At 44.4% G+C, this 132,256-nt stretch overlaps 7 protein-coding genes and 1 long non-coding RNA gene across 11 annotated transcripts; 5 read left to right on the forward strand and 3 right to left on the reverse strand.

Annotated features, from left to right (window-relative positions):
• The first annotated feature begins 17,362 nt into the window (after positions 1 to 17,362).
• On the forward strand, positions 17,363 to 20,151 carry LOC136466474 (sucrose:sucrose 1-fructosyltransferase-like). Its single transcript, XM_066464895.1, has 3 exons — positions 17,363 to 17,973; positions 18,109 to 19,013; positions 19,303 to 20,151. The coding sequence occupies exons 1-3, from the start codon at positions 17,538 to 17,540 to the stop codon at positions 19,993 to 19,995; spliced, it is 2,034 nt and encodes a 677-aa protein (XP_066320992.1). The 5' UTR covers positions 17,363 to 17,537; the 3' UTR covers positions 19,996 to 20,151.
• A 1,520-nt stretch (positions 20,152 to 21,671) lies between these two features.
• LOC136462421 (uncharacterized) lies at positions 21,672 to 25,346 on the forward strand. Of its 2 annotated transcripts, none has more exons than XM_066461523.1 (11): positions 21,672 to 21,809; positions 22,363 to 22,538; positions 22,638 to 22,919; positions 23,059 to 23,169; positions 23,303 to 23,393; positions 23,567 to 23,635; positions 23,754 to 23,831; positions 24,253 to 24,339; positions 24,560 to 24,610; positions 24,706 to 24,942; positions 25,066 to 25,346. In XM_066461523.1, the coding sequence occupies exons 2-11, from the start codon at positions 22,426 to 22,428 to the stop codon at positions 25,216 to 25,218; spliced, it is 1,272 nt and encodes a 423-aa protein (XP_066317620.1). In that variant the 5' UTR covers positions 21,672 to 21,809; positions 22,363 to 22,425; the 3' UTR covers positions 25,219 to 25,346. The 2 variants fall into 2 exon arrangements, with proteins under 2 accessions (XP_066317620.1, XP_066317619.1); XM_066461522.1 differs by having other exon boundaries at positions 21,677 to 21,809; positions 22,346 to 22,538.
• A 20,637-nt stretch (positions 25,347 to 45,983) lies between these two features.
• Positions 45,984 to 47,177, reverse strand: LOC136462422 (RING-H2 finger protein ATL79-like). Its single transcript, XM_066461524.1, has one exon. It carries the CDS (start codon positions 46,889 to 46,891, stop codon positions 46,271 to 46,273), a length of 621 nt encoding a protein of 206 aa, XP_066317621.1. The 5' UTR covers positions 46,892 to 47,177; the 3' UTR covers positions 45,984 to 46,270.
• Positions 47,178 to 55,307: 8,130 nt separating this feature from the next.
• LOC136462423 (uncharacterized) lies at positions 55,308 to 60,813 on the forward strand. 3 transcript variants are annotated; one of them, XR_010760713.1, is made up of 9 exons: positions 55,308 to 55,598; positions 56,780 to 56,851; positions 56,954 to 57,047; positions 57,508 to 58,298; positions 58,411 to 58,525; positions 59,053 to 59,148; positions 59,246 to 59,336; positions 59,662 to 59,754; positions 60,047 to 60,813. XR_010760713.1 is itself a non-coding variant. In XM_066461525.1 (8 exons), the coding sequence occupies exons 2-7, from the start codon at positions 56,790 to 56,792 to the stop codon at positions 59,327 to 59,329; spliced, it is 1,242 nt and encodes a 413-aa protein (XP_066317622.1). In that variant the 5' UTR covers positions 55,308 to 55,598; positions 56,780 to 56,789; the 3' UTR covers positions 59,330 to 59,336; positions 60,047 to 60,813. The 3 variants fall into 3 exon arrangements, 1 of the variants encoding a protein (XP_066317622.1); XR_010760712.1 differs by having other exon boundaries at positions 59,626 to 59,754; positions 60,047 to 60,810; XM_066461525.1 differs by lacking the exon at positions 59,662 to 59,754.
• Positions 60,814 to 87,830: 27,017 nt separating this feature from the next.
• On the forward strand, positions 87,831 to 93,509 carry LOC136462424 (uncharacterized). The gene is made up of 10 exons (XM_066461526.1): positions 87,831 to 88,189; positions 88,951 to 89,029; positions 89,148 to 89,242; positions 89,775 to 89,879; positions 89,980 to 90,059; positions 90,274 to 90,364; positions 90,462 to 90,569; positions 91,016 to 91,102; positions 91,289 to 91,357; positions 92,951 to 93,509. The coding sequence occupies exons 1-10, from the start codon at positions 87,980 to 87,982 to the stop codon at positions 93,089 to 93,091; spliced, it is 1,065 nt and encodes a 354-aa protein (XP_066317623.1). The 5' UTR covers positions 87,831 to 87,979; the 3' UTR covers positions 93,092 to 93,509.
• Positions 93,510 to 94,055: 546 nt separating this feature from the next.
• On the reverse strand, positions 94,056 to 96,946 carry LOC136462425 (salt tolerance receptor-like cytoplasmic kinase 1). The gene is made up of 2 exons (XM_066461527.1): positions 96,280 to 96,946; positions 94,056 to 95,180 (listed from the first exon to the last, which is right to left on the reverse strand). The coding sequence occupies exons 1-2, from the start codon at positions 96,785 to 96,787 to the stop codon at positions 94,468 to 94,470; spliced, it is 1,221 nt and encodes a 406-aa protein (XP_066317624.1). The 5' UTR covers positions 96,788 to 96,946; the 3' UTR covers positions 94,056 to 94,467.
• A 4,179-nt stretch (positions 96,947 to 101,125) lies between these two features.
• LOC136462426 (uncharacterized) lies at positions 101,126 to 103,598 on the reverse strand. The gene is made up of 2 exons (XR_010760714.1): positions 103,156 to 103,598; positions 101,126 to 101,743 (listed from the first exon to the last, which is right to left on the reverse strand). It is a non-coding gene; the product is annotated as an uncharacterized lncRNA (long non-coding RNA).
• Positions 103,599 to 113,708: 10,110 nt separating this feature from the next.
• On the forward strand, positions 113,709 to 114,062 carry LOC136464973 (uncharacterized). The gene has a single exon (XM_066463893.1). It carries the CDS (start codon positions 113,709 to 113,711, stop codon positions 114,060 to 114,062), a length of 354 nt encoding a protein of 117 aa, XP_066319990.1.
• Positions 114,063 to 132,256: the final 18,194 nt, after the last annotated feature.

Below are 132,256 nucleotides of genomic sequence, written 5' to 3' on the forward strand. Positions count from 1 at the left end.
TAATGGGTCCTAGTGAAGAGCAATCGATAGAGAATTCCCGGAGTTTGCAAATGACGCAAGAAACTTAAGGTTTGCTTTAAGTACGGATGGTATGAATCCTTTCAGGGAGCAGAGCAGTAGTGAAAGATCCTAATATGGCTAGAGGGGGGTGAATAGCCTATTTAAAATTCTATAAATCAACTAGAGCAATTTGATTAGTATGACAAATGGCGTAATGCAAACTTGCTCTAGCTCTACAAAGGTTGCAAGCCACCTATCCAACAATTCTAGTTGTAATGATTACTTAGGCACCCAAACTTGCTATGTAACTATTCACTAAGAGTTCTCAACCTTGCTACTCTAAAGAGCTCAACTAGATGAGAGTAAATAGTAAAGCAAGCTCTCAATTCTAATTACACTAAAGAGCTTGTATCAACTAGTTTGTAAGAATATAAATAAGTGAGTAGGGTGATTATACCGACGTGTAGGGGATGAACCAATCACAAGATGAATATATATCCAATCACCGAGAGAATGCCAAAGACAAGAGACAATCGATTTTTCTCCCGAGGTTCACGTGCTTGCCAACACGCTACGTCCCTGTTGTGTCGACCAACACTTGGTGGTTCGGCGGCTAAGAGGTGTTTCACAAACCTCATCCATACGATAGGACACCGCAAGAACCGACCCATAAGTGAGGTAACTCAATGACACGAGCAATTTACTAGAGTTACCTTTCGGCACTTCGTCGGGAAGGTACAACTCCCCTTACAATCACCGAAGGCGGCCACGTACAATCACCAACTCGTGCCGATCCTCCACCGCTGCTCCAACCGTCTAGGTGGTGGCAACCACAAAGAGTAACAAGCGAAATCCGCAGCGCAACACGAATACCAAGTGCCTCTAGATGCAATCACTCAAGCAATGCACTTGAATTATCTCCCAATCTCACAATGATGATGGATCAATGATGGAGATGAGTGGGAGGGCTTTGGCTAAGCTCACAAGGTTGCTATGTCAATGAAAATGTGCAAGAGTTGGAGCTTCAGCCGGCCATGGGGCTTAAATAGAAGCCCCATGGAATAGAGCCGTTATACCCCTTCACTGGACAAAACGCGCTCTGACCGGACGCTCCGGTCAGACTGACCGGACGCTGGCCCTCAGCGTCCGGTCGTTCGATGGACACCACGCATCACTGGCTTCAAATGCTGTTTGTCAGATTTCAACGGCTACGAAGCTGACCGGACGCTCCAGCAGAACTGACCGGACGCTGAAGCCCCAGCGTCCGATCGTTTCTAGTAAGCTCTCTGAGGCGTATTTCTTCGACCAGACGCGTCCGGTCCACCTTGACCGGACATAGTCCAGCATCCAGTGGTTAACCCTAGGCACAGTGCCGTCTTATCAGTTCGACCGGACGCATGCAGCCAGCGTCCGGTGCTTTCAGACCCAGCGTCCGATCAGTTGACCGATGCCAGCGTCTTCGCGACCAACTCCACTTCAACTCTAACTTCTTCACCCTTGCTCAAATATGCCAACCATCAAGTGTATCACCTTGTGCACATGTGTTAGCATATTTTCACAAATGTTTTCAAGGGGTGTTAGCACTTCACTAGATCCTAAATGCATATGCAATGAATTAGAGCGTCTAGTGGCACTTTGATAACCGCATTTTGATACGAGTTACACTCCTCTTAATAGTACGGCTATCTATCCTAAATATGATCACACTCATTAAGTGTCTTGATCACTAAAACAAAATGGCTCCTACATTTTATACCTTTGCCTTAAGCCTTTTGTTTTTCTCTTTCTTCTTTTCCAAGTTTAAGCATTTGACCATCACCATGCCATCACCATTGTCATGATCTTTACCATTACTTCATCACTTGGAGTAGTGCTACCTATCTCATAATCATCTTGATAAACTAGGTTAGCACTTAGGGTTTCATCAATTAACCAAAACCAAACTAGAGCTTTCAATCTCCCCCTTTTTGGTAATTGATGACAACCCTTATACAAAGATATGAATTAAAGTTCATTTGAATCCATGTTGCTTGCCCAAGCATATTTACCATGTGTAAAGGATATGGACAAGTTTCATGAACTTCAAATGGTAGCAATTGCTCCCCCTACATATATGCTAAGGGTTTGGATTAAAGTTTGCACATATGCTTAGATAGGAAATATAGGAGTCAATTTCTACCAAATGATGCTAAGGTATAAGAAATGGACCTTTGAAGCATGATATCAATCGGAGTGCACCATTATACCATCCTTAGCACCATTAGTAACTAGACATACACAAAAACTAGAATACCCCATGAGATCAATATTACAAATAAGGGTCTAGTTTCCATAGAAAGAACATAAGTCTAGTTACTTAGCCTATGCATGCTAGTTTTTCATTTCAACATTCAAACCTACAACTAGCATACACCACACAAGCATGGATTTTTTAAATTAAAACTTATGCCATGCAAGCAAACATATGTAATGCTCATTCAAATGCACCATACAAGTTTATGAGCTTGCTCCCCCTATTTGTATGCTCAAAATTTTAATTGATCCCCTTTCTTTGTTTCTATCTTTGTACACTATTTCTCCCCTTTTGTCATCAATGATCACAAAGGCTTGCAAGCCCACAAACATGTCATATGCTACCACTACATCATTTCAAACATACAAGCAATAGTGGTACCATACAAGCATCAAATTCATTTGATTTTCATGAATGAGCCTAGGACATGATAGGAATGACTAGATGCACTAAACAAGTCCTTAGCAATGGATGGATGACATGTCAATCAACTTTACCTTGGATTGCTCGAAGGAGAGGCATGTCATATAATAGGGGTGCATCAACACATATTGGAGAAGTCAAGTATGTTCAATTCATTCCTTAACTTGCAAAACCTCTTCTCATCAAGTGGCTTGATGAATATGTCGGCAAGTTGATCTTCGGCGCCCACACTCTCTATGCAAATGTCCCTTTTTTGTTGGTGATCTCTTATGAAGTGATGACAGACATCTATATGCTTTGTTCTTGAGTGTTGAACCGGGTTGTTGGTGAGCTTGACAGCACTTTCATTGTCACATAGCAATGGCACTTGCTTGAACTTGATTCCAAAGTCACTCAAGGTAGCCTTCATCCAAAGTAATTGAGCACAACAACTACCGGCCGAAATATACTCTGCTTCGGCGGTTGAAAGTGCTACACTATTTTGCTTCTTTGATGACCAAGATACAAGTGATCTTCCCAATAGTTGACATGTGCCCGATGTGCTCTTTCTCTCAACTTTGCATCCCGCATAATCGGAGTCCGAATATCCAATCAACTCAAATCTTGCTCCTTTGGGATACCATAATCCAACATGTTGTGTATGCTTTAAATACCTCAATATTCTCTTAGTTGCCTTCAAATGACTTTCTCTTGGTGAGGCTTGAAATCTCGCACACATGCATACACTAAACATCACATCCGGCCTTGATGCGGTCACATAGAGTAGGCTTCCAATCATAGACCGATATATCTTTTGATCCATCATGTTGCCATTAGCATCACTATCCAAGCTTCCACTTGTCCCCATTGGTGTACTAATAGCTTTACTCTCATCCATTTCAAACTTTTTGAGCATGTCCTTGATATACTTGCCTTGACTCATAAATGTGCCATTCTTCATTTGCTTGATTTGAAGACCAAGGAAGTAACTAAGTTCTCCAATCATAGACATCTCAAACTCACTTGCCATCATCTTACCAAACTCCTCACAAAATTCTTGATTTGTTGATCCAAAGATGATATCATCAATATAGATTTGCATTACAAACAAGTCACTTCCAAGTTTCTTGGTGAAGAGAGTGGTGTCAACCTTTCCCATCTTGAATCCCTTAGAGAGTAGGAAATCCCTCAATCTCTCATATCATGCTCTAGGTGCTTGTTTTAATCTATACAAAGCCTCTCTCAACTTGTAGACATAGTTGGGTTTCTTCTTATCTTCAAAACCGGGAGGTTGCTCAACATACACAAGCTCATTGGTGTACCCATTGAGAAATGCACTTTTCACATCCATTTGGTACAACTTGATATTATGGGCACAAGCATAAGCTAGCAAGATCCTAATTGCTTCCAATCTTGCAACCGGGGCATATGTTTCTCCAAAGTCAAGACCTTCAACTTGAGTGTAACCTTGAGCCACTAATCTTGCTTTGTTCCTTATTACTATCATATCTTGATCTTGCTTGTTCCAAAAGACCCACTTAGTTCCAATCACATTATGATCCTTAGGCCTCTCAACTAAATCCCATACTTGGTTTCTTGTGAAGTTGTTTAGCTCTTCATGCATAGCATTTATCCAATCAACATCCCTCAAAGCTTCATTTATCTTCTTAGGTTCAATGGATGACACAAATGAGAAATGCTCACAAAATGAAGTCAATCTTGATCTTGTTTGCACATCTCTTGAAATATCACCAATGATAGTGTCGAATGGATGATCTCTTGCAACATTGGTTGGTTGAAGCACTTGCACTTGATTGCTAGCATTTGATTGATCACTTGGTTGAGATAATGAACTAGCCATTTGTTGATCTTGCACATTTCCATTACTAGTGCTTGTTTGGATTTGATCATGAGAACCACTAGCTTGCACATTTGAGTTAGAGAGCACTTGATTCTTGTCGTCTTCAACATCAATCACCTCTCTAGGCCTTAACTCATCAATGTCCATGTTCTTCATTGCATTGATTAATTGAGTGCCTCTTACATCATCTAGATTCTCATCTTCCTCTTGAGAGCCATTTGTTTCATCAAACTCCACATCATGAACCTCCTCAAGAGTACCACTAGCCAAATTCCAAACTCTATAAGCCTTGCTAGTGGTGGAGTAACCAAGCAAGAAACTTTCATCACATTTCTTTTCAAACTTGCTCAATCTAGTGTCTTTCTTCAATATATAGCATTTACAACCAAAAACCTAGAAGTATGCTATGTTAGGCTTTCTTCCATTCAATAGCTCATAAGGTGTCTTTTCCATCATGGGGTGACAATAGAGTCGGTTGCTATAATAGCAAGCCATGTTGATTGCTTCGGCCCAAAATGAATGACTCACATTGTACTCACTCAACATTGATCTTGCCATATCAATCAGGGTTCTATTCTTTCTTTCAACTAGCCCATTTGATTGAGGAGTATACTTGGCCGAGAATTGATGTCTAATTCCAAATTCATCACATAACTCATCAACTCTAGTGTTCTTGAATTCACTACCATTGTCACTTCTAACTTTCTTGATTGTGGTTTCAAACTCATTGTGAATGCCTTTGACAAATGATTTGAATGTTGCAAACACATCACTCTTATCAACAAGAAAGAACACCCATATGTATCTTGTGAAATCATCCACAATCACAAATCCATATTTATTTCCACCAATGCTAGTGTATGTGGTTGGTCCAAACAAGTCCATGTGCATCAACTCAAATGCCTTAGATGTGCTCATTATGCTCTTCTTAGGATGTGTATTACCAACTTGCTTTCCGGCTTGACATGCACTACATAACTTATCCTTCTCAAATGTGACATCTTTCAAGCCTCTAACTAAGTCATACTTAATCAATTTGTTCAATTGTTTTATTCCAACATGACCAAGCCTTCTATGCCATAACCAACCCATGCTAGACTTAGTGATCAAACATGTTGACAATTGAGCTTCTCTAGCATTGAAATCAACTAAGTATAGATTCTCATATCTAAATCCTTTGAATATCAAGTTAGAGCCATCTACACTTATGATCTCTACATCATCCACACCAAATATACACTTGAAAAACAATAGTTTTAATGATTTTAATTAAGTAGTATATTTTTGCATGGTATAAATTGTAATTATTTTTTACACTATGTCAAATATTTATACAGTAAAATAAAAGAGTTTAGTTTACAAATTTTTGTTGCGTATAATAATGCAAAACCAAGTCAAAGAAATTTTTTTATAATTTTTTTGGATAATATTTTATTTATTAGGCAATTAATAACTCTCTGCATATTTATATAAAAGAAATATATAAAAAAGGAAAAACTTACTTTACTCCCGGGTAGATCAACCATCCGGGACTAAAGGTGGTGCTTTAGTCCCGGGTGTATACACTAGCCGGGACAGATCCCCCTTTACTCCTGGGTGGATCAACCACCAAGGACTAAAGGTAGAGCTGCAGCTTTCGTAGCCCGCTCAAATGCCCTTTACTCCCGGGTCGTGGGTACACCTGGGACTAAAGCTTAGACCTTTAGTCCCGGTTGTAATAATAGCCCGGGACTAAAGATTCTTTAGTCCCAGTTGGTAGCTCCAACTGGGACTAAAGGTATCCCTTTATAACCCACGCCCTAGTTCTCTTCCTCTCTGTCTCCGCCAAGCCGTCGCCTCATCTTCTCCACCAGATCGATCCAGCAGTGCCGTTGCTCCCAGGCGACCACCCTACCCTCGCCTCGTCAGCGCGCCTCTTCTCCGGTCGGCCAGCGTGCTTCTTCTCCGGCCAGCCAGCGCGCCTCGCTCGTCCTCGCTGGAGCGCGCGCTGTCCTCGTCCCCAGCCCCAACCTCGCTCGTGCTCACTGGAGCGCGCCGAGCCTTCACCGCGCTGCCTCACCGGAGCTCGCCTGAGCCTTCCCCGCGCGCGCTGCCTCACCGGAGGGTGGCCGAGTCTTCCCCGCACTGCCACATCGGAGCTCACCCGAGCCTTCTCCGAGCGCGCTGCCTCACCGATCGAGCCTTGTAATTAGTTTCTATCTCTTGTATGTGCCTGTCTATAGCATTGTATGTTTGAGCATGTTTGAGTTTCTGTAAAACACGACGTGCGGGACGGCGGAGAACTCGTGCTGCCGATCGACTCCACGTGGTTGCGGTGCCCAGCGGTGCGGCTCGTTTCCATCGGTAGCGCCAGGCAGGCGTTAGTCATCGTCGTTCAGCTCTGCCGGTCATGGTTTTCGTTTCTGTCGACTCCACGTCGTTCGTGCTGCCGGTCATGGTTTTCGACTCCACGTGGTTGCGTTGCTGTCTTGTGCACTTCGTTCATAGAATCGTAGCCCGAACAGCCGACCTGACAGTTTTTGTTTCGTTGCTGCGGTCCAGGGTGCAATGCAACGCAATGACAATTGACAATGCGTTGCTAGGTCAAAATATGGTCGTTTCTATGGACTCCGCGACTAAACATTTTATTTTAACTTTTTATGAAATGAAAAACTTAGAAAATTATTAGAAAATTGTAGAAAATCCGTACTAGTTGAACTTGCGGACCGTGATCAGCTTGGCGAGCATGTTCTCTGCCGAGCGGTAACAGACGTTAAGGAGGAGCTTTGATTCTACGAGAGAGAGCGGGAACAGTCATGGAAGACCGTGTTCCCTTCCTTGTAGAATTAGAGCTCTTCCTTGGCCACGTACAGTGCCATTCGATAGAGAAATGCTCGCCGAGATGATCACGTAAGCAAGGTCAACTAGTACGGATGGTTATTTATTGAAACATGTTTTTGAGCTATAATTTGATGGATATTTGATAACTTTAGACCTACAAATGTCACAAATATTACTATCCTCGGCAACCTAAACGCGCGCGAGCTCGCCGATATCGAGCAGGTCACTTAGAATTATTTTTTCCATGAAATGAAATACTTAGAAATCATGCCTTTTATTTTTTAGAATTAATTTTTCCATGAAATGAAAAACTTAGAAAATAGTTAGAAAATTGTAGAAAATCCGTATTAGTTGAATTTGCGGACCGTGTTCATCTCGGCGAGCATGTTCTCTGCCGAGCGGTAACGGACGTCAAGGAGGAGGTTTGATTCTACGAGGGATAGTGGCAATGGTCGTGGAAGACCGTGTTCTCTTCCTCGTAGAATCGGAGCTCTTCCTTGGCCAAGTACGGTGCCGTCTGGTAGAGAAATGCTCGCCGAGATGATCACGTCAGCAACGTCAACTAGTACGGATGGTTATTTATTGAAACATGTTTTTGAGCTATAATTTGATGGATATTTGATAACTTTTGACCTACAAATGTCATCTGCAAATGTTACTATCCTCGGCAACCTAAACGCCCGCGAGCTCGCCGATATCGAGCAGGTCACTTAGAATTATTTTTTTCATGAAATGAAATACTTAGAAATCATGCCTTTTATTTTTTAGAATTAATTTTTCCATGAAATGAAAAACTTAGAAAATAGTTAGAAAATTGTAGAAAATCTGTACTAGTTGAATTTGTGGACCGTGTTCATCTCGACGAGCATGTTCTCTGCCGAGCGGTAACGGACGTCAAGGAGGAGCTTTGATTCTACGAGGGAGAGCGGCAACGGTCGTGGAAGACCGTGTTCCCTTCCTCGCAGAATCGGAGCTCTTCCTTGGCCAAGTACAGTGTCGTCCGGTGGAGAAATGCTCACTGAGATGATCACGTAAGCAAGGTCAACTAGTACGAATGGTTATTTATTGAAACATGTTTTATTTTTTATAGATATATCTAGTGGAGTAAAAGCTAGATGACTGCCCCGAGAGACAACATGGATGAAGAAATGATGAATATTATCAACACCGACACTCAATTTACCGATGGTGACCAGCAGGATGTAGATGACGGGAGTCAATACCTGGCTCTTGAAGAAAACCAAGAAAATATTGTGCAAGAAAATACTGGCGAGGTATATATATATATTTATATATATATTTGAATATTGTATATATATATTTGAATATCTATCATCTATTATGTGTACACATGATATTTATTTATTCTTTTTTTATACGTAGCTCTCTGGATCGACGACCACAACGGCGAAAAGCAAAAATATTCGAGGCCTGAAAAAGCCATTGGAGGGGCGCTACATAATATCGGAATTCAATATCGAGATAGGCGAACCACTTGGTCCACATGCAAGGAAATTCGTGCAACACTATGGGTACCTTGTAAGGGACAGAGTTCCGATCAGTGCCCATGAATGGAAGCAAAAGATCAACGAGCCTCATGTTAGTTTTGTCTCTGATCTTGATAAGAATTTAATTTGGGATAATATCCTTCAACATTTCACGTTGCAAGCGGATGATTATGATGATATCAACGATCGTGAATTGAAGGAGCTAGTTCGAAAGTGGGCTATGAAGAAGATGGCCACACAATTCCAGACTTGGAAGAAATCCCTATACACGAAATACGTCAAGAAGAATCTAACACCCAATTTCAATACTAGTGGCCCGCTCGCGAAGTTGAGGTCCTATTGGAATGATTTTGTATAGTACAAGACATCGGAAGAGGGTGAGGAACGGGTCAGAAGGAACCAAGAGAATGCCCGACAGAAGGTATACCACCATGGCATGGGATCTGGTGGCTATGCGACTACCATTCCCAAGTGGGAAAAAATGGAAGCGGACATTCTTGCCAAGGGTATCACACCAGAATCACTCAATTGGTCCAAACGCGCGAAGAATTGGTTTTTCGCTCATGGGGGAAGACTGGACCTAGAGACCGAGAAGCTGGTTCATGGTCCAAAACTCGAAAGAGCAACACAAAGATTATCTTATGCTCTACAAGCTAAAGCTATTGGTACGTTCAGGCCCAATAGAGAGAAGGATGAACTGACGTATGCCATCGGGACTGCTGAACACAGTGGCCGAACAAGAGGTTTAGGACGGAACATTTCTTAGGAGCATGGTTTCTCTAACGACAGAGATACCTATAGAAGCCGGTAGAGAAGGAAGGATGAGGAAGTAGCGCGGATCAGCAGGTTAGAGGAATATGTTCGTGAGTCATGGGAGGCGTTGCTTCAAGCACAAGAGCGCGAAAAAACACATGCAAGCTAGAATGCAAGACGAAATCATAAAGCAAGTGCAAATAGCAATGAGTGCCCAAAGGCAGGCATCAGATGTAGGAATCAACATTAATATTAGCCCCCCTGATCAGTTGAAAAGCAACTGTGCTTCCACGGAGTTGCCAAATCAATATGACGCAATGCTACGTTTCCCTGTGGATGACATCACTGCACCGTTTACATCATGTGAGCTACATATTCCAAAAGAGACCGCCACAATCATGGTGGCTCTCGGTGTTTTTTCTCCTCCAGATCCTACCAAGACACCAAGAATCCATGGGGCAATAATACCACCTGGATATGTTAGCGTCTCAGTGGATAGAGTTAACAAAGGTTTTAGTGATCTAGCTCTTGACATTCCAGGAGGTGATGGGGAGAAGACTCTAGGAGAAGCAGAGAAGACATTCATACTATGGCGCAAGCACTACATCATTATTCTCGGGGTCTCTAGTCCACCCCCGCTTCCTCAATTGCCAAACAATAGGTGCGGACATAAGTGAACAAAAAAAATTTCACTAATTTTCTATTGACATGCATGATTAAAAATAATAATTTCTTATACCTAATTATTCTTTTTTGTACTCACATAGCAGGGTCTTCACCAACCTAAGTCCAATTATCCAATCTCCAGATCATCATAGTGCTCCCGGAAATCAGGTGGCAACGCCGCCACCGCCGCCACCTCCAAGGAGGTCTCCAACGCCTCCAAAGAGGTCTCCAACACCTCCAAAGAGGTCTCCAACGCCTTCCCCGCCTCCCTTGATGACTAAGAAGAAGCCAGCTCCTAAGAGGTCCGCTCCACAAACAAAGTCGTTGGCCCACCAGCCGGCAAAGAAGAAAGCCACATCTAATCCACTTATTCCCGAAAAACTGTCTTATGAAAAAAGTGAAAAGGAAAAAATGTTGTAGTACAAAAAGATGTGGACAGTTTCTTCAAAAAAGTGAAAAAGCAACGAGAAGCGAGGGAGAACCCGGAGAAACCATACTTCTACCTACCTTCAGATCTTCTAAGAAAGAAGGTGGACCAGAAAAAGCGGGAATCTAAAAAGACCCTGCCAAAATCGGACTACGACCGCTCTCTCACCAAGTCATTTGAGGCGGCATAGAAAAAGACTAGACCAGGGAAAGGTGTTGCACAACTCGGACAACAATCACAACAATCAGTCCCCCCTCTTGTCGTTCGTAATGAATATGGTTCGAACTTAGACTTAGACGTCGATTTTAAGGAGCTGACTCGGTTTTATGAGGAAACTGGTTTGGACCTTGCCCAAGTGCTCGCTGAAGGACCATCTGCTCTGAAAGTGGATCCTTGGAAGAAATTTAAACATAGAAAGAGTCTATGCAACCTTGAGGTCTTAGGTGATCTGGGTACGTAAATGTACCTGCTAAACAAGTGGTACATGGCGACGTGTGAATGGGGAGAGGCCTTTGTTCCTGTCAGAGTTAGAAACCAACATTACTTCCATGGCGATGACGTTATATATGTCGAGTTTGTAGAATTACACCAACTATGCCAACTGGACTCTCTTGATAAAAGTCTCATTAGCTGCTATTGTCTGTAAGTGTGATTATTTTCTACTATTAAAGTGTATATATATAAAGCTACATGTATATATATAAATTATATATCCTCACACTATATTTTTATATATGTAGATATGAGATGACAGAACTCAGAAAGAGAAAGAATAATGATGTTGGTTTCATTGATCCAAATGTCGTATTCAAACACCCTAACCCCCGCCTCAATGAAAAGCTGAACTCGAGAAAAATCTCATGAGGTTCTTAGTAAACCAACAAAACAAGAACATACTCTTCTCCTACAACTTCAAGTGAGTGTTAAATAATTAATGTCGATCATATGGACATTTGTTCAATTATTTGCTTACTAGCTAAGCTATCTCCCATATATATATATATATATATATATATATATATATATATATATATATATATATATATATATATATATATATATATATATATATATATATATATATATATATATATATATATATATATATATATGTTGACTCTAGTTAATGTCGATCATATTTGTGTATAAAAACATATGCAGCAATCACTGGATATTGATGGTCATCGATATGGCCAGTAGTCGCTTCAGCATCTTAGACTCGTTAAGAAAAGAGCAAACAGAGTACCAAGATATGATAGATATTATTCAAGGGTAATTTGATCTCTCTGGCAACTATATATACCCCGATCTCTTAACTGCAACAATTATTAAAGGCCAAATTAATTTTTTATTTTATTGGGCGCAGTGTTTGAAAAAGTTTCATTGAGGAACACCACATAAAACATTGCAAAGCGCCACTGAATGTAATCGCACACAAAGTAAGTACTATATATATATATATATATATATATATATATATATATATCAATTAACACCATGCATGTTTTCAATTCACCGGATCTTTTTTCTCGTAAAAGTGGGTTCTGAGGCAAGAACAGGGGAACAACTACTGCGAATACTATGTTTGCGAGTTCATCATGGCGTACGCAAAAAGAACTCCTGAAGAGATCCTCAAAGTACGTTATATAAATATATTCATATATTCACAATTTCTTTTGTTGCTCATATATATAAGTAATCACATGACCAACACACACATATATATATATATTAATACTTTTCCTTTAATTTTTATTGAAGACTCTATGGTTGAAGGAAAAAGTCATACGACGTGACCAACTAAAAGTAATTCAAGAGACCATAGTAGGATTTCTTAATGACCAGGTCCTCAACCCCGCCGACGAGTTCTACAATGACGTCAACGAAACATGGAAGCCAAACCAGATGGAGTGAATTTGTTATCCCAAGGATATGATAGAATATACAATGCAAGCTTTATTTGTAATATATATATATATATATATATTATATGTACATAAAATAACGTACAATATATGTATATGCATGTAATATATACGTTAGTTTCATACTTTAGTTTGTACAAAATGTTCGAACATTATAAACGTGTAGAATACGTATATTACTAGCAGCGTAGAATGCGTATTCGAACACCTATTCGAAAACCAAAACGAATCATCAATTGAAAATAGAAACAAAAAGAAAAAAAAGAAAACCTTTAGTCCCGGTTGGTAATACCAACCGGGACTAAAGAGCCGCCCCACGTGGCCAGGCTGGAAGGCCTCTTTAGTCCCGGGCGAAAAGTCAGAACTAAAGGATAAGCCCTTTAGTTCTGGATTCGTGCTTCCGGTTGAGAAACCGGGATTGAAGGGGTTTCCCAAAAGTAAAACTCGTTTCTGTACTGGTGCACTCCACCGCTGCCTGCATGCATGTCCACATGACAAGATGCATGTGGCGCGCTGGCCTGCCGGCTTGCATTGCGTATGCTATTCTACTAGCGCGGATGATGGATGGATCCCCATCGATCGTATGTATCATGCTGCTGTCTGCTCCATAGTCCATATATATATATATGGATAGTGTGACCAGACAATGCCGCCACTTGGCTGGCATGCGTGACCAAACAAAACAAGCAACTATTTCATTTCATTAAGAAAAAAAAGAGTTCAATACAAATAAACTCGAGGAGACAACGCACGGTACATGTATACAAACAAGCACGTCAAATTAAAAAACGTGACGGGGCGCGGCCGGGGTGGCTACGGCGGCTGGCTTGGCCAGCCAGCTCGCGGAGGCGGCGGCCAAGTCAGGCCTGGCACGCGCTTGCCTTCCTCAGCGCCTGCCGAGCGTCGTCGCCAAGTCCGGTTTGCAGCGTTGCTCTCTGGGTAAGCTTCCCTACGCATATGAAATCTAGGTGGAAACCCTGTCTGGCTGTTGCTCCAGGCCGATGACAACGGCGCAAATCGTTGTATCCCTCTCTGGAGGCGTCACTGTAGACTCTAGCTCCTGCTATTGCGAATGCCAATTTGAGCTGCTGCATCTGTTGGACAGGTCTCGGGGCGAAAGCCCTTACGAGCTTGGTGCTCTGTTCATCGATGGTGGCGTTCGTGGACGTCACTCCCTTCTTGAAGGCATTGATGAGAGCACACCTGTTTCCGCCCGCACCAGACGCGAACTTGTGCTTTCCCCGATTGCTCTCCCACCCCATCTTGTTATTGGTGTGGCTACCCTCCTACCCTTGGCCTCTGCAATCGCCCTTGCTACCAGGTGCTCGCCTTCAACGGCTTGCTCTGCCATCCTCTACATCTCTTGAGTCCTTCGTCTTATCATATGCTGGGTTGCGAGGACCTTGATCTCCTCTCTGGATCTCCTCGTTCTCCTCCTAACGGTCCTTCCCCTTTGAGGCTTCCTTCCCCCAAGTGGCGTTGGTGGGCGTCTCGGTTGGAGCCCAGATGCACTCATAGGCGATGCAACTCACAGCTGTCGTTTGTTGCCTCCAACTCAATGCCTCACAGCCTCCTGGTTGTCGTTTGTCGGATCCCACTCAATACCTTACAGCTGCATGTGGTTTACAGTTCTTCGGAGTTCGCCATTGATGGTGGAACTTGTTTGAAAGTGGTGCTTGCATAAGTTGCTTGCTGAATGGTGTCTGCCACCGGTTTCATCGCTCTAACGTCCTCCAGGATCCTTGATTGCATCATCTCAACCTATGCCGGGTTAACGAGACCATGGTCCCCTCTCTTGGATCTCCTCGTTCTCCTCTCGTCGGTCCTCCCTCCCTTAAGGCTTCCCCCCTTAAGGGGCATTGGCGGACGACGACTGGATCCCGGATGTGCTCCATAGATGATGTACATCATGGCTGTCGTCTGTCAACCTCGACTCTGTGCCTTACAGTCGCATGGAAACTAGAGTTCTTTGGAGAATTGTCATTTGGTGGTGCAATGTTCAGCGTCAACTACATATCTTCACCATGGGAGGTTATGTTGAAGTCGTAGCTTGTTTCACCTCATGTATCTTGTTTGTGCTTTGTTTTCCTATGTTGTATTGTTCTGTTGGTGTTTGTGTTGTGTTGTTCCTGTCTCGCCTCTGCTATGTACCTCCGGGGTTTGCCCCATCTTGTAAACTTCCATATGTGGAATGTATTCAGGTGGGGACTATCGTCCCCCCTGACTTCTCAAAAAAATATTAAACTCATGAGGGGGATTGCGGGATGGAATAGCCGCAGAGAACATGCTTGGGTTCAAATCCTCGATTTGACAACGTACCGTAACAAAGGTGAGTGCTTGAAGAGTTAGAGTCTGCGTGCATGCTATATGTGAGTGTATGTGTATGTTCCATGGTATTCCGAAAAATTTCTGTGATTCTGTCCAAGTTTTCCATGTAAATAAAAGGTTAATTATTTAGTGTCATGAATGCAAAGAACATACTCTAGTTCAGGTCTCCAATCTCGACGAATCCTCTAGATAGCAGGTTAGGCAGTTTGGGTGAAGCAAGAAGGTGTAGGCAGGGCCGTACCTAGGATTTGGAGGGCCCTGAACAAAATACACGATGGGACCCTAAAACTCGAGAAAATCAAGGCATACTTTCACTTAATTATAAAGCTTCAGAATATACATGGGTCTTACACTGCTAAGAACAGATTAAATCTTAATGCTAAAAGAGTAAAAAGTAGTACTCAAGTAACAAACTAGCATCCCTAGCAGCTAGCATAGTACTTCATCCGTTCCGAATTATAAGACGTTTGACTTTTTTTTGACACCAAGTTTGACCATTTGTCTTATTCAAAAATTTATGTAAAATATCACTTTTTTTGTCGTGGCTTGTTTTATTAATAAAAGTTCTTCAAAAATGACTTAAATTTGACTATGTTTGCACAAATTTTTTAAATAAAACGAGTGGTTAAACTTAGGATAAAAAAAGTTAAACGTCTTGTAATTTGGGATCAAGGAAGTAGTACCGTGGCACGAGAAAGCAAAAATGTGGCAAAGAGAAAAATGAACAGTCCAAGGAACCTCAGTTGCCAAGTAGGCTGGTGGACATGGCCATTGGGCCTTACTTTGGTGAATTGATCCAATTAACAAACCAGGAATCACAACTTGCAAGTCTTTTTTTTTTGATATGCTACATTTTTGTATTTAAAAGATTAGCTATTATTTATTAGTATTTATTGTAAATTTGGAGGCCCTTAAATTTTGGAGGCCCTGAACAGTTGTCCACCTTGCTCCTGTCAATCTACAGGCCTGGTGTAGGTTAATAAAAGGTGGGGCATACATATCCACCCACCACCCATGCAACGCTGACGAGGCATCATGCTGGCAGGCTGGTACCAACAAAGGTAGAGAGTGAGAGCGAGAGAGTTGGAATTTTAAACCATGCATCAGCATCGATTCTCGGCTCAATTATTTGTGGGCCACGGAATCTCCTCTCATTGTTTGGAACCTTGTATATTCATTCACCTCCTGGCTGATATTTCCCTCACACACACAAAAAAAAAAATCTCCTGGCTGGTATTACCTCTACTCCTCTAGACTTAGGGGGAATGCATGCAATTTTTGAAATGGTGTTTAATAATTAGGCACCATGCCGTTTGGAGCCGTTTTGTGATAAATGGGGTAAAATCAAATTCCTTCACCCAATGAGCCCCTTAAATCGTGCTCTCACAAAGGATATGTGGAGGGTGGAGCTAAAAATAGTGGTTTCACCCGGCTTCACCTCGTTCAGGTGCGTCCCGCATAAGGTTATGTGAGAGCATGTTTAAAGGTGTTCTGCATGTGGAGTTGTTTTGCCAAACGGTTTATAAAAATGGCTCCAGTTTCATTGGTGGAGCTTTTCGTGGAGCTGAAGCCAGAAATAACAGTTTTACGTACTAGCGAAGTGAAACAGGGCCTGAATCAAATCTTTTGGAAAAATAAGTGGGTCCAAGTAGGGCCTTGGTTTTCACCCTTCCTTCCTGTGTTACTGCATCTTTATTCAATTATAAATTCAATCGCTTGGAAAACAAACAAGCCGAATTCAGAGTTACGTATATATACAGAAATTAATGTAACTAGGCAGCAGGACTAATAACGATACATGCATGGTTTCGTTTAGATGCGCCCGGCTGGCCGGGAGATTACTGGATTATAATTATAATTATGACGACTACACAGTAGGTGAGCATATAGCTACCGGATGAAAAAAAAAAATGGATGCTTGTATAACTATTTGAGAAGCGTCTTGTGACCATTTCTACCAAAAGAAGTGATGTCGTCGTCGTCGTTTCAGAGTAACGACTTTTTATTTTTGTTTATTACTCGGCTAAGCCAATCTGTTGAGACTTGAGACCGTGTATTTTGGTCCTGGCTGTCAACGCATCTTACCTCGAGCTGTTCCGTTGGAGTGAGTACCATTGAGCTTTGTTTTTTTTTTTCACAACGACGAATCCGAATTTCATTACCACGAGACGAACGAAATTAATTATAAGCGTTTCTGGAGTACAACTGAACATGCATGCATGTTAGCGTATTCTTGTACGCATGCGGTACATGTACTAGAGGAACATGCATGACAGTAGGGCGGGGCACGGCCACATCATTACCCGTCAGAGGAAGCAGGAGAGGAGAGCGGAGGCACCGATCCAACTCACTATAAATAGGATAGGATCCCCAATGCCCGCTCTCCCTCATCGTTCAATCGTCAATGTGTTGTGTTGTTGTACCTACTAGATTCTAGTTACAATCGCCGCATTGCGCGGATCGAGATCGAATCGGCGAGGGTCGGTCGTCGTCGTCCGCTCCGGCCGCCCCTAGAAAGAGTCGCCCGCCTCCTTCCGATCCTCTTCCGTCAGCAATGGAGACCCGGGACACGACGGCGCCGCTCCCCTACTCGTACACGCCGCTGCCGGCCGCGGACGCCGCGTCCGCCGAGGTCACCGGCAGGCGGAGGCAGCCGCTCTGCGCCGCGGCGCTCGTCCTCTCCGCCGCGCTGCTCCTCGCCGTGGCAGCGCTCTCCGTCGTCCCCCCGCGCCCAACGACCGGCGTCGTCGTCGTCCCCGCCGGCGTGGGGACACCACAGGCGACTTCGTCGACCAGGAGCATCAGCAGGGGCCCCGATGCCGGCGTGTCAGAGAAGACGTCCGGCGCGTGGAGCGGCGTCGTCGACGATGGCGGCAGGCTCCGTGCTGACGGCGGCGGGAACGCGTTCCCGTGGAGCAATGCGATGCTGCAGTGGCAGCGCACGGGCTTCCACTTCCAGCCGCACAAGAACTGGATGAACGACCCCAATGGTACGATGCAACCACCAACCAACCCCTACCGTTGTTTATTGCGCTTTTCTTTCTTTTTTCCCACCTGATAAAACTTAAGAAATTTATATCTGATAACTGATGGCACGTAGGTAAACGAAATTATATTATATGCAGGGCCAGTGTACTACAAGGGCTGGTACCACCTGTTCTACCAGTACAACCCGGACGGCGCGATCTGGGGCAACAAGATCGCGTGGGGCCACGCCGTGTCCCGGGACCTGATCCACTGGCGCCACCTCCCGCTAGCCATGGTGCCCGACCAGTGGTACGACACCAACGGCGTGTGGACGGGGTCCGCCACCACGCTCCCCGACGGCCGCCTCGCCATGCTCTACACGGGCTCCACCAACGCCTCCGTGCAGGTGCAGTGCCTGGCCGTCCCCGCCGACGACGCCGACCCGCTGCTCACCAACTGGACCAAGTACGAGGGCAACCCGGTGCTGTACCCGCCGCCGGGGATCGGGCCCAAGGACTTCCGCGACCCCACCACGGCGTGGTTCGACCCGTCGGACGGCACCTGGCGCATCGTCATCGGCTCCAAGGACGACGCCGAGGGCGACCACGCCGGCATCGCCGTAGTGTACCGCACCAGGGACTTCGTGCGCTTCGAGCTCCTCCCGGGCCGCCTCCACCGCGTCGCGGGCACCGGCATGTGGGAGTGCATCGACTTCTACCCCGTCGCCACCCGCGGCAAGGCGTCCGGCAACGGCGTCGACATGTCCGACGCCTTCGGCAAGAACGGCGCCGTGGTTGGGGACGTGGTGCACGTGATGAAGGCCAGCATGGACGATGACCGTCATGATTACTACGCGCTGGGGAGGTACGACGCGGCCGCCAACGCGTGGACGCCGCTCGACGCCGAGAAGGACGTCGGCATCGGGCTCCGCTACGACTGGGGCAAGTTCTACGCGTCCAAGACGTTCTACGACCCGGCCAAGCGCCGCCGCGTGCTCTGGGGGTGGGTCGGCGAGACCGACTCGGAGCGCGCTGACGTCTCCAAGGGATGGGCATCGCTGCAGGTACCACCTTTTTTCTATTCATTTCTTGTGCACTTTTGGCCTGGCCTGGGATCCACAGAGGAGACACGTAGGAATGCAAATTACTATTTACAAGATAGGAAATCTTGTGGTCTCTTGGGGTACACCGTGTCGCCATCATGCATCTCGCGCCCATGCTTTGCTGGGCCAACCGTTGTTTCTTGAGTTTCATTAATACCAATAATACAAACTAAAACAAATTGTTTAACAACATACGATGTATGCAGTAGTAATACTAATCTTGTTGCTTGATTGATGTGAACGAGTGCAGGGTATCCCCCGGACGGTGCTGCTGGACACCAAGACGGGCAGCAACCTGCTGCAGTGGCCCGTGGAGGAAGCGGAGACGCTGCGCACCAACTCCACGGACCTCAGCGGCATCACCATCGACTACGGCTCCGCGTTCCCGCTCAACCTCCGGCGCGCCACGCAGCTGGACATCGAGGCGGAGTTCGAGCTGGACCGCCGCGCCGTCATGTCCCTCAACGAGGCCGACGTGGGCTACAACTGCAGCACCAGCGGCGGCGCCGACGCCCGCGGTGCGCTGGGCCCCTTCGGCCTGCTCGTCCTCGCCGACAAGCACCTGCACGAGCAGACGGCCGTCTACTTCTACGTGGCCAAGGGCCTGGACGGCACCCTCACCACACACTTCTGCCAGGACGAGTCCCGGTCCTCCAGCGCCAACGACATCGTCAAGCGCGTCGTCGGCAGCGCCGTCCCCGTGCTGGAGGACGAGACCACGCTCTCGCTCCGCGTGCTCGTCGACCACTCCATCGTCGAGAGCTTCGCGCAGGGCGGAAGGTCGACGGCCACCTCGCGCGTCTACCCCACCGAGGCCATCTACGCCAACGCCGGTGTGTTCCTCTTCAACAACGCCACCGCCGCGCGCGTCACGGCCAAGAAGCTCGTCGTCCACGAGATGGACTCGTCCTACAACGACGACTACATGGTCACGGACATCTGATGCTGCTGCTGCTGATTCGTCGTCCATCCAACCCACCACTGCACCCAATTTTTTGAACACATATAGCAAAGCATCTTCTTTGTACCTATCCATTCCCATCTATCCTTGCTTGCCTCTCAAATTTTGTTATTTCCCTGCCATAATTTTGGGGGCTTTTTCTTCTTCTTCTTTCTTCTGATTGATATACTATTCCTGGCTATTTATCGCTCGTCGAAGCCTACCTTCCAATTGTATTAGTAGCTATTACAGTGGAAGACGCCAAGTCGATGCAAGGCAAGGCTACATTTGTAATAATGTAGCCTGTGTAGTTGTACATGTATGATGGTGTACCACCACACCAATGAGTTATAAATGTTTTTAGCTCCAAATTAAAGTTCCAGTGCCTCAAGATTACCAACACATGGTTACATGCATCCTGCTGCTAAGTCAGGGGGTGTTTAGATTCAGGGACTAAAGTTTAGGAGGTGCTCCATGGGGGTGTCGTATTGGGGTGTTTGGATACTAATAAAAAAACAAATTACAGAATCCGTCAGTAATCCGCGAGATGAATTTATTAAGCCTAATTAATCTATCACTAGCACATGTTTACCGTAGCACCACATTGTCAAATCATGGACTAATTAGGTTTAACAAAATTCGTCTCGCAAAATAGTCTCAATCTGTGCATTTAGTTTCATAAATAGTCTATATTTAATACTCCATGTATATGTCTAAACATTCGATAGGACAACGACTAAAGTTTAGGAGGCGGAACCAATCACTCCTAGATTAACATGCATGGACAGCTGTTTCCGACTGTGGAGAAGGATGACTGAAGGTAATGCAGAGAGATTCTGCAGAGACCTGGTTTGATCCAGCACTACTGACATACTGATCTGACCTGAACATGCCATGATGCTGTGTGCTGGCTCCATCCTGCCTTGAGAGTTGTTTGATTGATGCCGTTGAACGAAAAAAGTACAGTATGGAGCCCTCACTTGGCAGACTGCACCCTCGTTATTATTACAAGAAAACAGCCCTTCAAGGACCCCAATCCAACCTAGGCATAGGCACATGCCAGTGAACACGAAGCTACACACAATCCATCATGTCTGATCATAATGTATTAGGTTAGCTCAGCCTCCTATAGAAACTAGTATTCTCATTCAGCGATGATCCATTTTCCAGTCATGGACACTAGGCAATTCCGAACTCAAGGAGCTGTTCGGCTGATGGCTCTGAAGCTGATTTGTTGTGAGAGAAAAATACTGTTTTATGGCTGGCCTTCTATTATTATCTTTCATTTCAGTCTTCAGACTAATTATTGGTTCACGCATTTGAGTTTCAACAGCCAGCCTGCACCTAGCTCTGAATCCTAACCCTTTTAATTTTCGCAGATTCGGAGAAGTAGCTAGAAATTGACAAAATGAAATTGCTAGCAGAGAATGAATAGCATACAGCCAGAGACACCCTTAGTGGCTCAGTGATAGAGTGATGAAGCTGTACTGTGAGAGTAATAGTGTAATTAGAAGGGAGTTGCAGGTGAATGGCATACAATTGGGCCGGTGTCACCAGCAGGCTGCAGGCCCAGCCATTGGTCACGATTCAACTCCCTCAGGCCCATCTCGGCGACAACCCAACCCACGTCGTCTCTGTCGCTGGTTCGCCCGCCCCCTCGTCTGTTCTCTCCCAACGGACAAAGGCCAAACCCTAGCGAGCTTCCGGCGGGCGACAACCGAGGCGAGTTTCTAAGTCGACTCGATTTGATTCACCAACCACCACGTAGCAGCCATCGAGGAGGAAGAGGAAGGGAGTCTAGGAGAGCCGGATTTCAGGTTGTTGTTGCTCGCCTCCCCCTCGCAAGACCCTAGCTAATGAAATTCCCCATCCACAGTCTCTCTACTTCAGTTGAAAAATTATACTTGAGGTTTCCCTTAATCATCATCCAAATCCTCAGTTATACTTGTTTATGCCTCATACTGCACTACAATTAATTACAAATTGAAATGGACAACAAGAAATTACCATGACTTATTATTCTCACCCTCCTACTCCTGTAATACTCCAACCCAGTCAATTGACCAATTGACCAAATGGATCCAACGAATAGGGATGGCTTGCCGCCTAAAGAGCATACCTATATTTTCACGGGTCCATGCCAACTGAAAGGCCATAATTATCCGCAAAGAATGAATGATATACAAACGCAGTAGGTTCAAACGTTCTTTTGTGTCGCTTCGCGCTTCATGTTTTATCTAGTTTTCTATACAACTATTAAGCATGGGATGTTGTTTGTAAGTATATATGATATGGCAGGCGCGATTGGTTTAGCTTAGGCACCTAATTGTTGGTCCTACTCATGCTTATGCAGTTGCTCCGCCGCTGTAGATTTGATTCTCCTGTGTGCAAGTTGTGAGGAGCGAACACATTCACAGGGAAAATCAGAGACCAATGAAATTACAACAGCAAGAATCAGCAGCGGAGCAACAGCAAGGGGGAGAGGAACAGCTCCCTGAAGATCTCCTCTGCCACTTTGAGCAAATCCTACACGATCACCCCCTCATGTATGCCTCTTTTTTTCCTCATCCATCTGTTTATTCTAGCTCAAGTTCCCAAACCAGAGTTTGTTAATTTCTTCCCATAAAAATATATTCTATTTGCAGTGATGAGGTGGGGTTCTTGCATCCGACACAATTCTGCTCACTAGATTGCACCCAAGATGGCAACTCCGCTTCCCAACCTCTAGAGTTCCATCACACAAGATACTTCTGGTGCCGACACCACAAGCTGGCCATCTCCGTTGAGTTCCTCCCCAAGCTTTACCACACTGCTCGGGATGCCTACTGCAATGCAAGAGGTGCCCCACTATCGCCCACTCATCTCATGAGGCACACCAAGGCCCTACTCATACTTTGCCCCGACCTACTCACCGCATGGAACTCCAGGTATGCAATGCTGTCACTCAATGTGTTCCTAAGGGATTTGCATTTCTCACCTTTTGTTCAATTGAGTACTGCAAGCTCCATGCACGGAGGGAAGGGATTTGGATTCCACATGGCACATGCTTTTCATGTGGTCCTGCAGGAAGATGGTGCTATCAGCGGAGTATGATTTGACAAAGCTCAAGGATGAGCTGCAATTGTGTGCCTTGATCCTTTCCTACTCGCCAAAGAACGAGAGCACATGGAGCCATAGGTACACCCCATCTTGCACTTGTGAAGCCAGCTTCCTTGTTGACTTCTTTCTTTCAGACAATGGCTATCTATTTGGAGCTGATTTTGATAATGAAACAAAACTGCATAAAATTTTAAATAACTGTCTGCCACAGGAGATGGGTGATAAAACAAGTTGCTGAGCAACATCAAGATATGTTGGAGCTTATAGGGAATGAATCCATACTGGTCAAAGAGATAGCAGAGGTTATAACTCATGAATACTTGCTTATTCAAGCCGCTAACGGTGTCAGTTTGACTGAGCTTGCCATATTATAAGTTACAATGTTCCATGTCTCTTATATGTAACTGGTAATTAAACTTATACAAAAGTACAGGTACAGACACTATGCACAAAGATAATTGTATGCCTTTTACAGAAATCGAAAATGAACTATCGTGCATGGAGGCATCGATGTTGGCTTATTCCTTACATGACAAGGAAGCAAGTGAGGATAAACGATTCGAACTCTTTGAAAATTCCTTCTCTGTGATTCTTAATCCTGTAGCTGGACTTCCTAGCTACAGAATATCTACTTGTCAGTTACCAATTTCTGTTTTCTGAAGGTGCTGGATGAACTGAAGGAGTCAACAAGATGGAGTGAGCTACATGTTGCTGACAACTGCTGCTTCCACTATCGAAGAGTTAGTAGATTCCCTATGTTTGTAATTAGTACTATATAATACTTGAAGCAAAGAATTGTTTATTACTTGACAATTTTCATATTGACCAGTAGCATCATTTAAGAGCTGCACGATATGTTTTTTTGAAGTAACAAGAGGGGTTATCCCCTACTGAAAAATTTTATTAAACAAAGGAAAAGTCTTAGAGTAGTACTCAGGAAACAAAGAAGGAAATGAAAAAAATAAGGAAGAGAAGGGCAATATGTTTACAAACCAATTTGCAGAGCTTTTGAATTCACACCCTGCTTTAGACTTTATGTTAATGTTAATTTTGGACTTCGATTTGTTGAAATTCCTAAAGACAGTATAGCACACGTATACTGTTTGCTAACCAATCTGATTGACTGCATGTGTACTTACCTGCCTTGTTGCATCCTTGCAGTCCCTGCTGCTTGCCCTACTAGACAACCGCCTTGGGAATGGAGAGGATTCCCTTAGTTGGGAGTCAGAAATTTGCCTGCTATGGAAGGTATGGTGTATTCGTTTAAAAAGCTAATTACTTTTTCGCTATGGTTATTTGTAATCACTTCATCATATCCTCTCTTTCCATTATGAATGTGATACAAAGCAGATAACATAGGATCCATGTGCATATCATTGTGTTTTACAACATTGCTTTTCTTTAGGCAATGGTTAATTGATACCAACCCATCTCGGTGCTGCAAAGTTGATTGTATATGACCTGACAGGAGGAGCTTAGGTGGGATGAGACGCTGATCAGACGCTACCAAGGGAGAGAGGTTTGAAAATTAACCTGCCGTTGTTCTTCCACTTGTGAATCTTGTTGGTCGAGTTTGTGTTTGTTTATACTAGCTGCGGTGGTGTATTTCTGCAGTCGTTATGGAACCATCGTCGGTTCCTTTCACACTGGTGGATACAGCACTTGCTCACTGTTGAAGAAAACTGCTGTCAGCACTCTACAACTGTTTGCTCAACGACATCCCAGATGGATATGTTTGTCACCCAGGAGATACAACTGCTGTCAGAGTTCCTGCATGACCCTGTGGATGAGTTTGAGGAGTCGCGTGTCCAAGCGGAGCTTTCAGCACTCTACATTCTGTGGATAACAAAGGCAATCAGCAGCTGGTTTTACCCAGCTTGCTTGCTTAGTATTGTACATTTGCTAGCATAGATTCTTGCCCTCTCAGGGGTTTAGTTTTAACAGGGAAATTGCTGCGTGTTTTGTTGGATGCAGCAAGTCCCAGCTGTGAAAGGAAAGCTGGAAGAGAGGCTGCATTCCGTTTCCATGGGGAAGCTGAAGGACGTGTTGGCAGGAGCCTGCAGACCGGAGAAGAGGTTTTGGATGAATTTGCTGGGCCTGGCTGATCAAACCAGTGATATACATTAATACACGGCCTTTCTTGTTGAGTTTGAGCCTTCAACATACATGACATGGAGGCCAAGTCTTTGCTTCAGGTCCTATCTCCTATGTGGCTGTAAACTAGACTAAACTGGGGATTACTGGTAAGTTGAAAACAAAAAAGAGGATGTTTGTTGTTTACCCTCATTTGACTTTGGGGGGGGGGGGGGGGGGGGGGGGGGGGGGGGGGGGGGGGGGGGGGGGGGGGGGGGGGGGGGGGGTTGAATCGGGCTTATTCTAAATTTGTTTCAATAATTAAGCCCTACGCTTAGCCTATTTCACCCCCTTGTGTCTAGAAGTGTTTCTATTATTCTACCACACAAGAGTTTTGCACCCTAGGTTTCAATCCTACTCTAACATAGCAATTCTAAGAATGTAATGATATGAATTGAATTACTCAAATGTAAATGCTCAAAGTAAAGAGAAGGAGAGGAACACGGCGATATTTTTCCGAGGTATCGGAGAGTCATCACTCCCTACTAGTCCTTGTTGGAGCACCCGTGCAAGGATGTAGCTTTCCCTTTCCGTGCAAGGATCAAGTGCTCTCTACGGGCTGATTCTTCGACACTCCGTCGCGGTGAATCGTCCACAACCACTCGCACCATGACTTGGGTCATCCACAAGTTTCGTCGGATGATCATCAAGCTTTCAATCATCACCGAGCCGTCTAGGTGATGGCGATCACTAAAAGTACCAAGCACAAACTCTCACTTGATCAAGACAAGCCTAATGAAAAAGGTGGATGCACACTTGCTACTTCCTATGCACTAATGAGGTCCTTAATTTTGGATTATTAAATCTCAATCACCCCACTATGCTCTTGCTCTCCCTTGCACTCTAAATGTGTTTCTTAGCTGAACAAATGGGCAAGAGAGCTAAGTTGGGCGAATGGGAGAAGTATTTATACTCCCCACTTCAAAACATACTCGTTGGGGTCCAATTCAGCATTTTCGGGGGTGACTGGATGCTCAGGTCAAAATGACCGAACGCGTCCGTTCAGTAGCCAATGGCTACATTGCATCATCCTGTCAGATGAGTCTATTAGAGGGACCGGACTCACTGCAGCGTCCGATCTACCTGGACCTGACGCGTCCGGTTGACAAATTTCCTCTTTGGATGCTTACTGTTGTTGACCGGACGCGACAGCGCGCGAGTCCGGTCACTTTCTTCTTCTACGTCCGGTCAGCTATCTACAACGATACCCTGCTGCTACAATTGGTCGGCACGTGCGTGTCCGATCCTAAGTAGGAGCCAATGTCCAGTTGTCCTTCTGCCCCTGTAGCGCGCGCCAACAACTGACCGGACTCTGCATAGTAGCGTCCGGTCACTGCTTCTCCTGCGTCCGGGCAATGAAACAACACTCCATTCACTTCCAAATCATGTACCTTTGTGAATGAGTTTGACTTCAATCAATCTTTGGGCTATACCTGAGCTACCTAGTGATAAGTTTGACAAGTGTGCACCATATCTAAGACATTAGACTCACCTAGGTCAAGCTGCTAGTTCATACCCCCCTTAATAGTATGGCCAAAGGAAAAACAAAGTCATAAACTACTCTAAGTGTCTCTCCAACGCCAAACGACACTTAGAACTAGTCCGTCCTTAACCTTGTCGTCTATCCTTTGAAAACCGAAACGATTTCCATCGATAGGGGCATGAATACCATAATTGCCCAATTAATCATAATTACCATGACCTAACTCAAATTGCCTCTGCAAAACACACGTTAGTCACAGTAATCTTGTGTCGTCATTAATCACCGAAACCTAACTAGGGGCTTAGATGCTTTCAATCTCCCCTTTTTGGTGATTGATGACAACACAACTTCGAGTATGTGTATAAGAGTTGGGTGAGGTTTTCAACATGCTTAGTTCATATAAGCAATTGACAATAAGAACAAAAGAGGGTTAGGCATGCTTATATGACCCAAGCCAACATGATGTACTCACAAGATATGAAAGAAGCACGAGTACATAAAGTAAAGCTTATTTGAACTAGAGTATAACGCGGAAGCAAGGCAAATGAGCAAAAGCAAGTGACATGACATATATATATATATATATATCAAAGTAGAGAGCACACATGTCACATAAGTTTCACAATCACACATATATCACAAATAACACAACGCATGAAAGTAAACATGAATGCATATCACACACAAAAGAACGAGTCCATCTCACACGCTCCCCCTAAAAGAACGAGTCCATCTCACACGCTCCCCCTAAATCTAACATATTCAGTCCCTCTTCCCCTTTGACATCAAGCACCAAAACCTAAGGGTCGAACGGCGAGGTAGAAGCAGAAGGGTCAGGCACTGAGGTACGGTGAGAGATCTAAAATTGAGTAGCATCATCATCTGACTCTAGACTCAGAACAGTCGGATCGGCTGGAGCAATCAACGGCTGACCCTCTGACTCTAAAGCAGGAAGTGGAGCGGTCTAGGTCTGCTCTGCAGTCTCAGTAGCTAGGTCGGCTAGCTAAGAAGTAGAAGCTAAAGCTATAGCCTGACCCTAAGGCTCTAAAGTTGTCTCTGTAGGAAGTGGAGTCACAACTGCTTCTGTCTCTGTCGCTGAAACCTCAAGTGTAGGAGTGACTATCTAAGGTGGCTCTAACGAAGCAACAGAAGACAGGAGAGTCTCGATAGTTCTTGTGACTGGAGCTACTACTGTAGTAATAGGCACCTAAAGCTCTAGAGGTGTGGGGTGACCTGTGATCTCGCTAAAAGTGATAGCCAAACTCTTGGAGACCGGTGTATCTGTCACTAACACTGACTTGGACTAAGTAGGGGTGAATCCGATGACAATCAGAGTGAAGCCCTGAGTCTGTGTCCCTGGTGTAGCAAACCACTACGAGACCTGCTCAGTGGGCGAGGCAAATTGTGGAGCTATCTGTCCTTAACTCTGAAACCCACTAGGCTGTATAGCTAGAGTCACTGGGGTACTAGTAACAGTCGAACCAAGCTGCAACGTGGACCGAAAAGGAGCAATCCCTATAGCTGTAAGGACATGCTGCATGAAGCCAAGAAGCTGCCACTAAGTCTCTAGCTACTGTTGCTAGAACTAGTTCTGCCGGGTCTGCATTTGAGTGAGAGCTGCAGCTGTGGCCTGTGCCTGACGTGTCTGCTCCTGTTGTATCCTATCAAGTATCGCTATTAGAGCAGGGTCTGTCTACGGTGACTGAGGTGGAGCTGAGCTAGAACCACTGGCCTCTTTGTTGTGAGCCCGTGGGGGCATCCATGGAATAGGCTGGTAGTCCTCGTCTGAACTGTCAGACAGGTCATCCTCATCCTCGTTGTCTGGCTGTGCCTCCAAGTCTGCAAGCTCTGACTCTACCAAAGCTCTGATGGCCTCGTCCTATTTGGCCTCTGTCTCTAGCACCTCGGCCCTCTGGCAACGGCTCTGCCTCGGTGTCCTACTCCTAGTACTAGAACCCATCAGCTGGCGCATGTCGTACTCAGGGAACTTGGTAGTAGTACCAATCAACTCAATCACTACCTCAGGAGGTATATGTGAACAGGCCTGTAGGATGAGAAACCAGATTCAATGGGCATATGGTAGCTGACGGTGGCCCTTGAAGCCCTCTGCTAAAGTGTCCTCCATCTCTGAGAGTATCAAGTCCCAAATGTCAAACGGTGTCTGAGAGATCAGATGGTGGACTAACCAAAGCCGAATCTATGTCAATCCCTCGTGGTAGCCACCCCTTGGAAGTAAGGTCCTCCTCATGATGATGTCTAGAAGATGAGCCATAGGTGTAAGGGCACTCGGAGTGCGCCTCGAACCCTCGCCGAAAGGCTCTCAAAAGTAGGCTCTTACTAGGTCAGTGGGTGGCACTGCTCTACCGTGAGGACGTCTCGGTGGCTGAGTCTGTCCACAACAGATCTGGTTAATCCTGGTGGCTGACTCTAGAATCCTTAGTATCTCTCTGACCCTATTATTGTACAACATGCGGTCACATCCTCTAAAAGCGAAGTGAATGAACCTATGACCGAGGTCGATCCACAAGGAGGCGTAGAACTCTCTAACCCAACTAGCAACGTACCTACCGGTTTGCCCCAAGAGGTCTGCCAAGCTAGGTAGGAAAGTGAGTTGGGGACGAACTTGCTCTCCTCCAGCTGCCACTATAGCCTCCAAGCGACACACTCTCTAGGATCTAAAAGCTACACCACTGTTTAGATATGCATTATAGAAATCCTCCTGTAGCACTATGTAGAAACCCTTTGAAGCCCTCTCGTCCCGCTGAGGTGGGAACCACTGCTCAACCTCCACAAAGCGAAGCTGCTGCACCTTCTGAGCTGTGGCTGCCCTCAAGTCCAAGTGCTCAACTAGTGATGGGCCTCATGGTCTGGGAGGTGGCCGAGAACCACGCCTCTGCCTCTCTAACCTAGGTGTCACCTAAGCACGAGCATGACCTGAGCGTCGTAGTGGCTGCTCCTGCTGCAGCTCTACCTCCTCCTGGTGCTACTCGGTCTCCTCCTGGGGCTCAATCTCCTCCACACGAGGGTCCTCTAGTGCATCCTCCAGAGAAACACGCTGACATCCAAGCATGATAGTACCACGTGGACTACCATGACTAGCCTCAAACTCCTCCACTGTGGCCCTCTAAGCTGGTGACAACTAATCGCCAATACAAACACCACTGCCTCTGCCACCTTTCTCAGCACGCTCTGTGGCGATGACCACTGCTGCTGCTCTCTACCTCTATGTCATCAAGCTTGCGTTTCTTCTTTTTAACCGTCTTCTTTGGCTCCTTCCCCTTTTCCTGCTCTGTCAGGTGAGGTGGACACCTCTCATCATCGCTGGGACCACCCCCGACGTTCTTGCAACGAGCCATGACTATCAATTGAGAGAACAACTATCACTAAACAATATCAAGCAATCAAGAGCTCCCCTTGACTCAGAGAATCACTACCACTAACAAGGTTAACTACAAGAACCACTGCCACTGACTATGCAATCGCTGCCCACTGACAATTGTGAGGCTTGGCCTCAATCCATGCTCGTGGGCTTGGCCCCGAGTTTATCTGCCACTAAAACACTGACCAAGCACCTCATTGCCCAAACTTGTTGCACGACAGAATATAGAAGGGTACATAAGCATCACATATGCACTAGAGAGGCGATTAACCTAATTGAAGCAAGCATAGTAAGAGAAGAAGTGAGCAATGGCTTGCTACCTTACACAACCCTATGAACAGGTGAGAACTGAGCATGGCGAGGCACCACACAATCACGATAAGGATCTGCAAGCGAAAAGTGGCCGAGGAAAGAATCAAGGACAGTGCTAGACTTGTACAGGCATTCTATTGAGCATGAAGGGAGAAGGCAGAGTGCCCACCCGAGGTGGAAGGAATGTAGGCCAAGGAATTCACCTAGGTGCAGTGCTGGAGGTCAAGGCCAAGGATGCGACGTCGCCTGAGCTGAGAAGGAAGACGGTGCACCAGTGGAGGAGTGACACTACGACGGTGGTAGGGCACGACCAGGCACAGTCCCGAGTAGGGCGCGGTGGTGGAGAGGTAGCATGAGGGCACGGCACGTCGATGGTCGTGAGGAAGTGCGTGCGCGGCGAGAGGCGCAGGCGCGGCGATGATGGTGGTGCGGCGGTTGGAGTGACGCATGCATGATAATGGGAGCGCGAGCGAGGCGTGGCAGCGGTGGTAGCACGGTGGCCAGAGAGGCACAGTCATGGTGGTAGTTAGGGTTAGAGTGGCGGTGGCGCGGCGTATGGAAAGAAAGAGGTGGGCGTGACCAAATGAGCAGAAGGGAAGTGGGCCCCCGCACATCAATCGGAGTTTGAAACAAATCACGTGAACACTGTTGCGATCGGACGCACTGGTGGAAATGACCTGACGGTGCTCCCCTGAGTTCGATCAATTACAGAGAGGTCCAAAAATGCCTTCATGGTGATTTGACGCATCCGTTGCACGTGACCTAACGCGGTGTAGAGTCTAGTTGATTCCTGTGAACATCCTCGTGATGATCGGACATTGAGACATCTGTATCTGATGCTGCTGAGAACCTGTTGATGCGTTAGGTCCACCATGCATAGATCGACCGAACGCTGCAAGCTGTGAGTCCGGTTGAGCGTCTGGTCACAATTCAGCAGTAGATCTTCCTTCTGCCTCTGCGACGCTTTCTCCCAATCAAGTTCCAATACAAATAAACACCAAAAGACCACCAATTGAAACTAATATGAGAGACCTCGCTCAAACCCTCAAGATTTTCAAAATATTTTGCCTTCGACTATAATTCTTTTTAGAAAGATACGCAACAAAAGAGGCGAGGAGCAACATGTGGCCACACAACAGGGATTTCAACCATTAGGAGCTTCAAATGCTCCCCCTATTTGTGGACGAACACAGCGGATGCTCAAAAGATAACCGAAAAGAAACGACAAAGCAACACACATGCATATGCAATGCAATACAAGAAAGGTAAAGCTAGTTGCTTGTCAGGTTTAATCTAAGGTTAAGCTTCTTCACACGCTTTTCGACGGTTATCTTAACCATGTTAGACAAGCTCTAAGTGCATTACTAAAAATTAAACATGTTTTATATTACAATGCAATGCAAGAGACAACACAAGCTCATTTTTTGTGAAGTTACTTAGATCAAGCACATTGAGCTCATTCCTCAACTGACAAAACATAGCCTCATCTAGCAGTTTTGTGAAGATATCCGCCAATTGATCCTCGGTCCTTACACCTTCTAGTGATATATTATTTTTAGCAACATGATCTCTAAGAAAGTGATGTCGGATATCTATGTGCTTGGTGCGAGAGTGTTGAACTGGGTTATTAGCAAGTTTTACCGCGCTCTCATTGTCACACAAGAGATGTCCTCTTTCTAGAACTACACCATAGTCTAGAAGAGTTTGCTTCATGTAAAGAATTTGTGCACAATAAGCACCCGCGGCAATGACTCCGCCTCGGCGGTGGACAAGGACACACTATTTTGCTTCTTAGAGGTCCAAGACACTAGTGATCTACCAAGCAAATGACACCCTCCGGATGTGCTTTTTCTATCAATTTTGCAACTGACATAATCCGAATCAGAATAGCCAACTAGTCAGAATCTAGCCTCTTTGGGATACCAAAGACCAATACTTGGTGTGTGCTTAAGGTACCTATGGATTCTTTTAACGACAACCATGTAAGCCTCCTTAGGATTAGCTTAAAATCTAGCACACATACACACACTAAACATGATGTCAGGCCTAGATGCGGTCAAGTATAATAAGCTACCAATCATAGAATGGTAGAGAGTTTGATCAACCGATTTATCTCTCTCATCTAGGTTGAGATGTCCATTAGATGGCATTGATGTCTTGATTGGCTTACATTCATCCATTTTAAACCTCTTGAGAAGATCCTTGGTATATTTTTCTTGAGAGATGAAGATCCCTTCTCCTATTTGCTTGACTTAAAAACCAAGAAAGAATATAAGCTCTCCAATAATAGACATCTCGAACTCCTTTGACATTAATTTACCAAACTCTTTGCAATAGTCTTCATTTGATGAGCCAAATATGATATCATCAACATATACTTGATAAATGAAGATCTCTCCATCAAGCTTCTTGGTGAATAGTGTGGTGTCGACCTTCCCAATGATGAAGCCCTTCTCAATGAGGAAATCCTAAAGGTGCTCATACCAAGCTCTTGAGGCTTGCTTTAGCCCATATAGCGCCTTGAACAACCTATAAACATGATTAGGATATCTAGGGTCTTCAAACCCGGGAGGTTGATCAACATAGACTAGTTCATTTATGAATCCATTTAAAAATACACTTTTAACATCTATTTGATATAATTTTATTTCATGATGAGATGCATATGCAAGAAGGATATGAATGGCTTCAAGTCTTGCAACCGGTGCAAAGGTCTCTCCAAAATCCAACCCTTCAACTTGAGAGAACCCCTTTGCAACTAGCCTTGCCTTGTTCCTCACAACGATGCCTTGATCATCTTGTTGCGGAACACCCACTTTGTTCCAAGAACTCCTGCATCTTGTGGTCGCTCTTCAAGTGTCCAAACTTTATTACGGGTGAAGTTATTCAATTCTTCATGCATGGTATTTATCCAATCCAGATCTTGAAGAACTTCTTCTATATTCTTAGGCCCAATACAAGAAACAAATGAGTGATATTCAATAAATGAAGTAAGTTTTTAAGAGCGAGTCATTACACCCTGTGAAGGACTTCCTATGATGAGATCTTGTGGATGTGCTTGTAGTAGGGGTGAATTTCTTCTATCAACCACTTGATGAGGAGGTTGTGGAGCATCAACATCTTAGGCTTATGCCACCATTTGGTCATTTGAGATGTGAGTATCTTCATCTTTATCATCACTTGAGCTATCATGATCAACTTTTACTTTGCCCCTCTTCTCTTGGCTATCCTTGAATGCCAAATCTTTTTTCTTAGTGGAAGAAGAGACATCTTGTGGAGTGATGTGCATGTACATCTCATGTGCATTGATCTTCCCCAATATTTGAGTTGGCGTGGTGGTGGAAAGATCACCTTGATAAAGCACCATCATAATATGTCCATACTTGTTAATGGGGAGGACACTCAAGATCTTTCTCACAACATCGGATGGTTGCATTTGAGTGAGTCCAAGCCCATTGACCTCCTCTACAAGAACATTCAAGCGTGAATACATTTCATTAGCACTTTCACTAGAAAGCATTTCAAATGAATTAAGCTTCTTCATTACAAGGTGATAGTGTTCCTCATGCTCACTCTTGGTTCCCTCATGGAGCGCACAAATGTCTAACCATAGTGAATGGGCGTCTTTGTGGTTTCGCACATGGTTAAAGACATCCTTGCAAAGGCCTCTAAAAATAGTGTTTCTAGCCTTTATATTCCACTTCTCGTAGTGAACCTCATCACCTTGAAGGTTAGTGGGATCCCTAGGTGTTGAGAAACCTTGTGAGGCGGCTCTAAGCACTCCAACATCTAAAGCCTCTAGGTATGCCTCCATGCGAATTTTCCAATAAGGAAAATCATCTCCCTCAAAGACAGGAGGGAGTCCATCCCCATGGGACATCTTGCTCTAGGCGGTTAAGCCTAATTTAAGAAGCACGAGGATCTAATACCAATTAAAAGGATCAACATACCCAAGAGAGGGGTGAATTGGGCTAATTCTAAATTTCTTTCAATAATTAAGCCCTACACTTAGCCCATTTCACCCCCTTGTGCCTAGAAGTGTTTCTATTGTTCTACCGCTAGTCCTCACTCCCTACTAGTCCTTGTTGGAGCATCCACGTAAGGGTGTAGCTCCCCCTTGATCCACGCAAGGATCAAGTGCTCTGCCTTGCACTAATGAGGTCCTTAATCTTGGATTATTAAATCTCAATCACCCCACTAGACTCTTGCTCTCGCTTGCACTCCAAAGGTGTTTCTTAGCTGAACAAATGGGCAAGAGAACTCAATTGGATGAGTAGGATATGTATTTATAACCCCCATTCAAAATATAATGGTTGGGGTCCAACTCATCATTTTTCGGGGTGACCGGACGCGTAGGTCCATGTGACCGGATGCATTGGTCAGTAGCCAATGGCTACGTCGCATCACCCTGTCAGAGAGGGTCGTTGGAGTGACTGGATGCAGAGGAGCGTCCAATCCTCCTAGACCTAACGCATTCGGTCCTCAGATTTCCTCTCTGGAACCTTACTGATGTTGACTGGACGCTGCAAACACAGCGTCCGGTCATTCACTGTTCAGCATCTGATTCTTCATCAACACTGAGACCTAGCTGCTACAGTGTCAGCACCAGCTGAAAGCTCTAGTTTGGTTTTGGTGAATTGATGAAATCTTTAGTGCTAACCTAGTTTATCAAAGTGATTATGAGATAGGTAGCACTACTCCAAGTGATGAAGCAAATGAAGATCATGACATGATGATGATGATGACACGGTGATGATAAAATGCTTGGACTTGGAAAAAAGAAAAGAAAAACAAAAAGCTCAAGGCAAAGGTGAAATTGATAGGAGCTTTTCGGTTTAGTAATTGAGACACTTAGAGAGTGTGATCACATTTAGGATTGATAGTCGTACTATTAAGAGGGTGAAACTCGTATTAAAATGCGGTTATCAAAGTGCTACTAGATGCTCTAACTCATTGCATATGCATTTAGGATCTAGTGGAGTGCTAACACCCTTAAAAATGTTTTGTGAAAATATGCTAACACACATACACAAAGGTGATACACATTGTGTTTAGCACTTGGGAGCAAGGGTTCAAAACTTCACCGGTGGAGTGTCCGCCTGTAGAGTGCAGACAGACCAACGATGCCACCGGCGCCCTATACAGAAAAGACAGGGTTTCACAGAGTGCATCGAACGCTAGTCATGCAGTGACCAGATGCTGGGGTCCTACATCCAGTCAGTGGCGCGTAGTGAAGGCTGCCCTCAGTCTCTTGATCGGACACAGGCGACCGGACTCTGGCTGAATACTGTTCAGTGTCCGGTCCTGCTGATGTGGCAGCGCATGGAGAAGTGAGTGAGTGACCGAACGCTGGGCGAGTCCGTGAAAGGTCCTAATGGCTAGAGGGGGGATGAATAGCCTATTAAAAAATTCTACAACAACACTTAACAAACCGGTTAGACAATTATGAGGTAAAGCAAGTGTTGCGCTAGCCTACTAAAAATGCAAGCCACCTACCACAATTCTAGTTTCTATAGTTTCTTTTCACACAATGGCTATGTCACTATACTAAGTTAGTGTACTCTCAAAGACTAACTAAAGAGCCACACTAACTAAACTAACAAGCTCTCACAACTAGCTATACTAAAGAGCTTGATAACTAGTTTGCGAAAATGTAAATAGAGAGAGTAAGATGGTTATACCGCCGTGTCGAGGAATGAACCAATCAATCACAAGAATTAATATCAATGAAGACCAATCACCTCGGAATCAAATAATGACACAATGATTTTTTACCGAGGTTCACTTGCTTGCCGGCAAGGTAATCCTCGTTGGGGCGATTCACTTACTTGGAGGTTCACGCGTTAATTGGCATCACACGCCAAACCCTCAACAGGGCGCCGCACAACCAACACAAGATGAGGATCACACAAGCCACGAGCAATTTAATAGAGCCATTGTACCCCTTCACTGGACACTGCTCGGGGTGTCCGAACGCTCTGGTTATATCGACCGGACACACCCTGCCAGCGTCCGGTCAATGGATGGCTGCCACGTCATCCCTCTCTTTAAATATTGAGTGCACGATCGCAACAGTCAAGTGATGACCGGACACGCTGCTCGAAGTGACCGGACACAGGACCCCAACGTCCGGTCATTTCTAGTAAGGTTCCACTCGTGACCGGACACATCCGGTCATGCCCGACCGGACTCACCCAGCATCCGGTCAGTCACTGTCACCTCTGTGTTGCCACGTAAGCGGGACCGGATGCACCCAACCAGCGTTCGGTCATGAAGTGACCCAGCGTCTGGTCGAAGACCGATGCCAGCGTCTTCACCGCTTCCACTGACCAGACGCTCCGGTCTAGTTGAGACCAGCGTCCAGTGCTTTCTGTGAGACCCTGTCTTTTCTATACAGGGCGCCAGTGAAGTTTCTAACCCTTGCTCAAATGTGCTAATCACCAAGTGTATCACCTTGTGCACATGTGTTAGCATATTTTCACAAATGTTTTCAAGGGTGTTAGCACTCCACTAGATCCTAAATGCATATGCAATGAGTTAGAGCATCTAGTGGCACTTTGATAACCGCATTTCGATACGAGTTTCACCTCTCTTAATAGTACGGCTATCGAACCTAAATATGATCACACTCACTAAGTGTCTTGATCACCAAAACAAAATGGCTCCTACCACTTATACCTTTGCCTTGAGCCTTTTATTTTTCTCTTTCTTCTTTTCAAGTTCAAGCACTTGATCATCACCATGGCATCACCATCATCATGTCATGATCTTCATTTGCTTCACCACTTGGAATGTGCTACATATTTCATGATCACTTTGATAAACTAGGTTAGCACTTAGGGTTTCATCAATTCACCAAAACCAAACTAGAGCTTTCAGTTCAGTCGGGCATGACCGGACGCGTCCGGTCACGAATTTCTACCTCTGGAAGCTTAGTGGAAGTGACCGGACACTGGGGTCCTGTGTCCGGTCCAATACTGTAGTGCATCCGGTCACAACTTAAATGCACTGATGACTATTGAGATTGGGCGATCAACATTTGAAGCAGGGGACACGTGGCGTGCATTGCGCGACTAGATGCTGGGGTCCTTCTTCTGGTCAAACCGACCGGTGCATCCGATCGCCCTGATTTTTAGTGGACTGAGGAGCCAACGATTGTATTTCATGGGGGCTTCTATTTAAGCTCCATGGCCAGCTCTAGCTCACACTCTTGGCCATTTTACATTGACATGGCAACCTTGTGAGCTTAGCCCAAGCCCTCCCACTCATCTCCATCATTGATTCATCATCTTTGTGAGATTGGGAGTGAATCCAAGTGCATTGCTTGAGTGTTTGCATTTAGAGGCACTTGGTGTTCGTGTTTCGCTGCGGGATTCGCTTATTACACTTGGTGGTTGCCGCCACCTAGATGGCTTGGAGCAGCGAGGATTGTTGAGCAGAGGTTGGTGATTGTCTCCGGCTCCGATCTTGGTGATTGTGAGGGGTTCTTGACCTTTTTCCGGTGGAGAGTTAAAAGGTACTCTAGTAAATTGCTCGTCGCTTGTGTGATCCTCTTCTTATGTTAGTTGTGCAGCACCCTATTGAGGGTTTGGTGTGGCGTGAACCTCAAAGTGAGTGAATCGCCACAACGAGGACTAGCTTGCCGGCAAGCAAGTAAACCTCGGTAAAAAATCATTGTGTCAACATTTGATTCCAGGGTGATTGGTCTTCATTGATATTCATTCTTGTGTTTGATTGGTTCATTCCTCCACTCGGTGGTACAACCATCTTGCTCTCTCTCTTTACATTACCGCAAACTAGTTGTCAAGCTCTTTAGTGTAGCTAGTTATGAGAGCTTGTTAGTTTAGATAGTGTGGCTCTTTAGTTAGCCTTTGAGAGCATATTAACTTAGTATAGTGACATAGCCATTGTGTGGATAGAGACTATCTAAACTAGAATTGTGGTAGGTGGCTTGCATTTTTAGTAGGCTAGCGCAACACTTGCTTCGCCTCATATTTGTCTAACCGGTTTGCTAAGTGTTGTTATAAAATTTTTAATAAGCTATTCACCCCCTCTATCCATTAGGACCTTTCACCAGCGCATCTGGTCCCAATCAATGCGCAGCGTCCGATCTCTCCTCAGCTTCTACTGTGCGAGCTGAACACTGATCGGACGCAGCACCGGTGAGTCCGATCAACACTAAATCGGCGTCCGGTTAATCATTTGACCCTCTATTCACTTCCAATTCAAATTCTTTTGTGAATGAATTTGACTCCAATTGATCTTAGGACTATTCCTGAGCTACCTAGTTCTAAGTTTGACAAGTGTGCACCACATCTAACCCATTAGACTCACCTAGGTCAAGTTACTAGTTCATACCCCCTTAATAGTACGACCAAAGGAAAAACAAAGTCCTAAACTACTCTAAGTGTCTCTCCAACGCCAAACGATGCTTAGAACTAGTCCATCCTTAACCTTATCATCCATCCTTTGAAAACCGAAACTATTTCCATCGTTAGGGGCATGAAAACCATAATTGCCCAAACAATCATCATGACCATGACCTAATTCTAGTTGCCTCTGCAAAATACACATTAGTCACCGTAATCTCATGTCATCATTAATCACCAAAACCCAACTAGGAGCCTAGATGCTTTCAGACTCATTAGACACTAACTCATGAGATAGAACAAGATTGTCATGACTAATCTTGAGATTGGTGTACTCTTCTTTTAGCAAGTTGTAACTAGTGATGAGCTCATTGTGTATCCCCTCAAGTTCATCATATTTTTTCTCTAAGCTCCCTTTTAGAGGTTTTGAACTTCTTGAGTTTGGATGACACAATTTTATTTTCTTCTCTAAGCTCATTGTTGATGATAGTTAACAACCATTATAAACCATCAATATAACATGTATAAGTACATAAATATAATCACCAATGAAGGTTTAGGGGTTTAAACTAACAAATTCAACAAGTTTTGGTGAATCTGTATTTTCTGCAGGGTTTATCCAAAAAATCATCAAGGTGGATCTACATGTCAGATTTAATTGTGCTTATCTGTAGCGAAACGGACACTAAAAGACTCTAGAAGACTCGAGAGGACTCCACATCGAAGCGGAGGGCGAGACGCTGCCAGCCCCACCTGTAAGCCGCTTGGCCCCTAGGGCCCACCTATCAGCCCCTCGTTATGTCGGTTCTCCACCACCTTCTAGATTGCATCTACGCCGTCCTTTAAGTCGGTTTGATCTAAGGGCTCATGTTGGATGCTCCGGCCTATATATATCAGCCCCTACCCCCTGAGAAGGCATAAGTCATTTGAGAAGACAGAAACCCTAATCATCCTTAGAGCTCCATCATATTCTAGGGCATAGCTAGTTAGGCTTGGTCTAGAGGGATGCAAACAGGCTTTGCTTGGATTCCCGATCTTATCAAGAGCATGGTTTCATATAATCTTTGTACCCCTTTCTCTCTCTCTTTTGTATCTTCATTACTTTTATATGCTAGTTACAATTGTTATGACAATATCAGTATTCATCTTATTTATGTTTTTTGTTATAATGTTCATGGTCTACTTTGATTATATGCTTAGTATAGTTAGATTATCATTATGTTCATGCATAAGTTCGCATAGCGCTCACTCTAAGGATACATGGGTGGGTGGTCGACATTATGTAAGCGTGGTACTTATACATTATTTACCTGTGGATACACCCTATATTCTGGGTCATGTGGTAGATCGCGGATGTGATACTCCCGTTGAGTCCTTTGTAGTCCACTCCCCGAATATAGGCACACGTAGGGTTCGGTTACGAAGGAAGAGCAAGCTCTGTTCTTAATCTTTCTTAGTAATATCCCTTATGTGTAGATATGATGATGATCTTAGCAATGATTACTAGGTATAATTGCACTAATCAATATATGCTTTGACTTGTAATTAAGAATGACTTAGGAATTATTCCTCTAATATTCTACCTGACCATGCTAATGTCATAGAAAGAAATACTCTGAGTGATTTATCATTATCATTGATCAATACTCATCATCTTATCCTATGACTTACCCCTGTTATGAGTAGAATATTGATTATGGTTTACTTCTGCTTCAATAGTATAAGTTATCAATACATGTCCATGCTAAATCTTCCCTGTGGTAAAAATATAAATAAAGATACCTAAAATACTCTCGGATAAAATGCTATAATGGTATATTATCTATGCGCTTGCAGATCCTTTTCATTCATATATTTATTTATTCTTCCTAGTCACATAATTAATAAAGAACTGCTTAGTATTATTTTAGTAGTAATGCTATGTAGTATCAACAATTATATCTGATATCATCACTAGGGATGACAACCTAGTAAAATTAGGAGATATAGGTTTATAATATGTGGCTATTTAAAAACAAGTGACACGTTAATAAATACCAACAAGTATTTCTAGTGCTGTTACTAGGGACTAGATTTAAAACTCTATTCTCAGTAGCGATGCTAAGAAATGTCAACACTCATCACTAGCTTTTTCGGCTATGTCATACTTTGCTAAGAGTGAGTCATTCTCAAGTTCTAGTTTCTCATTTTTAGCTCTTGTCTTTCTAATGATTTTAGTGTATTGGTTTAGCAATTTGACAAGATCATCATAAGAAGGTGATTCAAATTCTTCATCACTATCACTACTATTCTCATCATCACTAGCATTGTCATCACCACTACTATCATCATCATTTTGTACCTTTCGTTCACCCTTGTCTATGAGGCATATGTGTGTAGAGGATGATGATGGCGGTGTCGGTGGAGATAGTGAAGAGCCAATCACAAGAGCGGCCACCTTCTCCTTCTCATTTTCATTTTCATCATCGGATGAGCCACTTGATGATTCAATATCCGTGAGCCAATTACCAACAATATAGGCCTTGCCATTCTTCTTCTTCTTGTGAAATTTCTTCTTCTTGCCATCCTTCTTGTATGGCTTGTTCTTTTACTTCTCATTATCATCATCACTTGAGTCATCTTTGTTGCCCTTGTACTTCTTCTTGTACTTGTCTTTCTTGGGTTTGGGGCATTGATGAGCTAGATGACCAAGATCTCCATAATTGTAGCAATCCATTTCAGAGATGGGCTTTCTTCTACTACTAGTGAAGAATTTCTTCTTTTTGCCATCAAACTTGACACCATTCTTATTTAGCTTCTTGAGCATCTTGGCGGTTCTTCTCACCATGAGAGCAAGACTTGCATCATCAATCTCATCATCACTTGAGCTATCATGATCAACTTTTGCTTTGCCCCTCTTCTCTTGGCTAGCCTTAAAAGTCAAATCTTTCTTCTTGGTGGAAGAAGAGCCATCTTGTAGAGTGATGTGCATATATATCTCATGTGCATTGATCTTCCCTAATATTTGAGTTGCTGTAGCGGTGGAAAGATCACCTTGATGAAGCACCGTCACAATATGCTCATACTTGTCAATGGGGAGGACACTCAAGATCTTTCTCACAACATTGGATGGTTGCATTTGAGTGAGTCCAAGCCCATTGACCTCCTCTATAAGAACATTCAAGCGTGAATACATTTCATTAACACTTTCACTAGGAAGCATTTCAAATGAATTAATCTTCTTCATTACAAGATGATAGCGTTCCTTACGCTCACTCTTAGTTTTCTTATGGAACGCACAAATGTCCTACCATAGTGAATGAGCGTCTTTGTGGTTCCGCACACGGTTAAAGACATCTTTGCAAAGGCCTCTAAAAAGAGTGTTTCTAACCTTTATATTCCACTTCTTGCAATGAACCTCATCACCTTGAAGGTTGGCGGGATCCTTAGGTTTTGGAAAGCCTTGTGAGGCGGCTCTAAGTACTCCAACATCTAAAGCCTCTAGGTAAGCCTCCATGCGAATTTTTCAATAAGGGAAATCATCTCTCTCAAAGACGGGAGGGGGTCCATCCCCGTGGGGCATCTTACTCTAGGCAGTTAAGCCTAATTTAAGGAGCACGAGGCTCTGATACCAATTGAAAGAATCAAGATGCCCAAAAGTGGGGTGAATTTGGCTTATTCTAAAATTTTTTCAATAATTAAGCCCTACACTTAGCCCATTTCACTCCCTTATGCCTAGAAGTATTTCTGTTGTTCTACCACACAAGAGTTTTGTACCCTAGGTTCCAATCCTACTCTACCATTGGCAATTCTAAGAATGTAAATACATAAATTGAATTACTCAAATGTAAATGCTCAAAGTAAAGATAAGGTGAGGAACGCGGCGATGTTTTTCCGAGGTATCAGAGAGTCGCCACTCCCCACTAGTCCTCGTTGGAGCACCCGCGTAAGGGTGTAGCTCCCTTTAATCCTCGCATGGATCAAGTACTCTCTACGGGCTGATTCTTCGATACTCCGTCATGGTGAATCACCCACAACCACTCACATCATGACTTGGGTCATCCACAAGCTCCGCCGGATGATCACCAAGCTTCCAATCACCACCGAGCCGTCTAGGTGATGGCGATCACCAAGAGTAACAAGCACAAACTCTCACTTGACTAAGACAAGCCTAATGAGAAAGGTGGATGCACACTTGCTACTCCCTATGCACTAATGAGGTCCTTAATCTTGGATTATCAAATCTCAATCACCCCACTAGGTTATTGCTCTCCCTTGCACTCCAAAGGTGTTTCTCAGCTGAATAAATGGGCAAGAGAGCTAAGTTGAGCAAGTGGGAGAAGTATTTATACTCCCCACTTCAAAACATACCCGCTGTGGTCCAACTTAGCATTTTCGGGGTGACCGGACGCTCAGGTCAAAATGACTGGACCTGTCCGGTCAGTAGCCAATGGCTACATTGCGTCATCCTATCAGAGGAGTCTATTAGAGGGACCGGACTCATTGTAGTGTCCGATCTACCTGGACTGACGCGTCTGGTCAACAAATTTCCTCCCTAGATGCTTATTGTTGTTGACCGGACGCGTCAGCGCACGAGTCCGATCACTTTCTTCTTCTATGTCCGGTCAGCTATCTGCAACGATACCCTGCTGCTACAATTGGTCGGCACCTGCGCGTCCAATCCTAAGTAGGAGCCAGTGTCCGATCGTCCTTCTGCTGCATAGTAGCGTCCGGTCCCTGCTTCTCCTGCGTTCGGTCAATGAAATAACACTCCATTCACTTCCAAATCATGTACCTTTGTGAATGAGTTTGACTTCAATCAATCTTTGGGCTATACCTGAGCTACCTAGTGCTAAGTTTGATAAGTGTGCACCACACCTAAGACATTAGACTCACTTAGGTCAAACTACTAGTTCATACCCCCTTAATAGTACGGCCAAAGAAAAAACAAAGTCCTTAACTACTCTAAGTGTCTCTCCAACGTCAAACGACACTTAGAACTAGTCCGTCCTTAGCCTTGCCGTCTATCCTTTGAAAACCGAAACGATTTCCATCGATAGGGGCATGAATACCATAATTGCCCAATTAATCATCATTACCATGGTCTAACTCAAATTGCCTCTACAAAACACACGTTAGTCACAGTAATCTTGCGTCGTCATTAATCACCGAAACCCAACTAAAGACCTAGATGCTTTCATAACTCTCAAACTGTAGCGAGTGCGAAGCTGGAAGCATTTATGTCCCTGCATCCTCACCCCCAAGAACAAATCTTGAAGAAAGGCTGAGTTGCTAGTAATGCCTTATAGATCATACACACCCACTTGGATCTAATAAGGCCCTGTTGTAGGGTGTGTGTATGTATTTATATTTATGTAACAGCTAGAGAGTACAGTATAACCCAAACCCAACTCAATGACCACTAGCTATGGTCCACCTTGTCAACTAGAAGAAACTATTATATCTGCCTTTAGGACCAACAACTCATATGAATCAATTAAACCTGTTTTATCTTACGCTTTTAAATCACAATTTATGTTAATCACTGCATATAATGAGCTGTAAATTCACAACCTAAACCCTTAATCTCTTCCGAAAGCTGTTTGCTGACAGTACTAAAGGCGATTTCTACTTACAATTACGCATATGACCATATAGGCTTTAGTTTATTATTCCTTGTCGTAGATTGAAGTGCTGTTCGCAGTCCGTCCGTTATTTTTTTCCCCATATATAAATCAGCGACACCTTCATGTTTTCAAACGTGTTTCAATCATGAACAGGCAAACTGCTAACCACCGCAGCCCTGCTCATGTACTCCTCTGCTATTCTGCTATGATTCGCGTTGCCAATGAGGGACCAGGCGGAGGGGAGGGCGGACCGAAAATGACATGGATGGATTGGGCCAGCGGATCCATCATATGTTCTAGCGCGCGCACACCGCACCTGGAATCAACCAGACACCGATCGATCGAGTAGTACTGCAGATGATGATGACAATAATAAATAATAATGCTGATAGTTATTGTCATCTGCATGTTTCACTCAGGATATATGATACTTGTACTTGCATGTGTTTTCTTGAACTGCAGTTATTTTGGACAGTGATTATTTCCTCGGTTTCGAATGCAGAGTCGTTTTGGTTTTGTTCCGAGTCAAATTTCTTCAGTTTTAATCAAATTTATAGAAAAAATGTATGAACATATACACTATTGAATTAGGTTCATGAGATACGCCATGTAATTTATGTTGACAACATGATTGTTTAACATTATAGATATTGATATATTTTTCTATAAGCTTAGTTAAATTGAACAAGTTTGATTTAGTAGAAACTAAAACGACCACCTGCACTACAGTGATGGTATCGATCATTGATTGTTATATCAATCAATATAGCTAATCATCAGGCCGTGATGATGCTGAGAATGGGTATCCAACAAATCGAAGGGATAGAGATGATCCACACCATACCGTACAGGTGGTACAACGCAAGAAAGAGACTGGGACCCTTGCATGAGCGTGAGAGACCACATGACCAGAGGCTAGCGCCCACGGCCACGGCATCGATTTCAGGCTTTCTAGCTCATCTATTGAAATACTATGTCTACATAATGTATTTGTTTGATATTAGTATAGAAGTTAACATATATTTTTCAAAGTTTTTTTTTATGAAAACTAGAGAAGATTCGTTTAGAAAACTAAAGTGTCCTATTCGGAATGGATTCAACGGTTACCATTCGGCTTGCCATATGTGCTCACCAGAGTTGGCTCCCTCTTAAGGCTTCCGATACAATCTTTAAAAAATATATCTTTTAAAAAAAATCATATATACAAAAAGTGTTTCAACCTTATAGTTAGTGTTAGTCCATCAAATCTACTACGTTTTGGAATCAGACTTTATCATGATTATACATGCATGCTATGCTAACTTGAATGAGCACGGGTACTGCGTTCATGTCACGTACGGAACAACAATTGCATTAGGACTCTTATGTCTAATTCTCAGTAAAACCACTACGACTCTTATGCTTACGGGAATGAAGGACAGACGGACCGTGTGTGTGTGTGTGTGTGTGGAGGGGGTTGAGGGGAGTGAAGGATGGAACAAGAAAAAAATATTCTTTAATATTAGGTATAGATACATAGATATAGATATATTATTTCATTCTCAAGTATGCAATGCTATCATATTAGCAGTAGCTAGATACACAATCAAGGAACTTGTCTGCAATACCTACTTCGAACTGGCCAGGATCAAAGGGAAATAGCACTAACAGGCAGCAAGAGAAACTAACAACGAGACTAATTAATGACAACACTGAACAAATTAACTAAACAACAGAGTATATATATTGACACATTATTTTTACAAGGAATTATAAACCATCATTCCAATTGGACTATATCGCCTCTCCTCATCTGTCAAAATATTTATTTATTTACACACGCAAAGGGAAATTAAGGAACAACGACACCTGCTGCCAAGAACAGTGAACAGCGTGGCTACTGGCCAAACCGAGCCAGTCACGGCGACGATGGCGCGGCGGCCTCAGGCTGCGCGGTGGCGGCAGCTCCGGCGGCAACAGCGGCCGGCGCGCGGCACGTCGGGCAGGACGAGTGGCGTCCCCCCGCGAGCCAGCACTCGATGCAGCGCGCGTGGAAGCCGTGGCGGCAGGCCGGCATGACGCGCACGGCGTCCCCGTCGGCGAACTCGGCGAGGCAGATGGCGCACTCCGCCGCGGCGCCCGCCAGCTTGGTGCCCGCCGCGGAGTACACCAGGGCGGGCAGCGGGGGCGCCTCCACGGGCGGCTTTTCCGGGTCGGAGATGCTGGTGGCGTCGCTGTCCCTCTGCCCGGAGCTGGGGCCGGCGCGACCGCGGCGAGCTCGGCGGCTGCGACCGAGGAGGTAGCGCACGGCGGCGTTGAGCGCCAGGGCGAGAGCCAGCGCGGTCAGCAGGGCGGCCAGGATGACGGCCATGTTGCTAGCGAAGTCGCCGGCGCCAGAGTAGGGGCCCCACCGGTTGGTGGCGATGCTGCTTGTGGCGGCCGCGCCGGGGTCAGCGTGGCTGCTGCTGGGCTCCGACCGGTGGCCATGCTGATGGTCGTGCTCGTGCTCCGCCTGCCCCTGAGGCGCCATCGCCGCCATGGCCACCTGCAGGCTACTACTGACCTTGGTGTTGGACTGTTGATGAGGTTGTTCCTTCCTCTTTGCCTAGTTACCTCACTCACGACGACTCACCATACCAGCAGCTGCTTTGGTGCTTCATTAGCCGAATAGCCGGTGATATATGTTGCTGAGAACGTAAGTAAGCTAGCTAGTGAACAAACCAACAAAGCGAATCGATAGAGATGATCCATATACACCATTCGTACAGGTGGTACAGCACAAGAAAGAGACCCATGCATGAGCAAGAGGGACCACCATGACCACCGGTCTAGTAGCGCCCACGGGCCACGGCATATCTATCCATTCTAGCTAGCTAGGATTTCTTTCTAGCTAATCTTGATCGAGATGGATGTAGCATAGGGATTTACGTGTTACGTGGGTGACTCACAGAATCAAGCCTATTTGCAGATTTGAGAATAAACCTGCTTGCATCCCTAATTGCCAAAGATGATATTGTTGCGAAGACACCACAGATGCACCAAGCTGCCATTATGGCAATCTCTCTAAAAAAATGGAACTTCCAAAGGAACTCTTGGCATCAATAGTCATGTCTAAGGGAGCTAAGTTAAAGTTCTAGGTAATGTCAATCAAACTCCAGTAGGTTGTGGCAAAGATGCAGCCAAGAAAAAAGTGGAGAAGAGTCCTCTTATCAGGGAGCTTTGTCGTGTGCCTACGGCACACGGCAAATAAACTAAAACACTCGGCAAACCCTTCGCCAAGTGTAACACTCGGCAAATGACACACGACAAAAATTTATCGGCAAACTCACTTTGCCGAGTGTTTTTCGTCGGGCACTCGGCAAAGACGTTGCCGAGTGCCCAAAAAACACTCGACAAACATTTTTCGTAAGAAATAAAAAAATAAATTGCCACCGGCTGCCGCCCACCACGGCCACCACGCCGCCACCCACCACGGCCACCACGCCGCCACGCCCGCTGCCCCACACCGGACGCCGCCACGCCACCCACGCCACCAAGCCCCACGCCGGACGCCGCCCGCCACCACGCCACCCGCCCGCCACGCCGCACGCCACTCGCCACGCTGCACGCCACCCGCCGGATCCGGGAGAGGGGAGGGTCGGCCGCCGGGACGCCGCCAGATCCGGGAGGGGAGGGGCCACCGTCGGATCTGGGGAAGGAGTGGAGGGGGCGGCGGCCGGGGGAAGTAGGGGTGGCCAGGCCACCGGATCCGGCCGGGAGGGGAGGGGCCGCCGACGGGGAGAAGGGGGAGGGGGTGTGCGGACACGGTGTGGGGAAGGGGAGGGGGTGTGCGGACGCGGCGTAGAGAAGGGGAGGGGGCGTGCGGACGCGGCGTGGGGGAGAAGGGGAGGGGGCGGCGGCGGGGGGAAGGAGGGGTGGCTGGGCCACCGGATCCGGTCGGGAGGGGAGGGGCCGTCGGCGGGGAGAAGGGGAGGGGGCGTGCGGCGCGGGGAGAAGGGGAGGGGGCGTGCGCACGCGGCGCGGAGAAGGGCAGGGGCGTGCAGCGCCGGGAGAAGGGGAGGGGGCCGTGCAGGGAGAAGGATAGGGCGCGTCTGCGGTTAAAAAACATTTTTTCCCTTTGCCGAGTGTCCTGGATCTGGGCACTCGACAAATTTTTATTTTTTATTTTTTTCTTCTCCTTCTTTTCTAGAAAAAATATTTTTTCCTTTGCCGAGTGTCCTGGATCTGGGCACTCGACAAAGTTTTTATTTTTTAATTTTCTTCTTCTCCTTCTTTCCTAGAAAAAATATTTTTTCCCTTTGCCGAGTGTCCTAGATCTGGGCACTCGGCAAAGTTTTTTTTTTCATTTTTTTTCTTCTCCTTCTTTCTCAGAAAAAGATTTTTGTTTCCTTTGCCGAGTGTCCTAGATCTGGTCACTCGGCAAAGTTTTTTTTTTCATTTTTTTTTCTTCTCCTTCTTTCCCCAAAATTTTTTTTCTTTTTTGCCGAGCGTCCTGGATCTGGGCACTCGGCAAAGTTTTTTTTTTATTTTTTTCTTCTCCTTCTTTCCCAGAAAAAAGATTTTTACTTCTTTGCCGAGTGTAAAAAAAACACTCGGCAAACCCCATAGTATTTTTTTTACACTCGGCAAACCTCTTGTTTACCGAGTGTTTTTTTTTTGCTGAGTGTTTTTAGCGTAGCACTCGGCAAAGATCTTATTTGCCGAGTAACCGAGAGAATACACTCGGCAAACATAAAAACACTCGGCAAATTTAACGTTTCCGGTAGTGTATCTGGTATTGTACATGACACACCCATAGCTTGGCATGATCATGTTGTTTCTTCTCAACAGATTCCTAGAGTTCATGATGTCATAAAGGGGAAGCCAGAAGAACTTGTGCTTTCCCCTTGCGCAATATTTCCACATCCATGAGAAAAGAGGCGAGTTGGGTGTTGTGCCAATAAATTGTAGGCAGGCCTTCTTGAAGCTAAATTCCTCACCTCCCCACATGTAAGTTCAGGTGTCTCTAACTCTCCGTGATCATTTTTCAGATGCATGCTCTGAATGAGTTCATGTACTTCTGACAGTTGTTCGGAAGCTAAAGTGGATAGAGGAATCCAAAAGTTCCCGATGACTGGTCTTGTTAGAAAATCTTTGAGTGAGAAATTCGGCTTCATGGGGAAATTAAGAAGAGTTGTGGGTAAGCTTGTTTAAGGATGCGGCCACACCAAAGGTCTTCCTAGAAAAGAACAGTTTCTCCTTGGCCAGGGTCGCAGAAAGTTGTCATTCTAAAAGAATCAATCAGTTTGATTATGCCTCTCCACCAAAATGATCCAACTGGTGTTCTACCTTGAGGTGGGTTCCCTTTTCTGTAAAGGCATTTCCATGTTAGCTAGGTGAACCCAGGGATGTCGATTATAGAACTTGTGGAGCTCTGAGATTAATAACGCTAGGACTTCTTATTCTGTTGGTCTTGTAGCTTTGGAATCCTTGTAGTACCCCTCATTTACATGTGATTTTTTTTATTTAAACACCGGAGGGGGGGGGGGGGGGGGGGGGGGGGGGGGGTGTGGGCGCTGAGGGGCCCCACCTGAATAATTTCCATTGATTCCGGACAAGCCGGGAAATGGGTGGAGGCGTGCTCCGTTAGGTTTGGTACAAGCCATTGGCCAAAGGGGAACAATGAAGCTAGAGAGAGGGAGCGGTTGTTACATAGAAAACAAATTGCTCCAACAGTTTGTTAGAGGTCGAAGCCTGGTGAGGAAACAATGTCGCCAAAGCTCAGTCTTCCTTGCACGCAATCATCAAGCGAGCCAGGTTGGTTGCTCTTTCTGAACACCACGGCATTTCTGTGTGTTCCTGAGATGCTAGCAGACATGAGCTGCATGTGGTATATCGCATGTTATATTAACAATTTATAATGGTTGTTAACTACCATCAACAGCAGTTTCATGGCCATGAAACTCTAATCCTCTTTCTCTTCCTTGATACATGCAAAATGGTAATTTTTGCTCACATATCACCTCATTTAATTCCCGTGAAACTCCCATGACATCCTCATTGAGATTGGCCTTAGATCAGCTATCCTAGGCAACCGATGGAATTATACAGGTATCTGTTGAGCATCTGACAGCATATTCAAGAGGTCTTGTCATAGAGAAATTTGAGCATATTTGCTGCGGCAATATTAAAAGGCTACCTACAAATCTTATTGGCTATCTATGGAGGCGTACAAATATACTACACCGCAGTACCACTACAACTACCCTAAGCTACAACTTACAAATGCATCTTATGATCCTAATAGTTATTTTGCAAGTCATATAAATTCTCATGTTGGTGTTGCTAGTCATAATGATACTAGATATGTTGCATCGGCTAATACTATTATTAATGATCCTCATCATAAACATCATAATTATGAATATTATGGTCAAGAGCCGATGTCAATTGTAAATTCTTCGAGTTTTGATGCTACTAGCAACATACAACATGTAAATCTTTATTCATTGACTATAAGTTTACAATATGTGGTTTCACCACAAGACATGCCGATGAATAAGAGAATTGGCCATGACAATGCTAATTATTTAGCCAATTGCTCTCAAAATTCAGCACCACATGCCAATATTCCTATTCATAATTTGGCTTCTTATGTTACTCCCAACTCAAGCCGAATTAATAAAAATTCAGCAAGTTATGCTAATGGTCATAGTCATGATTTGATTTGGCTTCATATGTTGCTTCTAATTCGAGCCGAATCAATAAAAGGTGGATACGTACCTACCTTGAGACTATTAGCAAGAGGCCGATCACGTATGAGTCATCGACCATGAGTATGAAAAAAGAAGGTTTGCCTATTTGTACAGCGAGTAAAGGTCGAGTTGATTCAGATGTAAGCGAATGTTCGACTATCAAAGCTGAACAACACAATATCCTTTTGGAATCAATCACATCTCGAGAACTAAGTCTTGCTATAGAAAAGCATGGAAAGCGCATGAAACCGGCTAGACTTGATTTTTCAGAAGCTAACGGGGGTGTATATTTATCTAGTAATTTCTACATCGTTGATGGAGATCAAGCCCCTACAAGCAAGAAAGGAGGGTTGCCTGCTTGCTCAAAATCAGCTGAGCCGACTGCTGCTTGCCCTGAATTGGCTAGGCCGACTATCCCTGCTAGTACCCAAGCCGGCCTAGCTGACTTCCAGTCGGCTAAGCTGATTTTCTTGGTTCCTACAGCTGACGATGCGTCTTCGGATGATTCGACAACTATTGTTGATCGTTCTCTGGAGATGAAGAGCAACACCATTCAAATCAAGGACATGCACTTCTTCGACACAATCAACAAGGTAGTAAACATAAATATTTTGCTCAAATTCCTTTTCGGTCATACTATTTTAATTTCTTCATCTATTAGAGATATCCTTGCTAGTAGTTGTAAAAGACCGATTGAGAATGACATTTTATTTGTTGATGATAAAACAAATTCAGATTCTATCGACCAACATATGATGCCATATGGCAAGGCCGATAGTGCTAATTTATCAAAGTTGAGACTTTCCAAAAGGAATTGCAAATGTGTGGCTAAATGGATTGATATTAACTCTGATCCCTTTGTTTGCCTAACTTTAAAGCCGACTCCACAAAAGAATCGGTTGAAGAAATCAAAGTACACCTTTGACTTTACTTTTTGTGATCATGTCTTTGATATATTGCTTAAGAATAATTTTATTAGAATCATTGATCATAATGCTTTGCCATCTATTCAAAACTTAGAATACCTTAAATATTGCAAGTGGCATAACTCATCTGACCATAATACTTCTAATTGCAATATGTTTCGTCAAGTGATCTAATCGGCCATTGATAAATGACGATTGAGATTTTCTAAACCTCAATAAATGGACCAGTTGGATTCAATTGTACTTGGTGGCAAACAGGTTTCGAATCGATTTGCATTAGCCGATACCCTCAAAGCTCAAGACTCAAATACCCAAGAGAGAGATGTGGAGCCCTCAAGTGTAGACAAGGTTGTTGTTCATGAATTGCAAATAGAGATATTCTAGAGGACAACAAAAGTATCACAATTTTAGAAGACACTGGGCGGCAGGTGAAATCTCTCCAACCGAAGCAAAGGTCGATTGATCCCGTTGAGCAAGGGGGATCGGCTAAAGATCCTCCATTAAAGCATGTCTACCAAGACGAGGAGAAAAGGGTGGATGCTCACATAGCTATTGGAGGTAAAGGCCATGACAAGCAAAAGGGTAGAAGTCCAAAGCTTAGCTTCTAGGAACTTCTAGCTAAATATACGAAGGAAGCAGAAATGAATGTCACTAATTGACCAAGAAAGGTCCCATCATCAAGATTGCCTTGAAAGCACAAATCTCAAGAGAGAAATTGACAAAGGAATAGATCACATGTAGTAACAACATATTCTCCTTTTGAGCAACCAATTCCTACGTCATATTGACCATAACCCACTAATTTTCATCCTAATCCACCATAGGGATGATTTGATCAACAGGCACATATTCCATCATATTTTAGGCCACAATATGTAGAGTATGCAGCTCCTAGACATTCAGGAAGATCATCATCTTATAAATACCGTTTGATCAAAATCAGTCTAGAGTTCAACCTAAGAAGAAGGTGGTAAAACAAGTTTACCGCGTGAAGTATGATGGCCGAAAGAAGAGTGAAGATCTGAATGCAACTATTGAAAAGCCAATTACATTGTTGAAAATCTGGCTATTGATGGCAAAGAAGAAAATAAGTTACAAAAGCTTAGTGCAGAGAAACTGAAAGAAAAAGGCTTGACATGGGTTCTAAAAGGAGTGTTCAAGCTCAGAAGGATGATGCTCAAGCAAGTGGTGCAACAAAGGCGAAGGAAAGGAGATTCAAGAAATATTTGCTAAATTGGGGGTTTGCATCAAATCATCAAAATTATTGGTCATGACATCATCCATATTCTATGCTTATGCCGATGTGGAATTCATCCCTCGGTACGCATGGTTATCCCTTAGCTCCTTATTTTGATCCTTAGTATGGGTCTTTATATTATGGAGGGATGTCAGATTATTTTGCTTATCAATGATTTCTATTTTAAGAGCCAAAGCATTGTATTTCGGCTATGCATACTCATGTGTATGGATTCATATGGCTGATATTTTATTATTGCCCTTAGCGTAAAATATAGCCAATGAATACTTGTAACCATCGTACTATAACTCCATAAAATTATTTCGATGGCTTCAAGACCCAGAGGAATGATACATGTACGGCTGAAAAAATTGATCGAGCTAATTATTGTCTTTAGCACAAAATATATATGGCTCAGTGACCATGTGTATTTATGTAATCTATATAGCACAACCGATCATAAAAATCATATAAGAGCATCTTCAAAAGTCTTTCTAAAATTTACTCTCTAAACCATCATTTGGAGAGTCGTTTAACTAACAATCGATTTCTATATCTTTGGGTCATCTAATAATTTTTTATATCTTGTGCGTAATCTAGAGAGTCATCCTCATTCTTTATCTTTGGCTAGCGAAAAATCCGAAATAAGGATATCTATATTTGAAGATCCAATTAAGGAGGCTGTTAGAGGGTATTCTTTAACAAAATCTCTATTCCTATCCTATAAATTAAATTAGAAAGGACTAGCAAATATGTTCGTGCATTGCAACGGTATCCAATATGTAGTGAGTTGTAGCACGGGTCATAAGTTTTAGTCAAAAATTAAATTAACTTAGTAGTAAAAATCTTTATTTTTTAAGGAGTCAAAGATAAAAATGGATGTGATCTCTTATTTATTGTTTGTTTTACTCTTATTATATTTATTAGAACACAAAAAAAACCAGATGGATAAAACAATGAAAACAAGATTAGAAAAGTCGAGCTATTGTCAAAAACATCCACGAGAAAAAAAATCAGAGCATATACTTAAAGTTAAATAGAAAACAGTCATGACAAAAATTAGAATATACTCTAGAAAATAGCCACCGAAAAAACCCAGAACATGTTCGGAGCCAAGTGAAAAGCGTTCAAATGAACGTAAAGCAACACGTACTCGGAGCGAGTAAAAACGGACAAACCTGGAAAAAGTGAAAAAAAAACAAAAAGAAACTAAACAAAGAAATTCTACCCTTCTTTTCTCTTTATTAGATTTATATTCTTATATTTTTGCATTTGGATTAAGATTCCTATTCCGGTTACTCGGAGTCGGAGAAACCTAATTGGATTAAGATTCCTAGTTGTCCATATTATTATATTTTTTCTATTTGGATTAAGATTCCTATTCACCCAAAATCGGAGAGATCTAATTGGATTAGAATTCCTAGTTATATAAAAAGAAGGGTTATAGGTGGTTTTTCATATTCACAAAGTTAGTTAAGGGATGGCCAAATCAAAAAATAGGTAGAGAGAATTTTTACCTCTTTATTATTAGGTATAGATATAGATATAATTTTTGCAGATGCACTAATGAAACTGTGCGTTAAGACCCGCCTCGGTTACTGGACCTCCTTCACTTATGCGTGCGGCCCGCATAAGGTTTGGGTGGGCCGAAATCGGACCTAGTATTTAGATCGAACTTGGAATCCCTCGTTTGGGTGTGTTTGGTTCAAGGAATGAGGTGGTCTATCTTCTTCTCACTCCTCATTTTTTTATTTGATTTGTGGAATAGAATGAGATAATCTATCACCACCTTATTTCTCACAGGCTAATAACTAATATATCGTGGAACGAGTTGATTCAACTAAAATTCATGAGATGAGTTCACCGAGTATGGATTTTTTCTTTTCTTTTGAGAATCTCATGAATCCTGGACTTTTTTTTTTTTTTGAGGGGAACGAAGCATGGATGACTGTAGAAACAAAACAGCACAGGCCCATACGTCTCAGCTTGTGAGCCCAATCGTCCTGGCCTCATATCCCCCTTAGGCCCATCAACAAGCCGCGCTGCTCTCGTCTCGTCGGCCGGCTCCCTCGCGTTCTCTCCGTTTCTGCCTTCCTCGCCCACCGCCGCGAAATGCAGTAAAGCACGCAAAGACCCCGCCCCCCAATTCCAATCTCGCCGCCGGCGCTCCGCTTCGCACCGCCAGGAGCAGCCTGTCCTCCATCCGATTGATTTTTTCTCCGCGGCTTCAATTCCTGAGCCCCTGGAGCCGCCTCGATCCGGACTCGCCCGCGTTGCGTTGAGTTGGGGAACGAACGCCTCCGTCTCCGTTGCTCCCCCTGCTAGCATCATCAGTTGTCGCTGGAATTGGTATGCGTCTTTCTCGATCGACTCTCCTCAAATCCTATCTATCCGCGCGCGTGTCTTCCTTTCTACAGAGTATTCTGCTTTTGCAACTTCATGACTGCGGCTTGTGATGGACGAAAACGTAATCATCATTATTCGTTATATAAACGGATATATTGCTATGCTACTTCATCATGCTTCGAATAGAGACCTAACCTGCTAGGCATATCTGCTACTAATATAAGCATATTCAATCTAGTTATTATGAGAAATACATTCCAACAGCTACAGAAACATCACTGTTCTTATTCTAAGCAGATTTAATAACTGTACAAGTGTCCCGCTCATGTTCACCACTATTCTGGCTTCATGCATGATACACCTCGATTGTGTATTTGGCACTCGCATCTAGGTCTAATGACACTGATTGTTCACAATTAGTTCAACAATGATTGTTCACTATGAGCTAATTGTGAACAATCAGTGTCATTAGACTTAGATGCAAGTGCATGCAATAGGTGGCCTCTCCAAATTTGGTAGTGCTGGCACAAGCCAAGTGCTAGTGCTAATCCTAGCATAGGATCTGTGGGCTGTGGCTACCAGCCACAATCACAAGAGAGAACCGACATTAGGATTTCCTGTAACTCAAGTTTTAGACTTTCACAATTTTAATTTGTATTATTATTTATATTTATTTATTAAAAAATAGTAAAACGTATCCGCATATCATGTTTCCTAGAAAATTGCCGTATCCGTGTATCCGTATCCTTCCGATATCGATACTATCCGTATCCATGCTGCATAGACTATGAGTTTATAAGATCTTCAATACTAACAACTAACTAAAACTGTAAGGAAAAACACCGTTTCCAGTTAAGCTCTGTGCAATGCTCGTACCTGAGATGTTTTTCAGGTCCGGTCCAATGTCCCCATCACATCTGCACATTATATATAATAGTACAGCTTGAAAAGTTCCTTCCCTCTTTCATTGCTCATGGCATCACCAATATATCTTTGTTCAAGTCTGTGTAGGAGATTGATCCTGATACCTCTCGTAACTGCTGCATTTATTTAACTTTTCAAAGAGAGATTAATATGCCTCTACTCGCCAAAGGGTTATTACACCATGTGTCCATGTGTGATGTTAATATTTGGCTCCTACTTCTGTGCCTGATGCTTTTTTCCCCATTGTTTTTCAACTGTAGGAGTATTCCTATGGAGACGATCTCATGCTGTCCCATCTGCAATATACAAGTTCTCACGGTTGAGCTGGAATGGTAATGGCGGATTCTTCTCCATGCTTCTGCAATTGAGCGTGTCCTCTCTTCTTTTTTTTTTCTCCCCTGGCATTATACACAACGTACCACTATCTTTTGTAGGCATGCCAATAGCCACTTTGATGATGATCAACTCCAAAGGGACATGGAATTAGCACATCAGATGGCAATTGCTGAATCAAGTACAAATACCATGGTAATAATCTTGCTTTCGCTTCTTTTTCTCACATTGTTTTAATAATAGTAGCTGTAGATCATGGTTCATTTCAATAATTGAAAGGTTTTCTCTGCATAGCACTTGCTGAATCTAGTACAGATACCATGGAAATATTCTGCTCACAAGTTTCTCTCTTTCATAAGAATAAAATAGGCATGGATCATTATTCATTTCTGTAGTACAATTTCTCTGTGCGTGTGCGTGTGTGTGTGTGTGTGGGGGGGGGGGGGGGGGGGGTGTAGGGCGCCTTACAGTGTTTACATGCATTGTTTGAAATTGTTGCTGTTAAAACCTTCATCAGAGATATGCTTAGACTTGAGGCAGAAAGTGAAATACTGTTCTAGTTGTCCTGGTTTGTGGTCCATAAACGCCTTGTACTTGATGTTTTGCATTCCTTGTTTTGGCAGAGTTATAATTCAGCTGATCTTTTTTTTTCCAGAATGACCCAAAACGTTATAGTGGATCACTCACTAGTGACTCTAATACTCTAGGGGCCACATCGAGTCATAGTGGATACTTGCGCCATCACAGTGAGCTATTGGAGGAACAAATCTCTTGCTTGGTCAGAGCACAAATTCAAAGCGAAGTTCAAGAAGTCGAAGGCAGTATTATGAACTTGTTGAGGAGCTGCTTGGAATCAGAAGATGGTCCCTCGACAAGTATGATATCATGCTATATTGACCATCATCAGAGTCTTTCATCAGAAGATAAGGGGTGGGGATGTGGATGGAGAAATATTCAGATGCTGAGCTCTCATCTATTGAAGCAAAGGCCAGAAGCTAGAGAAGTATTATTTGGTGGTTCTGGATTTGTTCCTGACATCCCTTCACTCCAGAGGTGGCTTGAGATTGCTTGGGACAAAAATTTTGATACGATTGGCTCCAGCCACTTTCATAACGAAGTTTATGGTGCCAAGAAGTGGATAGGGGCTGCAGAATGTGCTACCCTCTTCCGCTCGTTTGGCCTCCGTGCAAGGATTGTAGATTTTGATAGCACAGAATCATCTGACCTCCAAAGTAAGAATGGAAGCCGTGCAGCGAGTCAAGTACGAGGGCCTATGGACAAGTTCTTAATAAAGAATAACTCTCCAAAATCATCGTCTGAACTTTGTCGAGAGGATGCTGAAAGTATGAGAGGCCAACAGGCCCTTGTTGACTGGGTTTGGAACTACTTTGCCAGTGGGCGCTCTGATAGATTAGCCACACAGCGTGTCACTGTCAGCAATAAAACGTAAGATCTTCTATGTCTCCCTTTTGAGAAATGTTCTATCCCATAATCTGAAATGCTTACAGTATCTAGAAATAACTTTGTTATAGACTAACTAAAGAGGTGCCATTCACAGCCCACTGTATTTTCAACATCAAGGTCATTCAAGGACAATAGTTGGGATTCAAAAGAAAATGGGTCATCGTGGATTTCAAGAACAATACACCCTTTTGATTTTAGATCCTGGCCATGTAAGTTACAGTTATCATTCATTTTATTGGTCTAAACTATTTTCCCTTTATTGTCAGTTACTCCTAGTTGTGATTTAGTCTCACATTCTATTTGAAGCTCAGCTTATGGTGTAAGTTGGTTGGTTTCAAAGCTCAGCGAGTATTGTGCTATTTTATTTTTTGTTCTTCATGCTTTTTGCTGAACAATCACTTTGAGGACCACCAACATAAACTGAACATCTGGTGTCTAACTCGGCGTGCATGTATGTTTAACCCTATAGAAAATCATGAGGCCCTCCTGCTTCTCATGTGAATGGACTCTTGTGGTATTTGATTGAGAAAGCAGCAGCTTAGATGCCAAAAGCACCTGTCCACATTCGTTGTAACAAGTCATTGTTTTGATGCGTTGCAACATGTTGTGGATTATATTTTCTTTGCTTCGGTTCCTTATTTTGTATGCATACCCCATTTTGAAACTTCTAGAATAGACTTTGAATTGCTGTTTCTCTGTCAGTACGCCATTCAAATGTTTTCCCTTAATGCCACAGAGAACTGCAGATCTTGAAAGGTCTCTAAGAAGCAAAAAAGGATGGCAGCGTCTGGTGAAGAGAGGTGTCCACACGCTCAGGAAGCCACAGTATCAGGTACATCAAATGGCCCAAAGTACATGAAATTAAGAAGGCTCAGATGAATTTGTACATCTATATAATACATTATCTGGTGTACATGTCATGTCATCAGTTGTGTTATGTGGATCCTGGAATTGCTAATTCAGAAGAGATGGAGCAACTGAAGATTATTGCTGGTATACTAGTCAGGTTTTAGGTTCCTGGTAAGTATGAAAACTAACCCTGTGTTTCTTTGTTTATATATGTTAACAGTATAGACACACTGGGTAATTTAGATCACTACTCATCTTGTTATCCATTGTTCAGATATACAACAAAAACAAAATGAACAATTCAATTATGAGAAATTGTGGCTAACTAATTATTGGTTTTCATACCACTGTTTTATTGATGCCTTTGTCAGTTACTTTGACCTAGCTCAATGCTGTATTTGTGCTGTATTACCTTGATGTTCTGAAGCATGTTTCTCCGTACTTCTTATTCGTTCAACAGCAAACAGGATGAGGATTATATGTTTTTTGCACACAGAGCACTCTTCACTGGTTGAAGAAGCAAGAACATCTAATACATTGTCAAACTGTGTGTTGTACGAATGGCACCGCAAGGATGGCCTTGCAGAAAGTATGATATATTTTTCCCCCTGTGTCCGTATGTTTCGAAGAAATACATGAAAATTCTTTAAGTCTTAGTCGACGTTTGTTCAGCGTCTTGAATATTTCACAGTTGACAGTACCCTCTCTCAGGCCTTTTTTTTAATCAGAAAATGGAATGTAGTTCAAGACATAAATGTCAATCTAATATTCAGTGTGGTCCTAACAAGACATGCTTGACTCATGCGAAATGCTAAGCCAAGCTTGCTGCTTAACTATTGTTTGCAGAATCTTTGACACGGCCTGACTGATTCTTATTGCAGACAATCTGCTGTTGTTTGGACGACCTTTGAAGAACCCTGACTGCTTTCATACTGAACCTGCCAGTTGATGGTGGTTGCATCTGAATCTGTGGTGTAGGTAAACGAAACATAACTTGATGTTGCTATCTTATGGGGCCAAGTTACTAGAGCCCGGTACAGTCACTTGTGTTCAAGCGGAGAATCAAGTATTTGTGCATATAACATCCTGCGCCTAATCTTTTGTTATGCATCTGATGCCGCGCACTCAGCTCAGTTGACTAGAATATTGACTCAAGGATTATATTCTGCATGGAGTTGGAATCTGGAAATGGTTGAAGCTGCTTTCAGTTACAGCAGGATCGGGTTCCTAAAACAAGCAGATTTCTGTGAAAGTGGTCAGTTCATCGGAATTTTGTAGGTGCCGTGCTCCCCTGTAATCATACCTCAAAAACTGAAGGGCAAAGGAGTCATGGTGGCGCTAAACTATGCTGATCCTTACCTGTTTATGATCTAGAAGCAGAGCGTCTTCAACCCACTGTCACATGGTGAAAACGTTGTTGGTCAATATAATTCAGCTGTAGCACATGTTTTTCAACTTTCTCAATAGGTAGACACACGGTGCATACCTTCATCTTCTTTGACAGTTCATCCCAGTACTTGACATACTCCTCATCAGTTTCATAGCAGCTAAAAGTTAAGTGGTACTTTTCCCAATCAGGATACTCGTCAAAATCATGCCATATCCAAATGAGAGAAGCAATATGCGTGACTTAAAGGAACAATACTAGATCCTTCCATTTGATTAAGTACTAACACAATACAAACATGGAAAGAGAATGAGCATTCAACCTTTTGATGTAACTCAATATATACTTTGACTCACATATATACTGCTCAAATGAAAATCCATGTGATCACGTTTTCAGAAACATACATACATATATATTTGCTTACTACAATTGAGAGGAAAAACTCAAGAACAATAAGGACAAAATAAAAGCTTACCCGGCTTTTGACAAAACAAAATAGACTTCAAATACAATAACAGATTCAATAGCATGGACTTAAGGATTACGGATGTGCCACCTCTCTAGAGTGTGTTGCCATGTTTGCAATCCTATCCTATTTTTCGATATAAACTAGTACGAAAGCATTATACAATATACACGCTGCCATGGCACCGGTATTTAAGGTTAGTAAAAACTTCAGATGCAAATTCGAACATAAGTGGAATTGACTAGTATGAACAGTCAGCACAACAAATTACAATTAGCATTTTCGAATGCCACACGAAGGACAATGTTTGGCAAATAACTAGCATTGTTGAATATCACACAAGTGACTTGGACGACATGGGGACGTGAAAGATAGTGCCAACCACCAAAACATTTGACTCAACAAAAGGAAGATTTTTTTAAAGCCCTTCGAAAGGTAATATATGTTCTATGTACTTAGTAACTAGCTTCCTGTTTGTGTTACTAATCTGGTATTATCCTTGTAATAAGGGCACGCAGAATTGAAGGAGAAATGAAAACAATATATTCAAAGCATGAGTAAAACCGCTAAAAGTGCATTCCAACAAATTGATTTCAGAGCTTGGCTGCTTAATGGCAATATGTGTTCAGATTTTTTTTCCCAGCTAGCCAGTGCTAATCCAAAAGAGTTGTAAACTAGTCAAAAATTTATATGCGGAGAACAAGGATTTAGAATGTTGTTGTCCAAGGAAAATAAAGTAACTAATGAAGAGGTAGCATTTCAGAAACAAACTTAGCAAAAATTTCCCTAGTTGAATAAAGACCAGGAAGCTGGTTGAGCTAAAAAAAAAGACCAGGAAGCTGGTCACAGGAATGGCCAACTGACGTGCAATCATGGAGGCTATTGCAAGTGATAGAATGTCATGCACTCATGCAAAAGATCAGAGTAGCTCTTATAAATGATCGTGAGGCAACAACAACAAGAATTCATTTTGGATGCAGTTTAAATACTGATGACAAAACGGAGGTGATATCAAGTACTCACAGCTCTTGTAGGGACTATGCGCTGGTAGTCATCCAGCTCGGCGAGATCAAAATACTGGCGATCGTAGGTCCAACCGAAGATGCTAGGACATAGCTCAAAGGGGTTATCCCAATCAAAAACCTCATCAGGGTACTCGCTGGCACTGCAGCAGTGGTGTCATCCCAGTTGAGACTACCCTCTCCTCCAACATCTGCACACAGATCGAACAAGGATTGATTTGAGGGCATCTATTGATTGTAAATAAGTGGAATTGAAATGAAGTGCAATACATGTGGTGTATATATTAAGCGGAGTACATATAATCATCAAATGTATAGACAACAGTTAGATTATATGATGTGATGATATAGAGCAAGCTTGCCTTGTACTCTCTGAAGCGAAGGCCACAGAGGCGTTGATACACCTCTTCCCTGTGTTTGCCCTTTAGCGAGGGTGCAATCTGAACGTAGATGGTGTTAACCCACAGGATCATCGGCTTAGGTGAGTGAACAACTCATCAGTTTTACCAAGCACTCACTAATGTTGCTAAGTATCCACTAGCTAAGCCGACCACATACGAGCGTTGTTCGTCCCCACACACTATGGCTAGAGGTTGAAGAAGAGGGAGAACAGAGTATACACACACAGTACAAGACACCAGTGTTGGCCGAAGCACTGTATGGGAGATGACAAATCTGAACTCTCTCTACTGAGTTGCCGTGGTAGTCTATTTATACAACTCTATCCATCTAGTCCTAGTACAGCGCACATGTTGCAACAGTAACTAGATAACACAGCAGGACTGACTTCTACGTCTGTCCCTGCATGTGGCTACAGTGCGGCAGGTGAGCCATTCGGTGCCTGTCTCTGCAGTGCTACAGTACCACGGCAGGGGGCCTTTTCGACGCCACCTTCCCTAGTTGTGTGTTCACATAAGGAAGCAGTAAATTATTCTAATAATTCTTCCCCTAATCCTACTGCTATCCCTTGTACCTCCTTCATGCCGATCATCTTCTTCAGCTCCGTGAGTCGAAGACATCCCAACGGCTTGGTGAGGACGTCCGCGAGTTGCCGACCAGTTTCGACGAACTCGATGACGATCTGCCCTCCATCGACACAGTCCCTGAGGAAGTGGAACTTCACGTCGATGTGTTTGCTCCGGTCGTGCAGAACCGGATTCTTCGCAAGGACGATGGCGGGCTGGTTGTCCGCCATCAGTGCTAGTGGGTGAGCTTCCACGCCGGTCAGCTTGCCCAGCAGTCGGCGTAGCCACACAACATGGCACGCTGCTGTGGCCGCCGCTACGTACTCTGCCTCACACGTAGATAGCGCCACCACCATCTGATTTAGCGACAGCCATGAAATTGGAGCCAACCCGAGGAAGACGAGCACACCAGAGGTGCTCCGTCGTCCGTCGATGTCCCTCGCCATGTCTGCATCACTGAACACAGTGAGTTGCAGCCTACTCCCGCCGGTCTTGGGAAAGATGATCCCCTAATCCACTGTCCCTTGGACGTAGCGTAGTAGCCGCTTCACAGCAGCCCAGTGATCCTCTCTGGGATCCTCCATGAAGCGACTAATGTAGCCCACGGCGAACGTAATGTCCGGCCTCGTGTGGACTAGGTAGCGTAGACCGCCGCCGATGCTCCGGTAGAGTGTTGCATCCACCTTCGCCGCGGTGCTGGCCTTCATCAGCTTCAGCCGCTCCTCTATTGGAGTCACGCATGGCTTACACTCAGTCATGCCGCTCCGCTCCAATAGCTTGGAGGCATACGCGCTCTGACCGAGCGTGAGTTCCTCCTTCCTCTGTCTCACCTCGATGCCGAGGTAGTAGGAGAGTGCGCCGAGATCGCTCATTCAAAAATGAGCCGCCATCTCGCGCTTGAAGCCATTGATGTCCTCCGTGCGCGCACCGGTGACGATTAAGTCATTCACATACACGCCGATGACGATGAAAGGTCCTAATGGCTAGAGGGGGGTGAATAGCCTATTAAAAATTTCTACAACAACACTTAACAAACCGGTTAGACAATTATAAGGCGAAGAAAGTGTTGCGCTAGCCTACTAAAAATGCAAGCCACCTACCACAATTCTAGTTTATATAGTTTCTATCCACACAATAGCTATGACACTACACTAAGTTAGTATGCTCTCAAAAGCTAACTAAAGAGCCACACTAACTAAACTAACAAGCTCTCACAACTAGCTACAGTAAAGAGCTTGACAACTAGTTTGCGGTAATATAAAGAGAGTGAGCAATTTGTTTATACTGCCGTGTCGAAGAAGGAGCCAATCAATCACAAGAATGAATACCAATGAAGACCAAGTGCCTTTAGATACAAACACTCAAGCAATGCACTTGGATTCTTTTCCAATCTCACAAAGATGATGAATCAATGATGGAGATGAGTGGGAGGGCTTTGGCTAAGCTCACAAGGTTGCTATGTCAATGCAAATGGCCAAGAAAGTGAGCTTGAGCCGGCCATGGGGCTTAAATAGAGAGCCCCCATGAATAGAGCAGTTAGGCTCCTCTCTGCACTGAACATGGACCGACCGGACACGTCGGTCATATTGACCGGACGCTGAACCTCAACGTCTGGTCACGCGATGCGTGCCATGTGTCTCCTCTCTTCAAATGTTGATCCTCCGATCTCAACGGTCAAGAGACGACCGGACACAGCAGCTCAAAGTGATCGGACGCTGAACCCCAGCGTCCGGTCATTTCCAGTAAGCATCTAGAGATGACTTTTCATGATCGGACACGTCCCCTATGCACGGCAACTCCCCTATGCACTGCCATGTCAGCTGGACCCCTATGCACGGCAACTCCCCTATACACAGCAGCTCAAAGTGATCGGACGCTGAACCCCAGCGTCCGGTCACATGGCAACTCCCCTATGCACTGCCATGTCAACTAGACCGGACGCAACCCTCCAGCGTCCGGTCACTAAGTGACCTAGCATCCGGTCACACGGCGACTCCCCTGTGCTTTGTTCTTGCATGTTGAACTGGATTGTTGGTCAACTTGATTGCACTCTCATTGTCACATAGCAATGGCACTTTCTTAAACTTGATTTCAAAGTCACTCAAAGTGGCCTTCATCCAAAGTACTTAAACACAACAACTACTGGTGGATATGTATTCGGCTTCGGCGGTTGATAATGCAACACTATTTTGCTTCTTTGATGACCATAAGACAAGTGATCTTCCTAACAATTGACATGTGCCCGAGGTGCTTTTCCTTTCAACTTTGCATCCCGCATAATCCGAGTCGAAGTATCCAACTAGCTCAAACTTTGCTCCTTTGGGATACCATAAACCAATATTTTGTGTATGCTTCAAGTACCTCAATATTCTCTTTGTAGCCTTCAAATGACTTTCTCTTGGTGAGGCCTGAAATCTTGCACACATGCATACACTAAACATGACATCCGGCCTTGATGCGGTCACATAGAGTAGGCTTCCAATCATAGACCGATACAATTTTTGATCCACCATATTTCCACTTGCATCACTATCCAAGTTGCCATTTATTCTCATTGGTGTGCTAATAGCTTTACTATCATTCATGCCAAACTTCTTGATCATGTCCTTGATATACTTGCCTTGACTCACAAATGTACCATTCTTCAACTGCTTGATTTGAAGACCAAGGAAGTAACTCAACTCTCCAATCATGGACATCTCAAACTCATTAGTCATCATCTTTCCAAACTCATCACAAAAGTCTTGATTGGTTGATCCAAATATGATGTCATCAACATAGATTTGCAACACAAACAAGTCTTTGCCAATCTTCTTGATGAAAAGAGTGGTGTCAACCTTGCCCATCATGAACCCTTTAGAGAGTAGGAAGTCCCTCAATCTCTTATACCATGCTCTAGGTGCTTGCTTCAAGCCATACAATACCTTCTTCAACTTATACACATGGTCGGGCTTCTTGTCATCTTCAAAACCAGGAGGTTGCTCAACATATACTTCTTTATTGATGTAACCATTTAGAAATGCACTCTTAACATCCATTTGATAGAGCTTGATATTTTGGGCACAAGCATAGGCTAGCAAGATTCTAATTATAGTGACCTCCATCTTTTCTGTCTAGGGCGCCGGTAGCACCGTAGGACTGTCCGCACTCTACGGGCGGGCATTCCGCCGGTGAAGTTCCTAACCCTTGCTCAAATGTGCCAACCACCAAGTGTATCACCTTGTGCACATGTGTTAGCATATTTTCACAAACATTTTCAAGAGTGTTAGCACTCCACTAGATCCTAAATGCATATGCAATAAGTTAGAGCATCTAGTGGCACTTTGATAACCGCATTTCAATATGAGTTTCACCCCTCTTAATAGTACGGCTATCGAACCTAAATGTGATCACACTCACTAAGTGTCTCGATCACTAAAACAAAATAGCTCCTACCATTTATACTATTGCCTTGAGCCTTTTGTTTTTCTCTTTCTTCTTTTTAAATCCAAGCACTTGATCATCACCATGGCATCACCATCATCATGTCATGATCTTCATTTGCTTCACCACTTGGAATGTGCTACCTATCTCATGATCACTTGATAAGCTAGGTTAGCACTTAGGGTTTCATCAATTCACCAAAACCAAACTAGAGCTTTCAGACGAGCTCCTCCTTCCCTCGTCGCCGCGTGTAGAGCGCATGCTCAGTAGCGCACCGTTGAAACCCAAGCTCGCCCAGCATGGCATTCCATGCTCATGGGGCCTGTCGTAGCCCGTAGAGCGCCTTGCGCAGTCGGAGCACCCTGTGCTCCTCTCCCTTGATGGCAAAACCTAGAGGTTGCCTAACGAAGAATGTCTCCGCCAGTTCACCATTGAGGAAGGCCGATTTAACGTTCAAGTGATGGACGCGCCAGTCCTTTGCTACTGCCAAGGCTAGTAGCAAATGGACCGACTCCATGCGCGCTACTGGTGCAAAGACTTCCTCGAAGTCTATGCCCTCACGCTGAACAAAGCCTCGGGCAACGAGGCGTGCCTTGTGCTTTACAATGGCGCCGAGCTCGTCCCGCTTGACTTTGTACACCCACTTCAGGCTGATCGGATGGCATCCTAGAGGTGGATCGATGAGCTGTCATGTCTCATTTTCCTCGATCGCCTTCATCTCCTCTAGCATCGCCCGTCGCCAGTTTCTGTCCTGCTCAGCCAGCGTGAATATGGGTGGTTCCTCAGCACTGACGAGTAGTAGCTCTGCATCATTGAGCAGCCGACCAGCCAGTCCTGAGGGTCCTATGCCACCGACGATGTCGTCCAGCCTATGGGATCGCACCTCCTTACCTTTGTGGAAGGTATCCATGAACTCAGTGATGTCACTTGGAGGTGAGGCGAACTCGATCGACATCGATGGAGTTCCCTGTTCCGCCAGAGTGCTCGGCACATCACCTAGAGTGCTCGGCACCCTAGTTGCAGTGCTCGACACTACTTCTAGATAGCTCGTCGCTACTCCTACAGTGCTCGGCACCACTATAGGAGTGCTCAGCCTCAGTCTTGGAATGGTCGGCACCACTGCAAGACGTCTTGGCTCTGCCACGGAAGTGCTCGGCACCTGTCCTAGAGTGGTCGCCGCCACTATAGAACCTCCTGCCGCCACTCCTGGCGTGCTCGACATCCCTCCAAGAGTGCTCGGCACTCCTCCCGGAGTGCTTGGCATCCCTCCCGAAATGCTTGGCACTGCCCTAGGAGTGCTCGACCTTGCCGCTGGAGTGCATAGCACCTCTTCCCTAGCGTCTCCACCACCATGGATGACTAGGTGTGTAACACCCTAGGTGTTTGTCACTAGTTAAGCAACGGGTTTAAGCTCAACCATGATATGTTAAGTGGTGTTGGAGATGTCAAGGTCAAACCTATGGAAATAAGCCCCAACCTAAACTTGGATATTGCACCCTTGCTTTACATATAGGCCCTTTTCAAGATAATATGCTTAGGTGGTGTGATTGGGATATCTTCATGTGTCTCACATCAATACCCATCTATATTGGACACTCAAAAAGTTTCATGCAGTTTGGAATCAAAAAGTCACATGAAATGATAAGTTATATCCTTGTTGGAATGATTTTACTAAGTGCTTGAATTGCACTATTAAGTGAATGAGAACATGAGATGTCAAACAAACCTTGCAACCTTGCCAAAATGACTCTAGATGAACTCTACAACAAAAGTCATGAAAGGTTCATGTTGGGCAAATGCCAAGAAAATGCTCCAATGGATCAAAAAGGATAATTTAAGCTTCATCGTGATCCTACCTTGGTCAAAGTAGAACAGTAGGTTCTATACCATTTTTGAGGTTGGACCTTAAATGAAAGTTGTAGTACATATCATGTAGAACAAACTTTGTTTTTGGACCAAGAGCTAGATCAACTTGGAAATAAGTCAAACAGAGGCTCGAAGTTGGAACCTGCTGCTGATTTCAACACTTAGAATTATTCTAAGTCTGGAGTTTCGCTAAGCAACGACGTTGGCATTCCGCGTTCTCCAAATTTTGTTAAGCAACTTGATTTGGTACAAAAACAAAAGTTGGAGTTTACACCTTGGTGAAGAGCATACAAAAAGTTGGATTCAGTTTGAAGAAGTTTTGACCACCGAAAGCGAGTTTCCGTGACTACCGTCAAGGTGTTGACACTGTTGTTTTGACATACATTTATCTTCTAATATGTTTTGCTAATGGCTGAACCCCCTTAATGAAAAACATAGAGCTTCGTGCGGGCTTCGATCTTCGTATTTGGCCCAGGTCCTGATTCGGCCTAGAAATAGCCCAAAATCGCGTCCCACGCTGATCCCGTCGTCGCCCGCCAGCTGTTCGCGAAAACGCCCCAACGGACGACACGCGCCCTGTACGTGGCCGCCATGCGCCACCGCCGCTGCCGCGCGTCCCACCTTTGGCCATGCGCCCTGTGCCCTGCTGCCGATGAGGAGGGGCACCAGCACGCCCTCTCCATCCCCCTCTCCACTCCCTGCTCGCTACCTCTCGCTCTCCAGAGCCTGCGCGCGAGTGCCAGAGCGCGGCCACCATGGGCGCCGCCGCTGAGCTTGCCGCCGTCGCGTCCTCGCTGCCTCTGAGCTTCCCCGCGTGCGCCACCATCTCCGCCTCGCCTCTCCTTCTCCCTCGCGTGCGCTTGTCGCGACTGAATTCCGCCGGAGAGCAGCAGCCGCCGGCGCGGTCACCTTGACGCTGTGACCTCACGTGGCTGGGCCGCCACGAGCCCTCTCCCGGCCGCCTCCAACCACCAGTGGGTGCGCAAGGGCCCCCTGGTGCTCCCCCGCCCCTCAGCCGCCGCCGACGTACCTTCTCCGGCTGCAACAGCAAGCTCCAGCCATCCTCTGCTCTGTTTTTCCGACCAGGGACCTCGCGCAGCAATTCGACTAAAGGGAGGGGTGTAACTGCAATGTCATAGACTCAGGTGAATAGTGCCATAAGGACTGGTTTGTAATTATTTTGCAGGAACTTTGGAAATTCATAGTAAATCGTAGAAAATTCGTAAAATAGTAAATGAGGACTTTTTGGAATCCTTGTGAAATTGTCTATGCAGTGGATCTATAATATGGTATGTTTTAGTTTAAATATTTTGCGGTAAAAATAGATTTGTGCAGTAAGGTTGTAATGCTAGTTGAATTTGTTATTTTTCATAACTATAGATCTAGGGCTCCAAATGAAGTGAAATTTTTGTGGCATGCTACTCATGTGATAGTTGATGTGTGGTAAAAATTTCATGAGTATTGGATGAAGTATGAGTGAGTTATTGGTTTATCTTGCTCTCACATGAATTCTTGCTTTAGCAACTTGTCTTTTTCATAGAGGTTGCTATACATATCCAAATGGAGTGAAATTTGTATAGTAGACTATTGAAAGGTTATGTGAGCCACTGTAATTTTTGTAGAAGTTATTGTGCACTTTTGGTATATGTTCATTAAGTCACCTTGTTATCTAAAATAAATTAAGAAATGCATTAAAAGAATTTATTTGGTCATGGACACTAGGTTTTCTGGTGTTCTTTAGTCATGTGTGACATGTTGGTAAAGTTGGTTTTGCCCAATTATGTATTTGCAACATAAGTTAATAATTATTTTCTTGCCGATGTGGTTTATGGATAGATCTGGGAACTTAGCAAAGTTCTTCATGATAATGTGCTTTGTTGTGAAACTTGTTTATACAAAAGTTGTAGATAATTCATGTATCTAGCTTCTATTAAAATTTGGTGTCATTTGGCCAAGTAGTTTAAGAGTTACAGCTGTTTAAAGTTGGGTTTCAGAAATGGCTGTTTTCTGTCAATTGTGGACCAGTTTCTGTAAATGGATATATTTGACTTAGTTAACTTGAGAATCATGCTAAGATGATTAAAGATGAATTGTAGAAAATTTCATAAGCTTTCCATAATGTCTTCTTGCAAGTCATTTGGATTTATGTAACTCCAGTTATAGCTAAATCTTGTAGCTGCTGTTTGCATGTCCAGAAATTGGCAGATTCCAATTATAGTGCTTGCTTGTATATTGTTAAGTGCGATGTATGCCTTGAATGATGACTGAGTTAGAGCACTTGAGATCTTGGGAAACTTGTGTCATGATTGGTGTTGTCGTCTTCTTTGCCATCTTAGCATGATAGATTGTGTGATGTTTAAGTTAAGCATCGCAAAGTACTTAAGTGTGTTAGTGTAAACTATGCTTGTCTTGCTTGCTATTTTGTGATGTGTCTCATGGTACTATTCTTCATATTTATGCACTTGCATATTGCATCTCATCTAGGTATGCTAGATGAACCACGTGAAGGACGTGATGTTGGAGCCAAACCCAAAGACGGTGTTTGATGGTTCTATTCCGAAGATGGAAGGACTAAGCAAGTGCTAGAACCGGAGATGTCACCAGGATGGTGCAAGCTAACTGAACTGACTTGTGTCGGATCCCAGGCAAGCCCCGGAGCATTATAAGTCTCCTAATTTATAAAAGTAATTCTTTCTATATATGAGTTATATATTGTTGCATTAAGTTGTAGGAGTTGATTGAAACCGTTGATGCATTTATTACTATCCTTGCCTACCTTATTACCTTTTTACCCTGTTAGGTCAGGATCGAATAACTGCTTAGCCTTGCTTAGACCGGTAGAGATCGGTAATATCCGGTCACCTACATTATAGGTGGTTACTGGAAGAATTTAGCTATGGAAAGAATGATATCCTGGAATTAACCATGTGTGATGGATAATTGGAGATCGGACGAAAAAAGTTGGAGGCAACCAGACAGGGTTCTGGGGTGCTGTTAGTTTCCGTCTGTGTCGATTAAGGACCAACCGTTGTTGGGCCTCGAGTCATGTTGAATGCATGCCTTACATTTAGCTGGCCGGATAAAGTACCTTCCGACCGCGAAGCTGGGAGATTTTTTGGGCCGAGTAGATTGCCCGCAGCGCACTGTGCCGGAGCAGGTGTGGTAGGACACGAGGGCGAGATGATAAGACCAAAGTGCAGTCGGTCGGCCCCCGGGTACATGTGGTTCCTGACAAACTCGAGATTCCTGGAAAGTTGACTCGGTGATCAATATCTCACTTTAGCGGGTGAGTGAGGTTTGTGTAAGGAATAAATCACCAGCTGGTTAGGAATCGATTCGAATCGCCATCGCTCCTGGATAGTGAGCACTTGACTCGAGTTACTGCATCGTAGTAATTATTATGGAACAATGATGGTTATCTGGATGGTATGGGATATGCTAAATCTAAATTGGTAACTGGATGTTATTGGTTAATCAAGTGATTGCTATAGTACAGGTGCTTACCTAGATGGATAGGTCATAATAAAGATGATGCAAAATACTTAAAATGGTTTCTTCATGATAGCTTATGCTTTTCGCAAATAAGTCAGCTAGCCCACTAAAGAAAGCCTTGCATAATCCTTGGTGTCATTTTATTTCTGGTTTACGACGGGTAAGTCTGGCTGAGTACATTCGAGTACTCAGGGTTTATCCCACCTTGTTGCAGGTGATGTTCTCGACCTGTTGATGATGGTGGCTAACCACCGGTGGGCTCGGTGATTCTATACTTACTTCTCATCTATATGCTTTTGTCGGATGATGTCACTATGCTAGCCATATATTTGAACTTATATTAATGTGTTGTTTTTACTAATCAGTTTTGAAACCCAAACTTGTACTATTATTTGTTAACCCCTTTGTAATATTATTTCCGCTGCAACCCGATGTATGTGATGTGTATTTGCTTAATCACGCGATCTTGGTTGTGATGTTGATTTACAGAGGTCTTTCGGGACACTCGGCGGACTACCGGGTTTATATGAGTGAAAGTATGGGTGTGTCAACGTGTTAGCGGGGACAACCGTACTTGATCTTGTATAAATTGGGCGGTTCTGTCACAGCTGGTATCAGAGCGAGATTAAGCATAATACTGTCAGGTATATAGTTTTAAAAGTCAAGTTTTGATTTTAAAAAGTCTATTTTAACTAAAACTTTAGCTACAGGCAAATTTGTCAAAACTTATTTGCAAAACTATGCTAGCGACATCTTCCTTTATGCCCAGTTAAGGACTATTAGGTGGCTATCTAAGTACTAACTTTAAGGGATGTACTTTATTGTAATTTTTCTTTCGTCGTCCATACAGCGTGCTATTGTATGGATGCTATTCGCTTGAATGGTAATGTATGGATCAATTGCCTCTATGTCCAGGTTAGTGTGAGTTGTGAGAGCATGACCGTCCAACTGTCGGTCTAAGGGAGAGTTAGTTGTGGTTACTGGAATATTTACATGTTACACACATGTATATATGAAGGTACTTAATTGCGGGTATATGTATTGGGTAGCTATGAATATCAAAGTATATACATCTGGGGATGTATATATGGAGAGTGTCTTAGTTTACTGCTTTCATTGTGTGCTTATTTATCTCTCTGTGGAGATGGGCTGCAATGAATTTGCCTGCAGGTACGCTAACCACGAATGCGTAGATTGAATGTAGCTGACGACTAGCTATATATCGAAAGAGTACGTGTTATGCCACCGACATAGAACGTGATTGCCACCTTAGGCTGGCAATTTCATGAGGACAAATAGGATGAGCATGCATCATGATTGTGCTTGTGCATAAATATGTTTCCCTTCCTTTGTTTAAAGTACTAAGTAACTTGTGATCGATGTATTGCACTATCTTCCTTGTGCAGAGTTAAACCAGAATGCCTTGTTCCATGTTGCTTGAATAGGAAGTGCTTGAGAAAAGTGTGTGCTTAGCCTTGCTAGAAATAATTGTGGTTACATGCTTAACCTATAATGTCCTCTAGTTTAGCCAAGTGGTGGGTATGTATGCTTGTTATCTAATTAGTGCCATAGTTATCACCCCTTTTGTCCTCGATAAGCATACGAGTGTTGAAGAGCACTATCCTAGAACCACGTCCAAGTTTTGGTAATCACTTGGTGGACACAAGACGTATATGGAAATTTGGCAAGAAGTCCCCTGCTCAGTTGTCTTTGGCAATTAAGCTATGCTCTCTTGCGTTGTGTTTTGATTTTCGGATCCCCTGCTTGTTGACTCCTAACCTTGTGACTACCTTTGTTTGCTATCCCTCCTTCGCATAGTGCTTGCTCCTATGCAACCCAATTTGTGCCATGTGAGATTTCTTGTAGGTTATATGTTCAGTAATGGTGCCACGATTAGCGATCTATGGTGCCGCGACGAAACCGAGAGCCTCCTGTGGGTGCACACACAAGGCTGTGCTACTCGGCATGCGCTGGTATCGAGGTTTCTAGTCATGATCCATTGCAGAACTGCACCGATATGTTATTCTCACTTGAGCTCTTCCTTGGTTATCTCTCCTTATCATGTCAAGAGATATATACGTCGAACTAGATGCAATAGGACTCCCTTGTGAAGTCATCCAATGGTTAACCTTTGAAGAACAGGTCACTAACAGGAACATAACAGATTGCAAGAGGGTAGACAAGTGACTCTGCTCGATGTGACTGTCCCTGTAATGACGTCGGTCATCTAGTGAGCAACTTATGTCATTTTCGTTGGATCAGAAAGGTGCACCACACTTAAGGTTGAACAAGTTATCAGTTGGATGATAAATGGACCAGGAGATTATGTGCTGTAATAGGTCACCTGGTATATATGAGATTCCTGTCCAAGTTCTCAATCTTTAAGTGCATAAGGATGACGTAGACGAACCGACCTTCTTTGGTATGACCCCTCTCTACTGACTTCAATGGCGACCATTGGTAGGCTTCGACCAAAATTTTTATTATCAAGAGTGAAGATTTGGAACCTTTTTAGTGTTGAGGGACAACTAATTTGTTACTAGTAGGAAAGTTAGTCTTCAGTTAGGTAACGACTATTTGGTAACTATGAAGGCCAGATCTCACAGAATAATGTTGATCAAGGAAACAGCAAACCTGGCCCCGCAATGCAAGTGCTACTTCTTCTCCAAATGTGCTGTCAAGTCAATTCCATCTTTGACAATCACGTATATAGTACAAGACGTGGTATCGGCTAGGTAGGAGCTAGCGAAAGCATGTCCCTAGTTTTTAGTCAGCATCTTTGTGCCCCAAGGTGCCACTAACACATGTGTCCGGACTCTATTGGATGAAGTGACGAAGGATATATAGGAATGGTTCCTTGTCTATGTAGAAATGCCCTACATGTGGAATAATGTTTTGTGCCCTGTGAAAATAGCCACAAGTCCAATGCTTGTGCATCGTCAAGTTGGTATCTAGATCAACGATGGAAATTGTTACCTAAGAAGCATGGTAGGAAGACTATAGCCTCCATCCTTGGCTAGAGAAAAGCTGCTGCTACTATGAGAAAGATTAGAGAGTGCCAAACACACACCTCAACGTGTGGAGCGAAGAAAAGGGAGGACACGAAATCTGTCCAAATTTTGTGGCACTAAACCGGTGATCTTCAAGCCGGCAGTTAGTGACTCAAACAGAGCTGGATTGACCCCAAACTTGGTGATCTCATTCCTTGCTTAGGACCCTTCAATGTCTTAAGTTGGTTTGAGTATTGGTTGAGTAAAACGTTGGATTTGAGAGATATCTTGTCAGGCTTGGTTTACTGCCATTTCAGAACACAACCGTTTTGGTAGAGGAATTATTTGGATGGTCAAATGGTGTCCGTTTGAGTTGATTTTTGGTGAGTAGTTAGAAGACCCATGGATCTACAAGCCCACCAAATTTTGTGCATATTGGAGTAGTAGTTTGTGAGATATGAATGGAAAACAAAAGGGTATAGAATCTGCAATTTCGCTGTGACTGCGATCATCATTTGCATTAGACGGTTGTGTTTGTAATTCATGCCAAGGAATTACAACTTGTAGGTATATTGCTGATTAGACAACCCTCCATACCCTTGAGAAGACTAATTGCACCCCTATGTGCCTTGCTTTTGCCCTCTTAGATCAGCAATGCGTAAGCAGTCAAAGTGTTCTAGAAGTCAAATTGTGCCCTTGCAATTCGAAAGTAATTGGAAAGGTGTCAAACCGTGGATTTTCGGATTGTGGTTTTTGAGATATTGATTGGCCTTAGAATGGAAGCCTCGACGACAAATATAGTAAGAAAGCTAGTTTTGCTACGGTGCAAGTCAACCCAACTTGCTGTGCAACTGCACCACGAAGGCAAATTGTACTTAACCTGCTTGGTAGTGAACTAGTCCTTAGTTTTGTGATTACTTGCAACTTGTGTTGTCCTCCAAGCCTCACTAACATCCTTCTACGCCAATGGTTCTCCAATGCTGACATGCCTTTGGTACCTTATGTGTGTTTTTACCCAAGAGGTTGCATCAGATTCAACCCAGATCACTGTTGTAACTTGGATACGAAGGCTCCCTAAGGAATGATCATCGAGAATGTTGAGCCGATAGAGTCAGCTATTACGTTTACCACTCACTTAGCAGACTCAGACCATACAATATTGTTATCAGAGAAAGAGAACTGCACACATGGAACCATTGCAACGAGTATCCTTCAGAAGATTATCATCTAGTGCAAAGTCCATATGGTATGTGCTGTATCCACTAGGGAAGTAGATGCTACAAGTATTTAGTCTACGTTTGTATCGCTCTTCGTACACCAAGGATGAAGTACGTAGGACATTGCTATCTTGGATTCCTCCCAAAGTAACAATACTTCATGAAGGCCGAAGAAGGAAATTCTTCAGACAACAGCTTACGACGAAGAGCAAGTATCAGAAAGTGTCATGACCAAATTAGCCTCTCTGATGCTCCGAAGTTAAGTAGCCTAATGCAATCACTGATGTTGGAAACTGGATGACATGTTTCTCTTCCCTTAAAAGTCTTTCGCATCGAATCTCGGGACACGATTCCTTTAAGGGGGGAGGGCTGTAACACCCCAGGTGTTTGTCACTAGTTAAGCAACGGGTTTAAGCTCAACCATGATATGTTAAGTGGTGTTGGAGATGTCAAGGTCAAACCTATGGAAATAAGCCCCAACCTAAACTTGGATATTGCACCCTTGCTTTACATATAGGCCCTTTTCAAGATAATATGCTTGGGTGGTGTGATTGGGATATCTTCATGTGTCTCACATCAATACCCATCTATATTGGACACTCAAAAAGTTTCATGCAGTTTGGAATAAAAAAGTCACATGAAATGATAAGTTATATCCTTGTTGGAATGATTTTACTAAGTGCTTGAATTGCACTATTAAGTGAATGAGAACATGAGATGTCAAACAAACCTTGCAACCTTGCCAAAATGACTCTAGATGAACTCTACAACAAAAGTCATGAAAGGTTCATGTTGGGCAAATGCCAAGAAAATGCTCCAATGGATCAAAAAGGATAATTTAAGCTTTATCGTGATCCTACCTTGGTCAAAGTAGAACAGTAGGTTTTATACCATTTTTGAGGTTAGACCTTAAATGAAAGTTGTAGTACATATCATATAGAACAAACTTTGTTTTTGGACCAAGAGCTAGATCAACTTGGAAATAAGTCAAACAGAGGCTCGAAGTTGGAACCTGCTGCTGATTTCAACACTTAGAATTATTCTAAGTCTGGAGTTTCGCTAAGCAACGACGTTGGCATTCCACGTTCTCCAAATTTTGTTAAGCAACTTGATTTGGTACAAAAACAAAAGTTGGAGTTTACACCTTGGTGAAGAGCATACAAAAAGTTGGATTCAGTTTGAAGAAGTTTTGACCACCGAAAGCGAGTTTCCGTGACTACCGTCAAGGTGTTGACACTGCTGTTTTGACATACATTTATCTTCTAATATGTTTTGCTAATGGCTGAACCCCCTTAATGAAAAACGTAGAGCTTCGTGCGGGCTTCGATCTTCGTATTCGGCCCAGGTCCTGATTCGGCCTAGAAATAGCCCAAAATCGCGTCCCACGCTGATCCCGTCGTCGCCCGCCAACTGTTCACGAAAACGCGCCAACGGACGACACGCGCCCTGTACGTGGCCGCCATGCGCCTCCGCCGCTGCTGCGCGTCCCACCTTTGGCCACGCGCCCTGCGCCCTGCTGCCGATGAGGAGGGGCACCAGCACGCCCTCTCCATCCCCCTCTCCACTCCCTGCTCGCTACCTCTCGCTCTCCAGAGCCTGCGCGCGAGTGCCAGAGCGTGGCCACCATGGGCGCCGCCGCTAAGCTTGCCGCCGTCGCGTCCTCGCTGCCTTCGAGCTTCCCCGCGTGCGCCACCATCTCCGCCTCGCCTCTCCTTCTCCCTCGCGTGCGCTTGTCGCGACTGAATTCCGCCGGAGAGCAGCAGCCGCTGGCGCGGTCACCTTGACGCCGTGACCTCACGTGGCTGGGCCGCCACGAGCCCTCTCCCGGCCGCCTCCAACCACCAGTGTGTGCGCAAGGGCCCCCTGGTGCTCCCCCGCCCCTCAGCCGCCGCCGACGTACCTTCTCCGGCCGCAACAGCAAGCTCCGGCCGACCTCTGCTCTGTTTTTCCGACCAGGGACCTCGCGCAGCAATTCGACTAAAGGGAGGGGTCTAACTGCAATGACATAGACTCAGGTGAATAGTGCCATAAGGACTGGTTTGTAATTATTTTGCAGGAACTTTGGAAATTCATAGTAAATTGTAGAAAATTCGTAAAATAGTAAATGAGGACTTTTTGGAATCCTTGTGAAATTGTCTATGCAGTGGATCTATAATATGGTATGTTTTAGTTTAAATATTTTGTGGTAAAAATAGATTTGTGCAGTAAGGTTGTAATGCTAGTTGAATTTGTTATTTTTCATAACTGTAGATCTAGGGCTCCAAATGAAGTGAAATTTTTGTGGCATGCTACTCATGTAATAGTTGATGTGTGGTAAAAATTTCATGAGTATTGGATGAAGTATGAGTGAGTTATTGGTTTATCTTGCTCTCACATGAATTCTTGCTTTAGCAACTTGTCTTTTTCATAGAGGTTGCTATACATATCCAAATGGAGTGAAATTTGTATAGTAGACTATTGAAAGGTTATGTGAGCCACTGTAATTTTTGTAGAAGTTATTGTGCACTTTTGGTATATGTTCATTAAGTCACCTTGTTATCTAAAATAAATTAAGAAATGCATTAAAAGAATTTATTTGGTCATGGACACTAGGTTTTCTGGTGTTCTTTAGTCATGTGTGACATGTTGGTAAAGTTGGTTTTGCCCAATTATGTATTTGCAACATAAGTTAATAATTATTTTCTTGCCGATGTGGTTTATGGATAGATCTGGGAACTTAGCAAAGTTCTTCATGATAATGTGCTTTGTTGTGAAACTTGTTTATACAAAAGTTGTAGATAATTCATGTATCTAGCTTCTATTAAAATTTGGTGTCATTTGGCCAAGTAGTTTAAGAGTTACAGCTGTTTAAAGTTGGGTTTCAGAAATGGCTGTTTTCTGTCAATTGTGGACCAGTTTCTGTAAATGGATATATTTGACTTAGTTAACTTGAGAATCATGCTAAGATGATTAAAGATGAATTGTAGAAAATTTCATAAGCTTTCCATAATGTCTTCTTGCAAGTCATTTGGATTTATGTAACTCCAGTTATAGCTAAATCTTGTAGCTGCTGTTTGCATGTCCAGAAATTGGCAGATTCCAATTATAGTGCTTGCTTGTATATTGTTAAGTGCGATGTATGCCTTGAATGATGACTGAGTTAGAGCACTTGAGATCTTGGGAAACTTGTGTCATGATTGGTGTTGTCGTCTTCTTTGCCATCTTAGCATGATAGATTGTGTGATGTTTAAGTTAAGCATCGCAAAGTACTTAAGTGTGTTAGTGTAAACTATGCTTGTCTTGCTTGCTATTTTGTGATGTGTCTCATGGTACTATTCTTCATATTTATGCACTTGCATATTGCATCTCATCTAGGTATGCTAGATGAACCACGTGAAGGACGTGATGTTGGAGCCAAACCCAAAGACGGTGTTTGATGGTTCTATTCCGAAGATGGAAGGACTAAGCAAGTGCTAGAACCGGAGATGTCACCAGGATGGTGCAAGCTAACTGAACTGACTTGTGTCGGATCCCAGGCAAGCCCCGGAGCATTATAAGTCTCCTAATTTATAAAAGTAATTCTTTCTATATATGAGTTATATATTGTTGCATTAAGTTGTAGGAGTTGATTGAAACCGTTGATGCATTTATTACTATCCTTGCCTACCTTATTACCTTTTTACCCTGTTAGGTCAGGATCGAATAACTGCTTAGCCTTGCTTAGACCGGTAGAGATCGGTGATATCCGGTCACCTACATTATAGGTGGTTACTGGAAGAATTTAGCTATGGAAAGAATGATATCCTGGAATTAACCATGTGTGATGGATAATTGGAGATCGGACGGAAAAAGTTGGAGGCAACCAGACAGGGTTCTGGGGTGCTGTTAGTTTCCGTCTGTGTCGATTAAGGACCAACCGTTGTTGGGCCTCGAGTCATGTTGAATGCATGCCTTACATTTAGCTGGCCGGATAAAGTACCTTCCGACCGCGAAGCTGGGAGATTTTTCGGGCCGAGTAGATTGCCCGCAGCGCACTGTGCCGGAGCAGGTGTGGTAGGACACGAGGGCGAGATGATAAGACCAAAGTGCAGTCGGTCGGCCCCCGGGTACATGTGGTTCCTGACAAACTCGAGATTCCTGGAAAGTTGACTCGGTGATCAATATCTCACTTTAGCGGGTGAGTGAGGTTTGTGTAAGGAATAAATCACCAGCTGGTTAGGAATCGATTCGAATCGCCATCGCTCCTGGATAGTGAACACTTGACTCGAGTTACTGCATCGTAGTAATTATTATGGAACAATGATGGTTATCTGGATGGTATGGGATATGCTAAATCTAAATTGGTAACTGGATGTTATTGGTTAATCAAGTGATTGCTATAGTACAGGTGCTTACCTAGATGGATAGGTCATAATAAAGATGATGCAAAATACTTAAAATGGTTTCTTCATGATAGCTTATGCTTTTCGCAAATAAGTCAGCTAGCCCACTAAAGAAAGCCTTGCATAATCCTTGGTGTCATTTTATTTCTGGTTTACGACGGGTAAGTCTGGCTGAGTACATTCGAGTACTCAGGGTTTATCCCACCTTATTGCAGGTGATGTTCTCGACCTGTTGATGATGGTGGCTAACCACCGGTGGGCTCGGTGATTCTATACTTACTTCTCATCTATATGCTTTTGTCGGATGATGTCACTATGCTAGCCATATATTTGAACTTATATTAATGTGTTGTTTTTACTAATCAGTTTTGAAACCCAAACTTGTACTATTATTTGTTAACCCCTTTGTAATATTATTTCCGCTGCAACCCGATGTATGTGATGTGTATTTGCTTAATCACGCGATCTTGGTTGTGATGTTGATTTACCGAGGTCTTTCGGGACACTCGGCGGACTACCGGGTTTATATGAGTGAAAGTATGGGTGTGTCAACGTGTTAGCGGGGACAACCGTACTTGATCTTGTATAAATTGGGTGGTTCTGTCATAAGGTGCTCGACGACGAAGGTGCTGGTGAAGCTGCCAGCTTCCCCTGTGCTCGGACTGGCCCAGTCCCAAGCCGCCTTCTCATCGAACACGACGTCGCGCGAGACAAGCACCTTGTCTCCGCATGGGTCGTAGAGCCATTATGCCTTGGTACCCTCCGCGTAGCCTAGGAACACCATGGGTGTGCCCCCGTCCTCTAGCTTGGTGATGTTCGGCTTTGTCTTCCTGATGTGGCCATGCAGCCGAATGTCCAAAGGAAGGACACACTCGGCTTGCGCCTATACCAAGCTTCGAACGTTGTCTTGCCTGTTAGAGCCTTGGTTAGAGCACGATTGAGGATAAACACCACCATGGTCACTGCCTCACCCTAGAACCTTGTCGGCATGCATTTGGCCTTCATCATGGATCGGGCCATGCCGACCACCGTCTGGTTCCATCTCTCCACCATGCCATTCTGTTGTGGCGAGTACGGCGTGGTGTGGTGTCGTACCACACCCTCATTCGTGCAGTACGCAACGAACTTCACCAAAGTGAATTCACCACCACAATCAGTCCTCAGCACACGAAGCTTCTTGCCGCTCTCGGCCTCCGCACGCATCTTGACCTTCTTGATCATCGTTGCCACTTCGTCCTTGCTCATTTGGAGTTATAGCCACATGTAGCGACTGCAATCATCCATGAGCAGGAGGAAGTACCACCGACCACCGTTTGTAGCTGGCATGATCGGCCCATAGAGGTCGTCGTGGACGAGCTCGAGAGCGTCCTTCACGCGATACTTGGCCACCTTTGGGAATGGTAGCCTCCTCTGCTTCCTGGGCAAGTAGCTATCACATAGCTCGCCTCCGTGCTTGATGTGGGGTAGCCCTCGAACCATCTTCTCCAGCTAACCAAGCATGTCGAAGCTGAAATGTCCGAACCGGGCATGCCACATCCATGGTTCCTCGATGTGCCTTGCCGCTAGGCACATCGGCTGCTCTACCTTCAGGTCGAGCAGGTACAACTGATTCAGGGACCTCTTCACCTTGGTAAGAAGTCGCTGCACTCGGTCCCTGATTTGAAGTACTCCGTCCTTGATTAGTACCTCGCTACCACGCTCATCCAGCTAACCAATACTGATGATGTTGGAACGCAGCTACGGGATGTAATAGACATCTGTTAGCGTGCAGTGCTCCCCGTTCTAGCACCTGAAGATGATGGTGCCGTGCCCTTGGATTTCCACCCTTGAGCCGTCACCAAACTTCACCATACTGGTAACATCATCGTTGAGCTCAGAGAAGGATTCCTTGGAGCCCGTCATGTGGTTGCTGGCACCAGAGTCTAGATACCACCGCTGCTCCTGGTCGGCGCCCACACATCCAAGGTGGACTTGGGCGCGTGGTTCATCGAGGTTGACAGTCTTTAGGGCCTTCCTAGGTCCTTCCACCGTTGTCACCTCTTCCTTCTCCTCGGCCTCAATGTCGTGCAGTGCACAGAACATCACTATCAGGATAGTGGCCTCATCATCATCATCAGCTTGTGCTAGATGAGCCTAAGCCTTCTTCTCTTGCTTGCGATTTGGGCACTCTCATGCCCAATGGCCTATCTTCCCACAGCGCCGACAGGCGTTGGGGTCGACCTGCTTCTTCTTCTCCGAAGAAGCCTTGCCGCGGCGCTTGCCATCGCCACCACAGTTGGAGGAGGCTGCCTTCCCAGAGTTCCTTCGAGCAGCCCACTCCTCTTCCGTCAGCAACAGTTTGTCACTGTCCTTCATTGCTGTCGCCTGCTCCAGGCGCTCGTCCATCGCCCGTAGATGGCCTGTCACATCCTTTATGGTGAGGGTGTACAAGTCCAGCATCGTCTCTATGGAGAGAGCAATCTAGATGTACTTTGTTGGCACATAGTGGAGGTACTTGGAGACCGCCTCCTCTTTGTCGATGGTGACGCCATGGCTCTTTAGCTTGCTGATGAGCGTCTGCACGTGGAGGGAGAAGTCCTCCACCATTTCACCATCCTTGAACTTGAGGTTGGTGTACTCCTACTTCAGAAGCTGGGCCATTGCCTTCTTTGCGCGGTCGAAACCGATGTGCATCGCCGCAATAGCCTCCCACGCCCCCTTAGCAGAGCTCTTCGCCCCAATGGCTCCCTATACTCCACCAGTACAACAGCGAGGATGAACTCCTCCTCCCGTTCTTGCCCCCCCCCTTTGCTCCTCCTGGACTAAGGGTCGGGTATCACTATCATCGTCTATCAGCATCGCATCCGTTGTGTCATCGGAAGATGAGCCAAGACTAAGAGGATGAGGAGATGGGCTACCAATGATCCTGTGCCTCTTGTCCCCTGTCCACATCGCTAAGTTGCTTCGTCTCTTGTGGTCAACGACAGCGCTGCTGGGCACCGCAACAGATCGGACAACAGGGGGCATCATCTAAAACAACCGATGACAAAACCCTAATCTCGATCTTGAAGAATCGACGATGAAACCCTAATCTCCAACCATCAGTAATGATATATGAGAGGGAATACCTCACCTTTCTTCATGATTCAGATGGGTGGATTTGTTTGGTGGGAACTAAAATTGGTGGTCAGTTGGATTGATCTGGGCTCAAGCCACGTCGGTCGATGACACCAAACAATCGCATGCGAGGTGGTTTCGTCTATTTGCTTGTGCTATTTAGCCGGCTTTAATCCGTAAAAATTAGCCGTGGAACAGTGTTTCTCTCTCACAACAAACCATCCATACAAATAAGCAAAATCCGATTTAATACCAGCCGAACATAGTTGTTTCCCTCGTTCAAGGATCTCTACAAGGATGACTTAAAAGTAATGGAGACATGCCGCCACTTTTTCATGCAATGATTATGTGAGTTACTCCCTTTGTGTTCTCCTTTTATATTTATGTTTAGTCATTTGCACATGTCAGAATCATCCTGAATCTTGCTGCCCCCTCCCCCTCACCTATCGCCAACACCACAACCAACATGCTTTCAATGTTTGAAAACTTGGGGGTGATAGCCTGATAGGTGTCATCACATATGTTACATAGAGAAATGTTATTGTTGACACATTTTGAGTTTGAGGGGATTGATTTGTCATTTGTCCCCAATTGGTATATGTTTATGGATTTTTTAACTTAGGTCTGCATTTCCAGCGATATCTAGAGCTTGGTTTACAATATGTCCCAGAAGCTACAGAAATCAAACTAGAGGTTTTCTTTGTCAAGATCCTACATGAGGGTGCCCCCTAGGACTCAAATGCTGCTTACCCAATGTACGTGTTTACAAACCCATATCATCTACGCTTTTTATTTAGTTATAACTCATATCATGCACAATTGTTTCAGTTTGTCCTGGCTAATAATTGTGTGGAACTAATGCACTTAGAGTGTTTTATAAAGGTTGTTCTACTGAAACAGAAGAATGGGACCGAATTTGAGTTGATATTGATTCACTCATAGATCGGTGCTGCTAGGTCTGTGGCATTGAACTATCAGAAATTTCAAAGAGGTTCTGTAAACATGACCGCGAATGCAAACACATTAAGAGTGTCAAGAATTATACAGATAATTGGAGCTTTGATGAAAAAACATGTTATTTTTACCACCTCATATAGGGACGACGTTTGCTAGGCATGTCATGCGATCTAAAATCAATGTGGACTCTGGCCTCCAATGGACGAAGGGGATGATGGGTGTGTTTTGCATGTCATTGAAATGATTCTTGGCCTTAAGTGCAATAACAACTAGGAGAATACCCTGCACATTGCTACGGGGATTCCAGATAATTGAAAAAGAAATTAGACTATTTATATTTATAGTTATATGAATAAAACTATCTTAAATTAATTTTGGTGAATGGTTTGACATATTGATGTGGACAGCTAAATGGATATTAGTGGATGAAGAGACAACTATCATAATTACATATGCTAGTTGGCTATAATTGCAAGTTCTAGTGGATTATTGATGTGGATAGCTTGCATGTTGAGAGAAATCTCTAGTAGAGTTTAGCTTTACAAGATTATAGGATGTAGATGCTGAAGGGAGATGGTACTACAAGTAACACAAAAGAAGCGTATGATTATGTGCAAGTCTTTAGAAATCATCACAAACAGTTTGATGATCTTTTGGTTACATAAAGGTGTTGTTCTAGTCCCTGTACATTATGTTCCTATATTCCAACTGAAATGGTCCCTAACTACCTTATCAAGTCAATTTATCTACTTAGCGCCTAAAACTGGTGGTAAATGTAGCTAATTTGGTATGTTTTTGAAATCCTATATGGGCAAACAAAAAGAAACGCTTTTCACAACTTAAAATGATACGTAAAAAGGTTATGTATTCCTTTATTAAGTGGCAAAATTTTACATCTTTCTGGGTGCATAGAATGCTCGGTAGCACCCGCAAGGCCTAGAAGCCTAAACTATGGATAATGTTGTATGAAGCAGTTGGTATGCCTATTATTTTCAATTGAATCAAAATTTGTGATCAAATTGTTTATTGGTTGTCTGGAGTGGACCTAAATGTCATTTGCTATGAGTGAATGGAGTGTGGTAATTGGATCCTATAAATGTACTAATTTGTCACATAAAAAAAACTTTTTTGTAGGGTTGGCTGGTCGCCAATTGGATGGATAGACAACCATGGGAGACCTTTGAGTTGAAAAATAAGGGAGCTACTTATCTCTGGGGTTTTTTGTGATTTCTATGTGTATACTAAACTGGGAGATAAAACTTTGTAGGAGTGATAACTCCATTAGTGGACAAGTATATATATAGACTCTCATATGGGCCATATGGGCCTACAGTAGATGGGTCTCAGCAGCCCCCTTCAAACTCAAGGTGGAAGCGGTGGATCTGAAGCATTGAGTTTGAGCAAGCGTAGTCGATGCTGCTCTTGAGTTTGTGCCTTAATGAAGAAGTCAGCCAATTGCAGCTCTGAGGGCACATACTGGAGATCGATGGTGTGCTGATGACATGAGACAGAGTAAAGAAGGCATCGACACCAATATGCTTTGTAAGCTTGTGCTTCACAGGATCATTGGCAATATGAATGGCTCCAATGTTATCACACATAAGAGGTGTGGTGGCATCGTAAGAAATTCCAAAATCAACCAACAACCATCGAAGCCATACAACTTCTGCAGTAGTAGTGGCAAGTGCTCGAAGTTCGACCTCTGTACTGGAACGAGATACAACAGTCTGTTTCTTGGACTTCCAAGCAATAGGAGAAGAGCCAATAGCCTGTTTTTTGGACTTCCAGGCAATAGGAGAAGAGCCAAGAAGAATACAATATCCAGTTATGGAACGATGATCTGTCGGTCCTTGCCCAAGTGGAGTCCGAGTAAGCATGAAGCAAAAGCGGATTATCACGAGCGTAGAATAAACAACGAGATGATGTCCCCCATAAGTATCATAGCATACGAAGTGACCAATGAAGCGAAGTAGGGGCACACACAAACTGTTCAAAATATGGACGTGATGCGCAATATCAGGTTTAATAACAGTGAGATAAACAAGACTACCAACAATATGCGGATATCCGGAGTGAAGATCCATAGGTGTTGCAGCCGTTCGATTATCAGTGATGTCTGAACGAGCAATACGATCTTATATATACTTAGACTGAGAAAGATAATATTTTTGGGTAGATTGTTTGACCTCTATGTCAAAGAAATAATTGAGAGGACCTAAATCGCTTCAATTGGATTAGACGAAACTCAACATAAGAAGCCATGAAGGTGGGTTTGGGGGCAGCTATCTGTCGTGTCATGTGTCACACATGAAAATGTTAGTGTTTGAATGGTACGTGCAGCTGTTGCCTGTAATCGCACTCTCTTGCTTGTTGGGTGTTGAGCCATCCAAGAATTATAGAGGGTGTTTGGGACTGTTGCTCCACAAACTCCACCGTGGAGTAGCTAAAAAAAAGCTGAAGTTTATGGAGCATCTCTTTCGGTGCTACCACAACTTTGTATTTTTTCCTCAAATAGAATGTATGGAGCTAAAACTGTTTGATAAAAAAATATGGAGCAGAATAAAAAAACGTGAAGCAGAGCAGTCAAACACACCATGGTTCCACGTCGGAGCACAAACTCTGTCATCTACCGTACGTGTGTCCGCTACACTCTTGTTGGTCGGGGTTTTTTCTTTTTTCCGCCCAAGGAATACGATTACTCCATATTATAGATTAAAGTGATCCCCGCAAGTTATGACCGGTCAACAGCGTGATAAGACAAATACTAGTAAAGCAATGGCTGTCAACTAATTTGTCATTATTCTATGGAAAGGATTTTGTCAATATTTATTGTTGAGCACGGCATGCGAATTGATTTTGTTTTTGTAGCACGGCTCTCTAGACCAGGAGCTGCTACGGTTGCAAGGGTCCACAGAAATCAAATTGCAGATATTCATGTTTAATGGCATGTGTACGTATATTTATATTATATATACTTTCCTGATTTGACCCATAATAATAATAAGAAAATGAAAAAAAGCAAAGAAAAGAAGAGAGAGTCACCTATTTGCTTTTGCTTTGGTGCGGGCCCACCCATAAGTGGTAGAACAAAAGTGAGGGTGACGTATAAGGCTGTCTCCGTTGCGAAAACTAAATCCAAAATAGATCTTTAAAATAATATATATATATATATATATATATATATATATATATATATATATATATATATATATATATATATATATATATCCTCTAACAGAATATATATATAAAAAATTTATTTTAGTTGATAAAAGAGACATAACCTAAATCTAAATATTCTCTTCTGAAAATTTATTTGTACAAGGGATTATCTTTGACCTTTTGTTAGAGAATGTTCATATTATATTTTGGGTACGGTCGTCGGAGACCGTCGCACACGCAGCCGCACGAACACAAAAGCAGCAGAGGAAGGAAGGGTTCCATCCAAAAACCGAAATCCGAATCCAAATTCCAATCCAACCGTCGCTCGCTCGAATCGTCCTCTGCCCGCACGCCTCGCAGCGCAGCGCAGGGCCGGGCCCCACCGCTCCACCGCCCCGCGCCAGCCAATGTCAGGCGACGGCGACGCGCGCGGCCTCGAGGCGGCGGCGGCCGCCGCGGCCGAGGCAGCGCGGGAGCTGCGGGAGGCGACCGCGGCCCTCGTCGCCACCCGCGCCGCCGAGGAGGACGCGCTGCGCCGCCGCGCCGTGGCGCTCGACGCCGACGTCCGCCACCTCCAGGGCGAGCTCCACGGCCTCGATCCCTCCACGCTCGACAAGGTCCTCCTCGCCTCGCCTTCTCTTCCTCCACCTCTCCTCCTGCCAGGCTCTGCCTCCTTCAGGTCTGATGAAAGCGCGATTCCGCCTCCCGTATCTCAGATCGCGATTCGCTTGCGGACCCGGATTGATGCCTACTTTAAGGATGCCCCTGCGGCGGGGATTTCATCAAATCCCATCCTTTGCTCCCCATCTCACCGTCTCATGCATGGGGCGTGGCATGGAGATGCCCGACTGATGGATTAATTAGATTGCCTTGTTTTGTCCGCATTTTTTATGATTGCTCGACCTGGAATGGTTACGCCCCCACTACTGTGCCGGATGTTCCAGGATAAGGTTCCATCCAATTCTGCCAGCTTGTCGTCTGTCTGTGTCTCACAAGCTGTGAGAAAATCTGTTAATAACACGACTTGTATAGATGCCAGACTGAAATCCGAATTCAACCTAATTAATCAAATGGTTGTGCACACGCTGGCTTTGGTTCTTAGTTCGTTTTGGTTTGGAAGTTTACATGGCTTTGGATCATGCAAGTTGTTACATGTAGTGCAGCGTGGTAGCCTGGTAAGGACAGTTAGATTCTATGAACGCATTGCCCTAAGGACGTTAATGTGTGCTACTGAAACGTCACATCCTGTAAAACTCTAAGCATCTTCTTATGGATTAGCACCCTGCAGATCCTTGCAAGCACAATAGGTTTAAAATGACCTAAAGGGGCCATCTGCTCTTGTTCAAAATGTGACTTTTCAGATTTATACTTGATGCAGGTCGAGGAGGAACTGGAGCGTGCCAGGGTGGCAATCACGGATAGTGATGTGGCTTCGTTTCTTCCCAGCAAGAGAAATGGTTAGATATGTTTTCTTTCATATATATACCGTACCCCGTTTTGTTCTGGGTTCGAGTTCATTTGTTATCGATGGATCATGATTTGTTAATTTTGATGTACTATCGTCTGAACATGCAGGGAAGTTTCTTAAGACGTTTTTAGGCCCTGTGAATGTGCGGGTGGCGAGGAAGGAAGATAAGCTCAAAATCAAGGATGAGTATAACAATTATAGGGTATGCTTAAGATACTTTTCAATGTCGTTTGGAAAGACTTTTTTGTTGGGGGGTTTTCAGATATGATGTCAAGAACTGAAATAGCAGTTTGTAGCCAGCTTAAACTTTTCACCTTTTATATAACTTATTGGTTCCAATGATTGCTTCAATTGGCATAAATTTTGATTTCTGTAAGCATTATGATGAAACTTGCACAATATATGTCACCTTTAATCTGCCACTGTGTACAAAAATTTAGGAGAAACTGAAATCATCAGGGTAAAACATGATTAATTCAGTAAGTTCTTCTACTGAAACATCTAGCCTGTTTTGTGTGATGCATTTATATTTTATAAACCTCTAGCTAGTACAGAAACACATAATACTAGGCTGTATGCTGATAAATGCATTGTAATGTTGTGTAAAAAACATACTTTGGGGGTTTGAATCCAAGTAATCTTTAGATCTTTGGGCTGAACTGATATTTCATCTTGTAAACTACGAGGACGCCTCACACCAACGGTGTTGATGTTTTAACCTGTTCTATTGGCAGGATAGGACTGCCTATAAGTTTCTGTTGTTTCCATCTATCCTCCTCCTACTGAGATGGTGGATATGGGATGGATGCCTTCCGGCATTGGCTGTTCAAATTTATCAGGTGTTTTGTCGATACTGTGATACTCCTTGAATATTTTCGCTGTGCTGATCACTGCATTGTCCAACAAGAACTATCTAAATAATGTCTTGCTGCTTCTCAGGCTTGGTTACTGTACCTGTACACAAGCTTTGCTTTGCGTGAGAATGTATTAATTGCGAATGGAAGTGACATTCGTCCATGGTAAGGGATCATCACTCCCAAAGTTTCACTGCTTAAGATATTTAATTTTTTAACTGCAGCATTTAAGGTTAGTTGCAAATGTCCATTTATAAAAACATAACTGGTTAAATGTTTCTCAATTTAAATAATTTGTTGACCGTGTTTAGTTTATTCTCTGGTTAAATTTCTTTTCCAATGCATTCTTTCTCTATCATGATTCGCTGCTCGTTTTCAGGTGGATATATCACCACTATCTAGCAATGCTGATGGCTCTTATTAGCCTTACATGGGAGATAAAGGGACAACCTGATTGTTGTAGCAAGCAGGTATATGCTCTCTTTTTTTTTTCTGGGAAGAAGCACTGATGCAGGCATCGCTTGGGAAATTTCCTAATGTTGCACTCAAACAATAATCTTTTTGCAGAGGGGGGTGCAACTTTTCTTGCGTTGGGCAATCATGCAAGGCATCGCAATGCATCTACAGAATAGATACCAGCGCCAAAGATTGCGTACTCGAATAGCTCTAGGAAAGGTAAGGTCTTGTTTGAATTTAAGAAACTAACTAACCTCTGTGGCATTGGAAACTTGTAATTTCTATACATAGAATAAGCGTATCTCACATAAGTATTCCAAACATGATCCTAACTAGAATTACAAAAAGGTCCTTGTATATGATGAAACATTTTTCAAACCACGGAACATTCTCCATTTCCATTAGCGTCATAGTGGAAATTTGTATATGATGAAACTAGATGCATGGAGATCTTCACTAGGTGCTTACAAAGAACAACTCAAGATAATCAATGTTTCTCTGATTTAGTACTCTAAAAAAGAAACAGTCAGTGAATTTATCTTAAAAGAAATCTTGTGGGCAGAGCTTATTGGTAGAATGTGAACCTGTGAATCAGTATTGTGTCACATCATTATCTAATACTTTCTAAGGTTAACCTAACTTCTCTCCCAATTAACTCCTTGCAGGCTAAAAGAATGGATGTCGTCGCTGGAGAAACAGCTGGTGTGGAGGGGCAGCTGTTGCTGCTATATCCTGTGCTTTTCATATTACAGGTATGTTGTCTGCACAATTCGAATTATGGCAGGACCTGGTTTTTCTCTTGAACTGAGTTGCCACTCATCTTGAACCCTCCAGAATAAGTTGTTGGTGCTTCATGCATAAATCCTTCCTGTCTAACTGGACTAATATCATTTGTTTGCTGCACTGACGCACCTGGTCCTGATGCTCCATGTTTTCAGGGTTTTGAAGCATATGTTGGAGTTTTGCTTCTTCAGACAGCTTTGCATGGGCTTGCCTCCGAATGGCAGGCAAGAATGATTTTAACAGTTTCACTATTTACAGTTGAATGTCAGATAGGATTAAATTGTCTAGGCCCTTGATTGAATTTATTGCTGTCTGGAATTTATTGCTGTCGGTGTTTCGAACAAGCACCGGCAAGTAAATTTATATTGATGCGCGTTAGGCCTGGATGGTGCGCTAAAGGACACAAGATTTATACTGGTTCGGGCTGAATGTCTCTACGTCCAGTCTGTTGCTGCTCGTGTTATTAGCACCGAAAATGGTTCGTAGTAGGGGGTACAAACGGTCGAGAGAGGGACTGGTCCCAAGTCTCTGATGGAAGGGTCGAAAGGATACCAAGAGCCTGGTAGCAGCTTGACTGTGTGTGATGTGTGTTGTGTTGTCTGTCAAAAGTCGGTCCCCTTGTTGGAGGAAGCACATCCCCTTTTATAGATGAAGGGGACGGCTTTACAAGTGAGAGGGAAAGGGTGCGTATGCCGTCTACCAAGCCTTGTTGTCCATTCCGGCGGATACCAGATAATGGTAAGCGTCTACAATACTGTCGATGCCACTGTAGAATGTCAGGATGGCTACAGAGTACTGCTCTGCGCAGGGTATGGACTCTGGTATAGTGGTTTTGACTTATGAGCCTTGCCCAGCCTTGCTCCGCACGCCTTCTGGTTCCTATGAGTCTCCGTCGGAGGGACGCGGGGTCGGAGTCTGAAGTAGCGCTGTGGGCAAGGCCTTCCGATCGGAGAGGGCGTCCGGAGGCCGAAGCGAGTGCTCCGATCTGGTGGACCCGAGGGGCCGTGGAGCGGGCGCCGCTCCCTTGGGACCATAGCGTGGTGACAGCACATCCGTCATTTGTGTAGGGCGCGAGTCCTTTCCTGGACCGTAGTGGTTGTCGTATGTCTACGTCGGGTTCCGTGTCTGAGGGTTGAAGGCGGCGCCTACAATACTGTTCGGACTCTGCAATGCCGGAGTGGGCTAAAGTACCTATCCCGTCGTTCCCTGACAATACTTTTCCTGCCGGGGCGCGGGGTATGGTCCTCGATGCCGCGGTTGACCCGAACGTCTTGTCTTACCCTGTACCTATCATCATGAGGGAGCGGGGAGAGGTCGTCAGGCGAGACGGAACCAGTCTTTGGACATCGGGCGAGGCGAGGTCCGTCCTCGGACGTCGGGCGAGGTGGAGCCTAGCTTTTATCCGTCGGGCGAGACCGAGCCCAGCCCTCGGGGGTCGGGTGAGGCGAAGTCTAGCCCTTAGCCCTCGGGCGAGGTAGAGCTGGCCCACGGGCGTCGGGCGAAGCGGAGTCTAGCCCTTAGCCCTCGGGCGAGGCGGAGCTGGCCCACGGGCGTCGGGCGAGGCGGAACCAAACTCCCGTCATTCGGGCAAGAAACGCAGTGGCGTCCTTGTCCGTCCGAGAGTTTTTAACGTTCGATGGTTATTAGTTCCACCTCCTGGGGTACCCCGGTATTGGGTCCCCGACAATTGCCTTTCCCAATATTTGAAATTCTGAGTGGTGGAGGGATATAGGTCAAACTGTCTTCAATAGATCTTGACATGCCACTTGGCACTTGTTCTGAACTGAAATTTACACCTCATTTTCGTTTTTTACCAGGTTGTAGTCTGTGGGATCTTGCTGGTGGTTATGGCAGTCGGCAACTTTGTCAACACTATGGAGACACTGCTACTGAAACTGAGGTTCAAAGCAAAGATGAAGAGAGCAAAGAACAGACAGGATCGCCCACATCAAAATTGACAGGCATCGTCGTTCCTGGAACCATCGGTTTGTAAACCCTTTGACCTGTATTAAAGGATTTTCAATGCTCCTGGAACCATCGGTTTGTAAATCCTTTGACATTGAAAATTGACAGAGCAAAGCTGACACCATCGGTTTGTAAATCCCTTTGACCTGTATTAACATTTTTGCCTGCTTGTAATTCTCTGTTTTGGTAATCGGCCCTGTAACATTGAAGTTGACATTCCACGCAACACGACCGATGAAACAATATTTCCCCTTGCTTAGATGAAAACTGTGAGTTTGCGCTGTATTATGCTTCTTCTGTTTAAATTCTTTGGGGTCCTGAAATAGGATAATGTGTCTAAAGTTGTGAATAGACAAGGGGGGCTCCGTATAGATGGAGGCTTGTAAGGTTTGATGTTGTCATGTACTACTGCGTACTTGTTATACAGAGATTGGTGTGAATGATTAGCATCATTTCAGAGTAGTACTGCTGACAGTCGCATCAAGTGGCAAGCAATCTTTGGTGCAGAAACTAGTTGAACATTAGATCCAAACATGTGCTTACCATGACTGATCTCAAGACATTAACAGTATCCCATGAGCATGTACCCTGTGCTAACGATCAATCCTTGTTCCAGTTGCATCTTGCGAGTAGGAGTATCTTGCAAGCTTTTGTTTTGGATGGTGTGGTCCAGGAAACTCCCTCGCCATCTGACAGCACGCACTAAATAAATTACCAAAAACATCAGCAGGACCAGTGTTGGAGAATCCATTCGGGCTAACACACAGAACAAATCTTTCCAACAATCATCATATATATGCTGCAAATATAGAGCTGGCTGGTCCTCCAAAAAAACTGCCGCTGCCTTCGACCACAACCTGAATGATGATGATTGATGAGCATGCTCCCTTGCCTCTGCATGCACATCATCACTCAATCATTGAGGTAGCTAGCATCCTAGGTTCCTAGTGAGTTTGTAGACAAAGATCATCTTGTCTGTTTGGTGCTGCCGCGGTGGACGGAGCTGCTGGGCCAAGCAAAACTTTAGAACCCCGCCCCGCCCCGTTCCGTTTGGGACAGCGCTATTCACGCCTCCCCGGTCCCGACGGACTTTTCTCTTGAGAGAAGCCAGTGGAGAGACGATGAAGCCATGTGTACCCTTCCAAACGGGTTCGAGGAAAGAAAATGCACGGTAAATACATTCCATATTTACGTTTCACTCGGATCAATCTCAAGTCCTCTTCCCCACTCCAATGCAGAATCCATTTCCTTACAATCCTACCCTAATAAATAAACATCAAGGACAACGAAAGGAAGAATTTACTTTTGCTACAAGAAGAACACACACATAGAAGCTAAGACGTCTTAACTGCTCTAAACACAATCAAAATCATGTGAGCTCCAGCAGCTTGCTGAGTTGGATATGGTGGCCGTAGCCCGCCATGGCGATGGACCTGGCCGCCTTCTCCGCGATGGCGGCGCGCACCTGCGCCATGGACGGCCGGAGCCCGGGCTGCGCCGCGACGCACTCCACGGCGAGCCTGGCCACGTCGTCGGCCTCCTCCTCGTCGTACCCCCCGTCCCCGATGAGCCTGTCGTCCACGAGCCCCGCCACCCCGCGCGCCCGGACGCGGGGCAGGATCCGCGCAGTCAGGTTCTCACCGGAGCCGGCGGCCGGCAGGCCCGTCACGGCCTCGAGCAGCAGCACGCCGAAGCCGTACACGTCGGACTTGCTGGACACGATGCCCGTGCGGAGGAAGAAAGGGTCGGCGTAGCCCGGCGACCCCACGGCCACGGCGGCGCGCGCCGGCGCCACCGCCGCCGAGAAGCCCTCGCAGGCGGAGCCCAGGTCGCAGAGCCGCGCGCCGCGGCCGGCGCCGTCGAGAAGCACGTTGGACGCCGACACGTCGCCGTGTACCACGGCAGTGGAGGTGCCGCCGCCGCCGCCGTCGTGCAGGTGCTCCAGCGCGCACGCCACGTCGTGGAGGATGCGCATGCGCTGTGGCCACGAAAGTAGCGGGGCGCTGCCTGCCGTTGCGCCGTGGAGCGCGTCCGCTAGCGTGCCGCCGGCGAGGTACTCCAGCACCAGCGCGCCCTCTTCCTCTACAGTAACAGTCATTAGTTTACCAATCCATGTCTCCATCTCCATGGGTGATTACATTACATGTTTTCACCGCAGAGTGAAAGTGAAAGAGAAAGTGAATTGGAAAAAAAAAAAAAACAGGCGACAGCGACGACCAAGCTGAAGAAGTGCAGTGCAGTGCAGGTTTGACGAGAGGAGGTGGGGAGTCGCCGTACAGAAATGAACGAATACGCGCCATAGCGGTGTAGCCGTTGCTCTCGACTCTCGTTAGGCGTTAGGTAGGGAGTAAAGTGATGTCACGCGCGCGCTGCATAATTCCCTACTCCTCTCCTCACTGTGGCAACCCTTTTTTTGTCTTTTGCAATTTGTAATAGCTTATTTGCATTTTTTATTGGAGACTAAAGGCTGCTAACCCCTTCATTTCCGAAGGAAAAGTCTAAAGCTCCTTCATTTCTTGGTTGCAACTAGGTCGCTACTTTGATAAAAAAAATGTGTAAATTTGACTTCAATCATGACGTGTACTAAAGCTCCCTTTGACGCGGTTCATCCAAAACGGCTTTATCGGTGAAGCCAAAGCCGGTGAAGCCAGGAAAACTGGCTTTTCCCGGCTTCTAGTTCATTTTAACTCCGACTTACAAAACGGCTTCACGCTACAGTGTCTCGATTTGCGCAAAATATATGAAGCCAAAGCCGCATAAGCCGTGCCAAAGAGGTCCTAAATAAAGTGTAAACAGTCAATGCATGCCATATCTAATCCAAATTACTAATAGCTTCTTTCTCCTCTAATATAATTTGCCAACATGTAAGCAAGTTTCATGTCAAAATAATCGGTACTATATGTTTACTTAAGGTGTATGAACCGGTAGGTGCTAGTCTCTCTATATCTACCTATCTATCTATCTATCTATCTATCTATCTATCATAAAAATAAAAATCGTAAAAGAATAAAGTTAAAACAAGTAACAGGACAGTTGGTTTGGAGCAGAACAAAGTAGCGTAAGCGTGGAGTGAAAGTGAAAACTTTAATGATTTCTGTGTATGTACCATGTAGCGAGATGGACCAAAAAAACGAAGAAGTGATGAATAGTAGGGAGTAAAGGCGCGCACGCGCGAACTCACCGTGGTCGTCGGAGTAGGCGAGGAGCGCGACGATGTTGGGGTGTCGGAGGCGGCGGAGCAGGTCGAGCTCCTGCCGGAACGCGCGCAGGCGGCGCTCGCCGCCGCACCAGCGATGCACCTTGATGGCTACGGGCGAGCCGTCCAGGAGCCTGGCGAGGTACACGGTGCTGGAGCCGCCGCGGCCCACCACGGCGGCCTCGTCGAAGCCGCCCGTCAGCGCCTCCACCTCCCGCCACGCCAGCCGCCGCGGCGCCTGCTGCTGCTGCTGCGCCTCCTTCTTGACGGATGCTATTAGTAACGTTTGCTGCTGCTTGGCCGCCGCCGCTGCTGGCTGTGGCTGACGATGACAAGGCGCTGCTGGTGCTCGCGCCTCCGGGTCGGCGTCGGCGGAGGAACGACGGCGGTGGAGGGCGGCGAGGCAGTGGCGGATGAGGAGGAAGGCGATGGCGCCGGAGGCCAGCAGAAGGACGCAGAGGAAGAGCAAGGCGAGCGCCACGGCCACCTCCATGGCGCCCCCTCTCTCTCGCGGTAGGCTGCTCGCGCTGCTTCTCTGTGAGAACTCAGACGTCAGAAGCAGCTGCTGTTTGCTTCAGTGTGGGGAAAGCAAGGCACGGCACAGGAAGGGGAGAGGTGAACAAGCCCGTGGTGTATATATAAAAAATTATAAATATAGATTAAAATGGGAAGGAAAAGTGGTGGCAAGTTAAAAGGCAGAGCTTGATACATATGCATCAGCTAACCTCATTCATTTATGTTTAGCTTTAGCTTGCTTCGCTCGCTCGGTAGTTGAAGAGGGCCACTTCAGAAATTAAACAACTGCTTAATTAATTTGTGGAGCAGATAAAAAAAAAAGATATGATTTTTACATGAAAGATTCAAATTTTGACCCTCAGAATATACTCGGTCAATTTTTTATAGCATCAGATGACGATCAAATCAAATGGGACGGTTTTTCTGAGACAGGTGGCAGGGTGCATAGAAATAGAATATAAATATTTTATTTTATTTTATATCATACATAAGCCAATGGAATATATATAGATGCTTTGGGGACAGACGTACAGAATTAAAGCCCGTTGACACATCTCAGCATGCAGCAACACAAGTAGAGCTGCTAGATAGCTAGAACAGAAATCCTAAATTATATTATATAATAATATAATAACATCTATTAGTATAGTGTTTAACACAACAGGAGATTTTGAGAAGCGCTGTTCAACTCAGAGCGTGGACGGCGGAGTATTATACGCGCTCTTAATTACGTACTCTTGGATCCAGTCTAAGTATGAAGTGAACTCCCATGCATAGTACAAATTAATGTACAGTGGGGTACATTTGTACACGGTTAACGAACCTAAAAAAAATATATGGGAGTGTGATCCGAGTAATAAAAAAAGTTACTGTGGAGGTAGCACAAGTAACCACCTGTACATGTACTACACGATAGAAATTTGCATGCAATGAATGAACGGTGGTTCCGATGCCTAATACAGGTTGTGTACGTGTAATAATAAAGCTAGAATTAAGAGAGGGTACAGTAATCAGGATGAGGAGTTATTAGCCGGCCTGAAAATTGTCTGAACGCGTATGACTACTGCTGTTTGGTTCAACAGCGTAACAACCATTGGTACGGCAGATGCAGCGCCAAAAAGAAAGAAAAAAAAGCACTGTGCACAAGCATTACTAAACACTATGTTAGTAGTAAGCTAGGCATGTTTGGATCACCTAGCTAGAACTAAAATTTATCTGTGGACTAAAATTTAGTTGGGGGTAAAGCCATCAACCCGTGCACATGCACGGGCTAGTGATTTATATAATTTATATCTTCATTAGTTTTTTTACGTAATAACATGTCAGGACAGATAAAGTTTCCCTAACAATATGATTTAGAATGTTGTGACTCTGTTGAACTATATAAAATGAGTCCTTCTGTCAGTAATAAGACCTTATGCTCCCTCTATTAAAGGTTAAGTGCACTTTTTAATTAGAAAAAAAAAGATAAGTATGCACATCTAAATGTGTTCCTAGCTAGAGAGTGCTCACAAAATCAAGTGATTAGGTTTACTATATTATTATTTGTGTATTGAAAAATGTATTATAATATGCCGTCGTTAATGTCTTCCAAGCTACATGCGTCGACTGGTGGCTAGTTTCAAGGAAGCTGATTCCGAGGCTTCGATAGTCTGGTCCTGCTCACCAGATGGATATTATGGAAGGAACAGAATGGTAGAACGCTCCGACAACGCGCACACAGATGCTCCAAACGATCGTTGAGGAGGCGCGGGAATGGGTGAAGGGGGGGGGGGGGGGGGGGGGGGGCACACACAAATGAGACTTTTCCCTGTGTGCCATTATAAAAGATCGTAATCCCTGTGTGCCCTTGAAAAAATTCAGCGGTCTTCAGCGCCACTACTCCAACTTTTTCGTATCATTCATGCCACTTCCGTCAATTTGGGCTCTAACGCCGTCAAACGGCAGGTGTGAAAAGACGAAAATGCCCTTAAGTTCAAATATATTATTAATTTTTTTTGAGCATCTTAACGACTTCAAATGAAAAAACTCAAAACTAGAAAGTTGTAGATCTCGTCGAGATCTATAATTTTCATATAATTTTTTTTTCATTTAATTTCGCAAAAAAATAATATTATTTTATTAAGATATATTAATCATATCAAATCATATTTTTTTTGCGGAATTAAATGAAAATAATTTTTATATGAAAATTATAGATCTCGACGAGATCTACAACTTTCTAGTTTTGAGTTTTTTAATTTGAAGTCGTTAAGATGCTCAAAAAAAATTAATAACATATTTGAACTTAAGGGCATTTTCGTCTTTTCACACCTGCAGTTTGACGGCGTTAGCGTCCAAACTGACGGAAGTGGCATGGAGGACACGAAAAAGTTGAAGTAGTGGCGTTGAAGACCGCTGAATCTTTTCAGGGGCACGCAGGGGATTACGATCTTTTATAATGGCACACAGGGAAAAGTCTCCACACAAATTCAGTCGCTTTGGCAGGGCTTATGAAAGCGAAGCCTCCATTGTCCAATGTTGCAAAAACTGTTCATGTAATACACTACTAATGGTTGTAGCGCTGGGAGAAGGATTCGGTAATTGATGATTATTGATCCTTCTTGTAAAACTATTCTCCTTCGTCTTAATGAAACGACACATACGTTCACGAAAAAATGTATTATAATCATAAGAAAGGCATGCAAATTAGCATTCTATAAAACCATACGAGCGAATCAAGGCATATATAGATCTCAAGGCATGGAAAGCTTAAATGTTGACTCACATCTTGATGAATTTGCTGAAGCATGAATGTCCGCAGTAGAAACATTCTAAATCGCGCTTGAGATCACCAGTTTTTCGTTGTAGCAGTATATATAGGCACAGTTGATATATAGACACTCAAGCATGCGGGCAACCAAACCTATGTAACTTCGACTACAGTATATGACCAAATAATTGGACGGTTGTTCATATGCATATAGTAGTACTGGACTTGTTTTGATTTTTTTTAAACTGGAATTTTGTAACATATTATTTGTTACAATTTTAAAAAACATCTAGTGGCCCATGTCATACCATGTCCATTCGTAGTCTCGGAAACAGAATAACACAATAATAACTACTCCCTCCGTTGCAAAATATAAGCCATTCTAGCTTTTCTAGGTACATAGCTTTTGCTATGTATATAGCAATACATTATACCTATATATAGTATATACTATGTACCAAGAAAAGTCATAACACCTTACAATTTGGAAAGTAGGGAATATATGTTTTGTGAAATTTCATAAAGTGATTTAGTTCACTCATGTTGTTGTAATCTGTAGCCACTAATAATAAAATAGGATAAGGTCTATTTGGATCCATTGTGATAATAATAATAATTAGCTAAAATAATCTAATTGTGATCCAAATGGCTAGATTATGGACGGAATTATAATGAAAACACCATATTTACAATACTCCTACAATCTATGGAAGACCTACTTTTTGGAGGTTATGTGGTGTATTTGTCACTTTAACCAACAATAATCCACCACAATAACCTAGGGACCCAAACTCTGATCATTATAATCCGTAATACGTACCATATACCTTCTTTTTTTTAATACAGTTTCTACTCCCTCATGTGCCCACGTCGCTCGCTACCGAACAGTATACAACACTGTTTAACCCTGTTTTTTTTTTGTTACCTGTTAGGTAACAAATCATTTTTTTACGCATATACCACATGCTGCCTCTACGGTAAAATAATTTATAAGGCAGACTTTCACTACTGGAAACGACATTTTTCCTGTGTGCCAAAAAAACCGTCAAGGAAAGGTGAAAAACCGTCAGGAAAATTAATTCTGTCGAGCGTCCGACAGGCATATCCCGTCAAGGATAGGATGACAGGGAAATTAAATTTACCTGTGAGCTTCCCGACAGAAATATTTCCCTGACGGTATTTCTTTGACGGATGCCCGACAAAACAATATATCGTCAGTGGGTTCAGTTCGTTGTCAGGTTAATTAATTTTTCTATAGGCTTACTCTCAAGGATATTCAAACTTTTTTGTGAGTTTACTGTCAGGGATATTGCCAATTTCTTTGTCGGTTTCATAATTTTTTCTGTGAGTCAACTCTCAGGAAAATAAAGATATTTCTGTGGGTCACGAAGCTATTTTATGTCGGTTTTCCATGAATGAAATACAATATTTCTATCACCTCAACCTAATTTTCCTGATGGTTTCCACTCAAAGAAATCGCTTTTTTTCTCAAGTCACCACCAGATTAATTAGTAGATGACAGGAAAATATCACAATTACATTCCAAATGCACCAAACAACAAATTATATGCACAACACAAGAATCGAGCATATATATTAGAAGTTCCATAAGAGCTTACAAAGCATTCAACACAGGCCAACATACCAAAGGTTCTGCCCTCACAAATTACATCTAAAATTCTACTACTAGTACCATATGCTGCTCCTAATTTATACATGTACAGCCATGTCACCTACCACCACATCCTAGTTTTAGCAAAGTCCATCTAACATTCAATTACTACTAAGTTAATCGTGCACGGCCATACATGTGCAAAAGACAAAAGACAGCCACCAGCTTATGTTGTTCAATGGGCAAAAGTCACTTTGACAACCCATGTGCTATTTGTGCCAATAGCAACCTTACCATATATAACCCAAATCACAGAAGTCATCGAGGTTTGATCCAGCATTGCTGCCCCCATTGTTATAATCAATGTCCTCTTCATCCCTGTCCTCTTCATCCTCTTCGTCCCCTCCGTCCTCTTCATACATGTCCTCTTCATTCATGTCCTCCTCCATGTCCTCTCCTTCCATGTAGCTCCCATCTATGTCCTCTTCGTCCTCTCCATCCATGTACTCTCCATCCATGTCCTCTCCATCCAAGTCGTCCTCACCAACATGGGATGAACCAGTGGGCAGCTACAAAATAAAAATAATAATATCATGTAAATATCAATTGGATTTTAGGACAGATAAACATTTAACTAATTGTCTTCTTCATGATTTCCTTTTACACCAGCACCATACATGAAGCATATACAAGTGAATAGTGCCCCTGACCAGAAATAAAATGAATTGGCATTCCATGAGTTCAGGCTGATAAACATTAACTAATTGTCTATTTCATCATCTACTACCTATGTCAAACCTTCATATTCTCGTGGGACTAAATTATAAATTCCTTAGTAGAGGTGGTAAGTTTCAGTACAGCTAGAAGTATAGCTTACCATGAGGTTAAAACTAAGATGGAAAGTTGGAAACTACAGTAACCATCAACATGAGGCCACTCCCTCACTGCTGCACTGCTTGTCATTCTGACATCAAAACATATCAGTTGTCTACTTAAAATGGTTTAGACCAGTTTGATTTTTTTTTGTCATAATTAATACCGATTTCATAGGTGCCAAGTTTTGTTTGGAATAAAACCTCTGCACAGCAGTGCAGCGTGCTGGAGAAGGCACGCCCGCGGCCCGCCAGGCGCTGCCACAAAGATACACCATCGTCTTGTTCCTGACTTCCTGCTGGCGACGTCAACCGTGTAGCCAGCAGCCGCCGCTAGGCGACGCAAACGCCTTTGAAATGGGGCGACAGCCACCATATCCTGTACCGGTTTCTTTACTGTTTCTTTATGCCAGTCCATGTTGTTTTTTCAAAGCAATTATGCTAGCATTTGCCTTTGCCCCCACAAGAATTCCTCTCAAAGTCAGACTGACACGTGCACAACCACAACCAAAAGGGGACCCAAAAAGAAAGAAAGAAGCGAACTGCATGATTTGCAGTTCCATTACTGAGAGAACAACACCTCGTAAAGAATGATGGTAAACACCTCTTCAGGATGAAATGACGATTAAATCATCTATCTTAAACAGACAGGTCAGAATAATGTTTCTCGGGTGTAGTTATGCAGATTGAGCTACATGTCAGAATAAAATTCGATTTTAATTTGTATGTACAGAGATTGCTTAACTTGAAAAAAGAATAGAAAACTAGTCTTAATAAAGACAATAGTTAAGCACCAATTCTAATAACTATTTAGCTGTATGTCAAATTAGTACGCATTTGTTAGATGCCTTCAATTTGCTGCTCAACATACTTCCAAAGAACAGAAACACATATTATGTCAATCTGGAGCAAAGCAACAAACATAAAATGAGCCCACTGTATGAATGAAACAAACCCCCTAATCTATCAATGAAACAAACCCCGAGATGGCACCACTGCTCCTTCTGCCCTTCCAAACCATTGCTATCCCTTTGGTCCAAGAACCACTTATTTACTCCCTGCAGTATCATGTGTTCTATGAATGAAACAAAAAAAAAAAGATCTACTACCTGGCAGATCTAGCAAATGCCTTCACAGCTTGGATTGAGGTTGTCTCAACTGTCAATTTTGTCCTCCCTAGCAAGATGGATCTTCAAGGGAGAGGGAGGGGTCAGGCTCGACGGAGGAGATGTAGGGCGCCCGCTGGTTACTGAGTTGTGGAGAGGTCAGGAGGGGGAGGTGGGCGGCGCTCCGCAATCTACCGGCCGTAGAAGCCGTCGCGCGGAGGACGGAGAAGGCGCCGGCGTGGGGCCTCCGACTCCATCTGCAGGCGGCGTCAGCCGTGGGCAGCGGCGACGGCGGTTGAGAAGGGGCTGGGGCGCGGCGGTGGCTGAGAAGGGGGCGGTGGTGGTGGCTGAGAAGGTGCGGCGGCGGTGCCTGAGAAGGGGGCGGCGGTGGCGGTGCCTAAGAAGGGGGCGGCGGCGGCCTCGGTTTTTTTACGAGAAGCCTTGCGCGTGTGGGGGGGAAGGGGAGAGGTCGGGAGGATAAGGTAGATGGTTTTTTTTTACTTTTTTTTTATTTTGTTTCCAGAGAGCGTGGCGCCAAAACTCGCGCCAAAACGTGTGCCAACGAAACTTTTGGGCGCCAAAGCGCTCGGGCAGCTAGCTTTTGCCGCGCCAAAAGGACACGCCAATTAGCCTGTGTGCGATCCGACAGAAAAAATACAAAGCACACAAGAATATTAATTTAGTTTTTCTGTGAGCCGGATTTTTCTCCGTGTTACATAAAACCCGACAGGTTAAATCAAATTTTTCTGTGTGCACATGAAATCGACAGGTTAAATAAATTTTTCCTGTGAGTATTTCTGTGCCCATCAAAAAAAATACGTAGCACACAGGGATAATGTAGTTTCCAGCAGTGAATTTCTTTGATTTTGCATGCCAAAAAGATTGTAACTTCACCCACGCGAAGCACGGGGTTACCTGCTTGTAATCTATTATAATAATCTAACTATGATTAACTCGGCCCTACATCTCCTTATATTCAAGATCCCTTAGCTCCTAAACTTAATCCTCCATATCCTCATCATATAGGATGCTCCCTAACAAAAAATCTCCTTAAATATTCCTGTCCTTTAATTGTTCTCCCGTGCTATCTCAGATAACATACATGGTGGACAATATGTCACCCTAAATAAAATTAGGGGAGAGGGAGGATTAGTTTACTACTAAATATAGGATGTTGGATAGAGGAACTGTTGGAAGCCAGGGTGTGTTTTTTTATCGCATACACCTTAATTTTGACTTTAATAGGTTGTATAGGAAACTCTTTGACATACCCTACATGCTCTATTGGTTTCAAGATTGCCTTAGACTATTGGTTCGGTGGTGAATCAGACAACACTTTCATCCTAGGTTATCGAATTCTAAGTGATTATATTAACTTACGAATAAGAACCTGTTTGGATACTCTCGGATCATAATAATCAGATTATGTAATCATTTTGATCCAAATAGGGCTGATTATATGATGGATTATTGTAATCAAAACTCATGATTACCATAATCCCAAAATCTAGGTGAGACCAGGGATTGAGGATTCTAAGTGCTGAAAGTCCAACTTGCCGCCCAACTGACTATCCAACTTGCCCTCCAACCGATTGTCCAACTTGCCAAACTACGAAGGATAAGACAGTAAATTCTCACTTTAACCAACCATAATCAATCACCACAATCCATTATCCATAATCCTAATTATAATAATTCTATGTATAATCCAGGTTATAATAATCCAGTTGTGATCCAAACAGACCCTAACTCATAGGTACAAAAACATTCTTCTTTTCCCAAAAAGTAAATAAGTAGTATATTAAGTACTTACATTGTTTACATAGAGATGCATGTATGCATTAAGTACCTTGATGACTGCCACCTTGTACTTAACGTAACCTGGGTCGCAAAGTGCCATTGGTGCATCATATCTTGCGGTGGTCAGGTCGATACATAGCCAGGGATGATGCAATCTTCAGATCAAGCATATCAGATTCCGTTGTAACGATCAACCGCGAGGAGGCAATGCATGCATGGAAAATGATTCATGCAGAAATATCTCCTGCACCTTGCAGTTGCGGACCTTGCCACTACGGCAGCCCCACCCGCATGAGATTTCATCTGGCTGGTTATGAAGAAAGCACGGCGGTGTGTAGCCTCCCACCGAAGGCACACCGCAGATCGTCGTATCTAATTACTAGAACAACTTCTTCACCATCCGCAACACAGCTGAAGCCATCTTTGAATGGCATGCATGTCGCGTGCTGCTGGAACTCGGACGCTGGTAGGAGAATTGGAACACGCCACGGAGAGGAACGGGAGAAGCTTGTTGAAAAAGCGATGTCCTCGGTTAGATTAGATGGGTTCTCGGTCAAAAAAAATAAAACACGGCAATTTTGGTAAACAATTTAGGCAGTTGTTTAATTTAATTTACATAATGGCAATGGTGAGTAATTTTTTAGAAAATCAAACTGATTGATCCCATGGTTATTATCGCTAGTGATGATTAAAGCTTATTAAATTGACGGCCAGATGTTTCTGATTATTGTGAGAATTTCTAGGATATATCTTTTTTTTCTAGCGCGTCTGGTGAGAATTAATGTGGTGCCTCCGTTGGGGCCTCCAATTAGTAATAGTAAGATGGACTCAAAGCAAGTCTTTTTTTTTGGCAAAGACTCATGTGCACCTTTTACTGAATATAAATTCACATTTGCTAACTAATTAACTAGTTGCTAGCTGGGTTGTAAACACTTTTAGTACATCTGTTTGGATATTTAGGAGTAAAGTTTAGTCCATGATATCTAGTAAAAAAAGCTAAACACAAAGCTTTGCCTAACTTATATTAATTAGTAAACAAGAGATCAACAAAAAACAAAACAAAAGTCCCACAAGCTACATACACCCCTCAAGACGATGACACACACTACACTAGTTTATTGAAAACTAAACAATATTAATAGAAACAAAAACTAAATAGTAGTAGCATTAGCAATAGCAGTTGATGTTGCGATATGTGCAATTGTGCATTGAAAGCTAGGTATATACCATTCATAAAACTAGGAAGCATAGCCTAAGTGTTCCTGCAGGAATTACGGATGAATTAGAATGAAACTAGACTAAATTACTTATATAAATGAATAAATTATTATAAATTAATTGGAGTGGATGACGTGGCATACTAATAGCAACAATTAAATGCATGTGATAGTGGACTGCTAAGGTGGATTGCTTGCATGTCGAGATAGAATGGCTAGTGAGGTTTATGATTATAAGATATATAGATATAGGTATAGATAGATGTAGATATAGATATAAATAGATGTAGATTTAGATATTGATATAGATAAATATAGATATAGATTTGATACCTATTAATTAGTTATATATAGTTAGATGGTAAAGACAGTAAAATGAAGATATTAGTACTACTTACTGGCTCCGTTCGCTGGTATGAACTTTGGCTGAAACTGGCTGAAAAATACTGTTCCAGCTGAATTGTTGTGAGAGAAAAACACTGTTCCGACTGAAAAAACAAGCCGAACAAGCCAAATTTAAGACAAGCGAACGGGGCCACTATCAGCAGTACAATATATAATAATTGTATTAACCAAGCAAGTACGTACGTTTGTGTTTCAATTATATTATTATTGTTGCATCAAATTAAAATGTTGTTGTTTGATTTTCTTCCTATGCAAAACAGAAAAGGAAAATAAAAAGGACGCGAGCGAGAGAACAGTGCGGCTTAAAGCCGTACCCATCGAGTTTCCTATCGATGGATGGAGCTGAGATGTGACATCGTCCTGTATACTCCTACATTCGTGTTGGGGTTAGTTATTAGTTATCCAACGGATTTGCTAAGCTGGTACTACATGGAAGGTCACATACTCACACCTCACATGTACAGCACGTACGGGCAATATACAATCAAAAGCCAAATGCGTGCAGCAACGACTATTTGTAGCTAGGTACCCATTTCTAATTCAAGGCAAAAAATACTAATATCTTAACAATAGTCCACCCTAAACTAAGGGCGCGTTTGGCGAGGCTCGTGATGGCTCCGCCTCCGCCTCCGCCTCCCAGGTTCCTGTGCATCACTGTGTATGTTCCTATGCGTCACTGCAGTGCTGAGAAAACTGGCTCAGTTGGCGTGTGTTCACAACCTGTGGACTGACTGTGTCATGCAGTAGTGCGACTCTGGCGATCTATAGATGTTTTCATGCGGACAACGGAGTGCAGACAAATGAAATGATCCATCGATCGATGGGAGATGAGAAAGGATTGAAAGCATGCATATGCATGCGTGTTTAGACGACCCAGCTGCTAGCTTATATTAGCTGATCGATTATTGTCGGTGAGGTGAACCGTCGCCGTCTTTCTCTTGCTTTCATACTGATGATGATGACGATGAAAATGTCAGCAGGAAGCAACAACTAACTACTCCATACCTGCAGGTTACTGTTCATGCCGATCCTGACTTGCTTTGCTGACACCATGTGTACGTTATATATGATCCATGCCCATGCATATATGTCTGCTCAGCATCAGGATATATTGTATTTTTTGTTGAACACGCAGAATATTGTGTATATATATACTGGAGCAAAAGCTAGCAGTTGAGATTCACTAATAATCACTACCTAACCATTCGTAACTCGATCATGATGGTCGTTAGACTTGTTGTGTAGTGTGACGCCGCCATCCATGCATATATTGTATTCCTGTTGCTACTATCATTGTCATATATAGTAAGTGTATATACCGACTACATACACTAGCTACCAGCTCCTGTGTACTAGTATGTCTGTTGCAACACAGGAGGATCAATGCAATATTTTCGCAACAGATTCAATTCTACTAGTTGGTGTGTACGTAGAATATGCATATATGCGCAGTCTCTGAAAAGAAATAATCTAACGCCGTGTTTAGTTGGTGCCCAACTTCCAAAAAGTTGCTACAGTACCTGTCACATCGAATGTTTGCGGCCTGTGCATGGAGCATTAAATGTAGACGAAAAGAAAAACTAATTACACAGTTTGGTGGGAAATTGCGAGACGAACGTTTTAAGCCTAATTAGTCAATATTTGGACACTATTTGCCAAATAAAAACGAAGGTGCTACAGTAGCCCCAAAATCCAAATTTTGCGAACTAAACAAGGGCTAAGCGAAGGCGTGACAAAAGCTCTACTAGTTGTTGCTACTGTATATATATATATATATATATATATATATATATAGGGGGTGTTTGGTTGCCCCTCCTAAATTTTAGTCGCTGTTTCATCGGATGTTTGGACACATGCATGGAGTATTAAATATAGACTAATTATGAAACTAATTACATTGCGAGTCCATGGTTTGACAATATTTTGCTACAGTAAACATGTGCTGATGACGGATTAATTAGGCTTAAAAAATTCGTCTCGTGGAGTACCGACGGATTATGTAATTTGTTTTTTTATTATTATTCAAACACCGTATACAACATCCAACCGACGTACCTCCTAAATTTTAGTAACCGGATCCAAACACCCCATAGATAAGCAACTACTGCTGCTGCTGCTTTGGTTTATATATATCATGGCATGCATGCATCATGCATGATAGAGATGCTAAAGTACTCATCATGCATGATAGAGATGCTAAAGTACTGATGCCAATAGCTAGCTAGCGTGCAGAGAGAATCGCACTGCCACCACCACCAGCACTCAATCTTAATTAGCTTCTTTATTATCGTCTCTTTCGCGAAAGCAAATATATAGCAGTAGCGGCAGTTATAATATATATAATAATAATCGAACCTACATATATATACATAAACAAATGGATGTCTAGCTAAGAAATGAAGAAAGTAAAAGCACGAGGAATTAAGTATGTATAGTAGTAACACACACCGACTGTCGATGGGCACAAGCAGTTTTCTACTCGCGCTTATTATATTAGCTTTCACCTGACGATTTCATTAATAACTGATACAGTAGTTTGTGACGAGTACGTGTCGATCGCAGTAGCACAACAACTAGAATTAATAATGAGCTAGCAACATGAATGAATACTGAAAACCGACGGGGATCGGATAAAAGTGACACTCGATCCATCGGTTGATTGCCCAAGTATAAAGCAAGCATGCAACCATACTACGTATGCATCCTAATTGAAATGATGATGGACCTAATCATGCAGATATATCGTAGCAGCTTCAAGCAAGATATGATGAACCTAATCATCATCATATCCACGTAGCAGCTCTAAAGCATTATATATATATATATATATATATATATATATATATATATAGACACACACACATACATACATACATGCAGGGAATACGTATAATATAGTTACATATATAACGACTAACGACTACCCAAGCAAACAAAGATCATATATCTAGCCAGTGTGCTTAGAGAGAGTATATATACCCAAAACCCAACCAAGCAATTTAATTTATTTCTCTTAAATAGTATATAACTCATGTGCTATTTTTTTTGGGAAAATTGTGTTCTTGCCCCTTACACAGATGTGCAATTATGATTTTGCCCTCGTTTTTCTAACTTTGTGATTTTGCTCTTAACTGTTCACAAGTCAATGCGATTTTGTCCCTGGTCAACGTGAATTTGCCCCTGTTTTTTACCGTTGACCAGGGGCAAAATCGCGTTGACTTGTGAACAGTTAAGGGCAAAATCACAAAGTTAGAAAAACGAGGGCAAAATCATAATTGCACAACAAAGTAGGGGCAAGAACACAAGAGCCCCTATTTTTTTACATATTTACTCAACGGCAGTCTCCTGATATTTTGCTTACCCGCCAGTCAAAGTGCCCGCGCCTGAGCACACACACCTGCGCCCCGCTAAGGAGGAAGCAAACGGCGGCGAGGACGGAGACAGAGACCTCGCCGGCGTTAGGGTTCCAACTTCTCCCGCTCCCACGCTCTCCCTCTCTTCTTCTCCATCTCCAGTGGGCATAGAAGGGGGTTTGGGGGAGGAAGGCCGGTCAGGCGGTGGGGACGGTGGCGGGGCCGTTTAGGGGCCCTGGTGTTGGGTATCAATACTTAGGATACCAAGACAAGAGGGATTGACGGTCATCAACGGCTGATCCACTCGGACGATTAAGGGTGTCGCCGTGGCTTCGCCTGACCCTGAAGATACGAACTCTGCCTCGCCCGACCCCAAGGGTGCGGGCTCCGACTCACCTGACCCTGAGGATACAGGCTCCGCCTCGCCCGATCCCTCGGGCGACTTTTTGTCTCGCCCGATCACAGGGACGAGGACTCTGTCTCGCCCGACCCCTAGGACACGGGCTCCATCTCGCTCGACCCCTCGGGCGTGGGCTCCGTCTCGCCCGACCCCGAGGGTACGGACTCCACCTCGCCTGACCCCGAGGGTGTGGGCTCCGCCTCGCCCGACTCCTCGGATGAAGTCCCGTCTCGCCCAAGAAGGCCAAAGACGGTCCCACAAATCTAAGTGCGCATGCCCTTGGTCAATCCTCTAGCACCAGGGAAGGGATGAGCACTCCCTAACATGACCCGCGACCATGATGGGCCATACCCAGGGCCACGCGTCGCCGACAGTGATGGACATACTGGCACTATGCCGCCTACTCCCCGTACGGCCACGGATGGGAACGGTGGCCAACCATGCCGTCCGATGGGGCGGAAAAGAAAGCCACGACTGGCTGACGATTCCCACGACGATGAACAGGAGCATGGCATGGAGGCTATCTCCATGGCCCTCTACAGCACCAGCGGGACCCACATGAAGAAGAAGGACGCGGCGACCCCAAAAGGCTTTTTCCCTCATTGTTCTCCATTCTATTCTTTCTCCCTCTCTCTGTGTAAACTGCTTCTTCCCCTTGTCGTATAAAAGGGGAGGCAAGGCCTCCTGTAAGGGGGATCGACTCATACGCTCGCATTACAACCGAACACACATCACCAGAGACTTTGGATCATTTCCCTCTCTCGTCCATTTGTAACCCCTACTGCAAACATTTAGTGCTAGTAACACAAGCAGCAGCAGCGGCAAACTAGACGTAGGGTCGTTCTGCCCGAACCAGTATAAATCTGGTGTCCTCTAAGCACATCATCCGAGCCAGACGCGCAATCCACAAATTTACTCACCGGTGGTTCAAAATACCGATAGTTGGCATGCTAGGTAGGGGCTTTTGCGCATCTCAATGTCTTCATCAGGCTTTGGATGGCCAGCCATGGCATCAGCTGGGTCCCAGGCACACATGTGCGCTTCGAGAGCCTAGACTTCCTCATCACCCTAGAGGGGGAGCTGGCGTAGCTCTCTGCTCTAGTTCAACCCCGTCGCCCGCTAGCCTCGACACGCTCATCGAGGCACTCGAGGAACTACGGCTGCACGCCCTAGAGGCTCGCGCCCCTTGGAGCGACCAGCCCTTTGGCTTCGACTACGAGAGGCTAGAGCGCTAGCTTGTCGCCTTCCTAGGACCTCGACCATCCCAAGAGGACCTACGCTACCTCGCCTTCTTGTTCGCCAACATCACGACGTAGCTCGCTGGCGGAGAACCGCTCTCCTCGGACTACCTCACCCGGAGCGCCACGACAGCGCTCCCGCCAGGCCAGAACAGATCCACGGGGCCGACGGTCACCCTGCGTCACAGCGCTCGTCCCGCCTCCTATGAACGATGAGTTTGTGGGAATGGTGGACTACGTCATAGAATCCCTCCATGACCTTCTCGCAGGAGATTCGGAGTCAATTTCTGACTCTGACTCCGGTAGGGGGAGCCATCACCTCTCATGGGAGTGCTTCAAGGCAGATACCCCCAAGGGGCACATGGAGAGCACCCATGAGGGAGGCGTCACCCCACCGTGTGACTTCAACGATGAGGTTGAAGAAGACACGGGAGCCTTCCCCGTCATGAGGGAAGAGCAACTGTGAGTGTGACACCAGGAGCTCGAGGAGGCACACCTCCCACTCAAGCAAGAGCATGTGGAGCTTGACCGAGAGATCGAGCGCTGCAGAGATGGTGAACGCGCACGCGCCTAGGCATGTGACATGCACCAAAGGATCATCGAGGATGATGGAGGTCTTCCACGCTTCCCCCGAGTGAGCTAGAACATAGCTGCCGTGACAACTCTACTCCGAGGTCTCCCGAAGACTACGATGCCCGATGACCGACAGGCTTAGTGAGAGATCCGTGCTCTGCTCGAGTGCATCGTGGAGCAGCAAGCAGAGAGATCGTTGTCCTGACGACATGAGCTCAATGCTAGCCAACACGCGCCCTCAGGGTGATATGGTAAGGACATCTCTATCCACCAGGCACCACACAATGATAGGAGGCGTGCCATGGTCCCGGTGCATGAGCGTCTTGGCCACGACCGCGACGTGCGCGACATCATCAACACCCGTAGGCGCGTACGTGATGACATGAGGGAGGGGTCCGATCATGGCTACCATCCCCGCTGAGGCAGGTGCTATGACAGTGCCGAAGATCAGAGCCCAAGCCCAAACCTCCTCAATGCCCCTTTCCCGCTGCGGTACTAGCCGCCGAGCAATGTCCCAAAGTACTCCAGGGAGACAAACCCTAGACTATGGCTCGAGGACTATTGGCTTGCTTGCCAAGCCGGTGGAGCAAATAGTGACAACTTCATTATCCGCAACCTCCCCCTGTTCCTCGTCGACTCGACGTGGACGTGGCTGGAGCACCTTCCTTCCAACCGAATCTAGAGTTGGGCGGATCTGAAAGAGATTTTCATGGGGAATTTCTAGGGCACCTATGCGTGCCTAGGGAACACAAGGGATCTGAAGAACTACCAATAGAAGTCCAGCGAAACTCTTTGTGAGTACATTCGGCGCTTCTCCAAGCAGTGCAACGAGCTATCCGATGTAGCCGGCGCCGACATCATTAACACCTTCCTATCTGGGGCCACCTACGAGTCCTTGGTCCACAAGCTAAGGTGCAAGTGCCCATGGACCACCAAGGAGCTCCTCGACATCGCCACCAACCATGCCTCCGGTGAGGAGGCGGTCGGAGCGATCTTCGACCGCTCTAAGGGTAAGGCCAAGCGTGACGAGGGTGCCGATGAAGGCACCTCCAGCTGTCCCGACAAGAAGAAGAACAAGCAATGGCATGGGGGCTCACTTGTGGCCGCTGTCGAGCAAAAAGGTGGTCGGATGGCCGCCAAGGCCGCCCTAGACCACTTCGAGAAGCTGCTTGAGGGGCCATGCCTGAACCACACCTTCCCAGTCAATCATTTATACAAGAATTGCACTCTCATGAAGCACTTCCTATCTGGTGGGTCTAAGAGGGAGGCCCAAAAGGAGAAGAATGACCCGGCGGTGGGCGACACCGACGGGAAGGATGGTGGCTTCCCAATCCTCGTTGGCTGCCTCATGATCTTTGGTGGGTCGGCGGTCTATGACTCCAAGCACCGCCAAAAGATCATGCGCCATGAGGTCTACGTGGCTGAACCAGCCACACCCTCCTTCCTCTGATGGTCAGAATTCACCATCACCTTTGATCGGACCAACCATCCGGAGAGCGTCCCACGGCCAGGAAGGTACCTGCTTGTGGTTGACCTGATCGTCAGCATAAAGCGGCTTACCAAGGTACTGATGGACGGAGGCAGTGGCCTCAACATCATGTATGCCGAGGCGCTCGACGCCATGGGCATTGATCGGTCACATATCCGATCGACCGGGGTGCCTTTCTACGGCATCGTGCCTAGGAAACAAGCTGTGCCCCTCAGGCAGATTGACCTGCCCATCACCTTTGGGGATCCGACCAACTACAGGACAGATACCCTCACCTTCAAGGTGGTCAGGTTTCATGGGACCTATCACGCCATCTTGGGACGACCATGCTACGCGAAGTTCATGGCCATCCTAAATTACACCTACCTCGAGCTCAAGATGTCGGGCCCACGTGGGGTCATGACCATCGGCACTTCTTTCCAGCGCGCTTACTAGTGCGAGGTGGAGTGCTGCGAGCACGCCTCGACAATTGTCGCTTCTAAGGAGCTCATAGTAATCAAAGAGGGGACCACCAAGGTGTTGCCAGATTCCATGCGCTCCCTCGGATCCTTTGTGCAAGGCATCAAAGAAGTCCTCATTGACCCTAGTGGTTCCGATGACAAGACAATGTGCATCGGTGCTGCGCTTTCCTCCAAATAGGAAAGCATGCTCATCGACTTCCTCTACGCCAATAGAGACATCTTTGCGTGGAAGCCCTCGAATATGCCAGGCATCCCAAGAGAAGTCGCCGAGCATGCCTTGAAGATCAGGCCAGGCTCCAAGCTAGTGAAGCAATGCCTGTTCCGCTTCGATGAGGAGAAGAGCAGGGCCATCAGTGAGGAGATTGTGAAGCTTTTGGCGGCCAGATTCACCAAGGAAGTGTATCACCCTGAGTGGTTAGCTAATCCCATCCTTGTAAGAAAAAAGAATGGGAAATGGAGAATGTGTGTTGATTACACAGGTCTCAATAAGGCTTGCCCAAAGGATCTATTTCCTTTGCCATGCATAGACTAGGTAGTTGACTCAACCTCAGGGTGTGAAACCCTTTGCTTCCTCGATACGTACTCCGGGTACCATCAGATCGTGATGAAAGAGTCTGACCAGCTTGCGACATCTTTCATCACCCCCTTCGGATCGTACTGCTATGACACCATGCCGTTTAGTCTGAAGAACGCTGGTGCTACTTACCAGCGATGTATGCTCAAGTGTTTTGGAGATCTCATCGGGCGAACCATTGAGGCCTACATGGACGACATCGTGGTCAAGTCCAAGCGGACCGACCAGCTCGTAGCCGACCTTGAGCAGACTTTCACAAAACTCTGAGCGAATGGCATCAAACTCAATCTTGAGAAATGCATTTTTGGGGTCCCAAGGGGCATGCTGCTTGGTTTCATCATTTCCGAGCGTGGCATCGAAGCCAACCTAGAAAAAATCTTGGCCATCACGGGAATGGTCCCGATCCGGAACGTGAAGGGGGTACAGTGGGTTACAGGCTACCTCACCGCGCTCAGCCACTTTATCTCACGCCTCGGTGAACAAGGTCTCCGCCTCTATCAGCTCTTGAAGAAGGCCAATCATTTCGAATGGACTCCCGAGGCCTAGGATGCGATTGACAAACTCAAGCAACTCCTGATGAGAGCCCTAGTCTTGGTTCCACCGACCAATGGGGAACCGCTCCTGCTTTACATCATAGCCACCACGCAAGTGGTCAGCGCCACCCTATCGGTGGAGCGGGAGGAAGAGGGACACACCCTCAAGGTGCAATGCCCCTTATACTTCATCAGCGAGGTCTTGTTCAATTCCAAGACCTGCTATCCTCAAGTCTAGAAGCTCTTGTATGCCGTCCAGATCACCAAGAGGAAGCTACGTCACTACTTCGAGTCACATCTGATGACAGTCGTGACATCCTTTCCGCTTGGTGAGGTCATTCAAAACTAGGATGCCACGTGAAGGGTCACGAAGTGGGCGCTCGAGCTGATGGGTCAGGGCATTTCATATGCCCCACGGATGGCCATCAAATCTCTAGCGTTGGCTAATTTCATGGCGGAGTGGACCAAGACCCAGATGCCACCGCCAGTCATCGACCAAGAGTACTGGATGATGTACTTCGATGGGTTGCTGATGTAAAGAGGCATCAGCGTGGGGCTAGTTTTCGTCTCGCCCCTCGGGGTACAGATGAAATACATGGTTTATCTCCACTTCCCCGTCTCCAACAATGTGGTGGAATATGAAGCCCTCTTCAATGGTCTACGTATTGCTGTTGAGTTGGGCATCCGATGGCTCGACATCCGATGCGACTCCCAGCTGGTCATTGACTAGGTCATGAAGGAGTCAAGCTACCGTGACCCAAGATGGTTGTGTACTACCAAGAAGTCCGCAAGCTGGAGGACAAGTTCGATGGCCTTGAGCTCAATCACATCCCTTGATGGCTCAATGAGGAGCCGACAAACTAGCGAAGATGGCGTCTAGCTGAGAGCCGGTCCCATTTGGCTTCTTTGCCAGCGATTAGCACAAGCCCTCAGTTCGCTGCGAACGGCTGGAGCAGGCTAGCAATAAGTCACCCGTCTTAGGCCTAGGGGCTAGGCAGCTATCGGCTTCGCCCAACCCCTCCTCCTGGGGCTTGGGGGCTGGGCGACCATCGGCTCTCTCTGACCCTTCTCGCCCAGGCTCGGGGGTTGGGGATGGCAATGTGCTGCTCGCCCCAGGCTTAGGGGCTGGCCTCCCATCGACTCCATCTAATCCCGAGGTCATAGAGGTCGATGAATATCCAGTGGTGGAGTTCAACGAGGATCCAGCTACAGGGTCTGACCCCTTGCCTGACTGGAGGGTCCCTTACCTTGATTGCCTCATCCGAGAGGTGCTCCCGACGGATGAGACAGAGGCCTGATGGCTTGCGCACTGCGCTAAGTCCTTCATCATCATCATCGTGGGATAACTTTACAAGAAGAGTCACACCAAGGTCCTACAGCACTGCATCCCTACCGAACAAGAGAGGTGGTTGCTGAAAGATATCCACGGTGGGACCTGTGCACACCACACCGTGCCATGGACTCTCGTCGGAAATGCATTCCGGCAAGGCTTCTACTAGCCAACCGCCATGGCCGACATCGAGAAGATCGTGCACACCTATGAATGGTGCTAGTTCTACGCTCGATAAACCCATTTGATAGCCTAAGCATTCCAGATGATCCCCATCACATGGTCATTCATGGTCTAGGGGCTTGATCTAGTCAGGCCCCTTAAGAAGGCGTCTGGGGGCTACACGCATCTACTTTTCGTCGTCAACAAGTTCACGAAGTGGATTGAGGTGTGGCCGATCTCAGTGATCAATTTTGAGTAGGTCATGCTGTTCTTCAGCGACATCATCCATCGCTTCGATGTCCCAAACTCCATTATCATGGACAACAGCACACAGTTCATCGGGAACAGGTTCCTTTGATTCTGTGATGACCACCACATCCACGTGGATTGGGCCATCGTGGTGCACCCCCGCATGAATGGGCAGGTTGAGCGTGCAAACAACATGGCCCTACAAGGTCTCAAGCCTAGGATTTTCAACCGATTGAACAAGTTTGGAGGGCGATGGGTCGTGGAGCTTGAGAACAACCCCCAACCGAGCAATCGGCTACACGCTTTTTTTCATGGTCTATGGTTCCAAGGCCATCCTACCAACGGACCTTGACTATGGGGCACCCAAGGTCAAAGCTTACGACGAGCAAGGGGCTGAGGCATCCCTCGAAGAAGCCATGAACCAGCTCGATGAGGCGCGTGATGTTGCCCTCCTCCGCTTGGCCAAGTACCAGTAGGCGCTGCGCTGGTACCACAGCCGTCGGGTGAGGGGTCGGTCCTTCAACGTCGATGACCTAGTGCTTCGATGCGTCTAGAGCAACAAGGACCGCCACAAACTTTCTCCGCCGTGAGAGGGGCCATACGTCGTCGCTGAAGTGCTCCGACCCAGCACCTACAAGCTCAAGACCATCGACGGTAAGGTCTTCATCAACGCATGGAACATTGAGTAGCTACGTTACTTTTACCCTTAGGTTTTTCCAAATTGTTAGCACAACTGATGTAAAATCATGTTTCTAAAATAAAAAGCACTCTCCCTTATCAGTTTCCTTATCATTTCCTTGGTTTTTAGTGACACCCGACCCCAGCAACGACCAGGGGTTGGGCCTCACTCGAGGGCTGATAAGGGAATACTCTTACTCAGAAATACTCTTCACATCCTACCCCTTCCTACGTTAGGGCCTAAAAAGTAAAAGTCACAAAGACTAACTTCGAGTAAAACTAGGTGGACTGCTAAAAGACTTACGCCCCAACGGCCATGGTGCTTTTGCTCCCTGGCATGATTGAAGTTTTTTCACCCGTGGCCTGAGCTATGCAGACTCAATGTTGGAAGGGATCAAGTCGTATTAATTCGCTTTACATTCGAAATAAAAACTTGTTCATCACAAGTTCGCATCACATTCTTTTTTTACATTAAAAAAGGGACAAGTGTTTAAAATGACAAGAAATACTTGTTCATTACAAGTTGATGGTGCTATGACCCAAATCCATCTAACTAGTTAACCCCTCTAGGGGAGGACTATATTCTCTATCCTATTTGCCAGGTCTTGCGAAAGGGGAGCCACCGCCATCTCCATCTCCTCCAGCTCCTTGTCTTCATAACCAGGCGCGTAGCCGAGGCTCATTGCTTTTAGATCGATGCTGTCCCTATAATGGGAATGAGCAATCACAGAGGACCGATTAACGCCGGCACAAAGAACATCCCTCTCAAGTTGGCATGCTCGAGAAGTGATCTCAATGACACGGGGCACGAGCGAATTGGTCCCCTCCGACTGCACCACATCGAGGTCATCACAAACCACCCCGATGGCAGCACTCAAGATACCAAGCTCATCACCCTCTATCTAAAGATTCTTCTACACCTTGGCAAGCTCCTTCTCTAGGTCCTTCACCTTCATCCTTTCCTGAGCTAGATCCATGGCGAGCCCAACAGAGACACTCTCGGCCTCTAGCTTTTGGTTCGTCCACCTTTCAAGCTCAGCCTGGAGAGAGCCAACTTGCTGCTATGCAGTGTCGCGCTCACTGTGAGCCATGTTATGCTCTGAACGAAGCCTCTCCATGGCTTAGGACAACCCATCCTGCTCCTTACATAGTCGATCAATCGTCATGGCATCCTGGCTCATCCTCGTCTCTAGGGCTACGAGTCTCTCCTCGACCCCCAGCTTTAGGTCCCTCTCCTTCTCAACTTCACCCAGGAGGTCAAAGATCCACTAGCAGGCTTCAGCATACCTCTGGAGTAGCTCATCCCGCTCCTTCTAGATCTACGCGCCTTCTTCGTCATCTTCGTGTGACCTCTCCGATAGATCCGCAAACATCTTTTTGGCCTCATCAGCATATCGATGGACCTCTGCCTCTCGAGTCTGAAGGCTGGCTGCCTCCTTGGTAAGGGAAGTCAGCTTGGTCGCCCTCCGCTGGGCAGTGATAAGCTACGCTATCACCTTCCTGCGCAGCCGCACCTCCTCGATGAGGCGATCACAGGCGTCCTTCTGCTGACATAGGAACCTAGACTTCTCTCGGCTGCGAGCCATAAAAGACTGCAGGTAAACATGAGTCAGATACACAAAAAACCAAGGAGAAGAAGGACGAGAAGCAGGATCGCGTGGTATGTGGCCAGCCGGGATGACGGCGTCACGCAGCACGCACATTGAGTTGTTCAGGGCCTCAAGCGCGGATGAGACCCCTATGTTGATACTCTCCCATTCCATGTCCTTAGTGGCATCATCGAGGGTGAAGAGCATCGACGTCGGGTCCCCCGGTCCATCCACCGAAGAAGGGGCTCTCCCCGCGATTGCACATTGCCACCCGATCCCTCTCGTAGCAACGCTGTGGCAGAACCGCCTAATATAATGGACTCCCCAGAGTATTTGTCTTCCATTAGACACTAAGTACCCTAAGTGAGTGCACCAAATCATGCCGTTCTGTCGAGCACACCCAATGGAAGAACTCAAAAATCCACATTTTTAGCAGGATCATAAACGAGAGGATAAAGCTTACAACATTCTTAACTATGTCTCACATCACTTTATTACAACATCAGGTACTTAAACAAGTTGGATGCAGTAGCGAAAATTAAAACATATGTTCTGAGTTACAGTGGAAATGGAGATTAATTTAATGACATGGTGAAGTAGTAACGTAGTGGACATTCTATACAAGATATGCTATCAGCTTATAAAACTTTTCTTATAAAAACACTTAGTGAGGGTTATAAATAAACTCTACAATTGCAGCGTAAAGGAATCCCTCGCTGAGCCCACCAGAAGGTTTCCACTCACAAGAGTCATCTCGCATCCGTCTGACACCTGCAACAGAGGGAATAAAACCCTGAGTACTCAATTGTACTCAGCAAGACTTACCTAACAGGAGGAAAATAAAAGACTCCAAGGATATGCAAGGCCTTCTGGCTTGTGGGTTATTGCCATTGCAGGAAGCATCACTAATAGTGAATCCTTACATTCTAGGTTTTAGCAATTGATTTTAGTTGTTTAACTTATTATGCTAGGTAAGCACCTATGCTACTTTCAAGCAGGTGATAAGCAAACAGAACCGTTTTATCCTTCCAAGTTCTAGTTCTTATTACGGTGCTAGACCATAGCCAAGTCACTACCGTCTCAAAGAAATGGCGATTCGCGAATCAATGTATCCCAGCTGGGTACACCAAAACACACGCCCCGTTTGTACCCCAAGCACAAATGGAACCAACTCACCTCTCTCCTGTCAAGGGGTCTAGGTCCCCGTCCAAACTTGGACTCTAAGCCCCCAGCACCTGAGACCTAGCCTCAGTGTGGTGCTTAGACCTCCACCTAGAACCCACCCCTAAAGTCGGTCTGGAAAGAGCCAAAACCCATGACAAGAGAATGACAAGTCTTCCCACTCCCATAAGCAAGTATGTGCTCAGGATAATAAGTCTATGACCTGACTACCATCCATAGCAACTGTCGGACCTTAATCGACATAGGCAGAACAATTGGAATCCGAGCCTCGCTCGAATGCCTAACTAAGTTTAGATCGACGTACCACTTCGCCCAGTCTCCATTTGTCATTCATACCTATTTTAGTAGATAATATATAATAATAATATTTTCCTATCTCTCGTGAGTGACAGGTAATCACTCGTCTTCTACCGGATCCTATAGCATAGATATCTACATGATCCTATCATATTAGTAAGACTCATGGGATCAGGATGTATATATGCAAGTGGCTTCCATTCAACTCCTTGAAACTTAATGCACAAGCATAAAGTAAAGTGCAGAATAATAAGGGTTATGCACCGGGGCTTGCCTGGGTAAGATTTAACCAAAGATTAGCACTCCATCATGGCAATACGATCATCAAGGCATCATCTTTTCTGCTACTCTGCTCGACTCCACGATCCATCATTTTCCTATTATGATATTCGCATTTACAACGTAGAAAACATAATTAACCAACATCGTGGTGCTCTGGCCAGGACTATATGGTGGAAAGGCGCATGGGCGGCTTAAGACGAAGCGGCACAGTTCGATCAACCATAGCATGAACACACATGCACAGGTGAAGGGACATATAGGGTTGGTGCAACACGTTTGAATCGAAGTGATTGAACGCAAGCGGGGCTCACCCACGGTGGCTAGCGAGTCAAAGCGAAGCAAGGCTCCATCCTCCATTGCAGCTGGGGTTAGATGGTCTTGACGCTATGGCGAGCGGCTCCTACCCATGGTAGGTAAATTGTGAGGCGAGGGAAGCGCCACAATGGCCGACTACAGTGGCCACCACCACGATCTGGCTCCACACGCGGCCCAGTAGCCAGCCTTGCGAGCAAGACGCACACGCCGCCGTGGAAGCTAGGCCATAGCTAGCCAGGGTCGACCAACACCGGGTCAAGAACGACGCACAACACCAACTGGGCGCATGAGCTTGATGGCGACGATAGCTCGGTCACGACTCAAGCTCATCACCAGCAGCGCTCTCGCGCGTGGTGACCGCGCCCACAGGCCCAATCGGTCGAAACGGTGACAAACACATTTTTTAAAGCGGATCAGAAAATATTAATGTTCACACTTGAGGTTCAACTAACTCCCCTATCCTTAAGCCCGCAGTACCAACATTCCAAAGAAACAATTGGCACATCAAGAGGACAGCCAGAGAGGGAGATAGGAGCATGCCAACATGGGCTCGTTGCTCTGAACGCTGGTTCGTGAACGAGCACCAAATCATGGTTCGTAGCATGTCCTGACGAAGTTCGAACAATTTTTGCGAGAGCATCGCAACACCTAACATGACTATAACCTACACCATGCTCAAGTGCCCACTTTGATGCAACCAACTATGCAAAAACATGAAGTTAGTGTTTAAGTATTTTTGTTAGTATTTAAATGCCAAAATGGCATTGTCTATCACTATTTCAACTTGAAGAGACCAAGGGGTTCGGTTAGAACTAACACTCCTTACCGAAATTTTTAGGAGGTTCAAACCTACTTAACTTCGACCAACAAGGCTGTTAACACTGGATTTTGGTCGATTCTGGAAGATGACAGGTAGACCCACATGCGGAAAGAAGGGTGTTCGGCAAACAAAACAAGCGGTCGGCTAAATGCTTGTGCGGTCGGTTACTCTAGAAGGCGGTAACTCCATTCGGGAAAATAGAAGATGGCAGGCAAGACCGATCGGAAAGATGAGAGTTGTAATAATAAAGGAATTTATAAGTTTAGGGTAAGGAATCGTAAGTTTCCAAGTTTGTTTAGAAGTTCCTTTGTGAATCGTAGTCCTCTAGGACTCATGTTTTGTCCAGGGTATAAATATTGACCCTCGACCATTGTAATAAGGGTTCACAACCAAATCAATACAACCGGCCCCGTGCCAACTTTCGAGTCCTTTTGTCATGTCGTCGAGTTCTTCGAGAGGAGTCATCGATCCGTCGACCTCCGTAAGTTCCGACAACCTTGTTATCATGTTTAGTATCATGCAGTGGATTTAGACGTGATGCAAGTAGTCTTGTTTGTTTTCAATGATCGTGCGGCGGATCTTTGCTTGACAATCAAGAAGTCTTTGCTTATGCTTTGCTTATGAGTAAATACCGTGCGGCAGGCGTTTGTTCAATATGCTTAGTGGAAGCAAGACAGTTATCGGCTCTATTAGATATGGCAAATCTAAATAGATTCATTAAGTTATCCAGTGTTGCATGTTTTAAATATTTTATATATTTGTAACACACTTCTGCCCAATCTAGATCGATATTGTTCGGCCTTCTCTTACGGTTTATTTCGTGCTTCAATAATCATTATTTTCGTATTACCTTCACAAATAGGTAATACGCTCGTAATGGCTGAATTATTTTGATCTAGATTGTCACATGTCGTGGGTTCATGCATTTTAATTACGTTTAAGCTTTGACGAAACTAGGTGTCGTGCGGCAGATGCAGGTTTTAGATTAGTTTAAGTGTATTTATTTGCACGTTCCTCCTTCATGGACCCCAACTCGGCTAGACTGCCAAGCTTGGTTATGCATTCAACTCATAATTAATTTCATTTGTTCAAATATGTCTTCCCATGTACATGTATTCGGCAATTAGATCTTTACGTGCATTCATCTCACGATTAGCTGAATGATTTATGAACTTGTTGGCAGACAGCTCTTTATAGCTGTATGTCGTTGTAAGTGGCTTCAGGGCCGTATATGAGGAACTGTCTGGTATTACCCGACACGTTCCGGTTTGACATTTAATTGTTCTATCCCTTGTTAGTTTTCAGGTCAAACTGACTGGCACGCTTCCGGATCACGAAGCACTCGGGAACCCGATTGAAGCCACGCTTTTCGGCTTGCTGTGTGTGAGGCACAGTGTGTCACATTTTGTGTCAACACACTTTTTGGCACGCTCGGTGGGACAACTCTGCTAGTTCAAGATGGCATCTGAGATCAACAATGATCATGTTCTGGATGTAAGCATGGCAGAATTGCCAGATAATTACAAGGATTTAGTGCTACAAGCATGCGAGCAATACCAACGGAAATGCTTGATGTCTTTTTCCAAAAACAAGAGCAATAAAGTATTTCAAAAGCAGTCAATGCCAAGGGTTCTTCTTCCGCATCAAACTGATTACACTGAAGAGGAGGATGCTCAGAAGATGGCAGCCCTGGTTTATAAAGCTATGGGAGAGACCATGACAAACCATCACACAGCTTTTCTGAATACCTTTCGGGCAATCATGATCAGTACTTTTGGCCCAATGGTTGATAAATACTTCGAAGAAAATGTTGGACCACTCAGTGGGCCGACGCTTTTCAATGTTCCAAAGCATCAAGAGAAGCCTGTTGGAAAAGAAGTAGCGTCGCCTTCAAATATAGGTGGATTGACTCACACTGAAAAGCAATCACATCCCACCTATGGCCAGGTGACATTTGGTACCACAGGAGAAGTGCCACCTTCAGCTTATAGAGTTTCTCCAGCATCAAACAGATTGCAGAAGAATATGTATGGAGATGGATATCAAGAATTTACTGATTACAGTGCTATCAATGCTGTGCCAAATCCAGGGTATAGAAGTGTTTCAGGATTGCCTTCTGGAGTGCAAGTATAAGGAAATCAGGATCCAGGCATTGATGTTTTGATGCACAGGATGGCTGATATGATGCAAAATCAGTTCGGCTTGAAGCCAAAAAATCAATCCTATTCATACAAGTCTCCTTATCCAGAATGGTACAACAGAGTGGCATTGCCTCCAAGGGTGAAGCCTCCAATAGATTTGACCAAGTTTTCTGGTCAAGATGATACTAGTACCATAGAGCACGTCAGTCGGTACTTAATGCAGCTTGGAGAAGCTGCTTCAGATGAAGCTTGGAGGATTCGATATTTTCCTTTGTCTCTTACAGGACCAGCTTTCACATGGTTCATGTCTTTACCAGCTCATTCCATTGGTACGTGGGCAGAACTAGAGCAGAAGTTTCATTCATATTTCTACACGGGTACTAATGAGAAGAAGTTGGTTGATCTCATGAGTCTGAGGATGAGAACAAATGAAACACCATTGGAGTATCTTCGCAGATTTAGGGAGACCAAGAATATGTGTTATTCTCTAAATTTACCAGATGATCAACTACCTGGAATAGCTATAGCAGGAATGTTGCCGAATATCAGGGAGAAGTTGTTCGGTTTAGAGTTTGATGATCTTGGCCAACTTGCACAGCGTTTAGCAGTTATGAGTAATCAAGCCCAAGGATTCAGGAGAGATAATTGCTTTCAGAAGAACAATGCCACTAATGAGGTGTATCAAGGCTTTCTGGATGAAACGACTGAGTATATTGATGAAGATGAGATAGCTGCAGCTGAGTTAAATTGGACAAAGGAACCCACTCAAGTTAGTCAACGCTGGTTGAAACAACAAAAGGGAACCTATGATTTTGATGTTACTAAGGCAGACAGACTTTTTGCATTGTTGATAAAGGAAGGACGCATCAAGCTGCCAGAAGGACATCCTATGCTACGTCCTGAAGGAGTGAAAGACAAAAAGTATTGCGGTTTCCATAACACTAATTCTCATTCTATTAATGATTGCCGAGTGTTCAGAATACGAATCCAGAAAGCTATCCAAGAGGGACATTTGAGGTTTGATGGTAAGATGAAAATTGATGATCAGCCTTTTCCACAAAATATGATTTCTTTCTCTGTGAATATGGTCTCTGCCAATGATCTCAAGGGTAAGGGCAAGGTGAAGGTGTTGACTTCTGATAGGGCGAAGGAGAGTGGTGCTGTTGACCCGGATCGGCAAGTCACCAGTAGAGAGCTGCAGCAACGAGTTCGGTTTCAGAATAGCCGAACCGAGAAAGGTCAAACTTCCAAACCCAGAGTTACATCCCGTATTTTGCTAAACAAGTGGCAGAGGGAACAAGAGAAGGAATACTGTAAGAAGCAATGGTTTATGGAAGAATGCCGGAGGTATGAGGAAGAAGTATACCGAAGGGAGCAAGAAGAATACATGACAGAACAGGAGCAGTCTCATTGGGATTGTTCGTTCTTTAGGCATTGTTGGAATGAAGGTTTGAGGTTGCCTGCAAGAAATAATTGTCCGGAGTGTAGTGCTCAGTACTCCGAGTATAGGCAATCTCGAGTCAACCGCCGTCCCGTCTATGAAAGACTTGGAACGAAGGTTCCTAGAGATGATCGGCGCTTAAAAATAGATGGTTTTGAGAATCAGCAAAGGAAAAGAGTTGTAGGTCAAGGTTGGATTCATGATAGAATGCATGATGAAGAAGCTGATTTCTATAGATACGTATGGCAAAAAGGACAGTGGTGTCCTCCAGGCTTGAGGAAAAGTCAGAAAAGAAGAGTTCAACAATTGAGGAATAGGGAGTTGGAACTGGAAGTTACCGAAACAAAGCAAATATGGCGTCCTAAAAAGAAGCCTGATGGATGTGGTCCATCGGCTAATGCTTGCATGGCTTTCTTCCTCCCATCAGAGTTTGTAGCTCCCGAAAGCCAAGATGTCCAAGAAGAGGTGTATTCTGATTTTGATGAAAGTGAATGTCAGGATTTGATGGCTCAGCTTGTATTAACGCAGCAGGCTGTTTTTGACAAACCAATCAAGAATCGTCACTTAAGACCACTCTATTTAAAAGGATATGTCAATGGCAAGCCTTTGACCAAGATGTTTGTTGATGGAGGGGCTGCTATCAATATCATGCCTTATACTACCTTCAGGAAGCTTGGGATGACTAATGAAGAATTGTTGAAAACTGACATGGTGCTTAGGGACTTTGCTGGCAATCCTTCCGATACCCGAGGTGCTATCCATGTCGAGCTGACTATTGGGTCAAAAACTCTGATTACTACCTTTTTTGTCATTGATGGCAAGGGGGCATATAGTCTACTCTTGGGCAGAGATTGGATCCATGCTAATTGTTGCATTCCTTCAACTATGCATCAAATTCTCATTCAATGGATTGGAGATGATGTTGAAGTTGTACATGCTGATAATTCGGTAAGTGTTGCTGCCACAGAATCTACTTATTGGGAATATGAGGGCGTCGATTGTTTCTCTGGAAAAGTGTGGAAAGAAGGTCCTATAAATGTTTTCAGCGAAGGCCAACAGCCGATCCAAGCAGTCGGCTCTCATAGCAATTTTTAATGGGAAATCCCGTCGATGGCAACAAAGGAAAGTTGGGACGTGGTTTTATGTCGGCTGATAAGTTGGAAGAAATTGATGTTAGTGATGATTCTAAGCCAAGGCCGATGTATATTAGTGCAAAGTTAGACCCAGAATATAAATCAAGATTGATAGACCTATTGAAAGAGTTCAAAGATTGTTTTGCTTGGGATTATACGGAAATGCCTGGATTGGATCGTTCCATTGTTGAGCATCGATTACCCATTAAACCTGGATTTCGTCCTTACAAACAACCTCCACGGAAGATATACAAAGAGGAGGTATTGGCCGATGTGAAGAAGGAGGTTGAAAGATTAATAGAAGCAAACTTCATTCGGCCGTGCAAGCATGCAGAGTGGATTTCAAATATAGTACCGGTATACAAGAAAAATGGAAAAATGAGAGTTTGCATAGATTTTAGAAATCTTAATAAGGCTACTCCCATGGATGGTTACCCAATGCCAGTTGCCGATTTGCTGGTAGATGCAGCAGCAGGTTATGAGGTCATTAGTTTTATGGATGGTAATGCTGGTTATAACCAAATTTTTATGGCAATAGAAGATATTTCGAAAACAGCTTTCAGATGTCCTGGTCATATTGGTTTGTTCGAGTGGATAGTCATGACGTTTGGGTTAAAGAATGCCGGTGCAACTTATCAAAGAGCTATGAATTATATTTTTCACGAGCTGATCGGCAAGATTGTAGAAATCTACATCGATGATGTAGTAGTCAAGTCTAGAAATCATGAAAGACATTTAGCCGATTTAAGAAAGACTCTGGAGTGCACAAGAAAGCATGGCTTGAAGATGAATCCAAACAAATGTGCCTTTGGAGTTTCAGCTGGTGAGTTTTTGGGATTTTTAGTTCATAAAGGAGGAATTGAAGTTGGGAAAAAGAGCATGGAAGCAATAGACAAAGTTGTGCCGCCAACCAATCTCACAGAATTGCAATCATTGTTAGGCAAAATCAATTTTGTAAGAAGATTCATATCCAATCTATCAGAGAGAGTTTTGCCCTTTTCTCCTTTATTAAAGCTCAAGAAGGATCAAAAATTTGTATGGGGTGACATACAACAAAAAGCTTTTGATGAGATCAAACAATATATGAAGGCACCACCTGTGCTGGTACCTCCACAACTTGACAAGCCTTTTAAGTTGTATGTGGTGGCTGATAGTCTAACGATAGGATCGGCCCTTATGCAAGAATTTGAAGGAAAAGAAAGAGTCGTAGCTTATCTTAGCCGAAAACTACTAGACCCGAAAACAAGGTATTCGGCTACAGAAAAGCTTTGCTTGTGTGTGTATTACTCATGTACCAAATTTCGGCAATATTTGTTGAATGCCAAATGCGTGGTGGTTTCTAGTTTTGATGTAATCAAACATATGCTATCAATGCTGATTTTGAATGGAAGAATTGGCAAATGGATTTTAGCATTGTCAGAATTTAATTTAAGGTATGAATCGGCAAAGGCGGTAAAGGGTCAAGTTATTGCCGATTTTATTACCCAACATCGGGATATTTCTGTTGAGGTGGTAAGCATTGTGCCTTGGGCCTTGTTCTTCGATGGATCATCTTGTAACAAAGGTGGTGGTGCTGGTATTCTTTTGATTTCCCCACAAGGAAAAGCTTTTGAGTATGCAGTTCCTATTGAATTTCATGTTACTAACAATCAGGCAGAGTATGAAGCATTGCTTAGAGGGCTTCAGCTTCTTATAGAAGTAAAGGCCGTTGCTGTTGAAATCTTTGGGGATTCTGAGTTGGTGATTAATCAACTGAATGGTCAGTATGAATGCAAGAACAATGTGTTAAGAGAATATTATGAGGAGTGTAGAGAACTTTTGAAGAATTTTCTGATAGTAACCTTGCATCATATCCCTAGAGAATACAATGAAGAAGCAAATAAGTTAGCTCAAGCTGCTTCTGGATATCGAGAGAATCGGGAAGTTTTTGCTATGGAGGGAGATGTTTTAAATACTGATCCAGTAGATGGTGATTGGAGATACGAAGTTACCAATTATCTGAGAAATCCATCTCAAAAGGTTTCCCGAAAACTCAGGTACAAAGCTCTCAAATTTGTGTTTCTGGATGATCAGTTATATTACAAGTCCATCGATGGAGTATTGCTCAAATGCTTAAGTCAAGAAGAGGCCAAGAAAGTGATGTATGAGGTTCACGAAGGATTGTGTGGTGCACATCAGTCAGCTTATCGGATGAAGTGGATAATTAGGAGAACTGGTTATTTTTGGCCAACTATGTTGGAAGATTGTTTTGAATATTACAAAGGGTGTCACAATTGTCAGAAATTCGGCAATATTCAAAAAGTTCCAGCGTCTGCTATGAATCCTATAATCAAGCCTTGGCCGTTCAGAGGATGGGGTATAGATTTAATTGGTCAGATCAATCCTCCTTCTAGTAAGGGACACAAATTTGTACTCTTGGCCACGGATTATTTCACCAAGTGGGTTGAGGCTATCCCTTTGAAGAAGGTAACGTCAGAGAATATGATCAGTTTTGTTAAGGAACATATAATTCACAGATTCGGGATTCCTCAAACTATAACAACTGATCAAGGAACTCAGTTTACTTCTTCAGAATTCTGTGATTTTGCCAAAGATATGGGGATTAAGTTGTATAATTCTTCTCCTTATTATGCCCAAGCTAATGGTCAGGCAGAAGCATCAAATAAGATTATGATTAAAATTATCCAGAAGAAGATTGATGAAAAACCAAGGAAATGGCACTTGGTTCTTAATGAAGCACTGTGGGCTTACCGAATGGCTTGTCATGGGTCCACTCAAACGTCTCCCTATGAACTGGTTTATGGGCATCATGATGTACTACCATGGGAATTACGGTTAGATTCAAGGCGAGTTGTGTTACAGAAAGAATTGGCAAAAGAAGATTATAAGAATCTGATGATGGATGAATTGGAAGATTTACATTTGATTCGTCTCAAGGCATTGGAAAATATTGAGAAAAATAAAATGCGCGTTGCCAGGTATTATAACAAAAGGGTTAGGCTGAAGCAATTCGCAGAAGGAGATTTGGTTTGGAAAACTATATTGCCAGTTGGAACAAAGGATAGAGTGTTCGGCAAATGGTCTCCAAATTGGGAAGGTCCTTTCCAAATAGTAGAATGTGTACCTGGCAATGCATACATATTGAAGACTTTATTTGGGGAGGAGTTTACCAGAGCTATCAATGGAAGATTTCTTAAGAAATACTACCCCAGTGTTGAGGTTGGTTCATGAATGTAGATCAGAAAAACCGACAAAGAGAATAGCCGATATTGTGCATATCGCCTTTAGCCTAAAAATCAGATACAAGACTGAGAATAGCCGATATCGTTCATATCGCCTTTAGCATAAAATAGCCGATGCAGTTTGCATCGCCTCTAGCACAAGAATGTTTATTCGAAACTGGGTTGTTTTTAGCATTTTTCTGACAGTCGCAAGTGGAATTTTACCAAAAAGACTCAGAGAAATAAGTATTCTTCCAAAGGATGAGATTATTTATAAAAAGTCCATCCTAATTCAAAGATCTTCTTGGCTTCCATTCTTTCTATTATTATTTCCCTTGACTTTATGATTGTTGAGAAGAGGAATCTTGGAGGCAGTTGGCCGCATCCTAATTGTCTGGCCACCATATTTGGATAGTAAAATTCATAGGTGGACTGCACTAACCTCCCATGATGAAATTCGGCTGGCAGAGTGCAAGGTTTGATAAAGGAGTTGAAAATCTCTGTGGATTCTTGGCCTGAACAACCAATTTCATAACTAAACTTGCAGGGCAAAGTCAAATTTTCATTTTCTCTGTAAGGAAACCAGAGCACATTGCCGAATCCTTTGAAAAACAGCTTGAAGAAATGACCGATGTCTGTGTCAATGCTTATAGATGATGCTGCTTCCCCATAAGTCTGACAAGCCTTAACCTTTGCTGTACTACCTTCAGCATAGTTAACTGAAGGAAAACTTAGATTGAAGAGGCTCACAGAGGTTACCTGATGCATATATAGCTGAAGCCACATTTGAACTAGCCACCAGGGACCATTCACACAAGAGATTTCTCCACCTTGGCGCATCTGAAGGGTAATCTGATGCATCATATGATAAACAGACCCTAAGAGATATTTGCCTAGTGGGATCTGAGTGCCTGCAGCTAAGTCTTCAGCCATTACCATATGATTCAGGGTCGGTTCATTGGATTTTCCATAGAAGATGAATCTGCATAGCCACATATTCATGAAGGCTTTCAACTCTTTGTCAGAGACGGCGCCAGATGCATTCATGTAGTTCTGAATATGTTTGACCCATCCACATCCAGAGCTGACGGCTCTTTGATTACTTTTGCTCTTGTACTTGTAGGGATATACTGGCAATGACACATTCAAGCCAGTCATCATGAATACATCGGCTAGAGTGATGGTCATAATACCATGACCAAAGATAAAGGCATTGATAGCGTCAGACCAAAAATGAGAAGCTGCTATCAGAAGGGAATCATTCCTGGGTGTCTCTGCTAAAGATAACTCCAGACAATGACTGATGTCTTGACTTTCCCAATGGCTGCTGCTTTTCTCCAGCATTCTCCTGTACCAGTTACGCCATCCGGTGATTGGGGGAAATGGCCAATTCTTGAACGTGTTTGGCCATCGGTTTGACGAGGTAATCCCAGACTTGAAAGGAATTCTTTGGGTTTCCTTCTCAATAATTTCAGAAGCGTCAGGATTTCCCATTGGGCCGAGGAAATAGGAGTCGGGATTGGCAGCATAGGGGATCAAAATCTGGCTCTTGTATTCCTTTAGAAGATGATTGAAATCAGAGGGGAGTAAATCAAAAAGGGAGCGGGAGGATAAGATGAAAGTTGCCGAATATAAGTAAAGTTTACCTCTGGGATTTCATCCTGGGTCGCCATTGAAGATTTGAAGGAGGTCCGAGGTTGCGCTGAAAGCTTGAGTTTTTGGGCAGCGGCTGCGGTTTTGAACGGTGATGACCTAGGAGGATGAAAGAGCTTGTGGTCAATTTCAGAATAAAACAACTTTTATCCCGAAATTGAGGGGGCATGTGTTAACACTGGATTTTGGTCGATTCTGGAAGATGACAGGTAGACCCACATGCGGAAAGAAGGGTGTTCGGCAAACAAAACAAGCAGTCGGCTAAATGCTTGTGCGGTCGGTTACTCTAGAAGGCGGTAACTCCATTCGGGAAAATAGAAGATGGCAGGCAAGACCGATCGGAAAGATGAGAGTTGTAATAATAAAGGAATTTATAAGTTTAGGGTAAGGAATCGTAAGTTTCCAAGTTTGTTTAGAAGTTCCTTTGTGAATCGTAGTCCTCTAGGACTCGTGTTTTGTCCAGGGTATAAATATTGACCCTCGACCATTGTAATAAGGGTTCACAACCAAATCAATACAACCGGCCCCGTGCCAACTTTCGAGTCCTTTTGTCGTGTCGTCGAGTTCT

Source organism: Miscanthus floridulus, chromosome 7 (assembly GCF_019320115.1).
Source record: "Miscanthus floridulus cultivar M001 chromosome 7, ASM1932011v1, whole genome shotgun sequence".
In the NCBI taxonomy this organism is placed as follows: domain Eukaryota; kingdom Viridiplantae; phylum Streptophyta; class Magnoliopsida; order Poales; family Poaceae; genus Miscanthus; species Miscanthus floridulus.

Excerpts from the sequence above, each read along its gene's own strand:
- LOC136462423 (XM_066461525.1), top strand. The coding sequence starts at position 56,790 with ATGGAGACGATCTCATGCTGTCCCATCTGCAATATACAAGTTCTCACG. Across the intron at positions 57,048-57,507 it reads AATCAAGTACAAATACCATG|AATGACCCAAAACGTTATAG; the intron begins GTAATAATCTTG and ends TTTTTTTTCCAG. Across the intron at positions 59,149-59,245 it reads TCAGGAAGCCACAGTATCAG|TTGTGTTATGTGGATCCTGG; the intron begins GTACATCAAATG and ends TCATGTCATCAG.
- LOC136462424 (XM_066461526.1), top strand. The coding sequence starts at position 87,980 with ATGTCAGGCGACGGCGACGCGCGCGGCCTCGAGGCGGCGGCGGCCGCC. Across the intron at positions 89,880-89,979 it reads TGGCTGTTCAAATTTATCAG|GCTTGGTTACTGTACCTGTA; the intron begins GTGTTTTGTCGA and ends GCTGCTTCTCAG. Across the intron at positions 91,358-92,950 it reads GGCTTGCCTCCGAATGGCAG|GTTGTAGTCTGTGGGATCTT; the intron begins GCAAGAATGATT and ends GTTTTTTACCAG.
- LOC136462421 (XM_066461523.1), top strand. The coding sequence starts at position 22,426 with ATGAAATTACAACAGCAAGAATCAGCAGCGGAGCAACAGCAAGGGGGA. Across the intron at positions 22,539-22,637 it reads CTACACGATCACCCCCTCAT|TGATGAGGTGGGGTTCTTGC; the intron begins GTATGCCTCTTT and ends TTCTATTTGCAG. Across the intron at positions 24,340-24,559 it reads AAATTTGCCTGCTATGGAAG|GAGGAGCTTAGGTGGGATGA; the intron begins GTATGGTGTATT and ends ATGACCTGACAG.
- LOC136466474 (XM_066464895.1), top strand. The coding sequence starts at position 17,538 with ATGGAGACCCGGGACACGACGGCGCCGCTCCCCTACTCGTACACGCCG. Across the intron at positions 17,974-18,108 it reads CTGGATGAACGACCCCAATG|GGCCAGTGTACTACAAGGGC; the intron begins GTACGATGCAAC and ends TATTATATGCAG. Across the intron at positions 19,014-19,302 it reads AGGGATGGGCATCGCTGCAG|GGTATCCCCCGGACGGTGCT; the intron begins GTACCACCTTTT and ends GAACGAGTGCAG.
- LOC136464973 (XM_066463893.1), top strand. The coding sequence starts at position 113,709 with ATGGACGGAGGCAGTGGCCTCAACATCATGTATGCCGAGGCGCTCGAC.
- LOC136462422 (XM_066461524.1), bottom strand. The coding sequence starts at position 46,891 with ATGGCGGCGATGGCGCCTCAGGGGCAGGCGGAGCACGAGCACGACCAT.
- LOC136462425 (XM_066461527.1), bottom strand. The coding sequence starts at position 96,787 with ATGGAGGTGGCCGTGGCGCTCGCCTTGCTCTTCCTCTGCGTCCTTCTG. Across the intron at positions 95,181-96,279 it reads CGCCTACTCCGACGACCACG|AGGAAGAGGGCGCGCTGGTG; the intron begins GTGAGTTCGCGC and ends CTGTTACTGTAG.